The sequence below is a fragment of the Dreissena polymorpha genome, chromosome 3 (genome assembly GCF_020536995.1).
Source record: "Dreissena polymorpha isolate Duluth1 chromosome 3, UMN_Dpol_1.0, whole genome shotgun sequence".
In the NCBI taxonomy this organism is placed as follows: Eukaryota; Metazoa; Mollusca; class Bivalvia; order Myida; family Dreissenidae; genus Dreissena; species Dreissena polymorpha.
The window spans coordinates 59,043,506-59,187,684 of NC_068357.1; the positions used below are offsets into that span (position 1 = coordinate 59,043,506).

General features: G+C 36.4%; 4 protein-coding genes and 1 long non-coding RNA gene across 12 annotated transcripts; 4 read left to right on the top strand and 1 right to left on the bottom strand.

The window, feature by feature from the left end:
- The first annotated feature begins 13,037 nt into the window (after positions 1 to 13,037).
- On the top strand, positions 13,038 to 18,286 carry LOC127871934 (uncharacterized). Of its 2 annotated transcripts, none has more exons than XR_008045626.1 (3): positions 13,038 to 13,173; positions 17,852 to 17,959; positions 18,171 to 18,286. It is a non-coding gene; the product is annotated as an uncharacterized LOC127871934 (long non-coding RNA). The 2 variants fall into 2 exon arrangements; XR_008045625.1 differs by lacking the exon at positions 13,038 to 13,173 and adding an exon at positions 14,242 to 14,389.
- Positions 18,287 to 24,844: 6,558 nt separating this feature from the next.
- LOC127874532 (uncharacterized) lies at positions 24,845 to 28,143 on the top strand. The gene is made up of 4 exons (XM_052418901.1): positions 24,845 to 25,012; positions 26,522 to 26,629; positions 26,932 to 27,043; positions 27,298 to 28,143. Exons 1-4 carry the CDS (start codon positions 24,939 to 24,941, stop codon positions 27,637 to 27,639), a joined length of 636 nt encoding a protein of 211 aa, XP_052274861.1. The 5' UTR covers positions 24,845 to 24,938; the 3' UTR covers positions 27,640 to 28,143.
- Positions 28,144 to 34,865: 6,722 nt separating this feature from the next.
- On the bottom strand, positions 34,866 to 76,001 carry LOC127874351 (uncharacterized). Of its 4 annotated transcripts, XM_052418603.1 has the most exons (18): positions 75,765 to 75,892; positions 74,568 to 74,659; positions 72,230 to 72,311; positions 67,015 to 67,236; positions 64,445 to 64,704; positions 56,737 to 56,919; positions 55,684 to 55,795; positions 51,743 to 51,826; positions 50,512 to 50,630; positions 50,244 to 50,294; positions 49,746 to 49,986; positions 44,347 to 44,907; positions 43,884 to 44,041; positions 42,945 to 43,223; positions 41,679 to 41,747; positions 41,045 to 41,213; positions 40,599 to 40,813; positions 34,866 to 39,276 (listed from the first exon to the last, which is right to left on the bottom strand). In XM_052418603.1, the coding sequence occupies exons 3-18, from the start codon at positions 72,294 to 72,296 to the stop codon at positions 39,124 to 39,126; spliced, it is 2,943 nt and encodes a 980-aa protein (XP_052274563.1). In that variant the 5' UTR covers positions 72,297 to 72,311; positions 74,568 to 74,659; positions 75,765 to 75,892; the 3' UTR covers positions 34,866 to 39,123. The 4 variants fall into 4 exon arrangements, 2 of the variants coding, with proteins under 2 accessions (XP_052274563.1, XP_052274562.1); XM_052418602.1 differs by lacking the exon at positions 74,568 to 74,659 and having other exon boundaries at positions 75,765 to 76,001; XR_008046834.1 differs by lacking the exons at positions 34,866 to 39,276; positions 74,568 to 74,659 and adding an exon at positions 39,390 to 39,762 and having other exon boundaries at positions 40,087 to 40,813; positions 75,765 to 76,001.
- On the top strand, positions 75,999 to 105,966 carry LOC127874352 (G-protein coupled receptor-associated protein LMBRD2-like). Of its 4 annotated transcripts, XR_008046836.1 has the most exons (15): positions 76,006 to 76,131; positions 77,184 to 77,379; positions 77,601 to 77,857; positions 80,387 to 80,554; positions 81,352 to 81,562; positions 85,013 to 85,087; positions 85,517 to 85,802; positions 86,844 to 87,025; positions 91,016 to 91,149; positions 91,714 to 91,822; positions 94,135 to 94,336; positions 95,285 to 95,431; positions 98,092 to 98,109; positions 99,398 to 101,538; positions 101,702 to 105,966. XR_008046836.1 is itself a non-coding variant. In XM_052418605.1 (14 exons), the coding sequence occupies exons 2-14, from the start codon at positions 77,206 to 77,208 to the stop codon at positions 99,595 to 99,597; spliced, it is 2,163 nt and encodes a 720-aa protein (XP_052274565.1). In that variant the 5' UTR covers positions 75,999 to 76,131; positions 77,181 to 77,205; the 3' UTR covers positions 99,598 to 105,966. The 4 variants fall into 4 exon arrangements, 3 of the variants coding, with proteins under 3 accessions (XP_052274565.1, XP_052274564.1, XP_052274566.1); XM_052418605.1 differs by having other exon boundaries at positions 75,999 to 76,131; positions 77,181 to 77,379; positions 99,398 to 105,966; XM_052418604.1 differs by having other exon boundaries at positions 99,398 to 105,966.
- Positions 105,967 to 136,067: 30,101 nt separating this feature from the next.
- Positions 136,068 to 137,567, top strand: LOC127872257 (uncharacterized protein K02A2.6-like). The gene has a single exon (XM_052415588.1). The coding sequence runs from the start codon at positions 136,068 to 136,070 to the stop codon at positions 137,565 to 137,567; it is 1,500 nt and encodes a 499-aa protein (XP_052271548.1).
- The last annotated feature ends 6,612 nt before the right edge of the window (positions 137,568 to 144,179 follow it).

The window sequence follows — 144,179 nt, forward strand, 5'->3', positions numbered from 1 at the left end:
CTGCAATGTGGGACTTCATGCATGCGTGTAAAGTGTCGTCCCAAATTAGCTTGTGCAGTCTTCAATATGGGGCTTGATACATGCGTGTAAATTGTTGTCACAGATTAGCTTGTGCAGTATGCAATATGGGGCTTGATGCATGCTTGTAAAGTGTCGTCACAGATTAGCTTATGCAGTCTGCAAGATGGGACTTGATGCATGCGTGTAAAGTGTCGTCCCAGATAAGCTTGTGCAGTCTGCAATATGGGGCTTGATGCATGCGTGTAAAATGTCGTACCACATAAGCTTGTGCAGTCTGCAATATGGGGCTTGATGCATGCGTGTAAAGAATCGTCCCAGATTAGCATGCGTGTAAAGTGTCGTCCCAGATGAGCTTGTGCAGTCTGCAATATGGGGCTTGATGCATGCGTGTTAAGTGTCGTCCAAGATTAACTTGTGCAGTCTGCAATATGGGGCTTGATGCATGCGTGTAAAGTGTCGTACCACATAAGCTTGTGCAGTCTGCAATATGGGGCTTGATGCATGCGTGTAAAGAATCGTCCCAGATTAGCATGCGTGTAAAGTGTCGTCCCAGATGAGCTTGTGCAGTCTGCAATATGGGGCTTGATGCATGCGTGTTAAGTGTCGTCCAAGATTAACTTGTGCAGTCTGCAATATGGGGCTTGATGCATGCGTGTAAACTGTCGTCCCAGATTAGCTTGTACAGTCTGCAATATGGGGCTTGATTCATGCGTTTAAATTGCCGTCACAGATTAGCTTGTGCAGTCTGCAATATGGGGCTTGATGCATGCGTGTAAAGGGTCGTCCCAGATTAGCTTGTGCAGTCTGCAATATCGGGCTTGATGCATGCGTGTAAAGAGTCGTCCCATATTAGCTTATGCAGTCTGCAATATGGGGCTTGATGCATGCGTGTAAAGTGTCGTCCCAGATTTAGCTTGTACAGTCTGCAATATGGGGCTTGATGCATGCGTTTAAATTGCCGTCACAGATTAGCTTGTGCAGTCTGCAATATGGGGCTTGATGCATGCGTGTAAAGGGTCGTCCCAGATTAGCTTGTGCAGTCTGCAATATGGGGCTTGATGCATGCGTGTAAAGAGTCGTCCCATATTAGCTTATGCAGTCTGTAATATGGGGCTTGATGCATGCGTGTAAAGTGTCGTCCCAGATTAGCTTGTGCAGTCTGCAATATGGGGCTTGATGCATGCGTGTAAAGTGTCGTCCCAGATTAGTTTGTGCAGTCTGCAATATGGGGCTTGATGCATGCGTGTAAGGTGTCGTCCCAGATTGGCTTGTACAGTCTGCAATATGGGGCTTGATGCATGCGTTTAAAGTGTCATCCCAGATTAGCTTGTACAGTCTGCAATATGGGGCTTGATGCATGCGTGTCAATTGTCGTCCCAGATTACTATGCGTGTTAAGTGTCGTCCCAGATTAGCTTGTGCAGTCTGCAATATGGGGCTTGATGCATGCGTGTAAAGTGTCGTCCCAGATTAGCTTGTGCAGTCTGCAGTATCAAGTTTGTGGAACGCAGTATAGTCGCCGAAACAACGTTAGAATTACCGGTGTTCCAGAAGATCAGGACCGTCAATCATCGGTGGCGGTGACAAACAAAGTCGTCTCCCTCGTAAATGCGCACTTGGGTATCCCCATTCAGCCCTTCGATATAGACATAGCCCACAGGCTTGGAAAATATAAACCAAATATGAATCGGCCTATGATCGTAAGATTTGTCAGACGACAAACCAAGATAGACATTCTCCGTAATGCAAAACAATTCAAAGGGTCTGGCATCTTTGTGAACGAAGATCTCACAAAACTAAATACAGAAGTGCTGGCGTCCGTCCGCCTCAAGCAACCTAGCGTCGTCCAACGGGCGTGGTCATTCGAGGGAAAAATGTTCGCGCTGTTTAAAGGAAATGAGCATGCCACGCAAATAAACCACTCAGATTTCAAAGACTGGCTAGACAAGCCGTGGCCAAAAAAATCATATTCCGAGAGCGTCGAAACTCCCGCTCGAGCAAAACCGAGAGTCAACTCAAATAAATTGAAATGAGCTTGTTAAAGCTATGTATAGATAATATATTACTCTAATTGCAATCATTTATTACCCGTACTAATGTCTGTTAACGATCAATGTATAGTGTTGGTTCCCATGCTGTATTGGTTTAGCCCTTATTTATTGTAATTAAAATCTACTTTAACAATATCAATAAACAGTGAACAACACTATAAATTACGAGTACGCGCTATGGACGAATAAAACAATCCCCCTTAGTATCAATTCTCTTAAATTTTTCTTGGTTTAGCCCTTATTTCTTGTCATTAACATATACTTTAACAATATCAATATACATTGAACAACAATATAAATTACGAGTACGCGCTATGGACAAATAAAACAATCCCCCTTAGTATTAAGTCTCTTAAATTTTCCGGCACCGCACATGCATTTGTGATTTTCTTTGAACTCAGTTACGTCCCTTGTAAACGAAAGGGTCACTATTTAGAATGTAAACACTTCTCCATGTACAGGGTTTGTATATATAGTAATTGTAGACAGCCTCTTTGTTAGTACAAGGTTTAGTGAAACAAAAAAAGTGATACCTCATAATTTGTTATCAGATTTGTATATAGGATCAGAAAAATAATTATAATATAAGAAACATTTAGTTAAATAGATCCCAAAATAGGTTGTCATTCTTTTGGAAGAATATTGTCAAAAAACAACACATATTGGAGCCTATATATATTTTATTTATTGTTACATAAATGTTCAGTTTGTACATAACTACATGCCTAATGTTGCTTTGCTATCCAGATGCATATATGATAAAATAGTGCTTTCCTACTGTTTATGTTCATGCATGTGTTTATGTGTGTGTGTTGTCTCAGTGTGAATCTGCGCATAAACCTAATGATCTGATGGAGTGTAAGCAGTCTAAAATTCAAATTCATGGTTTACATAATACCTATAAAACAATTATGTAAATTGCCTTTGTTTGCTATGATTTTGTACATAAACATGCTCTGTAACTAATTAATCCTTTTTTAAGTTTAGCAGTAAGTATTTACACAAATACGTATACTTATTACAATGGATATACAAATTGGTATTCGGGATTTTCGTAATTTAGAAGTTGTCTCCCATTCGGGTAGGTATCACAAGTATCCCGGTTAAAAAGCGGTCCGTCTAAAATGCGTATATGACTCATTTCCGCGGATATGACCGAAAAGTGCGGATATGGACGAATATAAGCAATATCGACACTTTTTCTGCAATGTTCATTTCAATGTTCAATGAAAAATACACAATATGTATTAAATATGCAAGGTAAAATATCTTATATTTGATTGTTACTATAAATTATAGTTTATTGGTACGTAAAAATATGCACGTCATTTTATTTATTCAAATGAACAAAGGATATCGTAGTGCTACATTTAAATGTTTCAAGAATGATTATAACCATTATAGTTGAACTGTTATTGAAAAGCAATGCATGTCCCGCTAAAATTTTAGATTTTTCGTTAATATTTCAACAGTTCATATCCAATATCCCGAAAAGTTAAAATACGAAGCCTATATGTTTAAGATTAATATTACAGCTGTTACATTCACTTATAAAACATAATATTAAAGACAAATCTAAAATTTTAGCGGGACATGCATTGCTTTTCAATAACAGCGAAACTATAATGGTTATAATCATTATTGAAACATTTAAATTATTTGTACGTACTAATAAACTATAATATATAGAGGACAATTGTTGGATTCGGTGGATTATCGATTTTAAAGTGATATTATGGGCATTTTTTACTGTTAAATTGAGGTAAAAAGAATTAACAGGTCAAAAGATTTAGTTAAAATGTGGTTACTGACCAATTATCTGCAACTCATCTTGCTACCAGTTGTTTATAAAAATATAGATAATATTCGATATTTTACATGACTCACCCACTCCTCTAAGCCGAAATGATCCGTAAAACAAAATAGTGTCTAATGAACGAATCTTCAATAAAACTAAATTAAGATTCACATGGTATATCGAATCATTTCTGTCGTCAGTTGTCAAAACGAAAGTACAGTTGTTATTCAAATGCATTATTTTTCTCTTTCCGGGATATTGATTTAGTGAGTTGATGCTGCATTAACAAATATAAGTGTATATGAATTGAAAACACCAACATTTTACAACGGTGGCGATAGACACCTATCAACTGTTAGATGCCCATAATATCCCTTTAATTCAAGAGTGATCATTGAAATAATATTTTCACGAGTGGCGCATCAACGAGTGAAAAAATATTTTTTCAATGATCACGAGTGAATTAATATCTATATTCCATCGAATCCAACAAATTTTCTTTTTTATTTTATGCTATTTCACATTGTTTAAAAGTTTAACTAAAGATTTTCTGTGGGATAATGACGTCATTTCGTCAAAAAATGACGTCATTTCACAGTAAAAAGAGAAAATTATCGATAATTTTCACTGTTAATTTTCACTGTTTGAAACATTGAAATTATCAGTTTTAATTCCCTGATATTTCACAATAAACCACCGGAAAGCATAAAATAAATAGTCACAATCAAATATAATATATTTTTACCTTGCATAAAGTTATTATAGCACTACAAATATAGATCCTTTATTGGATAAAGTTTCATAAACCACATTCGTCGATTTTATCATATTCGCGCATTTGAAATCATCATTTATTTTCAAATGAAAAATGCCACTTGAAACAGTGACATTTCAGACAATATTTACTGCATTCATAACATTCAGTATATTTAAATAAACATTTTGATTTCAAATAAAAATATAACCAGGGAAAAGTAACATCATTAATTACTTGTGGTCTGGCGATAATCGGCCCAAAAATACTCTACTATTTTCTAAAGCGTATTGTATATCTTAATACTAAAGTTTTGAGACGACATCAAGAATAATAATACATTCAGTATATTAAATAAACATTATGTAAACTTATGCAACAAAACATATGTGGTGTCGGCATGGTTATATTGTTTGTGGTGTGTAGCCCTAAAACAATCTTCTGGCACTTCGTCACGTTCGCGGATATGAATTTAGAGTTGGAAAAATGATTATGTCTATTAAATTTTTATATTTTGAGACAATACTAACATTTTTAACACATATTGTGTATTTTTTATTAAACATTGCAGAAAAAGTGTCGATATTGCCTGTATTCGTCCATATCCGCACTTTTCGGTCAATCCGCGGAAATGAGTCATATACGCATTTTAGACGGACCGCTTTTTACCCGGGATACTCGTAATACCTACCCGAATGAGAGACAACTTCTGAATTACGAAAAGATCCAATTGCTCTTGCATGATTTTGCCTTTGCCACATGTCCTCTAGTCCTATTTTTTTTCAATCTTGTGAGTGCAAATGCACTTTTCGCGCGTAAATAAAATCCAAATTGTTTTATCCTTTATGCATGATAGCGGTAGAATATGATATTTTTACATGATATTATGAATTCATCAGGAGTCCAGTTCAAAACCACTAAATACATATGAGAAAGCACATTGATAGCACGATGATAATATATAGACTATGTAATTTAGGATAACTCTATTCTAAAATACCAATAATAGGTTTTTGTGCATGTTTTAAAATAGAAATAAATCTATTCACTATGATTGAAAACTCAATGCCCCTGGGCAGTCAGTGTACTGAATAACTTATAATTTATGCATTTAGATAACTGCAGTGCAAATATGATAACTTTATGCACTTATATACCTTCAATGCAAAGATGGTTCATTTATTTTGTTTATGTGAAACCAGTCATGGCTTTGAAGGTATAAAACGTGGAGAACCTTAGATCATCTATTGTTTCCATCAATACTTTTAGTTAGATTTTCCTTTCTACTTCTTTTAAACTCTTGCTTCATTTTCGCTTTCATATGAAGCTTTTTTGCAGTGTTGAGTGAAATATGGATGTAAAATACAATAACACTGTCATATTCATATCATTGTCCTTCTGATTTTTACTTTTGTTTTTCCTATATAAATTATTGACATTTGCTAAAAAAATAACATGCTTGTCAAAGCTTTATTTTTTTTCTGTAAGAGAAATAATTGTACTGATACCTGAAAATAAAAACAAATATAAGTGTGAATTCAAGAGTACTCTCGCGAAAATAATAAGGTTGTCAAATGTTTGCCTTTCTTGTAAATTTTTATAACTTTGTTTTTTCCTATATAGAGTATTGACTTTTGTTAAGAAAAAATAACATGCTTGTCAAAGCTTTATTTTTTCCGTAAGAGAAATAATTGTACTGATACCTGTAAATAGAAACAAAGATAAGTGTGAATTCAAGAGTACTTTTGCAAAAAAATAGGGTTATCATATGTTTGCATTCGCTTGTAAATTTTCATAACTACACAGATTGTACAATGTAGGACTTACTTATGTGCTCATACGTTCTAATCAAAACAAAGCATGTTTTTGCATCTTATACGCCTGATATAACTCCTACCGTAAAGGTTAAAAGTGCATGAATGGTACTCTTTTACAAATAGCATGTATGCTCTTATTACACTTAGGAAACTTAAAACAGAAAATTCAAGTTGTAATAAATGCATTATGGTTGTTGATCCTATAAAACTATGTATAATAATGTTTTATTATAGTGACGGACTTATGAAGCAATCTTATGTCTTATGTCTACCTGTAATTGTGTATATAACATAACAATACTGTTTAAAACATTCCTATAAAATAGAATGTGTACCATTATAGATACCAATCTAAAATATAATGTGGCTTTTGTTAGTTAGGGTTCTAATCAAACGAAGCTCTGTATTATATATGGTACTTCAAATGATATGTGTATCACACATGTGTATTTTTGTACGTTAATCTGATAATATAAACACATAATCGGCGTTTACGATCTAAATTAAGATTATGTAGTACTATTATTACATGTATCAATTTTAAATAGTTTATGTCATTACTATGTTAAGTGCTATGAACACATAAAAGGAAAATAATCTCCAATAGGAACTCTAAGTTTTATACATTTAGATTTTAAAAATGTAATCAAATTAATGCCTTAAAATGGTATACATCTTTATCTATGAAATACTACGAAAATAAATTGTCTTAACATACCTTTTCGCAAAATAAGTCTTAATTTAGCCTGATTCTGATTTGCATTTGTTATTAATACTTGGAATGTTTAGCCAAACCAGTTGTTTATTGTGTTTTTTCTCACTATTGTGATTTTATCTTTTTATTTCTTCATTGCTATGAAATATTCATATTTGTGTAATTTTTGTTTTGTTTTTTTGTTTGTATGTGGGAACATCTTAAGTCTTATAATAGAAATCAACTGGACATGTTTTAAAATAGAAACTTACTGGACAAGCACACACAAATTATCATTTACATCACCCTCCACCTCTTTAAATGATTAAATTATGTACTTTGAATGTAAAAGGGCTAAACAATAAAGATAAACGCGTAAAAATCTTCAAATGGTTAGACGAAAAAAAAATTATATGCCTATTACAAGAAAGTCACTTGACACATACTTTAGCACAAACCTTAAAAGATGAATGGGACGGAGACATCTAGCTCAGTGGACAGCATTCTAATAAACAAGGCATTGCCTTTCTGATTAAAAAATAATATAGGGATCACAGTCGATAACTTTAACGAAATAATAATTGGCAGACAAGCAAGTATAGATATCAAAATACACGAAACACAACTAACATTAATCAACGTTTACGGCCCTAACATTGATGATTCTTCATTTTACGAAACATTACAATCCTTTATAATTAATAACTAAGATTAAAATATTAAAGTCGGCGGTGATTTCAATACTGATCTTAACCTATTATTAGATAAAAAGAAGGGAAACCTTTATACTCATGCTAAAAATATAAACATTTTACTTAACATAATTGAAAACTACAATATGATAGACATCTGGCGTACAGTAAATCCAAACGAAAGCAAATTCACCTGGCACTCAAACGCAAAACCAACAATATTTTGTAGATTAGACTATTTTTTAATATCTGAGTCTCTTTGCAACATCATTGACACATACAGCATAAAACCAGGATTCATGACTGACCACTCTCTAGTTAAACTTAAACTGCACAAAATACATTCTGAAAGAGGCCCAGGATACTTTAAAATTAATAACAGCATCTTATTGGATACACAATATCAAACACAAATAAAACAAGAAATATTCAATACAGTTCAAAATAATAATGATGCGAACCCAAACACCTTATGGGAAGTAATTAAAGGAAATATATGTAACACAACTATTAGATATACATCATTGAAACAAAAAGAAACACACAAACTTGAAACTGAAACCATCAAAATCATTGAAACACTTGAAAAACAATAACTTGAAACAAACACAAACGACACTAACGCCATTGAAAACGAAATAACATTTAAAAAAAACAAGTATTAGAAGGAATTTATCATACACATCTCAATGGAATAATACTACGAGCACGTGCACAGATGTTGAACACAATGACAAAATACACTTTTTTTCGCAAACATCGAAAAACGTAGAAGTGAACAAAAAAAGTACACACATTAGTAGTCAATGGCGAAGATATAACAAACAGAACTCAAATACTAGAAGAACAACGTTTATTTTTCGAAACCCTCTATAAACGAAAACATGTTGAAAATAACACCTTTTTTTAAAATACGCATCATGCTTTAAATCAAGAGGAAAAACAACTGTGCGACGGATTACTTAATGAATATGAATGTGGATTAGCCCTAAAAGAAATGCAAAATAAAACAAGTCCAGGATCTGATGGCATCACAATCGAATTTTATAAAATATTCTGGAAAGATATAAAAACACAACTAATTAATTCACTTAACTATTCATTTAACAACGAAAACTTAAATACGCTACAAAAACAAGGTATTATATCACTCATTCTAAAACCTGGAAAAAACTTAGAATCCTTATCAAACTGGCGCCCGATTAGTTTACTGAACAATGATTATAAAATTGCAACTAAAAGTATATCAAACAGAAAAAAAATATTACCATCAATCATCTCAAGATCACAATCTGGTTTCATTAAAGGACGTTACATTGGTGAAAACGTACGTCTGATACAATAATGCATAAATTATTTCAACCAACCAAACAATTCTGGCTTCATTTTCTTTGCAGACTTCGAAAAGGCTTTCGACTCACTAGACCATTCGTTTATGTTCTCTTGCTTAGAAAATATGAATTTCGGTGAAAGTCTAATAAAATGGGTTAAACTATTTTACACCGATATTAACAGTATAATTATTAACAATGGCTTTTTCTCAAACAGTTTTAACATCGAACGAGGGGTAAGACAAGGATGTCCACTTTCATCCTCGCTATTTATTATATGCATCGAGTATCTATCTCACTATATCCAATCAAACAAACATATAAAGGGAATATCGCTAGAACCCGACGAAGAAATTAAACAGTCCCTATTTGCTGACGATGCAACTTATTTCTTAAATGACAGTAGTGACTCATTCGATAATCTTATAGAATCGCTAACCCTTTTTGGAACAGCATCTGGTCTTAAACTAAACAAAAGTAAATGCACTGTGCTACGAGTAGGTAAATTTAAACAAAGTAATATTTATCTTGAAGAAATGAAATTCAACTGGACATCAGATGAAGCAACAACGTTAGGAATAACCTTTACAAACAATGAAAATGAAACAATTCTAAAAAACATATTGCCTACATTACAAAAATTTAAAAATTGTTTAAAATCATGGCAACATCGTAAACTTACACTTATCGGAAAAAACACAGTGTTGAAAACGTTTGCACTCCCTAAGTTAATTTATACACTAACAGTTCTCCTAAACCCACCGAATGATATTATTGAAGATATAAAATCAGAAATATTTAATTTCATATGGGACGGTAAACCTGATAAAATTAAGCGAACTCAATTAGTTCAATCAGTAGAATATGGAGGTATCAGACTAACAGATATAGACTCATTCCTGAATGCAATCAAATGCAGTTGGGTCAAAAGATATTTAGATAACACCAATACGAGTAAATGGAAATTATTCTACCAGAAAATCCTTAAAACTTATGGTGACTCCTTACTTTTTGAATGTAACATCGACAACAATATCTTAGACGAAATTTCAACCAAAACATATTTCTATCGAATGTTCTATCGGCATGGTGTAAAATTACTCAAAATTTAGAAACCAAAATAAACAGTAAAATCATTTTATGCAACAATAAAGACATAACTACTACTAATAAAACGTTTTTCTATAAAAATGTATTCGAACGAAACTTAAAATATGTAGATCAATTGTACGACTACAGAATAAACGACTTCTATTCCTTTGATAACTTATGCTACATATTCGGAATACCTACAAGTAATTTCCTGATGTACTACACATTGATCAAAAGTATACCCATACATATTAAAGCTGTTACCAATACAAATAACACACAATGTACTCAAAAAACTTTCGTAGAAAACATTTTTGCAAAACAAAACAAAACAAACAAAATATTTTACACACTTCAAATTAAAAACCCTGCTGAAATCTCAAAGCTCAAACTAAATTACAAAACCTTCTTGGAGAAAATGAATTTAATTGGAAACAAATATTCGTCATGCCATATAAATCAACTACTGATAGCACACTAAAAAATTTCTATATAAATACATCCAGAGAATCATAGCTACAAACACATATCTTTTTAAGTGCAACCTAGCCTATACAAATCTATGTGATATGTGTATTGAACACATTGAAACAATAGAACACCTTTTCTGGGAGTGTAAAAATATTCAATCTCTATGGAATCAATTGACAAGCTTTCTAGAGAAACAACAATTAAATGTCAAACTATCTCTCTTAAACATAAGTTTAGGGGTAAATACCTTCAAAATACAAGAGGTTAATATTGCTGTGAACTACATAATTATATTAATGAAATATATTATATTCAGTATGAAATACAGAAAAACAAGCAAATTCGTTGAATTGATATCCCCCGCCTATATACTTCTGAACACAAACGTGTTATATTTGACACTAAAAAAGCATTTTTTTGAAGATACAAAGGGCCATAACTCTGTTATTATCAGATGGTGTACAATGCCATTTGGCGTGCATCATTCTGTTATCAATATATATACTCATACCAAGTTTCAATGAAATCCGCAAAAGCACTTCCAAGATATGGCTCCGGAAACAAAAGTGACGGACAGACGGACAGCCGGACGGACAGCAGGACAACGCCAAAACAATATCCCTCCACCTCTGGCGGGGGATATATACTCGTACCAAGTTTCAATGAAATCTGCCGAAGCACTTCCAAGATATGGCTCCGGACACAAAGTGCCTATAGTAAAAAGCATTTTTTCAAGATACAAAGGGCCATAACTCTGTTTTTAACAGATGGTATACAATGCCATTTGGCGTGCATCATCCTCTTATCCATATATATACTCATACCAAGTTTCAATGAAATCCGCCAAAGCACTTCCAAGATATGGCTCCGGACACAAAAGTGCCTATAGTAAAAAGCATTTTTTCAAGATACAAAGGGCCTTAACTCTGTTTTTAACAGATGGTGTACAATGCCATTTGGCGTGCATCATCCTCTTATGCATATATATACTCATACCAAGTTTCAATGAAATCCGCCAAAGCACTTCCAAGATATGGCTCCGGACACAAAAGTGCCTATAGTAAAAAGCATTTTTTCAAGATACAAAGGGCCATAACTCTGTTTTTAAAAGATGGTGCACAATGCCATTTGGCGTGCATCATCCTCTTATGCATATATATACTCATACGAAGTTTCAATGAAATCCGCCAAAGCACTTCCAAGATATGGCTCCGGACACAAAAGTGCCGGACGGACGGACAGCCGGACGGACAACGCCAAAACAATATCCCTCCGCCTCTGGCGGGGGATAATAACACCTACAATGAACTGTTTTATTAATTATTTAAAACTGAAAATTTAAATTGAATTATTAATTATTGTCCACTGTGTTGATTAGTGGACCCACGAATTTAAATGTTTGACAAAAATTGGCGTATTAATTTGCTGTCCAAATGAAAATGTTGTTAAAACTCTAAGTGTGCATGGTGCTAATTGACATGTATCAACTGGCTTCTTTCTTCTATTTGGTTACTGATATTTTTTATTGCATTAAAACATGCATAATATATTTGAAGCCTGAATGGCAAAGTAGTCGTGTGTTAGATGTCCACTTAACTGACCTGGGTTTGAGTCTTCTTTATTTTTATATTTTTATTTTGTTCTTGCTTATTATTGAAACATTGAATGTTTTGCCGTAAATAAAAAAACAACGTTTATTTGTGCAGTGTACTCGGTGCTTCACATTAGATATTAACAACAAATAGTTGCTTCTGGAATGGAGTGTAATTTTCTGTATCTGTCATGGATTATCTGAATTTAAACCAACTTATATATAAGCTTCAATTTGGGAAATGGGGCTTTATTCTTTTTCCGCTTTAATAAATTTTTTCATCAATGTCACGTCCAGTTGTTGGTTAGGTTGTGTAGGGTTAGGCTGAGTAGGGTTAGGCCTGTAGCCATAAAAGGGAGAATCCTGAAGTGTGTTACACTCGATAATTTCATTCTACTACACATGCACACATACATAAACCTTGCTATGGGAAAATGGGGCTCAATTCATGTGCGTAAAGTGTTGCCCCAAATTAGCGTGTGAAGTATGCACAGGCTAATCAAGGGCAACACTCTCCGCTTTTATAGAATTTTTATTCAAAGTAAGTCTCTTCTTAAGGAAAATCCAGTTAATGCGGGAGGTGTCGTCTCTTATTAGCCTGCGCACTAATAAGCTTGATAAAAATGTATGTTAAATATGACGACACTTTCCGCTTTTATGGACTATTTTGTTCAAAGGAAGTGATGTCTAAACAAAATTCCAGTTTTGTTTGCAATTGTTTTGCAAGCTTCACAGTGGAGACTGGAGTGAAGTGGGATCTGGGCTTTGTGTATGGAGGCAATGTGCACAACTGCGTCACCTGGGTGTATAAGATGGGCAGCTCCGAGTTGTCTGAAAACAAGGGCAAGTCTGCTACACCTAGGTAACGCACACAGTTGGATTTGAGCATCGCTATTGGAAAACAGGGTTTAATGCATGTGCCTACAGTTTCGTACAAGATTAGCCTTTAAATTAAAATATGCAATAGAAGCGGAAATTGTTGTCCCTGAGTGGCCTTTGCAAACTGCACAGGCTAATCTGGGATACACTGAACGCATATGAATATTTTTCGCGACAGTCGCGGCGACGCACGATATTTTTCGCGACAGTCGCGGCGACACACGATATATTTAACACGATAAATCGCCTTTTGGGCTACCAACACAAGGGGGATATATCGTGTTAAATATATCGCGGGTCGCCGCGACTGTCGCGCAAAATATCGTGCGTCGCCGCGACTGTCGCGCAAAATATCGTGCGTCGTCACGACTGTCGCACAAAATATCGTGTATCGCTTCGTGTGTCTAGTGTCGCCCTTGATGAAAGAAGGGCGAGATTATAGATGGAACTATCCGGATTCCGTACTTAACACTATATCAATGACATAACATAAATGCGAATGAATCGCTCATTCTTCTCAAATTTAATTGTGTTACAGTTTAACTCGGGCACTTGTGTGTGTTTATTATCATAACCTTTGCGATCTACGTGCTCAATTGCAGAAACAACGCATTAGTATAAACAAATGTTGATCTGCTATGAAAAATATAACATGCGTAGGTAATATACTTAACTATATAAAGTTGTTATCCATACCTGGATCTCACATAATCGTGACATTTACATGACATTTACATGTTCGTATAGTTCGAAAGATTTATATATATACGGAACATTATTTAATAGCATGTACGGTTTGCTTTTGTAATTCATTTATTTAATTATGCGTGGTATGAAATCAGCAAAGCGGGACGAAGATCTAAAAATACGTTTGTATTACGTTGGAGTTATGCGGAATTCCTCGTTTTAGAATTATGTCATGACTATTATCGGAAGCCAATGAAATCTCGTTCTTCACAAAACACAGACAATCCGAACATTCCCGAAGACCTGGTCGGGCGTGGATAAAAATAGGCAACCAATCAGAATCAATGTTAACATTGTGTAGGCTTCTCATATCTGAATGCTATATAAATGCCTGAAGAAATGTGGAATACGTTCTCTTCATCACTTCTTCTTCGAAAAATGGTGACGTCCGTTCACGAACGTTGTTCGGATAAATATTGTCATACTGATATGGAAAGTTCATGTTCGAAGAGGTTCGTAGTATTTCGATAATAATTACAAAGACATAAACGCTAGTGTTGGAACCTTACATTCTACAAAACTTAAAGTTATACCATATTCAATAAAAAATAATACAATACTCAGTAGTTGGTCCGGTAACGACCAACTGCATTTGGCCTGCGAAAAAAAGACACACATAAAAGGAGTTTAGTGTTCCTTCCTATTGATGTATCTGTTGTTAACTTATCCGTCTTATGATCGAAAGGTGTACTTTTAAGTGTGTACTCTTAGCAATAGTGATACCAGTTTTGTTATTTACGGTACCTATAAGGGGTCATTCACCGAGATGAACAAAGAGTTCTTAACCGAGGGTGCTGGTACGGGTAGGTGAAGCTCTCCTTCACCACATATACGGTGGCATAGAGGTGACATTCACTTCTCTTTTTTTTTTAAATTGCTCTCCTCTTTTTTCTATCTCGTGGCCAATAGTTAGCTATGTCGTGGCCACGAGATAGAAAAAAAGAGGAGTGCAAAACTAAATAAAAGCGGATTGCAATTAAAAAAAGAGCGGTGCAGTAAATAAAGGCAGAGTGCATTAAACAAAAGAGGAGAGAATTTTAGCTATCTCGAGATCCCGAGTTAGTCAGCCAATCAAATTTTGCGTAATATGTGTAAATATTCTGAACGCATATATAGCTGGTCAAAGCAGGCAAGGCTCTGATATAACATAACATACTACTATTAGTACTACTATTACTACAACTACTACTGCTGCTGTTGTTGTTGTTGCTGCTGCTGCTGCTACTACTACTACTACTACTACTACTACTACTACTACTACTACTACTACTACTACTACTACTACTACCACTACTACTACTACTACTACTACTACTACTACTACTACTACTACTACTACTACTACTACTACTACTACTTAAAGTAGTAGTAGTAGTAGTAGTCATAGTAGTAGTAGTAACAGCAGCAACAACAACAACAGCAGCAGTAGTAGTAGTAATAATAGTAGTACTAATAGTAGTATGTTGTGTTATATCAGAGCCTTGCCTGCTTTGACCAGCTATATATATGCGTACAGAATATTTACTCCACGCTTTTGAAAAGCGTGGGGATATTGTGGTTATCTCCGCCGTCTGTCCGTCCGTCCGTCCTGGCCACTATCTCCTCCTACACTATTAGCACTAGAACCTTGAAACTTACACATATGGTAGCTGTGAGCATATATGCGACCCTGCACTATTTGGAATTTTGATCTGACCCCTGGGTCAAACGGTATGGGTGCTAGGGTGGGGCCGGGTCATAGATTTTCACTCATTTTTTTCAGGTTTTTTTTACATTAACTTCTTCATTTCTACACCAATTTACTACAAATTGATACTGAACCTCTCTTATGACAATATGGTAAATCTCAACTATGCATGGCCCCATTACCAACCCTGGGGCACCCCGTCCACATAGACCACACCCACCCAAAATTGCCTTTTACTATAATTTCTTCATTTCTACAACGATTCACTTCAAATTGATACTGAACTTCTCTTATGACAATACGGTCAATCTCAACTATGCATGGCCCCATTACCAACCCTGGGGCGCCCCGCCCACATAGGCCACATCCACCCAAAATTGCCTTTTACTATAATTTCTTCATTTTTTTAGGTTAATTTACATTAACTTCTGCATTTCTACACCAATTTACTTCAAATTGATACTGAACCTCTCTTATGACATTACGGTCGATCTCAACTATGCATGGCCCCATTACCAACCCTGGGGCGCCCCGCCCACATAGACCACACCCATCCAAAATTGCCTTTTATTATAACTTCTTCATTTCTACACCGATTCACTTCTAATTGATACTGAACTTTTCTTATGACAATACGGTCAATCTCAACTATGGCCCCATTACCAACCCTGGGGCGCCCCGCCCACATAGACCACACCCACCCAAAATTTCCTTTTACTATAACTTCTTCATTTTTTTTAGTTTAAGGTTATTTTACATTAACTTCTGCATTTCTACACCAATTTACTTCAAATTGATACTGAACCTCTCTTATTACAATACGGTCGATCTCAACTATTGCATGGCCCCATTACCAACCCTGGGGCGCCCCGCCCACATAGACCACACCCACCCAAAATTGCCTTTTACTATAACTTCTTCATTTCTACACCGATTCACTTCTAATTTATACTGAACTTTTCTTATGACAATACGGTCAATCTCAACTATGGCCCAATTACCAACCCTGGGGCGCCCCGCCCACATAGGCCACACTCACCCAAAATTACAATTTACTATAATTTCTTCATTTCTACACTTTTTCACTTGTAATTGATACTGAACTTCTCTTATGACAATACGGTCAATCTCAACTATGTATGGCCCCATTACCAACCCTGGGGCGCCCCTGGGTCAAACATGCGGCTCGGGGATACGCGTTGGCCTCTGCCGCGCCATTTCTAGTTACACATGTTACGCAAAATTTGATTGGCTGACTAACTCCGGATCTCGAGATAGGGAAAATGTTCTCCTCTTTTGTTTAATGCACGCTGCCTTTATTTACTGCACCGCTCTTTTTTTAATTGCACTCCGCTTTTATTTAGTTTTGCACACCTCTTTTTTCTATCTCGTGGCCATGACATAGCTCGAGATCCCGACTTAGCTAACTCGTGGCCACGAGATAGAAAAAAGAGGAGTGCTATTTAAAAAAGAGGAGTGAATGTCACCTCTATGCATCTCGAGATCCCGACTTAGCTAACTCGTGGCCACGAGATAGAAAAAAGAGGAGTGCAATTTAAAAAAAAGAGGAGCGAATGTCACCTCTATGCCACCGTACATATCACCCACGCTTAATATTACATTTTGACTCGCATGTATACATGTACGTTTATCGAGATCAAGAAACGGTATTGTCGGTTAGCCCAGTATAGCTGGTACTCGCGCTTCCCACTTAGGCGGAATGGACTCAAACAAAACTCACGGCGCATGTGAGTTAACTGGTTGTCGCAGTTGGGTTTCCTTCCGGTTTCTCTACTATATTTTGTCCACATCAATCGTGATACATCGACTATATTAGGGAACTCCGTAAGATAGAAGAAATCGTCCGCTGAGCGGTATTCGCATATATAATACTCGAAGCTGGAAAGCTATAAATAATAAAAAAAATAGTCCAATATGTGTCAATCGAGTCAGCTAATAATATGGATTACCCATCATCAAAGGCATGGAAGGAATTTTTATACCTACCACGTACACCGAATTCGAACGTATTTGGGTTTCGACAATTTTCACCGGTCATGATCGGTTTTGTTATCCGTCTTTATTTTGTATTCTTGGACGATCTTTTGAAATTTTAACCTCTTATCGGACACATTCGAACAACCGGAGAGAAAGATAAAAGCTTTGCGAGATAAATACGATAGGTCGAGTAGCTACCACCGTACACCCAATATTGCTTCCGTTTCAGTTAGGCACCGCGACCTATTGGAGAGGCTGTACACCGGGTGGTCGGGCGAGCCAAGACTGAGAACAGACTCGTGACCGGAGTGTTTGACGTGTGCGAACATCTGCAGAGGTGAGTTCCCGAGAGTCCATTCATAGTGGAGATAATGAGAGTAGTTTACTAATGATACCAAATTGAAAAATTCCGCGACATGTTTATATCATTTAACGCCGCAATAATAATTTATTCGGTTTCTATCATTTGAATCCTTTTTTAGCTTGATTAATCAGTATATATATATAGTGCACTTGCAATGCAAATGCCGCTCGTTGTTTGTCCTCAGCTGTCGCGGTCGCTCCACGGTCCTGTGTCTGATCACTGAGATGTCCACGCACACCGGCCTCTACAAGCTCGTGGAGGCGTTCTGTCGGGAGTACCTTATTTGCCTGCTAATGGTAATAAGATATATTGATTATATAGCATAATAAAAAAATTGGGAGTCGGATACATGCCTCAAAGCCATACGTCATATCAAGATATACAGCATTGTCTGGTATAAAAAGTAATTGTTTGCACCGTTTTACAAAATTAAATTTGAAAAATTATATTACTCGATAATTGAATAAAACAATGTACATATATATAAATTGTATTGACAACACATAACAAACGTGCAAAGTGAACATAAAATACATAATTTTATACTGGTTTATGCATTACTTGTATGTTTCTATGTTTCAAGGTGAAGAACATCCACACCAAAGACGCTACAGATTCACCAGATGAATCATCTAGAAAACAACAAAATTATGATCTGTCGGATTATGTTGGTTTATGGGAAGAGTCCGATAAAAAGTGGAAAATCCGTCCCTAAACACGTGTGCTACAGAAACTGCAACGTGTTTACAAAAAACGGGTCAAACAAGCCAAACTTCTAAACCAGAAATTGATCAAACAAAAACAATATGGCCGCCACAACAACAGGAAGTCACGTGTTTGTTGATAAAAGCGGGAGATAGACTGACATCGGAAGAGGAATTTATAATTGCTTACCACGACATGTTCAGGTCGTTTGTTTCAGACAGACTCCCTTGCATAGAAGTGTCATGTATGTAATTTAACACGACAAAGAAATGCTCAGAGATGTGATATTTCACGTGCTGTTTTTCGAAGATGCTCCGAACTGTATAATTGCACATCGAATTGATAACTATTGCCTTGAACAGTGCCATACAGTGTGCCATAAAGCAGTTGAGCTCTTGTTTATATTCTTGATGGTCACTTAAGTTCCTGACAAAACCAAACCTTATCAGAAATGTGATCAACAAAGTAACCATGTCATCCGACGAAAAAGGTCAATGCCTCAGTTAGTTTTTGACCAACTGTGTCATGGGAATTTGGTGCATATGATTTATATCCCTCCAGAACGCATACGAATATCATTATTTATAATTGTATACTTCAGATCTTTTTTTACCATGCAATACGTAGTTTATAGCGTTTTTTACAACCGATCTCGATCCTTTATGTTATTATTTTGAACATATTTTGAGTTTACCTCGTACGTACTAATAATAAATTCATGTTTAATATCCACTGAGTATTATATTAAAATCATAACGTATGGACATTTTTTTTCTTGCGATTTTGTGTGTATATGTCATCCTATTTATCCGACTTGCGTTTGTAATTATTTATATTACTTCATGAGTCATTTGTTTTACCAAACTGCGAATGGAAGTATATTCTTAAATGAATAATAAATATGATAATAAAAGATAACTCACAGCATTCCGAACGTATTAAATGTTACGAAATTGGGAAGTCATTATCCACAATCAAATAAAATATGTCAATTATTTATGTCAACAATATACTGATGAACTTATGTTTAGTAAAGTTTAAACTAAAACCTAGAGCTGTGTCACTAACTAATGAGGACAGTCTCAAACAAATAAGGACAGTAACATAAAAATAAGGACCGTCACAGACTTATGAGGACAGTCGGACACTAATGAGGACAGTAAAAAGCGAATAAGGACAGTACCAAACGAATAAGGACAGTAACAAACGAATAAGGACCGTCACAGTCTCACAGACTAATGAGGGCAGTCAGACACTAATGAGGACAGCAATAAACGAATAAGTACAGTAACAAACGAATGAGGATATTAACAAACAAACGAGGACTTTCAGACACTAATAAGGGCAGTCACCAACGTATGACGATAGTCAAAACGACGTAATTTTTTCGCGCGACACACCGTCCAATGATGGTGAACAAATGTGCCAAATGATTTTAAAATATAACAATGAATGACATAGTTATGGCTCGGACAAACTCATTTATGGCCATTTTTTACCTTTGAACTTAAAGTGTGACCTTGACCTTGGAGATATCGACGTAATTCTTTCGCATGCCACACCGTCCAATGATGGTGAACAAATTTTCGAAATGATTTTATAATCTCACAATCAATGATAAAGTTATGGCCCGGACATGCATTTTCCTTTGAACTCTAAGTGTGACATTGACCTTGTCGATATCGACGTACTTTTTTGACACGACACAACGTCCCATGATGGTGAACAAATGTACCAAGTTATTTTAAAACGATAAATTACATAGTTATGGGCCGGATAAACTTTCGGTTTAAAACACACTAAGTGACCCCGTGACCTAGTTTTTGACCCGGCATGACCCATATTCAAACTTGACCTAGACATCATCTTGATACAATTTGTGACCAAGTTTGGTGAAGATCGGATGAAATTTCGGGACAGACCGACAGACCGGCAAAGTGACTCCTATATAGCCCCCATTACCAATGGTTATGGGGGTATAACTAATGAGGACAGTCTCAATCGAATGAGGACACTCACAAACTACTGAGTGCAGTCGCAAACTTATGAGGACAGTTACACATAAATGTGGGCATTCACAAACTAATGAGGAAAGTCACAAACTTATGAGGAAATTCATTACATATTAATTTAGACCGTCACAGCCCAATGAGGACAGTGACATACTAATGAGGACAGTCTCAATCGAATGAAGACAGTCACAAACTTATTAGGGCAGTCACAATAAAATGACAGTAACAAACGAATTAGGACACTCAAAAACAAACGAAAAGTCTTAAACTAATGAGGATACTCACAAACTAGTGAGGACACTTGCTACTAATGAGGACACTTACAAACTTATGAAGGCAGTAACTAACTAATGAAAAAAGTCACAAACTAACGAAGACAGTCTCAACTTAATCAGGACAGTTTCAATCTAATGAAGACATTCACAAACTAGTGAGGACACTTACCAACTAATGAGGACACTTACAAACTAATAAAGGCAGTAACTAACTAATTAAGAAAGTCAGAAACTAACGAAGACAGTCTCAACTTTATGAGGACAGTTTTAATCTAATGAGGACAGTCACAAAGTAATGAGGACAAACTGATGTTATAGATACACTTTATCCATTTATTGTAATAATTTAGCTCATGGACTTCCTTAGCGCAGTGATTGGTACACACTTTAAATACCTAGGTAACCGTGGTTCAATCTCCGCTTCCGGTGCATATTAGTTGGTATGGTAATCACGATAGCGAATAGGTGAGCGGATATTCTGGTTTTCCTACACAGCACAACACCACATAAATTTTCTTTGAGGATTCTGGAGTATACTTCAAGTGATGGTTCTATTTTGTTGGACACAATGATACCTATGGTTTACATTTTGATATGAATCACAATTAAACATTTGTTTTAAAATCAAATATTTTTATTTCGTTATCATTAACAAATAGAACAGAGTCAAAGGAATAATAAAATACAACAAAAGTACATTGTAGCATTTAAAACCCAACCCTATTTCACTATCTGAAACAGTTGTATTGGTGGTATGAGGAATTTATTTATATATCAAACTCAGCTCATTGTTCGATACGGATAAGTGGATAAGGATTCAAGCCTTGCTTAAAGGTAAAATACATATGGATATTAGCATGATGCGCGCCAAATGGCATCGTACACCATCTGTTAATAACGGAGTTATGGCCCTTTGTATCTTGAAAAAATGCTATTTTGAGTGTCAAATATAACACTTTTGGGTCCAGAAGCATATCGGAGGAGGATATCTTTTCAACGAATCTGCTTGTGTTTTTATTTAAATCTATTTATTTAAGCTCTATTGCATAAGGCTTATATGAAAAGCTCTCGAGTTCGTTTCCTTGGCGTCTATTGGGGAGATCTAAAGAACGCTCCCACAGTGGGAATCAAACCTAGACCTCCCAATTGCAAGGCAGACACCATATCCACTACGCCACAGCGACCTCAATTATTGAGTTATTAAACTTGAAGTATATACATTCAGTATGTGCCGAAATACTTTTCATTTAGCAAAACAAAAATAAATTTTTTAACACAATGAGTGTGAGCCGCGTTCTGCGTTCTGGGAAAACTGTTCTTACTGCATGTTCAAAAAGTGTCAATCCATATTAGCCTGTGCAGTTCACACAGGCTAATCAGAGACCACACTTTCTGCCTAGAGTTGATTTACACTAGATAATACTTCATTTTAACGAAAAAAAATCATGAAAGTGGAAAATGTCGTCCCTGATTAGCCTTTTAATTTTGAATTCATGTACTGTATATTTTATAATTATATGACAAATTTGATGTGGAAAATAGACCTTGTGCTCAACTCTTTCAGACATGCATGGGTAAAGACGTGACGTTCCACTGCTCGGCTACTAACAACGCCATGCTGCTGTACCAACGATTTGGTTTCAAGCCCGAGGAGTTCATTCTTGACTTCTATGACAAATACTTCCCAGCGGACACTAAAGACTGCAAGTCTTTAGGAAATCGTTAGGAAAAAAACAAGAAATTTCTAGTACGCAGTATTGAACACAATATATATGCAGGACTGTTGTGCTTGAAACTTTGTTTAGCAGATAACACAATGTTACGCTCAAGTCTATTTCAATGATAATTAACATCAATTGAATGAATTAATTAACAAAAATGAATTGCTGATTATTCTGAAGTAAAACATTTTGTTTTATTAAAATATATATGATGGTTACGCTGTCACAGATTTATCACACATTATTACATTATTATCGACATTAATCAGTGTCTCATTGTAATCAAGGATCTTGCAAGCAATTACCGAAGCCGAATTTCAGACCATATAGTAATTTTTTTCATTCAAGTTTAAAGAGTTGTATTCGAGTTAGTCATACGTAGATGACATACATTGACGAAAATACATTATGAAAACACGGTATGTTCAGTCAATTTTCGAATAAATAATATAAATAAAACACAAAGAATGCGGGAAACATCATATCGTATTTGTATTTAAAATAAATATTTCTATAATCAAAGTTTAAACTAATAAGAGAACGAAATACATATATTATACTAATCCTTTTGAACTGTTTGGAAAAACTTTGTTTTAACCATGGTACATGTAGAGAGAAAGAAATCACATGTATTGAAGATTATTTAGTAACGTGAAGAAAACATTGATGGCAGTCTGCATACATAACAACTTTGATGGTATTAACTTCACAATTAGTCGAGTCTCGTTGTGGGAAAACTTGGCTTAATGCATGTGCTTAAAGTATCGGCCCAGATAAGCTATGTTGATAGCGTGCTACTGCCGGGTTAGTCCGTGTGCGTACGGTTTGCAGTTGTGTGGATGCTGGTACTTTATTATCCCTCGCCATAGGCGGAGGGATATTGTTTTGGCGTTGTCCGTCCATCCGTCCGTCCGTCTTTCCGTCCGTCCGGCACTATTGTGTCCGGAGCCATATCTTGGAAGTGCTTTGGGGGATTTCCTTGAAACTTGGTATGAGTATATTTATGGATAAGAGGATGATACGCGCCAAATGGCAGTGTACACCATCGGATAATAACGGAGTTATGGCCCTTTGTATCTTGAGACAATGCTTTTTTGTGTGTCCGGAGACATATCTTGGAAGAGCTTTGACGGAGTTCATTGAAACTTGGTATGAGTATATATATGGATAAGAGGATGATGCACGTTGGCGTTGTCAATCCGTCCAGAAAACTTTCGTCTCCATAAGTATAATGGCGGGGATATCAATTCAACGAATTTTCTTGTTAAATTAATTTAGTATTTTTAGCACAGTATTTAAACAGCATGGGTGATCACCGTGAGATGTATGTGCAAATCGTTTAGAACAATTTTCTCCAGCGACCGACGATTACAAAATTAGGGGTTCTGAATAGTGAGTAGTTCCGGATAACACAAAAATAATCTTTTAATAAAATACTTTGTGACTCCGTACCTTAAAATATATCTTGTCATTTGAAATTGAATCATTGTATATTGAATGGGCCTTCTATAAATGAAAAACTTCTGACATAAAAGATGAAAACCAGTAACAAACAAGCCTATATGTATATACGTTTGTTCTTGTTTTTAAAGAAAAGTGTTCTGTATGGTCCTCACGCTGTCTCAGGATTAATTCAGAGCTTTATTACGATGCGGAGAAATTACAGTTGAAATCGGGCACGTATGTGTGTTTATTTATCAGAACCTTTGCGATCTACGTGCACAATGTCAGAAACAGCGCTTTAAAAGAAAACTGTGTTGAACTTTAAAAAAAAATACATGCTTTGTCAATGTATTTAACTGTATAAAGGGGCTTATCAAGGCATGGATTTCGCATAATCATGTAATGAAACTTCATATACATGTACATGTAAGTCGAAAGATTTATATTCGGAACATTTTTTAATAGCATGTACGGTTTGTTGTGTAATTCATTTATTTAATTATGCGTGGTATGAAATCAGCAAACCGAAACGAAGATCTAAAAATAAGTTTGTATTTACGTTGGAGTTATTTGGAATTTCTCGTTTTAGAATTATGTCATAACTATTATCGGCAACCAATGAAATCTCGTTCCGCACAAACACGGACAGTCCGAACATTCCCGAAGGCCTGATCGGACGGGGTTAAAAATAGGTAACCAATCATAATCAATGTTTACATTGTGTAGGCTTCTCATATCTGAATGATAAATAAAAGCCGTGTGGTATACGTTCTCTTTATCACTTCTTTTGCGCAAAATGGTGACTTCTGTTCATGAACGTTGTTCGGATAAATCCTGTCATACTGATATGGAACGTTCTTGTTCGAAGAGGTACGTACTGTTTCGTGATAATTACCAAACAAATACTAATATTAATATGAGTAAACTCCAGCTACTTAAAATTGTACCATTCTTCAATAATACAATAGTGGGTCCGGTACCTACAAACCTTTACTAGGGCTTTAGCCTGCTTAAAAGACACAAATAAAAGGAGTGTTCTGGTTTTTTTTTTTTTTGACATGTTCTTGTAATGAAAGATTTACTTGAAAGCAAGTACTTTTACGAGTGGCAACAACAGCTAGTTTTGTTATTTACTGCACCATTCCTGGAACGGTCGTTGACCGGGATGAACAAAGAGACTAAAGAACAAATGATAAATACATCTGCTGGGCTGTCGGTTGCGATTAAAAAGGTCTATCGAGGTCACAGGGTCATTGACTCAGTCAAGTTTAATTTTGTTTCTTGTGATATATATTTTACATTGTGTAGGTTTTGAAGCATCTTTTTCGTTCAAACCTTTACATGTACATATCACTTAGTTTTTACCAGTTCAAAACCACATTTTTTAAGATTGAAAATGTTTAAAGTTAGTTAGTAGAGTTACGAATAATAAAATATAGTTGTAGGGAAACAGTTATCAACAATTTCTACAATATCATTTAATGTTAAATATTTTGACGTTATTAAACTAATATAAAACTTATACTGATATATAAACTGATACATAACTACAGAAGGTAATTATTGTGTTTCATAAGCTTTGGAAAGTTGAATAAAGGTGTTGATATTTTATTTGTTAATTTTGCTTGCGAGCCAATTGTAAAAACATATTTGTTTAAAAGTAAATATCGGAATTATCCCGAAATAAAACATAGTCTCGATATAATAAACGTCGCCACGTTACAAAGGAGTTTATTTACCGAGAGTTGTGGTATCACATATATCACCCACGCTTAATATCACATTTTCACTTACACGTATACATGTACATTTATCGAGATCAAGAAACGCCACTGCCCAGCAGCAAGTAATCGCGCTTCTCATTTAGGCGGCAATTTAAGGATTCAATCCCAACTCACGGCGCGTGTGAGTTAATTGGTTGTCGCCGTTGGGTTTCCTTCTGGTTACTCTTCTGTATTTTGTCCACATCAATCGTGATACATCGACTATATTAGGAAACTCCGTAAGATAGAAAAACGTCCGCTGAGCGGTATTTACATATATAATACTCGAAGCTGGAAATTGAAGCTATAAAAAAATAGTTCAACATGTGTGAATCTAGTAAGTTAATAATAAGGATTGCTCATCATCAAAGGCCCGGAAGGAACTTTTATACCTACCACGTACAACCAATTCAAACGTATCTGGGTTTCGACAATTTTCACCGGTCATGACCGGTTTTGTTATCCGTCTTTATTTTGTATTCTTGGACTACCTTTTGAAATTTTTACCTCTTATCGGCCACATTCGATCAACTGGAGAGTAAGATAAAAGCTTTGCGAGATAAATATGTCAGGCCGAGTAGCTACCACCGTACACCCACTATTGCTTCCGTTTCAGTAAGGCACCGCGACCTATTGGAGAGGCTGTACACCGGGTGGTCGGGCGAGCCAAGGCGGAGAACAGACTCGTGACCGGAGTGTTGGACGTGTGCGAACATCTACAGAGGTGAGTTCCCGAAAGTACATTCATAGCACAGGGGGAAGTTGCGCAAAAAACTTTCTGTTTTTGTTTTTTATAATATATATATCCATATTATAAAAAAAATTGCGCAACTTCTCCCTGTGATTTATAGTGGAGATAATGAGAGTAGTTTACTAATGATACCAAATTAAAAAATTCCGCGACATGTTCATATCATCTAACGCCGCAATAGTAATATGTTTGGTTTCTATCATTTAAACCATGGTTGTGCCAGATTAATCATTAGTGAACGTGCTATGCAAATGTCGCTCATTGTTTGTCCTCAGCTGTCGCGGTCGCTCCACGGTCCTGTGTCTGATCACCGAAATGTCCGCGCACACCGGCCTCTACAAGCTCGTGGAGGCGTTCTGTCGGGAGTACCTTATTCGCCTGCTAATGGTAATACGATATAGTGATTATGTAGCAATATAAGGAAATAGGCAGTCAGATACGTGACTCAAAGCCATACATCATTGTCTGGTATAATAAGTAACCATTTCACAAAATTAAATATTATATTGCACGATAATTGAATAAAACAATGTACATGTATATAAAATGTATTGACAACACGTAGCATAAGTTCAAAGCAAAAATGCAATACATATTGGCATACCGGTTTATGCATTACTTGTATGTTGCTCTGTTTGAAGGTGAAGAACATCCACACCAAAGACGTTACAGTTTCACCAGATGAATCATCTGGAATACAACAAGACGATGATCTGTCGGATTATGTTGGTTTATGGGAAGAGTCCGATAAAATGGTGGAAAATCCGTCCCCAAAACCGTGTGCTACACAAACTGCTAAGTGTTTACAAAACCGTAAAACGGGTCAAACAATATGGCCGCCACATCAACAGGAAGTCACGTGTATGTTGATAAAAACCGGAGATAGAATGACCCCGGAAGAGGAATTTTTAATTGCTTACCACGACATGTTCAGGTCATTTGTTTCAGACAGATTTCCTTGCGTAGAAGTGTCATGTATGTGATTTAACATGACGAAGAAATGCTCAGAGATGTGATTTTTCATGTGTAATTTTTTGAAGATGCTCCGAACTGTAGATTGTCACATCGAACTGAAAACTATTGCCTTGAAAATTGCCATAAATTGTGCCATAAAGCAGTTGAGCTTTTGTTTATATTTTTGATGGTTACTTACGTTCCTGGCAAAACCAAACCTTATCAGAAATGTGATCAACAAAGTAACCATGTCATCCGACGAAGAAGGTCAACGTCTCAGTTAGTTTTTGACCAACTGCGTCATGGGAATGTGGTGCAGATGATTTCTATCGCTCCAAAAACGTATACGAATATCGTAATTTATATAGTAAACATTGTACTTCAGATCTTTTTTGACGATGCAATGCGCAGTTCATAGTGTTTTAATTCAATAGTTCTATTTTTTACAACTGATCTCGATCATTCATGATATTATTTTGAAAATATTTTGAGTTTACCTCGTATGTACTAATAATAAATTCATGTTTAATATCCACCAACTATTGTTTTAAAATCATAACGTATGGACATTTTTTTTCTTGCGCGCGTGTGTGTATATGTCATCCTTTTTATCCGACTTGCGTTTGTAACCATTTATATTTTACTTCATGGTTAATTTTTCTTAACAAACTGAGAATGGAAGTACATGTATATACTTAAATGAATAATAAATATGATAATAAAAGATAACTTACAGCATTCCGAACGTATTAAATGTTACAAAATTGGGAAGCCATTATTCACACTCAAATAAACTATTTCCATTAATTATGTCAACAATATAATGATGAACTTTTGTTAAGTAAAGTTAAAACTAAAACCTAGAGCTGTGTCACTAACTAATGAGGACAGTCTCAAACAAATAAGGACAGTAACATACAAATAAGGACCTTCACAAACTAATGAGGGCAGTCAGACACTAATGAGGACAGTAATAAACGAATAAGTACAGTACCAAACGAATGAGGATATTAACAAACAAACAAGGACTTTCAGACACTAATAAGGACAGTCACCAACGTATAACGATAGTCAAAAGCTAATGAGGAACAATTACAAACTAATGAGGACAGTCACAAACTAATGAGGACAGTCACAAACTAATTAGACCAGTCACACGCTAATAAAGGCAGTTATATACTAATGAGGAAAGTACCACACCAAAGAGAACAGTCACAAACTAATCAAGACAGTCGCAAACCAATAAGCGCAGTAACAAACTAAAGAGGAAAGTCAAACACTGATGAGGGCAGTCACAAACTAATCAGGAAAGCAAAAAACTAATATGGCCATGCACAAAGTAATGAGGTCTGTCACAAACCTATAAAGACTGACTCAAACAAAAAAGGATAGTCACAAATTAATGAGGATAGTCACAAACTTATGAAGAGAAGACCGTACCAACCTTATGAGTACAATCACAAACTAATAAGGACAGTCAAAAACTAATTAGCTTAGTCATTAACTAATGAGGACAGTCACAAACGTATGAGGTTAGTCACAAACTAATGATGGCATTTACAAACAAACGAGGGCGGTCACAAACTCACGAAGACAGTAAAAACTAATGAGTACATGCACACATTGATGAAGACAGTCTCATACAAATGAGGAGAGTCACAAACTAATGAAGTATGTCAGAAACAAATGAGGGCAGTTAAAGACTAATGACAACAAGGACATGCTAATTTAGACAGTCACAAACTGATGAGAACAGTCACAAACTAATTAGACCAGTCCAAAACTAATTAGTATAGTCAAAAACTAATAAGGACAGTCACATACTAATTAGGGCAGTAACAAACTAATGAGGAAAGTAAAAAAACTAATAAGGACATGCATCAGCTAATGGGGGCTGTTACATACACAAGAGGACAGTCACAAACTAATCAGGACAGTCACAAACTAATCATGACAGTCATTCACTAATGAGGGCAGTCACAAACTAATTAGGACAGTCACAAACTAATGAGGGCAGCCACAAACTTATCAGGACATCATACACTGATGAAGACAGTCACAAACTAATGAGGACAGTCATACACTGATGAGGGCAGTCACAAACTAATGAGGGCAGTCACAAACTAATCAGGACAGTCATACACTGATGAGAACAGTCGCAAACTAATGAGGACAGTCACAAACTAATGAGGACAGTCAACCTTATCAGGACAGTCATACAGTGATGAGGGCAGTCACAAACTAATGAGGACAGTCACAAACTAATCAGGACAGTAACAAACTAATCAGGTCAGTTACAAACTAATCAGGACAGTCAAACACTGATGATGGCAGTCACAAACTAATGAGGGCAGTCACAAACTAATGAAGACAGTCACACACTGATGAGAACAGTCACACACTAATGAAGACAGTCATACACTGATGAGAACAGTAACACACTAATGAAGACAGTCATACACTGATGAGAACAGTCACAAACTAATGAGGACAGTAACAAACTAATCAGGACAGTCAAACACCGATGAGGGCAGTAACAAACTAAGGAGGGCAGTCACAAACTAATGAAGACAGTCACAAACTAATGAGGACAGTCACAAACTAATCAGAACAGTCATACACTGATAAGGACAGTTACACACTAATGAGGACAGTCACAAGCTAATGAGGACAGTCACAAACTAATCAGGACAGTCACTCACTAATCAGGACAGTCATACACTGATGAGGGCAGGCACAAACTAATGAGGACAGTCACAAACTAATGAGGACAGTCACAAACTAATCAGGACAGTCATACACTGATGAGGGCAGTCGCAAACTAATGAGGACATGTACAAACTAATGAGGGCTGTCACAAACTAATGAGGACAGTCACAAACTAATGAGGACAGTCACAAACTAATAAGGACAGTCATACACTGATGAGGGCAGTCGCAAGCTAATGAAGACATGTACACACTAATGAGGGCTGTCCGAAAATATTGAGGATCGTCACAAACTAATGAAGACCGTACCAAACTAATGAGGACAGTCGCAAACTAATGACGACAGTCACAAACTAATGACGACAGTCAAAAACTAATGAGCATCGTCACAAACTAATGAGGACAGTTACAACCTTATGAGGTTAGTCACAAACGAATGTAGACATTCACATACTAATGAGGGCAGTCTCAAACAAATGAGGAGAGTCAGATAATAATGAGGTATGCCACAAATCAAACGAGGGCAGTTACAGCCTAACGACGATGGTGACAGACTAATGAAGACAGACACAAAATAATGAGGACAGTCACAAACTAATGATGGCAGTTGCAAACTAATGAGGACAGTTACAAATAAATGAGGAAAGTCATAAACGAATAAGGGCAGTTTAAAACTAATTAGGACAGTCACAAATTAAGAAGAGGGCAGTCAGAAACTGATGAGGACTGTCACAAACTGATGAGGACAGTAAACAACTTATGAGATCATTCACAAACTACCGAGACCAGTCGAAAACTAATGAGATCAGTCACAAACTAATGAGGACCGTAACAAACTCTTGATGACAGTCACACAATAATGAGGAGAGTTACACATAAATGAGGGCAGTCACCAACTAATTAGGAAAGTAACAAACTAATAAGGAAGGGGGCAGAATAATGAGGATAGCGGCAGACTTATGATTATATTGACATATTAATTTAAAAAGTCATAGCCGTATGAGGACAGTGACAGACTAACGAAAACGGTAACATACTAGTGTGGACAGTCACAACTTAATGAGGACATGCACAAACTAATGAGGACAGTCACGCATTAATGAGAACTCGCACAAACTAATGAGGACAGTCTAAATCTAATAGGGACAGTCACACACTAATGAGGGCAGTCAAAAACGAATGAAGGCCGTGACAGACTAATTACAACAGTGACAGTCTAATGAAGAAAGTGACAAACTATTGAGGATAGTCACAGACTAATGAGAACCGTCACAAACTAATGAAGACCGTAACATAATGAGGGCAATCACAGACTAATTAGGGCAGTCAGAAAATAATGAGGGCTGTCACATACTAATGAAGACCGTACCAACATAATGAGGGCAGTCACAAAATAATGAGGTTAGTGTCAGACTAATTATGAGATTTACATATTATGAGGGAAATTAGGCACTAATGACGGTAGTCCCAAACTAATGACAGACGGAAAAGATACATTTCATCCAATTATTGCAATAAGCGCAGTGGTTGGTACACACTTTTAATACCTAGGTAACCGTGGTTCAATCTCCGCTCCCGGCTCATAACTTATGACTATAGTCACATACCAATGACGACACTCTCAAACAAATGAGGACAGTCACAAACTAAAGAGGTATGTCACAACAAATGAGGATAGTTACAGACTAATGACGACAGACGTCGGTGACAGTGAAATGAAGACGGTCACACACTGATGAGGACGGTCACAAATTCATGACGACCGTAACAACTTCATGAGGACAGACACAAACTAAAGAGGACAGTCGCAAACCAATGAGGACAGTCACAAACTAATTAGATAAGTCACAAACTAAAAAGGACAGTCAGAAACTGATAAGGATTCTCAGAAACTAATGATGACGGGCACAAACTGATAATGGCAGTCACAAACTTATGCGGACAGCTATACATAAATGAGGGCAGTCACAAAGAAATGAGGAAAGTAACAAACTAATGAGGTAATTCACACATTAACGAGGATAGTTGCAGACTAATGATGAGATTGACATTGATTTAGACCGTCACAGCCCAATGAGGACAGTGACATACTAATGAGGAAAGTCATAAATTAATGTGGGCAGTCCCAAACTTATAAATACGATCACACTATAATGAGGGCAGACTCAATATAATGTAGACAGTCACAAACTAATGAGGGCAGTCACAAATTTATGAGGACAGTAAAAAACAAAAAAGGACATTCACAAACAAAGAACGAGTCTTAAACTAATAAGGACATTCTCAAACTAGAGCTTTGTCACTGACGTGACGTATACCCCCACGTGCCGCATTGACACATACTATTTTGTATGCTGTCTTCACAAAACAAGATAATATAATTTATAGCGATATTTAAGAATTATTTGAACTCTTGAATTATTTCGTATGAAACGCCGTCCAATGACTGTGAACAAAATTAATGTACATAGTAATTTTAAAATCTCACAATGAATGACATAGTTATGGCCCGGACAAGCTCATTTATGGCCATTTTTGACTATTGAACTCCAAGAGTTACCTTGACCTTGGAGATATTGACGTAATTCTTTTCCATGTCACATCGTCCAATGATTGTGAACAAATGTACCGAGTAATTTTAAAATGTCACAATGAATGAAATGGTTATGGCCCGGACAAGATCATTTATTGCCATTTTTTACCTTTGAACTCACAGTGTGACCTTGACGTTGCAGATATCGACGTAATTCTTTCGCGCGACACACCGTCCAATTATGGTGAACAAATGTGCCAAATGATTTTAAAATCTCACAATGAACGACGTAGTTATTGCCCGGATAAGTTCAGTTATGGCCATTTTTTGATCTTTGAACTCAAAGTGTGACCTTGACATTGGAGATATCGACGTAATTCTTTCGCGCGACACACCGTCCGATGATGGTGAACACATTTGCGAAATGATTTTATAATCTCACAATAAATGATAAAGTTATGGCCCGGAACAAGCATTTGACCTTTGAACTCTAAGTGTAACATTGACCTTGTCGATATCGACGTACTATTTTCACACGACACAACGTCCCATGATGGTGAACAAATGTACCAAGTTATTTTAAAATCTAACGATAAATGACATAGTTATGGTCCGGACAAACATTCGGTTTAAAACACACTAAGTGACCCCGTGACCTAGTTTTTGACCCGGCATGACCCATATTCAAACTTGACCTAGACATCATCTAGATACAACTTTTGACCAAGTTTGGTGAAGATCGGATGAAATTTCGGGACAGACCGAAAAAGAGACTCCTATATAGCCCCCATTTAAATGGGGTTATAACGAATGAGGACACTCACAAACTACTGAGGGAAGTCGTAAACTTATGAGGACATTCACACACGTATCAAGAAAGTCACAAACTAATGAGGATAGTTGCAGAGTAATGACGTGATTGACACATTGATTTAGACCGTCACAGCCCAATGAGGATAGTGACATACTAATGAGGACAGTGATATACATGGATCGTAGGGCCATAATTTTAGCGTTTAAGCTATCTTGGCCCGTCTTATGAAGGTCTTCTTGTAGGTTTCTCACAATTTATATATATGACTAATTAATTTCATTGTGCACATAACATGATGGTACACATTTTTTAACGTTCCAATTTTCCTTGTTCAGTCGGGTTGTGAAAAGGTTCACATTATTTGAAGAAATAGTTTCTTCACTCAAACTGTTCCAAATTGAAATAGCTCTAATTGAGAATGAATTTAATTTGATGTTCTTCTTGCACTTTGGTGTTTGGAGTTTCAAGGAATGACCACGCAAATCATTTTGTGAAAGAGAGAACAGTTCGTCCCATTTCAGACTGTCAATATTGTGCATGGATTTGAACAATCGGATCATATCAGCTCTATCACGTCTATACTAATGAGGACAGTGGCATACTCATGAGGACAGTCACATTCTTATCAAAAGTCTTAAACTAATGAGGACACTCACAAACTAGTGAGGATATTTACCAACTAATAAAGGCAGTAACTAACTAATTAACAAAGTCACAAACTAACGAAGACGGTTTCAACTTAATGACAGTTTCAATCTAATGAGCACAGTCACAAACTAATGAGGACATACATAAACTACCGTAATGAGAACAGTCACAAACTAATGAGGACAGACAAATACTAATGCGGACAGTCACAAACTAATGAGGAAAGACCAAACTAATGAGGACAAACTGATGTTATAGATACACTTTATCCATTTATTGTAATAATTTAGCTCATGGACTTCCTTAGCGCAGTGGTTGGTACACACTTTAAATACCTAGGTAACCGTGGCTCAATCTCCGCTTCCGGTGCATATTAGTTGGTATGGTAATCACAATAGTGAATAGGTGAGCGGATATGCTGGTTTTCCTACACAGCACAACACCACATAAATTTTCTTTGAGGATTCTGGAGTATACTTCAAGTGATAGTTCTATTTTGTTGGACACAATAATACCAATGGTTCACATTTTGATATGAATCACAATAAAACATTTGTTTTAAAATCAAATATTTTTATTTCGTTATCATTAACAAATAGAACAGATTCAAAGAAATAATAAAATACAATAAAAGTACACTGTAGCATTTAAAACCCAACCCTATTTCACTATCCGAGACAGTTGTATTGGTGGTATGAGGAATTTTTTATATATATCAAACTCCGCTCATTGTTCGATTAGGATAACAAGGATAAGGATTCAAGCCTTGCTTAAAAGTAAAATATTGATTTCAAAATAGCACTAAGAGAACGATTTTTATCAGAAAATATCTAACTGCAAAACAGATGTAATTTACCAATCTGAATAAGTTACTAGGCTATTATCTAGCAGTTATTTGCAAATTACTTATTTATTTACATGCAAAACAGTATATAATCAAAATAATCCCTATGAACTTGCAGTTACCAAGATATGAGGTGGTCCCTGTGAAAATCGGGCTTAATTCATGTGGGTAATGTATTGTTCTCATGAAGTGCCCACAGGCTTTTCTGGAACGATGCATTTCGAATAGACTGATTGTTCCTTTAAACAAAAAGCTCAATAAAATAAGAAAGTGTCATCTCTGGTAAGCCTGTCGACAGTGAATAGGCTAATCTGGGTTTGTGACATACCGGTATCTAATTAGTTTACGCACATGCCTTAAGCCCGTTTTTTTCCAGAAATCAAATCAACTATGGCCATTCATTCATCAATTAATTGATTCACACCTGTTTAACATGGATTAAGAAAACTACATAGTTATGGAAACAACTATTCAGAAAATAAAATAATACAACTGAGAATTATATGACCTACAATCATCAAAGAATTTATAATAAAAACACCATTTATAAAACTGAAATGCATATGGTACACACATAACATGATGGAGCAACAATAATACTGTGGAACAAAATACACATTTGAAAATAGTTAAGAGATTAAGCAAGATCTAAGTTTGTAAAGCAGAGACAATACTTCAAGTTAGGATAACTGAACACATCATTATTGTTCTCACAATTCAGCTCACAACCATTAGATAAAACAGGAATATAATATCGAACAAGAACAATACATGATAAACACAGAAAAAGAGGCAAGATGGGTGTGCTAGACGCATATTTTAAAATACAATACAGATATATACACAATGGGTTTGTATGGCATACAATAGTAATAAAAACAAACATATTGTGCTATTTACAATATTTACGTAATTAACACATATAATCTTGAAACATGGGGTTTAAAAGAAGTGAATAGGTATTAATAAAATGTTCAGTCATTCCCCTGTCTATTGTATTTTACATAATAGATCAAGAGGTGAAGTTGGCATAGACCTATACGAGTTAATGAATACAAATTAATACAAATGAATTTGAGCTCATGTTCTCAAAGCTCCTTATGTAAGTCTTAATATTACATGAAAATTTCATATCAAATGAGAAGATAGAAGATTAGGACAGGTTTACAAAAGCAATTTAACATCCATGAACATATGCAAGACACCATCAGAGAGAGGAAAGTTGACAAGTAAAGAAAATGCAGAAAGAATACCACGTAAAGAGCACAGGAGAACGTTGAGTATTAGATTTCAACACGGGAAGAGAGCTATAGAAGGGTGGAAAGCTTTATGAATTATTTATATGTAAAACAGTACAAATGTGTTCTGTGTTAAGATATAACGACAATTAAATAATGTTAAATAAACTACAAGACATTTACCCTATCTTGAAATCAAATGAGAATCACTGCTTTTAGAAAAAGTCCATAATTCTAAAGCATGCTTATACAAACATTTTTGTTGCAGTAGAAAGCTTAAATAGTCCTACATAGCCTGTGATTTGTAGACCTGTATATGTGAGCAATTACTTTCAGTGTTTGTTTACATTATCCTGAGACTTTATAATGTTCTGTCAGGCCTCAACACTAACGGTGGTCCGGGAACCTGAGGCCCCCAGATTTTGGCGAGGGTCACCAGTTCTTTCAAGTTGGGTGATCCTCCGGGAACCCTAAATTTATAGAACCACTTCGTATTGATTGACCATATTGAATCCGGGTAATTACCTTTTATTTCTTATAAGTTTATAAAAAGAACTTCAGAAACGGTAAGTAGTGTATTCTTAATATCTCTGACCAGTTATTATGTGGTACATGCGCGAAATATTCCGATTACGCGAAGGCTAACAACTGCGTACCGGTAAAGTGCAATCCAGCCTGAGAAGGAAAGTAACTCCTGGTCGATAACTAATCGGTTTTCGCGACCCCGCAACAAAAACAAAACTCACTTTTAAATGTGATAATTTAAACAAACAAGAGCACCGCATCACGGGTGCCACGCAACTACATATAGAGTTTCAATGTTGTAGGTGGAAGCACTTTGATTTAAGAGTCTATGTTAAAGTTTGATATTAGAGGTCACAGTGACCTTGACCTTTGACCTAGCGACCCAAAAATGGGTGTGCCGTGTAGAACTCATCAAGGTGCATCTACAAATGAAGTTTCTAAGTTGTAGGTGGAAGCACTTTGATTTTAGAGCCAATGTTAAGGTTTTAGCACAACGCCTACGGCGGACGTCGGACGAGCTGGCTATGACAATAGCTCGGGTTTTCTCTAAAAACAGCTGCGCTAAATATGTGGAGATACCTGGAGGGTCCCTAGAGGGTGTTAAAGAGCCCGCACCCAAAAAAACAAAAACAAATGCAGAGCTGTTGGAAACTCTTAGGTGTTACGAGAAAGTGAAACGAAATGGGCATTTTCAGGATGATTGGGCAAAAATCTGGTCTTGGTTATCCTATGATCAAGAAAAAAACTACTATGGTATGCACTATTTGACAGAAATATGACAATGAGGGGCCATTTGCCACTGGGGGAGAGTGAAAACTAAAAAAAAAAAAAGCCATCAGAAAACAGCCGAGTCTGAAGGCCACAATAAAATGCTCTGCGGTACAAGGCAGAAACTGCCCCTACCAATAGTACAACAGGTAGCAAAACCATTGGTATGTTAAATAAGGCAGCAATCAATAAGGTATGTATACTCTTTAGACATTCCCATTATGTAGCCAAATTAGGCAGACCATACACTGACTATGTTACAAGACAAGGCTTATGAGCTATTAATGGGTCTGCTTTAAATGGCAACTGAATTGAATATAGGAAATAAAAATGTGTACACTACTAGTATGTTTCTTGTACTTATTTGCGCTTACGCTGAGGGTCGCTGTGCGTCGAAACAAGAGGGAACCCTAGTTTGGGTGAGGGTCACCAAAAATTGAAAGTAGGGTTCCCTCCGGGTACCCTGTCAAAAAAGTTAGTGTCAAGGCCTGTCTGTAGTTTGTATGCAACAACAGTGGTAAAGGACAGGCTAACAGCATTGAGAGACATTTTGTTATAAGACCCTGTACTGTTCACTTACACCCTCTTATTGTCCAACAAATTTTTCCCAAAATAAAACTTTCTTCAATCATCAACCTTCAAGTGAATGCTATAACGACTCAAGAGTTGCTGCCATCAGTTTATATGCCAGAAAAAATGTTAAGTTCAAAATAGAATATTATAGATTTTCAAGCGCTAGCTAAAATTGTCTCACGAGACACTACCTTGTGAAGCTGTTATGTGAGGGAAACTTCAATGGCAAGATAAAATTAATTTGCACATATCTCATAATCTGCCTTTGATAGCAGTCTGTGCTTTAAAACTAATTCATACCAAGCCAAGTTCTTTGGGCATTATTGATGTTTGCCTTCCACAACTTTTATCACAAGCTAAAATTATGATGTACATTTCTATGTGTAGCCGTCTTTAATTAACAGCTATTCTCCTATAACTGTCTTTGTATTACAACAACATTTCAGCACAAGCTAAAATAGTTTCTACTTTGTATAGTTCAATGAGAAAAAAACAACAAATTAAAAAAAATCGTCCATATAGTTCTTGGCACACATAGCCTAATAAAAGACACACAACTTTTTCAAACCATGCTAAAATCGTTCTTAGAGTTTATGCAATTCAAAGCTGTATTTAAGACCCCCAACTATGTAAATAAAGCTACGGTTGTACAGACAGTTTCAGGTACTTGCAGTTGTCTTTAATAGACAATTATTCAATCATGGGAAGCTAAGAAATCTGTCACAGCTGTACAGGAAGCACATCCTTTCAAGTGAATCTCAAATAGTGCAGAGTTTCTGTTATTTGTAGCTGTCTGGAATGACCTGCCTTCACATATAAGAAGAGATCTATCACTGCTGTAGAGGAAGCAAATCTTTTCAAGCTAAAATCGTCCAGAGAGTTTCTGTCGTTTGTAGCTGTCTGCATAGTGGCCGCCGATGCCCTGCGAGTGCTGACCGATGTAGTCTCCCTCTGGGCTGGGCTCCGGGGACGGCAGTATGTGACTGAAGGCTCGCTTCTGGCCGTGGGGAGTTGTCTGGGGGAAGAGAGAAATATTGTAACTGTCATGACAATTAGCAAAAAATTCTGATACATCTGGGGCACCCTGCTCCTTTTGATCATTCTCCCCCCCCCCCCCCCCGCCCCTTACCCCTTATGCCATCGAAACTTCCTGCTACCCCTGCCAACAATGTGTAAATAAAATGAAACACTAACCATATCAGACTTTACTAATTATATTGGGTTAAGGAAAACTTTACTAAGCTTATTAAAGACAACTTTACTAACCACATTGGGCAAAAGGAAAACTTTACTAAGCATTGTACATTAAAGACAAGGGACAAAATTGTCACAAAACCAGGTTTTCAACTCAAAGTGTGACCTTGACCTTGGAGATATCAACGTAATTCTTTCGGGCGACACACCGTTCAATGATGTTGAACAAATGTGCCAAATGATTTTAAATCTCACCATGAATGACATAGTTATGGCCCGGACAAGCTCATTTATGGCCATTTTTTACCTTTGAACTCAAAGTGTGACCTTGACCTTGGAGATATCGAAGTATTTCTTTCGCGCCACACACCGTCCAATGATGGTGAACAAATGTGCCAAATGATTTTAAAATCTCACCATGAATGACATAGTTATGGCCCGGACAAGCTCATTTATGGCCATTTTTTACCTTTGAACTCAAAGTGTGACCTTGACCTTGGAGATATCGAAGTATTTCTTTCGCGCCACACACCGTCCAATGATGGTGAACAAATGTGCCAAATGATTTTAAAATCTCACAATGAATGACATAGTTATGGCCCGGACAAGCTCATTTATGGCCATTTTTGACCTTTGAACTCAAAGTGTGACCTTGACCTTGGAGATATCGACATAATTCTTTCGCGTGACACACCGCCAAATGATGGTGAACAAATGTGCCAATTGATTTTAAAATGTCACAATGAACGACATAGTTATGGCCCGGACAAGCTTGTTTCGCCCACCCGCCAACATTCGCCAATCTAATAACCAGTTTTTTCCTTCGGAAAACCTGGTTAAAAACTTTACTAACCATATTGTGCTAAGGAAAACTTTACGAAGCATGTAAGATTAAAGAAAACTTTACTAACCATATTGGGCTAAGGAAAACTTTACTAAGCATATTAGATTAAGGAAAACTTAACTTACTATAATGGGTTGAAGAAAGCCATAAGTAACCATATTGGGTTAGATACAACCAAACTTAACATATTTGGTAAAGGAAAACCATACTAAGCAAATTGGTTTAAGGAAAACTTTACTAAGCATATTGATATATGAGAAAGTTTACTTACCATATTGGGCAAAGGAAATCTTACCTACCATATTGGGTTTTGTGCCTATGGGTGCAGGACCAAGCAAACCGTCCCCTTGACCTCCACTGTTCTGCCCATATGACTGGTTTGTGCCATAAGAACCATAGTTGTTATTGTTGCTGCTGTTGTTGCCATAGGAACTCTGGTAACCCCAGTTATTGCTCTTGCTTTGACTGTCAGCGCTCATACTTCGTTTATTGCTCTGCAAGCCCTCTGAGTTGTCTGTAACATGAGCAATATGAGCCATATGCTGGGACAATGGGGCTTAATGCATAGGTGACATCACAGATAAGGTTGTGCAGTGCGCACAGGTTCAAATTCTTTCAGCCTAGATTGGATTTTTATTTAGTTGAGATTTCCATTGTACAAAAATTACCATTAAAGCGGAAAATGTTGCCCATATTAGCCTGTTCCCACAGGAGGCATGTTTGTTGGTATGTTGCTTGTACCTACCCATGTTACTGTACGACTGGTACTGAGACTGGCTGTAGTATCCCCCTCCCCCTGCCCCACCCTGCTGGGACATGTACTCCTCATACTGATGTTTATAAGCGGCTGCTGCCCCTGCGGCATACAGGGCTGCCTTCTCTGCCATGCTTGATAGTTCATTGCTGGACCCGTCCTGCAGAGGTATCAACAACAGTGGTCATAGGAAAAAAACAGTTCAGACATGCAATAAGGAATCTTCGTGAAATGTGAAATCTTCGTGATAAAGGATATGGTGTCCCCTACGTGATCCGTGGGCCCAAGGTTCAATCCTGAATAGTGGAGTGTTCTCAGGATCTTTTTGAAGGCACAATGCACTAACTCAACATGTGATTTTTTTCTTCAAAATCATTTATTTTCCCTTATTAACTGCCTAAAATTCCCAATTGAAGGTTGCAAAAAATATTTACTTTTTTTTAAATGCAACATTAAGTGTTGAACGTAAATATAATATTGTTATTCTCAATTTTTAGCTTGCAAAAAATAAAATTCAGCAATTCCCCAATTTTAGTCAAAACAATGTGATATCTCCCAACCCACAAGTCAACAGCCCCATATACAGAATGGTGAAAAAATGTGAATGTTAACATCGCCTTCTCACCTGACCCTGCTGCCAACTGTCGCCTCTCTTCCCATTGTTAATACCAGAGAAGTTCGGCCCATCATACCCCTGTAATAAGAAACATACCAAAAGATTTGTGACAACTTGTATACAACCCCAGCGCCGTTTTGGTAAAGGACAAATAACTCCGGAATGTGTGGATTTTTGTGGCATGAAAATCTTTAAAATCTACACTAAATGGTGATGACAAATTTAATCTTATCACTTGAGAAATTCGAAAGAAGCTCACTCTACAAACTGTTATCCTGTTACATGCCTTTAAATCAGCCTGATAACCAGGTAACCTTATAAACCAAAAGATATTAGGCAAGATGACCACGTGACCTAGAATATCCTTCAGTCGCTCTCCGCGCATGCGCATACCTTTACTTTTTTCTATTAATAATAATAAAGTATACTTATTTATATTAATAAAATACCAAATACATGTAAAGTAGGTCTCCCATATTAAATGTTTAAACACAAAATACTCGAAAACTAGATATTTTATAAACATTTCAACGAATGTTGTAAATGTGACATGATAAATAGAATAATAGGTTGGTGACGTGGATGGAGAATGATTATCTGGCTCGTTGGAGGATCTTATCGGGTTCGCCTTTGGCTCACCCGATAATTCCTCCGACTTGCCAGATAACCATTCTCCATCCACGTCAACAACCTATTATTCTCTATAAAATAACTTAAGCAGACTAACACAATGACAGACTTCAATATACCCCCTTGGTTACTTTGTTTTTAGGGTATTAAAACATCCATTACAGTACTCCGAGTGCAGCTGAAGTAGATAAGGGTGGCAGAGTAGTCAACATGAAGGTTTAAAATGAAGGAAACACAGATTAATGTGGATTTGTTCAAGTCCATGATACAGATTTGCTGAAAAAGACCAGAATAACCACACCAATTGTTTGTTTTATCATCATGAATGATAATTTAAGACCCAAGAGAGAACTGTGAGGGTTAAAAGAGTAACTGAACGAACCATATGGCTTTTAACCCTTTACAACTTAGATACACATGTTCACGTATTTGTAGTCCCTCAGAAAGTTATATTTAATTGAAGACCTTTCTTACTAGATTCAAGTTTTTAAGGCTTAATCTCCAAACCTTAGGTACTGATGAGCAGCAAACAGCATCAAACCTTAACAACCAGCGAGTTACTTGCAGGCTGTTCTGGTTTTATGCTGTGTGCACATAGCCATTTTCAATTGGTTTCTGAGTGAGAAAGTGTTAACATGAACAAACCTCTGATTGGTATTGGTTCATAATCCCTGGATACAGTTGACTGTTGCTAGACGTCTGCTGGTTACCCTGGCTACCCCGTCTGCTCAATCCTGGCATTCTGCCAACACTGTATCCACTGCTTGACATACGTCCAACATTATTTCCGTTTCCATAGCTACCAAAGGGCTTTCCATTCCCGTAGTTACCAAGGCTGTTACCGTTTCCATAGTTACCAATACCAAAGTTGTTATTTGAGCCGTTATTAAAGACATCGCCTGTGTCATATTCATCAAAGCCTCCCTAGGAATAAAAACATAACTTGCATTCACAAAAATTATTTAAATAGAAAAGAGCGTCTAAAGGCCTTAGGTCCCTACCTAAGACATGTAGAGACGTAACAGTTATTTGAAGATTTTCTGATGTTTGTGTAACATCTTGAGTTTAAATAGTTTTAACGATAAAGCTAGAAAGCAGATAATTAAACCTTGGATGGTAAATTTTTAGTTCATTTGGGTTCATTTTTATAAATACACTGTATGACATTATAAATACACTGTATGACCTATTTAACTTAGAAAGACATGCTTCTAAGGCTTTAAAACAACTTTATGAAAAGGCCAATAATATAACTAAAAGCCATAATCACTGAGCTCAATATAAAATACAGAAACAATGATCATAGCTGTCTAGCTTTTCTATGACCATTTAATTTTTTTCCATGTTTCAGAAGTATTAATGAATGTACATTGCACATGTGATGTTATAGAGTGAATCCTAGTATATTTTTCTATTTGAAGTCCGATGGAGATTATCTCTGAATATGCACAAATAAATATGGTAACTCAAGTCTAATTAGAATCCTATATTGTAATACTGTATTACTATATTATATAAATCATGCAATAACAATGTAATTAAGAAGCAAATCATTTATTTGTTTGCCCTTTATACATTTTTTACCTGATAACCAGAGTCATTGTTGCTCATTCCACTGTTCCCATAGAGACCCGAGTCCTCCATTTTGGGTATGGGAATCAGTCCCTCCCCCTTGTTGTTAAGGTTGAGGCTGAGAAGGGGCTTAGGGGGCTGGCCAAGTAACGACTGTGGAGGCTTAGAGTCTGAAAACAGAAAGCATTTGAGTCTCACTAGGGATATACAGGGCTAAACAAATCCACTTTAGGCAGATGGCGTCGTCCCTAATTAGCCAGAGCGGACTGCACAGTTATCAAAAACTTTCAATTTTTTAAGGATTGCCTAATTACTTTAATAATTATATAGACCATTCTTTTTTAATAGAACAGTCCAAGGATTCAATTAACAGCATTTTTTGTTATAACCAACGCCAAACTATTTATTGTAATATCTTAAATACAAGTCTGCGAATGGGCCAACTGGGCGCCAGTAAAAGTGATTTGCTTCTTACCTTGTCCAGGATAGTTGCCTAGCAACCCGTCACCCCCAGCTCCCATACCGGTTCCTTTCATGTTCCCTAGCAACCCAGCCATCTTGTTGGGGCCAGTCTTGTCCAGCATCTGTTGTTGTTGTTGCATAGATAATGCCCTTACAGTGTTCATGAAATTTGATGAACCTGACATGTTTTGCTTTCCCATTTTCTGAAGATTTCCCATATTTTGTAGATTTTCTGTATTTTGGGGATTTCCCATTATCGGTGGATTTCCAAGAAGACTTTGTGGCTGGTTTCCATTTATGCTTGACTGATTCCTTTGAGCAAACTGGTTTCCTGTAGGATCAAATTTTCCAGCTAAATTCATGGCATTAAAATTTCCAGACTGGTTCATACTGTTAAAATTCCTTGAATTATTTATGTTAGCACTGAAATGTCCAGTCTGGTTCCTGTTTGCACTTCCTGTTGTGGCTTGTTGTTGGATGGAGTTGAGTATTTTCTGTGCCACTTTTCCCGCCTGCATAAGGCCCTCAATCAGGGGCTTGTTGGGTCCCTGTGACGTTGGATGAGGGATGTTTCCTTAAATGAAATTTTCAGTCATGTCAAAAAGCATGATTTTACATCCGTATCTCTACAAAAGTAGATTGATACTTAAATGTGTAACAGAGCTCCAGATAAGGGTCATATTTTCGTAATTACGAATTATTTTCAAGTCCGTTACGTATTTATTTTAAAATCTTGTCGTACCATTAAGAATTACAAAATCAAGTTACGAATATTATTTTTACATCGGTTCGTATCGATTTTTTATTGAGTTTTTTTCGCGTATTAAAGATCTTTGCGGTGCTTATATAGAATGGTTATCGGGTTTGTTAAACAAAGCGCATTTTTTCCAATAAAAGCGTGTATACAGTCTATCTGTCAAAAAACAATGGCGGCGCCCAGAGAGCGTCCTAAAAAACTGCAAAGCGCCCAAAAACACGCTTTTAACATATTGTACGCAAAGTGAGCCGAAGTTAAATGTTTAGAAAGACATTATAGAAAAGATATACGATGTTGTATGTTCAGTTTCCGACACAGTCGGAAAAGCTAAACAAAAACGCGACACGACAGGTCACAAAAAAAAACATTGAACGAGTGGAAGGGACAAGTCCCGTGGCTAATCGTTGAAAAGATTGAAGGGGAGACCCGTTTAAATTGTGAAATATGTAAAAATTCATCTAAGGCATGCAATCTAAGCACAGTTTGGGCATATGAAGTTATTTGAAAAATAAAATTGTATAAAACTGAAAAGACACTGTTGAACTCGTATAAATAAAGTTGCTAGTATGTTTATTTTTTATTTTTTTGCATGAAAATAACCATTATTATTTTTTTTTAGGTCATTTATAAAAAATAAGAATTATTTTCCAAAGCTTAGTAGTAACGTTAAGAATAAAATTTCAGAGTTAAGAATTATTTTTGAAAATCTGGTAGTAATTTAAGAATTTCACAAAACCTTATCTGGAGCTCTGGTGTAATACACTGCATATTTCTTGGAAGAGTGAAATTACAACCCGAAGGTTGTAATTTACAAGGTTAGCATATTACATGTAAACAACAGAGCAATGATTGCCCTTTAATGCTCACCTGAGTTAACAGACACTAATTGATGAAAACTTGAATAGGTGATCTAGTTTTTCACCACACTTGACCCAGATTTAAACATAGCCATTATATTGTCAATATCAAAATTCTAGCCCAGTTTCATTAAAAATGTGTCAAAATTGTGGCCCCAGAGTGGTAACTTTTTTTTTCAAGATATGATCTGGTTTTCTAGTTTTTAGACACATCTGACCCAGATTGAAACTTTGGCCTAGATTTTGGCAAGATAACAATGTGACCAAGTTTCATCAAACTTCAGCAATAAATGCTTCCCCTAAAGTTTTAACAAGGTTTATATAAGATTTGACCTTGTGACCTAGTTTTCATATACTTGACTCATATTGGAAGAGAGCCTAGGTATTGAAAAATTAAAACATTTTGACCAAGTTTGATAAAAAAATGATTAATAAATGTTGCCTCTAGACTGGGTACAAGTGTTTTTTTTTAATTTGACCAGGTGACTTAGTTTTTGGACCCACGTGACCCGGATTCAAACCCATGCCTGGAAGATGTCAATATAAACATTCTGAAAAAGTTTAATAAATACCGAGTCATGAATGTTTTTTCTATAATGGTCATAGTTTTAGGATGTACATAACCCAGATTCGAACTCAACCTAGATGTTAACAAGATAAACATTGTGACCAAGTTTCGTCAAGATTGAGTCATACATGTGGCTACAGTGTTAACTAGGTTTTTCTTAGAATGGACCTGGTGACGTGGTTTTTGGACCCACTTGACCCAGTTTTAAACTCAGCTTGGAAAATATCAAGATAAACATTTTTACCAAGTTTTATCAAGATTGGATGACACATGTGGCCTCTAGAATGGTAACGAGCTACAAGTTGACACTGCACAACTCCGACATAGGGTGATCAACAATAGCTGACATTTGCCCTTTGTGATAAAGTTGATTGAAAAGGCTAATAGTACTTTCTGGATATAAATAAATGATTATTGTGAAACCAATTTTATTTGTTTATGCCCAAAGTCTTTTATCCAAAGTACATCCTAGAAAATGTGACATCAGACTTAAATGGAGGCAACCAGTTTTGACAGGTTGGTAAATATGTTAGCTCCCTTGAATCACGTTTAAACACATTCGAATAAACGCCTTTTGAAAAGCTAACATACACTGATTTACTGATAATAAAACACCCTAAAAAATATCAGCTCTTGTGACTTTGTGTTATAACATACTGTGAAACCATTATTAATCGTCAGGCATTCATTTTCGTGCATTACGTCAGTAGACCGATTGAGGAATTCAAGATCCTAGCGAACAATCATGTCCCATATTTGAACAATATTAAGACTCAATTACCGAAGGCATGAGGCATTAAAATCCAACGTAATCCAGGCATACACACTCCAACTGTTTCATAATCAAAATAATCCGGTTTTGACACAAAGGGGTGAAGATTACACAGTGTACTTAACTGACACGTGACATTGCTGAAAAATGCGAGTGCAGTACAGCTGTATCGACTGCGTTGACTTCGTTTACGTAGAATAGTAATGATTAGCGCTAATTGTTAACAAATTTATTACTTGTTGTGTGCATTGTGTTTTTCAGTAGTGTTGCAGATTATACAGCCTCAACACAGCGAATCCAGATCAAAGACAATAAACGATATTAAAAGATGATGATGTGTGATCAACACCTGACTGATATACATTCTCCGCATTGATTTCAAATTAATACAGAACATATTGATTTGTGTTTGCTTGTTTGCGTTGAGATAAAATACAGGTGTAAAAATAGCTTATGCTTCGTTTATGGGCTATTGATCTTTTATTCATTGACAGCTTTTATAAGTTTTACGATACATGTTTCATATAATTGTTACGTGTAGCAATTGAAAACATAACAGGTAAGGAGAAATTAGCAATAATGACGATTAGTTCCATCCAAACTAAGGGTGGATCTAATTGTTTACAGAAATTCACTTTTATTTTTGTGCGATTTTGAGGAAATCCCCGGAAAGCACGTTTTTCGAATGACTATGACGCAATAAAACATTCCTTTGTATCCTATTGCATTCAATCTTATTTAAACTCAATCGTCCATTGGTTGTTACAATTAAATCTGAACTGTTCCCTATGAAACCGCTGTCCCATAATGCACTGTTAATTTTACACTTCAGAAAATTATTGTACTTAAAGTGATCAAATATTTACGATGCAAAACTCTTGAAACTTTATTGAAAACTGACCAAATAGTTTGCTTACTCTAATTTTAACCAATAATCTTCGTACCTTCTCTAATTTGCGCCGATAAAGGAAAGATTGTTATTAGTTTGGCCATGATAATAAATGAATAGGAGTGATTGACAATAGGCTTCACTGTTTCAAACACTCGTTGACGTTTTTTCGGTCACACTTATCCGCTAATCATAATAATGATACACTAATGGGGGCCAATTACTGATCACCTGATAACAAAAGACTAGTATATTGACAACAAACAAATCGAATATTGACTGAAGCATTTTTTTTTCAAAGTCAGGAATTGGCGAAATTTAAGTTCTGACGAAAACGTCATTTTTATAAAAATGACGAAATTTCGTACTGGCGAAAATAAATGATTTCACAGTAGCTATTAAGTACAAGATCATAAATCTCCTGTCACCAAATAACTTATGAATCCACTGTCTCACAATTTCCTGACTCCCTGGTCTGGTCATCTTACCCATAGGTAGTTCCCACTTTTCAAAATTCCTTCAATTTGCCTACCCTCCTAAACCAGAGTTTCCCTAACACTACCTACTAAATCTTAACCCAGAATTCCGGGACTACAGCTACAAAACTTTACACTAGAGCTTTCTAAATCTGTCTACATTCCTAGCCACAATGTTTCTGACTTTGCTTCACAACTTTCCAAAAACTCCCTGAGTCTGCCTACTCTCAATACTCAAAATTTCTTTACCCATTCTTCCCTGACTCAGTCTACTCAACTTTAATCAGAATTCCCTGAATGTGTCAAATGAACCTTATCCTGAAATCACTGACCGTGTTTAATGAACCCTACCCACAATACCCTGACTCTACCTGATCAACCTTAACCAGAATTCTGTGACTCTTGTCCACTCAACCTTACCCAGCATTTCCAGACTCAGTCTACACAACCTTAACCAGAATTCATTAACTTTGTATACTCTGCCTTACCAAGAATACCCTGATTGGCTACTCAACCTAACCCATAATTCCCTAACTCTGGCTACTAAAACTAACACAGAATTCACTGACTCTGTCTACTCAACCTTACTCAGCATTCCATTACTCTTGCTATTCAACATTATTCAGAACTCCCTTAATGTTTACTAAACCTTATAAAAATTCCATGTCTACCCAACCTTAATCAGAATTACCCAACTGTCTTCTGTTCCTTTCCCAGAATTCCCTGACTGTCTTCTCAACCTTACCCATAATTCCCTGACTGTCTTCTAACCTTACCCAGAATTCCCTGACTGTCTACTCAACCTTACTCAGAATTCCCTGACTGTCTTCTAAACCTTATCCAGAATTCCCTGACTGTCTACTCAACCTTACCCAGAATTCCCTGTCTACTCAACCTTAGCCAGAATTAACTGATTCTGTCTACTCACCCTTGCCAATAATTCCTTGAATGTCAATTCTACCTTGGCCAGAATTTCCAAAATTTCTACACAGCCTTACCCAGAATTCCCTGACTGTCTTCTCAACCTTTCCCAGAATTCCCTGAATGTTTACTCAACCTTGCCTCAAATTCTCTGACTCCTGGTCAACCTTACCCAGAATTCCCTGACTCTGGCTATTCTCCACCATCATGGCCATCATTCTGCCAAGACTGGCCAGGTACGGCAGACTCATCTCCCCAATCTGTTTCCCCAGCAACTTTGGGGCAGTAGGGTCCCTCGAGGCCCCACGGGGCTGGAAGTTTGGGCTCTCACACGGCATCAGGATGTTCTTCAGGACCATGTTTGCCTGGGCTGTGTGGGGGTCACCAAGCAACGAAACAGGCTCAGCTTTTTGCTGACAAGAGAACGGCATGCTTGTTATAGACTGAATACTTAAGTTAACCCAGTGTCTTGTTCATGTCACAGAGCATTAAAAGACTAATGCAATTTACCCAGACTTTATAATCTGGCTATTTAATTTTCAAAAACATTTTCACTCAATACAAACATTCCTAAAGAATTATTCCCATGACAAAGATCTAGTGTTTTAAATAGATTTTTTTTTACCAAAAATCTTTGAAACTTAGAATGAAAATACATATGCAATATTACTTGGAATTCCTCGTCTGATGGCACTTTTAACTTTCCAAGGGGATCAGGCACCTGCAATATAAAACCACATTGTTTAATTTATAGACTTTACAGATTTCTTTCAGGAAATATCAAATTCTCTGACAGTTCTTTTGTGTTGGTTTTATTTGTTTGAAAATCTTGAAATTCCCTGTTTTTTTTTCTGTGCACAACTACAATATTGTTTTCTTTCATCATGCACCCTGTATTTTTTTTTCTTTTTACTTCACAAAGTCAATGGAAGCCATACCTGTCCATTGTAAAGCCCCTTCTCTCTCATGTCCAGTACTATGACAGACAGTAGACCCAGTTGGACATTCACATCCATTAACGGGGACATCGGAATTGTCGGTGCTGGACCCAGCAAACCTGAGAATATGGAACATAGTAACACTTATTTGAGCCTAGCTATGGGAAAACAGGGTTTAGTGCGTGTGTGTAAAAGTTGTTCCAGATAAGCCTGTGCAGTTTGCGTACATAGCCTGTAAAGTTTGCACAAAGACGACTCTTTGCGCTTTCATTTTATTTTTCGTTTACAGGATGTAAATTCCTAACAAAAATCCATTTTAGGCAGAGGCTAATCAAGGAGGACACTATACACGCATGCGTTAAACCCTGATTTACCAGACAGAGGATCATTGAAAGTCTTATAAGCTTTCAAGGTGCAGATACTTTTATGTACCATAAAAGGTAGTGATAATGCACACTTGTATAACCCAAACACATTGTATAAGATACTGGGTACTTTACATAGATTGTGCAGCTTCCCTGCTTGTAAAGACTATTAACAGCATTCCTTTTTTCATTAGAAAGTTGTATTGCAACTTATAATATATATTTCTTAATGAATTATATGTGGGTCTTCTTTCTTGTTCATTCTTGCATGACAAACCTTCCATGACAGCAATTTTGAAAGATTTACACGCAGGAAATTTTGGGAATTTAAATAACTTTCATGGAAACAATTTTGAAAGAAGAAAAATGTAAATAAATTGCATAGTATCATATGCCATAAATAATATGATGTTCAACACCATGTAGTATTAAACTGGTTTTGTGTTTGTTCCATCCTCCAGTTATCTCACATTTACTTGGTTTTGTGTTGGTTCTACCCCATAGATGTCTCACATTTACCTGGTTTTGTGTTGGTTTTATCCTCCAGTTGTCTCATATTTACCTGGTTTTGTGTTTGTTCTATCCTCCAGTTGTCTCACATTTACCATGACGTTTTGTGTTGGTTCTATCCTCCAGTTGTCTCACATTTACCATGTTTTGTGTTTGTTCTATCCTCCTGTTGTCTCACATTTACCATGTTTTGTGTTGGTTCTATCCTCCAGTTGTCTCATATTTACCTGGTTTTGTGTTTGTTCTATCCTCCAGTTGTCTCACATTTACCATGTTTTGTGTTGGTTCTATCCTCCAGATGTCTAATATTTACCTGGTTTTGAGTTGGTTTTATCCTCCAGTTGTCTAATATTTACCTGGTTTTGTGTTGGTTCTATCCTCCAGTTGTCTCACGTAGCCCTCCTGGAGGTTCAGCAAGTTGTCTGTGAACTGTACCAGCACTGAAACAGCATGCGACTTATGAGAGATAGTTTACTCAAGCGAACGAGGGGGTTAAAGACATAAATCAGCGTCATAAATGGACCATGTTTAAAGTTCAGTGAACATATATTGTTTTGTTGTCGTCATATAATTTGCTACTACAGTAGACTCTCTGTAAACCGGACGGTCTGGGGACCGGCCTTATCGTCCGGTTTTTAGAGAGTTCCGGTTTACCAAGAGTAGGCATATTGCCGAAATATATATTGTATCCATTGTGTACAAAATCATATAAGAATACAACAAATCATATACGTGTACATGAACCATGTGATAACTGTACTCATGTAATGTTTATGTTTAAGGAATTCTTAAAAAAAAAGTGTTTTAATTCGATTAAAAGCAAAAAACATTCCATACCGACCTGATTTTATTAATCTCAAAGAGAGCTTGGTGTTTAATACATGTACGTACATGTACAGCGTACGTGACATTTTTCATATAGGCGAGTGAGTTGTGATCGAGTTTGCTATAAATAGCTCTGAATTAATTTATTTTTATTTGTTACAAATAGGGAGCGCCAAATGTCATAGACAATTTTGACGAATTACAACACAAATACGATTGTTGTGGACATACGATTTATTATTCAAGACATAAATAATACATTTCACAAAACATACACAGAAAAAACAGTGTCATATTTTCAAGACATTCATATAAATACTGAAGATGCGTTTGAAATTACGAAAAGGCAATTAATGAATATGCAGACAGATGGATGGATATTTAACGGTCATATTTCTCACAGTTTTATCTGAAAAAAAAACAACCATTTAAGCAATTAAAACATGGCTATAAGATCTTTTAAACAACCCAAGAAGATCACAAGAACGTTATCATTGCAACGACATGCATTAATTTTGTTATTAAATTGTTTATCATAACCTTAATAAAACGCTCGCGTCAATCACTTTTTGGTGTTACCGCACGTCTATAATAGCCATTCACAGTTTGTATTTCATTATTTAATCGGACTTCAATAGCGCGGTAACGACTTGACACCTTTATGGTATGTTTAATCCGATTATCGATAATTGCGTGAGCGGAATGTGTGACACCGCACGCCCCGTACTGACTTTGTATTGTAATTTACACGCCTCGGGCATCTTGAGAATTTGGACCGTCCGGTGTACTCAATGTATTTTACGTTGAAAATGACGAAATTCAAGAAGATATCCGTTCGGTTTGCGGTTTTGAGAGTTCGGTTTATTCAACATTTTTTAACAAAGAAATATTAGGGGAAAAGACTGATCAAGTTTTTCTTGTATTAAGTATCAGTCACAAGGGATTTACTACCCTACAGTGACGAATTACAAGCAGTATCAGTCACAAGGGATTTACTACCCTACAGTGACGAATTACAAGCAGTATCAGTCACAAGGGATTTACTACCCTACAGTGACGAATTACAAGCAGTATCAGTCACAAGGGATTTACTACCCTACAGTGACGAATTACAAGCAGTATCAGTCACAAGGGATTTACTACCCTACAGTGACGAATTACAAGCAGTATCAGTCACAAGGGATTTACTACCCTACAGTGACGAATTACAAGCAGTATCAGTCACAAGGGATTTACTACCCTACAGTGACGAATTACAAGCAGTATCAGTCACAAGGGATTTACTACCCTACAGTGACGAATTACAAGCAGTATCAGTCACAAGGGATTTACTACCCTACAGTGACGAATTACAAGCAGTATCAGTCACAAGGGATTTACTACCCTACAGTGACGAATTACAAGCAGTATCAGTCACAAGGGATTTACTACCCTACAGTGACGAATTACAAGCAGTATCAGTCACAAGGGATTTACTACCCTACAGTGACGAATTACAAGCAGTATCAGTCACAAGGGATTTACTACCCTACAGTGAAGAATTACAAGCAGTATCAGTCACAAGGGATTTACTACCCTACAGTGACGAATTACAAGCAGTATCAGTCACAAGGGATTTACTACCCTACAGTGACGAATTACAAGCAGTATCAGTCACAAGGGATTTACTACCCTACAGTGACGAATTACAAGCAGTATCAGTCACAAGGGATTTACTACCCTACAGTGACGAATTACAAGCAGTATCAGTCACAAGGGATTTACTACCCTACAGTGACGAATTACAAGCAGTATCAGTCACAAGGGATTTACTACCCTACAGTGACGAATTACAAGCAGTATCAGTCACAAGGGATTTACTACCCTACAGTGACGAATTACAAGCAGTATCAGTCACAAGGGATTTACTACCCTACAGTGACGAATTACAAGCAGTATCAGTCACAAGGGATTTACTACCCTACAGTGACGAATTACAAGCAGTATCAGTCACAAGGGATTTACTACCCTACAGTGACGAATTAAATTACAAGCAGTATCAGTCACAAGGGATTTACTACCCTACAGTGACGAATTACAAGCAGTATCAGTCACAAGGGATTTACTACCCTACAGTGACGAATTACAAGCAGTATCAGTCACAAGGGATTTACTACCCTACAGTGACGAATTACAAGCAGTATCAGTCACAAGGGATTTACTACCCTACAGTGACGAATTACAAGCAGTATCAGTCACAAGGGATTTACTACCCTACAGTGACGAATTACAAGCAGTATCAGTCACAAGGGATTTACTACCCTACAGTGACGAATTACAAGCAGTATCAGTCACAAGGGATTTACTACCCTACAGTGACGAATTACAAGCAGTATCAGTCACAAGGGATTTACTACCCTACAGTGACGAATTACAAGCAGTATCAGTCACAAGACAAGGGATTTACTACCCTACAGTGACGAATTACAGCAGTATCAGTCACAAGGGATTTACTACCCTACAGTGACGAATTACAAGCAGTATCAGTCACAAGGGATTTACTACCCTACAGTGACGAATTACAAGCAGTATCAGTCACAAGGGATTTACTACCCTACAGTGACGAATTACAAGCAGTATCAGTCACAAGGGATTTACTACCCTACAGTGACGAATTACAAGCAGTATCAGTCACAAGGGATTTACTACCCTACAGTGACGAATTACAAGCAGTATCAGTCACAAGGGATTTACTACCCTACAGTGACGAATTACAAGCAGTATCAGTCACAAGGGATTTACTACCCTACAGTGACGAATTACAAGCAGTATCAGTCACAAGGGATTTACTACCCTACAGTGACGAATTACAAGCAGTATCAGTCACAAGGGATTTACTACCCTACAGTGACGAATTACAAGCATTATCAGTCACAAGGGATTTACTACCCTACAGTGACGAATTACAAGCAGTATCAGTCACAAGGGATTTACTACCCTACAGTGACGAATTACAAGCAGTATCAGTCACAAGGGATTTACTACCCTACAGTGACGAATTACAAGCAGTATCAGTCACAAGGGATTTACTACCCTACAGTGACGAATTACAAGCAGTATCAGTCACAAGGGATTTACTACCCTACAGTGACGAATTACAAGCAGTATCAGTCACAAGGGATTTACTACCCTACAGTGACGAATTACAAGCAGTATCAGTCACAAGGGATTTACTACCCTACAGTGACGAATTACAAGCAGTATCAGTCACAAGGGATTTACTACCCTACAGTGACGAATTACAAGCAGTATCAGTCACAAGGGATTTACTACCCTACAGTGACGAATTACAAGCAGTATCAGTCACAAGGGATTTACTACCCTACAGTGACGAATTACAAGCAGTATCAGTCACAAGGGATTTACTATCCTACAGTGACGAATTACAAGCAGTATCCTAGTGGCCTTAATAGTTCAAAGGGAAGTTACTCACATCTAGGATGCTTGGCCACATGTGTCTTGAAGAAGACGTGTTTCAGGAAGGCTGGGTTGGGGTACACAGGGTCTGGCAGCAGCACTGACTTGTTCACATGGACACGGTCACCCTGTAACCATGACAACAGAAATGAATTTTAAATACCAAAAAAAATTAAAGGTAAATTGACACACTTGTTACGCTAAATTTTTATTAAGGAAGCACATTTGTTAGGCTCTTGAAGCAAACTTTAAAATATTAAGATAACATACTTGTTTCCAGCTAGGCCATCCTTTTTAATTGTTTATGCAACATTCAAGCAGACTCATTAATAGCTGTTAGTGCTACTGGACGTGTCTGAGATATGGAGGCACTGTCAAAAAGTACTCATAAAGACAGTCTATATTACTGACCTTTTGCCCTTAAGCGACACATAACTAATTGAGCTTGTCTCCAAATATTGATTATTTGCCAGAAATGATTAAGAATTAAAAATATTGAAGATATAAAAAGAATAAAAATAAAAAGATTGAAGAGATGAACACATTTTGGGGAAATATGTACAGATAAGTACGATGATGCTTCGCACTTTAAGCAGACATAAACAAAATATGGCATATATAATTTGAAATGTATGCATATAGAAATTCACATCATTTTTGTGACAAAAGGACAGGAAGTAAAAGAATAATGATACAAATTCTAAAATGACAGTCCACTATCGTGTACGGATCTCAATTTTAGAAAATTAAAAGAAAATAAACAAATCCTTCACACATGTTAACCCTTTCCCACTAAGAAGCAAAGTGAAAATGGCTATTTGCAAACAGCATAAAACCAGAACAGCCTGCGAGTAACTCGCAGTATGTTCAGGTTTTATGCTGTCTGCTGCTCATCAGTATCTAAGATTTGGAGATGAAACCTTTAAAAAAAAAAAAAAGGATGAAACCTTTAAAATTTGAATCTAGTAAGAAAGGTCTTAAATCAAATTTAACTTTCTGAGGGACTACAAATGCCTGAAAATACATATCTAACTGGCAAAGGGTTCAAACAAAGTGAAGTTGTACGTACATATTTAAACATAATTCTGTTGAACATGTGTACGGCAGACTTTCCAGGGATGCAGTATAAGATTCTGATGGAATTGCTGTTGATTTTATGCCTGTTGAACTTGTTAAAAGCCTTCTCAGCATCCAAGGCCTCGTCATATTCCACGATACCATAGCCCAGTGATGTGCCTTCCTTGAGAACAATCTGCAAACATGGAAATGAAACTATCGGACTGTTTAAACAATCTTCCAAAGACATTTGTGCACAATATAAAGCACGAGCCACACTCTGGGAAAATGGGTTTAAATGCAAGTGAGTAAAGTGACATCCAGATTAGCTTGTGAAGTCTGCAAGTGAGTAAAGTGACATCCAGATTAGCTTGTAAAGTCTGCAAGTGAGTAAAGTGACATCCAGATTAGCTTGTGAAGTCTGCAAGTGAGTAAAGTGACATCCAGATTAGCTTGTGAAGTCTGCAAGTGAGTAAAGTGACCTCCAGATTAGCTTGTAAAGTCTGCAAGTGAGTAAAGTGACATCCAGATTAGCTTGTGAAGTCTGCAAGTGAGTAAAGTGACATCCAGATTAGCTTGTGAAGTCTGCAAGTGAGTAAAGTGACATCCAGATTAGCTTGTGAAGTCTGCAAGTGAGTAAAGTGACATCCAGATTAGCTTGTGAAGTCTGCAAGTGAGTAAAGTGACATCCAGATTAGCTTGTGAAGTCTGCAAGTGAGTAAAGTGACCTCCAGATTAGCTTGTAAAGTCTGCAAGTGAGTAAAGTGACATCCAGATTAGCTTGTGAAGTCTGCAAGTGAGTAAAGTGACATCCAGATTAGCTTGTGAAGTCTGCAAGTGAGTAAAGTGACATCCAGATTAGCTTGTGAAGTCTGCAAGTGAGTAAAGTGACATCCAGATTAGCTTGTGAAGTCTGCAAGTGAGTAAAGTGACATCCAGATTAGCTTGTGAAGTCTGCAAGTGAGTAAAGTGACATCCAGATTAGCTTGTGAAGTCTGCAAGTGAGTAAAGTGACATCCAGATTAGCTTGTGAAGTCTGCAAGTAAGTAAAGTGACATCCAGATTAGCTTGTGAAGTCTGCAAGTGAGTAAAGTGACATCCAGATTAGCTTGTGAAGTCTGCAAGTGAGTAAAGTGACATCCAGATTAGCTTGTGAAGTCTGCACGAGTTATCAGGATGACACTTTCCACTTTTTTGATTTAAAAAATTGGAATCTCAAAAAGAAATGTTTTTGTCAGGAACACAATGCCCCCTACTTCGCCGCTTTGAAGCCATATATTTGACCTTTGACCTTGAAAGATGACCTTTACTTTCACCACTCAAAATGCGCAGCTCCATGAGATACACATGCTTGCCAAATATGAAGTTGCTATCTTCAATATTGCAAAAGTTATGGCCAATGTTAAAAGTTTTCGCACAGACTGACAGACAGACGAACAGTTCAACTGCTATATGCCACCCTACCGGGGGCATAAAAAAACATTTCACATATTAAAATATGTTTATAAAGCATGCTCATTGATTCTTCAGATAATCTTATAAAACTAGGAATATTCAAAAACATAATTATTAAAGTCTCCCTACCTTCCTGACACCAAGGGTCCAACTTACATTTCAACTATAATTTTAAACATACATCACATTTGTTCATGTACAAACTAAAATCATGCATACAGTTCCCTGTCAGGATAACGTTGGCAAGCTTTATTATAACATAACTTTTTTTAAAACCTTTTTATTAAAGCTCAACATGATTGAAAGCTTGAGCCTTTTTGATCTACTCCCGAGTCCCTTTCCTGGCTTGGACCAGTGCTTAGTGTATTTTGGAGTAATCAAAAGAACTCTCCCACAGTGGGGAAAGAACCAAATTTCTCCCAGTCATTAGGCCAAGACTACCTTAGTAACGAATCTATTGCAAAGTGATGCAAATATTGCAGCAATTGTTAAATTCAATGCTGTCAGACTGATTTTGTCTTAAACAAGAGATGTGTTTGTCAGAAACACAATGCCCCCACAATTGTGCCGCTTTGAAGCCATATATTTGACCATGAAGGATGACCTTGACCTTTCACCACTGAAAATGTTCAGCTCCATGAGATACACATGCATGCCAAATATCAAGTTGCTATCTTCAATTATGCAAAAGTTATTGCAAAACTTTAAAGAAGGTTAAAGTTTTGGGACACACACATACAATGAATGAATGACAGACAGGCCAAAAACAATATGCCCTCGATCTTTCGATCCGGGGGCATAAAAAATCTTAGTACAAATAAGACAACAAGAGCTGTCACCATAGGATGACATATGCCCCCTATAAACAGTTTGATAGAAGTTATGAGCTTTTTTCAAAACCTAAACGCAGATTTCGAAACCTAAACCGGGACCCTTAATTCAAGGTCAAGGTCACAGGGGTCAAAATTTGTGTGCGTATGGAAAGGCCTTGTCCATATACACATGCATACCAAATATGAAGGTTATATCTCAAGGGAAATAGAAGTAATGAGCATTTTTCGAAACCTAAACACAGATTTCGAAACCTAAACGTGGACCCTAAGTTAAAGGTCAAGGTCACAGGGGTCAAAATTTTTGTGCATATGGAAAGGCCTTGTCCATAAACATATGCATACCAAATATGAAGGTTATACACTGCAACTCCAATATATCACGGTCTGTTATATCGCATTGTCCAATATATCGCGAATCGGCTATGGCTCCCAAAAATCTGACGAGCATAATCCCCAAATAAAATGTTTTAATCTGAGAATTTAGTGAATTAAAATCCGTTTCAAGCTAGTATTTTTCCCTTTTTTCACCAACTTTAATCCAACATTCATAATCCAGTTTTGACCGGATTGTTTGCTTACATTGTACAACACTTTAACACATGTGTACTGCGATAAACAATAGCCCCTCTTGTCAAATACTACAGGTCATTTTGGGTGTTACCATTCTGTATTGAATTTGCTTTGAACTGCCGAAATGCACCAGTGCACACATGAAGATGTACACAATTATAACTGTAAATGTCACAAGTCAATACTGACCTATCTCAACAATATGTGTGCGTTAGATACAGTGTAAACTACTTGCTTTTAATTGAGAGGTAAAGATCCCTCAGTTTGTCAAAATGCACCACTATTAAAACCCATGCTTTCCATGCTTTTCATTAGAATGAATGACGTCATTTTGTACATGGGTCTAATTTGTGCATGCTTTCTTGAACAATACAACTCGGCAATGTTTTTCAGATTACAAATTTAATTATATGCATTTGAAAATACTCACAAGGAATAATGTTTTGTGTTATACCAATGAATAACATATGGATATAACACATAATTGAGTAAGGTAGGTTAATAGCGTGTTTTGAGATTGCATAACGATGCTAATGCATACATATACATGCATACATAACCTTACAATTTATATCGCGCGCCAGATATATCACGGTCGCGATCTTTTGACCCCTTCAACTGCGATATATTGGAGTTGCAGTGTATCTCAAGGGACATAGAAGTTATGAGCATTTTTCCAAACCTAAACGCAGATTTCGAAACCTAAACGCGGACCCTAAGTTAAAGGTCAAGGTCACAGGGGTCAAAATTTTTGTGCATATGGAAAGGCCTTGTCCATATACACATGCATACCAAATATGAAGGTTATATCTCAAAGGACATAGTAGTTATGAGCATTTTTCCAAACCTAAACGCAGATTTCAAAATCTAAACGCGCCCCTAAGTTCAACGTCAAGGTCACAGAGGTCAAAAGTTTTGTGCGTATGGAAAGGCCTTGTCCATATACACATGCATACCAAATATGAAGGTTACATCTCAAGGGACATAAAAGTTATGAGCATTTTCGAAACCTAAACGCAAAGTGTGATGGAAAGACGGACAGACAGACGGACAGCATAAAAAGTAAACAGAGCAAACTCCTGACCAGCTGGCAATAGATAGTCCTCACAAGCTGACTGAACAGCCCTCTCACACCTGGCAATAAATAGGCCTCACAAGCTGAATAACAGCCCTCTCTCACCTGGCAATCAATAGGCCTCACACAAGTTGACTGAACAGCTCTCTCACCTGGCAATAAACAGGTCTCACAAGCTGACTGAACAGCTCTCCCCTGGTAATAGATAGGCCTTACAAGCTGACTGAACAGCTCTCTCCCCTGGTAATAGATAGGCCTCACAAGCTGACTAAACAGCTCTCTCCCCTGGTAATAGATAGGCCTCACAAGCTGACGGAACAGCTCTCTCCCCTAGTAATAGATAGGCCTCACAAGCTGACTGAACAGCTCTCTCTCTCTCTTATGTGGCAATAGATAGGCCTCACAAGCTGACTGAACAGTTCTCTCACCCAGCAATAGATAGGCATTCAGGGCCCTCATTTTGCACTTTTTAAAAAGTATACTTTTTTCCCTTTTTTCAGCTAAAAATTCCCCCTCCAAAAAAAAATTTTTTTTTTTCTTTTTTAAATACTTTTATACCTATGTTGGCAGCTAGTATAATGCTACTAACCTTTGATTAAATGTAAAATTATATAAACCACAATAAAATATAGCAATTTTAGGTGTTGAATGGTTGGTGAAAAGATCTTCTAAAATTCCCCTTTTCGCCCAAAACGATGCGAAATTCCCCTTCATGAGGAATGTTGGTGGCTTCCCCTGGCGGCAAGAGAGGGCCCTGGCCTTACAAGCTGACTGAACAGCAATCTCACCTGGCAAAAGATAGGCTTCACGATCTGATTGAAGAGCTCTCTTACCTGGCAATAAAAAGGTCTCATGAGCTGACTGAAAAGCTCTCTCTCACACATGACAATAGATAGGCCTTACAAGATGACTAAACAGCTATCTCACCTGGCAATAGATAGGCCTCACAAGCTGACTGAACAGCACTCTCTCACCTGGTAATAGATAAGTCTCACATGCTGACTGAACAGCTCTCTCTCACCTGGCAATAGATAGGCCTCACAATCTGACTGAACAGCTCTCTTGCCTGACAATATATAGGCCTTACAAGTTGACTGAACAGCATTCTTACCTGACAATAGATAGGCCTCACAAGCTGACTGAACATCTGTCTCCTGGCAATAGATAGGCCTCAAAAGCTGACTGAACAGCATTCTCTCACCTGGCAATAGATAGGCTTGACAAGCTCACTGAACAGCCCTCTCTCACCTGGCAACATATAGGCCTGACAAGCTCACTGAACAGCCCTCTCTCACCTGGCAACAGATAGGCCTGACAAGCTCACTGAACAGCCCTCTCACCTGGCAAAAGATAGGCCTCACAAGCTCACTGAACAGCCCTCTCTCACCTGGCAATAGATAGGTCTCACAAGCTGACTGAACAGCTCTCTCTCTCAGTCTCCGCCAAACTAGTCAAATTTTTACAGGACAGTAGGTCCTGTAAGCTGGGAAAAAATACAGGACCTCCTCTTTTTTTACAGGACCTACCAACTACATAAATATATTAATAAAATAACACGAAAAGACGAGACGTATACCCCCACATGGTGCATTGAAACAGAATATTTTCATGTTGTCTTCACAAAACAAGAGAAGCGAATCTATGGCGATTTTTAAGAATTAATAATCCATTGTTGTTTGTTGATTCTTGTTGCTAAGTCTCAGTGAGCATGTCAGAGAGGAATCTGGTCAATACGGCCTAAACCGACGACGGCCTAGATAATTGATCACCAGCCTTTTTCACGCAGGGACATTAACAGTCAAGATCATGACATTGCGAATGAAGATGATCACAATTAGTAATAACTATCTCGATTACGTCCATACAAATTGATATTTGTATCATTTAATAATCAGATTTATAATTATCTTAATCAGTGACTAGACCGTCATGGATTTAGACCGTCCTGATGAGCATTCGTCATATGGTAACGACGCAAACAAATGGACCAATCAGGTGCATCGCAAAATTCCGTAGAGTAGAGCGTTGGAACGGAAAGACGTGATCACTATTTTTATACCACGGAAAACTTTCAGAGCCGTAAAAACATAAATAATCAACAATTTCGTTCTTTTTTTTTTACCGGACAATCGGTCCTGTAAATTAGACTGACAGGCCGGACCTTACAAAATTTTACAGGACATGTCCGTCGGTCTGACCATGTTTGGCGGAGACTGCTCTCTCTCTCACCTGGCAATAGATAGGCCTCACAAGCTGAGTGAACATCTCTCTCTCTCACCTTGCAATAGATAGGCCTAACAAGCTGACTGAACACCTCTCTCATCTGATAATATATAGGCCTCACAAGCTCAATAAACAGCCCTCTCACCTGGCAATAGATAGGCCTCACAAGCTCACTGAACAGCCCTCTCTCACCTGGCAATAGATAGGCCTCACAAGCTGAGTGAACATCTCTCTCTCTCACCTGGCAATAGATAGGCCTTACAAGCTGACTGAACAGCTCTCTCACCTGATACTGTGAAACCATTATTAATCGTCAGGCATTAATTTTCATAAATTTCGTCAGTTGACCGATCGGCGAATTTAAGATCCTAACGAACAATCATGCTCTATGTTTGAACAAAAACAAATACCAAATTGAACAATATTTTAAAACCGTAGACATGAGGCATTAAATTCCAACATAATCCATGCACACATTCACTGCTGTTTCGTAATCAAGATTAATCCGGTTTTGACACAAAGGGATGTAGATTACACAAGGTACTTAACTGACACGTGACACTTCTTTAAAACGCGTGTGCATTACAGCTGTATCGAATGCGTTGACTTCGTTTATGTAGAATGGTAATGAATTAGCGCTAATTGTTTATAACTTTATTACCCATTAGGTGCATTGTGTTTTTCAGGGGTGTTGCATATTAGCCATCACGCAGCGAATGCTGATGAAAGACAATAAACCAAATAAAAAGATGACGATGTGTGATCAACATGCGTATTTATCACAAATTAATAATGAATATTTTAATTGCTGTTTGTTGTTTGATTGTTTGCGTTTAACCACACTTATTACTATTTTATATGTATCAATTTATTTATTTTTAAATTATTGACATTATTGATTTATATACCGGTAGTTTACTTTTTAAGAACAAACACACACATAGAGTTTCTAATTTTAATGTTGATATCAGAAAAAAAGCATTTTATTTGAAAAAAAACAACACTTAACAAACTGGAACCTCTTTCGTATAACACAAACAGTTTTAAAACGGTATTGACAGCATTTTAATAAAAATCATACCAACTAGAACACATACCCAATTGGCAATTGGCTTCGTTGTTACAAACACTCGTTAACGGTTATTCGATCCCACTTGTCCGCTAATCATAACAATGAATGTGTTAATGGCATACATTAAGAGGGTCCATTACTGTCCCTTGATAACAAAAGACTAGTTAATTGGCATGTGACAAACAGGCCCCATATCCTGCAGTGATTCTCAAGTGTGTTCCCGCATTCGTACCACGATTTTTCGCAACTGCGATTGATCGCGAATATGTATTACACACAAATCGGATATTGACTGACGCATTTTTTTAAATTCAAAATCAGAAATCGGCGAATTTAAGTGCTGACGAAATCGTCATTTTTATAAAAATGGCGAAATTTTGTGCTGTCGAAAATAAATGGTTTCACAGTAATATATAGGCCTGACAAGCTCACTGAATAGCTCTCTCACCTGGTAATGGATAGGCCTCACATGCTCAATAAGCAGCCATCTCACCTGGCAATAGATAGGCCTCACAAGCTGACTGAACAGCTCTCTCAAGGCAAGCGAGTCTGTGTAGTCGGACGGCAGGTTGTCGATAATTAGGCACCTGGAGTGGAGGTCACCGAATGTGATACCAGACTGGGTGCTGTCTACGATAGCGTCACAGTGCAGCGTGTTTCCTTCAACTTGCGACCAGTCTATGGCACACTTTATCTGACCCACTTTCTCAATGCCTTCATTGTATTCCACAAAACCATAGCCCTTACTGTCACCTGGGATAGAATATCAAGGACAATTTTAAATACAATAAAACTAGAAATTATTGTCCCTGATTAGTCTGTGTTGACTGCAAAGGCTAATCGTGGAAACACTTTATGCAAATGCATTTAGCCCAATTTTACCAGAATGCTGTGGTTTGGGGGGCTTTCTTGTTCAATCTGCTTATTTCAAAGACTACTTCAGGCCTGTTAACACCTAAGAATCAAATTGTTTATATTCAAAAGCTTAAAATTTGTTCATTCAATATGATATATATTGGATCTGACTTGATATGTCATTTCATGCCATATAAATAAATGATTTCATGAGTTTTGTTAGTGAGCATGCCTCAGAAATTACTACCAATATTCCTGGACAACTTTAATTAATCATGGAATGAAATGACAAACAACTTAAGATATCTTTTATTAGATGATTTAAAATTAACAAAAAACCCTAATATTAACATAAATGTCATGATAAAACCACAAAGTTGTTTAAATTGCCTGATTTCACTTAATTTTGCAAAGTCATTTTTGCAAAAAATGCTATGTGATTAGTTGGTCAAACAAAAAGTGGCCAATTAAAACAATCACAAAACTATATTACACATTTCAAAGATAAAATAATGATTATATTTAATAGAATACAAGGCGAAGCATGTGATAGAAAAATATGGGCCATGCTCTGTGAAATGGGGGTTAAATGCATGTGTGTTAAGTGCCGTCCAAGATTAGCCTGTGCAGTCTGTACAGGCTAATCAGGGACAACACTTTCTGCAGAAACTAGATTTTTGCTAAAAGAGACTTTCTTTAAACAGAAAATATCCTAAAAGCGGAAAGTGGCGTCCCTGATAAGCCAGTGCCAACTGAAGACGCAAATCTGGGACGAAACTTAACGCACATTCATTAAACCCCTTTCCACACAGCATGGCTCATGTAAGGAAAATTCAAAATTTAAAAGCATTCAATGAGGACATGGAAACTACCAGTGCTTGTTTCTATGGTAACACATACATGTACCGTAAAAATGCAGTCATAAGTCGAGATTTTTTTCCTAAAAAAATTGGTTAAATTTACAGTCTCGACTTATGAGGTCATCCATGAAAAATAATGATGACATTCAACTAAGATCGATCCCCGCGGAAATGGTTAAAGTTGTTGTTGTTGTTGTTGTATAGAAAACTTGTTGAAATACGACACACAAAAATTTCCTCTTTTAACTGACACTTACCAATTAATATAACCACAGTTTGCCGGAACATTTCCCTTGTTTTTATTTTCATTATTTAATCCAAAGTTTTCATGTAAGCATTTGTTTTTTTTACAACTGAATGTGTAAACAAAAGATCGAGTCATTTTTAAAGTAGAGCGAGAATTGGCAACGTGTGTGAATTTACAGTTTGACGTCATCAAAGGAAAGCCGCTTCCTGTCAAGAAGCCATAAAGCATCACCTTTCTCGTCGATAAAACAAAATTTCTTTAATTTGTGAAGCGAAATGTTTAACCAATCACGAGTTTGTTATTCACTGGTAATCGTCCAATTATGTTTGAGCACGTGCATAGCTCCGCCTTTGAAACTGTTATGTAGAACAAAGGAGGAGTTAGCGGTCTATTGGTTATGTCAATCATTGTCATAAAAACGTGTTTATCGAGGAACTAATCAATTGTTTTGATAGTCAGATTAAAAGTACAAAGATTTGATTACAGTGATCACAGTGTGTCATCGGATTATAAGTTTGTGGATTATTACTAGCGTGAACAATTTAGTGCAAACTTTATAATAATAATTTATTAATTTGACTTTGATTTGTGAAAATGCCTCGAAAACGTCAACGCCATGCGTATGACAATACGTTTAAAATACGCGTGATAGAATTTGCAGAGCAATCAATTAATAATAGTGCTGCTGATCGCGAGTTTGGTGTTTCGTATGTCGTTGATGTGTAAATTACGATGTACATGTATATAAGTTCTGGTTTCCTACATGTATGTTGTCTTTGTTTTTATGTGGTTCATATATTATTTTCGATTTCCTAAATATATATCGTATTGATTATATAAAACAAAGTACATAATACACGTGTCCGCTATGTCTACGTCGCACAGTGCTATATTGGCGTCATGGTCTATGTATAGAATAAAAACTTCCCGTACATTTAAAATTGCGTCTGTTTATTTAATTCTTGCACTGACTCGACTTATGACTTGGACATATTCAAAATCTCCGATTTTCGTATCATTTTTTACCCCCCGACTTATGTGCGGGTAGACTTATGACTGCATTTTTACGGTAACTGCAAAGTGCCAACAGCAAGGACTCACCCGTTTCCTCAGACCTCATCAGAAAGCACATGTCCACATTGCCATGTTGCAACATGAGCTCTCTGAACCTGTACTCAGTGATGTCCAGGGGCAAGTGAGCCACACATAGGATCTTCTCGCTACGGAACACCGACACCGTGACCGTCTGATTCTCGAGCTTCGTGTTGTTCAGCTTTGAAATGGCGTCTTCCACAAGGCCGGGGTCCTTTAGGGTCACAACGGCTGTGATACAAGGATTACGTTTAATAAACTTTATACATTGCAATAACATGATGTAAATCGTAAATCAACAAACAAATTGATATACCAACAGGGCTCAGATTAGGTTCAAATCTGAGGGAGAAGTGGCTTCTCCCTCAGCTGAAATTAGGGAAAAGTGAGTCCAAATTAGGGTGAAGTGAGGCCACTGAAAGGAGAAGTGGTTTCTGTTCTGCGTTTAATAAAATCTTCACTTGTAACTATGTTTTATTATGGCAAGCGAAGTGCACATTAATGTCTTAAACCACGTTTTAACACTTAACTATATAGTTAAGAGACTTTGAACCCGGGTTCAAAGTGCCGTTTGCACATTAATACCTTAAACCCGGGTTCAAGACTTTGAACCGAGGTTCAAAGTGTGTCTAAAAATAGATACAAATCTGTTATCTGAGACAACCAATCAGCAGAGCTTAAACCACAATTTGAAGGTAAATGCAGCGACTTCATTGGTCATCTCTTAACTATATGGTTAATAGACTTTGAACTGCAGTTCAAAGTCTTAAACTGCGGTTAAGAGGCGCGGAATGCACATTAATTATTTAACAGTTAATTATATAGTTAAGAAACTTTGAACTGAGTTCAAAGGGCCGTTTGCACATTAATTGCTTATACCCGAGTTCAAGAGTTTAAACTGCGGTTCAAAGTCGGAAAAAATCTCTTATCTACATAGTTAAGAGACAACCAATCAGCGGAGCTTAAACTACAATTAGAATGTAAATGCCGTGATCTCATTGGTCGTTTCTTAACTATAGGGTTAAGAGACTTTGATGAACTTGAATTTCTTAACTATAGGGTTAAGTCTTAAACTGCGGTTCAAAGTCTTAAAATGGGGTTAAGACGCGCGGAATGCAATTAATTATTTAACAGTTAACTATAGAGTTAAGAGACTTTGAACCAGAGTTCAAAGTGCCGTTTGCACATTTATTCTTTAAACCGAGTTCAAGAGTTTGAACCGCGGTTCAAAGTGTGTCTAAAAATAGATGCAAATCTCTTATCTACATAATTCAGAGACAACCAATCAGCGGAGCTTAAACCACAATTAGAAGGCAAATGTAACGATTTCATTGGTTGTTTCTTAACTATAGAGTTATGAGACTTTGAACCGCAGTTCAAAGTCTTGAACCCAGGTTTAAGGAATTAATGCGCAAACGGCACTTTGAACCCGGGTTCAAAGTCTCTTAAAACTTTATAGTTAACTGTTAAACCGTGGTTTAAGACAATAATGTGCACTTCGCTTGCCATTTTTTATACCTTTCTTTACACCAAGCCTACCATCATCAATGACAAACAAATAATTTTTCAAATTCAATAAATCTTTACATATAAAGTCACATATATCAATTCATACAAATAAAACATGTGATTTCCATATGCGTCATAAAAAATCAACACTTACTTAAATATTGTCTTGACAATCCAAAACCCTATTTACATTATAATGTACATGATAATTACATATGAGCTTAAACCCAAATTAGAAATCTCATTTTACTACTGTTATTTTAATTAGCAGGCAAAATGCCCCGCCGTACTCATGCCTTCTGTCACATACAGGCATTAATACATCTACCACAATAATCGGTCCCTACGGGTATATTCATCCATTAAAAAATCATGGCCAATTACTTAAGACTGATGATGAAAAGCAGGTGTAATCTTCATGGATATTGAGCATTTCATGCATAAATAAATTTTCTATCAAAAACACTTCCGAATTTTAATGTTAATGGGACGTAAAAAATAATTCTTGCTGCAAATAAACCGTGTTCATGTACCAGTATATTGTGTTGACCCACGGTCCTGATTAGAAGCGCACAAAAATTATGCGGTACATGTACAAACGCCACGTTATCTGCATGGAAAGCGAGGGTGTATTCAATTGTGTGCACAACGTCTATACCGACACCTCTATTTGCATTTGTTACAGACCCACGTGTCTTGAGTAATAAGATCCAATGTGCAAATATTAGCTAGAATGTAAAAATTCTGTTTTCTGAGTTCAAGTGTTTTGATTCAATTGATCACTATATTTTGAAAAATATTTTTTATTTGTATCTATTTACTTACATAATACACTAAGAGGGATATAAAATAAAGTCGTTTACATATGGATATATCAAATTATGGAAATAGGCACTATGCACAGGTGAGTTAGTTTTTGTTTGTATGGTTATGAATTCAAAATAAATTGCGCATCAACTGGAGAATTATTGTTTAAGAGTTTTTAAACACGAAACAAAGTAACAGCATAACACACTAGAGTAAATCGTATTCATATTTACTGTTGGGAATGTGTTGCGCGTATTAACTTTTTTGTGCGTAAATACATGTCCATAACCACGTTATTTCATCGCTTAGGTAAATGCGCGCATTCTCATTGGTTACTATCGATGTTAATGAACCACTTGACTCCACCTGCAAGGCAATGTACTAATTGCGCTTCAAGAACAGAGAACTATCAAAACTGTCGACACAATGTCACTCGCTTTCATCTTTTGATCTACATGTAAGCCTTAATTGTTTGGAGTGTATGCCGATGTATGCTAGTTGACTGGATAAGCTTTTACAGCAGTCGATCATGATAATAAACCGATATTTTAACAAGTGTCATCTGTGACTTTACAACATGTGTAAACAGAAAATTTTGCGATGGGAAAGTTGAGAGAAATAAACAAATGGCGATGTTGTAAAAAAAGAAGTCGAAGTCGACTTCTCCGTACTGTAATTTAAGGGCGATGTTATTATGTCACGGGCGAAGTTATCGCCCACGTTGCCCTCACGGCCGAGCCCTGACCAAACAAAATAAGGTTTGTTTATTTATTGGTGCATATCCCTTGATGTATGGTAGAATCCTAACAAATAACAATAAGTCAATAACTCTTATTTTACGAGGTGTATGGTTATGGTTTTTGTGCATGGCACTTTTCCTCATTGATATCCATACACCCATGAAGTTTCATGTTGAAATCTTGTATGGTATCTGAGATACAGCCCTGAAAAGTTACACGATACAAAAACAACAAAGGCCAATAACTCTTTAGTAAAAAAGGTATATCGTAATGGTTCTAGAGCATGGCACTTCTTCTTATCAGTGCTCCAGCTAGGCCTTAATCGAAGGGCGCCGCGCCCTGCCCTCCCGAATCTCCGCCCTGCTCCCCCCGCCCAATTTCTTTTTCTTTTTTTTTTTTTTTACACATATGATTATTCATAAATCTCTTATTAGATTGTAATTACTTTAATCCTCATTGTAGACATTATATTTGAATGGTTTAATAATAATGGGAATAATACACTTATTTATAACATATAAATTAACATGCAATAGGAAGCATTCCAGAAACACCCGCGCGCTCGTACGTGCCCTTTTGACAAAATACTGCGCGTCGAAAGTGCCCTTTTGACAAAATACTGCGCGTCGAAAGTGCCCTTTTGACAAAAAAGCCCCCCTGCCCTTTTCAAATCCTAGCTGGAGCACTGTTCTTATTGATAATGATATCTATACACCCATCAAGATTCAAGTTGCAATCTTGTATTATACATGTATCTGAGATATAGCCCTAAAAAGTTATATTATAAAACAACAACAAAGTGCAATAACTCTTATTTAAGAAAGTGCAGGGTTATGGTTTTTGGGCATGGCAATTCTCCCTTGATTTCTACACACCCATGAAGTTTCATGTTGAAAGCTTGTATCATATCTGAGATAGGGCCTTGAAAAGATACATCATACAAAAACAACAAAGGGCAACAATTCTTATTTAACAAAGTGTAGGGTTATGGTTCTTGTGCCTGGCACTTTTCCTCACTGATTTTTGTCTTCATTGATATCTATACACGCATGAAGTTTCATGTTGAAATCATGTATTGTATCTGAGACATAGCCTTGAACATTCGAGACGGACAACTTTATCCTCCGCCTTTGGCGGGGGACAATAAATGAGCAAGCATGGCTCCTCATGCGGGTCTATCAGATTTTTCTCACCATGGATAAGATACATGAATAATTTAATTACTTGTGAATTTATTAAGTTAATTATGAATGTGCCCGGACTCACACCTATGCCCTCTTTTAATGCAAACTTAGGCAAAGTAGGACCTTATAAACAAATAAATTGCGTTTTGATAGCATGACTGTGTTTAAAGCAAGTGTGAATGAGTTCAATGTCTACATTTTATTCTTAAAAACCCCAATGAATATGACGAGAAATTTTGTTCACGTCAGTTTAATTTATAACAAGGACGTTATTTCCGAAACCAAAACATTTGCTTGTATTTTTGTAGAACCAAAAGTTTGACTAAGCGTCATAATAAACTCATATGAACAAATCTTCTCAAAACTAATTGAAGCGTCATATGAACTAATATTTCAAAACTAATTGGGATTTTTTCAACAGAGTATATACCTTGTGTAAATGGAATAGTTTTCTGCTGTTCAGCAGAAAATTATTTGTATTTTAATAACACTTTTTTTGTTAGTTTTCTGGTACTACTTTTTTGAATTTTTATTCTAGTTCATGATTCATCAACCTTTAATCTGTTTTAATACAAAGCAAGAAGATTGTATATACTCTTTTTAAACCACAAATCACAAGGTACATACTCTGCCCCATTTGCTGGTTGCTCTGAGGCCATATTTTGTTGAGCTTCATTTCGGGAAAACTTGGCACAATGCATGTGCATAAAGTGCTGTCCAAGATTACCCTGTGCAGTCCACAAAGGCTACTCTGTACTCAAGGACCATACTTTCTACCCAAACTGGATTTTTAATAAGAAGGGACATCATTTAAACACAAATTTCCATACAAGCAGAAAGTTTCCTCTTTGATTAGCCTTTGTGAACTGCAGAGGCTAATCAGGGACAACACTTTATATGCATGCATTGAGCCCAGTTTGGGTTGTAACTTTACGCACATGTATTAAGCCCCGTTTTCCCAGAAGTGATTCTTCAAACACATACCTGTGCTCTGTCCGGCAGTCTTTCCAATGAGTATTTCTTCCACTGGAAACTCCCCATTGAAACCCATGAAGGCTCGAATATCCTAAAACCAAACAGACACTTGACTGTAATACAACATCAGAGCTTCTTTTTCTAAACACAGTTTTAATTTTAAGTTTATTTTTAAATGCTACTTGATATATGGTCCAGTCAGGTCTTTTCAGACTAATGTAAATTCATTTAGTGAAATTTTCACTCCAGTATCATTTGGTTACCATAACTTTTGACACAGTTTATACAAATGAGCACCATAACAAACAAGGCAATTAAAAGGAAGCATAAACATTTTTGGCAAACATAAAGATGTACTACCAGTCTCCCCAAAAATGATTGTTACAAAAAATCCATTACTTATGAAGGAAAGAACCTATGCAGAGGGTCCTGGAATCAGAAGTAGGAATTTTTCATAAACAAACAGAAACCATTAATGAATTTAGTTCAGTAAAGACCATTAAAATGACTATATGCATTTGCAATTTTAAGATCAGGCTTTTGAGTTGAATAGTGAATGGACTCCCCACAAAAGAAATAGGGATAAGAGTCTCATTAAAAGGAATATGGAATGTAGGCCCTACAAAAGAACTAGGGAATAGCTTCTCATTAAAAGGAATAAGAAATGCAGTCCCTATGAAAGAAATAGGGAATAGCCTTTCATTAAAATAAATGAAGTCCCCACAAAAGAAATATGTAATAGACTCTCATTAAAAGGAATATGGAATGGTGTCCAAAAAAGTAATCGGGAATAGAGTCTCATTAAAAGGAATGGGCAATGGAGTCCCTACAAAAGAAACAAGAAATATAGAGTCTCAAAGATATAGACAAAATAGGAAATGGAGTAAGGCAATCTGGTTCTGGAGATGCATTGTACAACCTGTAAATGGCAAGCATGGACATTATGGGAGCTTTGTTCTGGAAAAACTGGGCTTCATGCATGTGCATTAATATAAAGTTTCACCCCACAGGGGCGTAAAATTTTGCTAAAAGCAGGTCACCCTGCAGGGCCACCAGAGTACAAAATTAGGTCATCCATACTTATTTTGTGGTTGCCCCGAATTTTTTACAGTTAAATGATAATGATTCTAAATTTTAAGCAATCAGTTGTTTACTTAACTACACTGCAGATCCATGGATCATGATCGCGATATAGCATGCGATGTACATGTATAGCACATCATTTGTTTAATATAATTTATTAAAACAAATCTACTGGCTCACCCATTTAAATGAATTACATCTTCGTTAAATTATCAAAATAATTTAGTTTAATAAATTTCGAATGGCAATTATGGTTTATACAAACAGGTAAAAATGTTATGTCCCAAAAGCGTATGATCAATTTTGTCTACACATAAGACACATGATGATGTGAAATTAGCTGATGTGAAAGTTCAAGCAACACATGTATTTCGTGTGTAAGGAAAAAAGTACATAACTTGATTCCTAATGCCACAGTGAAAAGACGTTTCCATGGGAAGCACGTGCTATAAGCTAATGACGCGAGACTGTTACAATTCCAGGGTGTTGAGCAATCGGGCATTATGCTTGTTGCTCTATGAGTGAAGACACTGAGAAGGTGCCAAAAATGAGATTAAAAAGGATTTATTCATAGAAAGGGATTTTATGTTGATGAAAATGCGGTCACCCGATCGGGCTAGTGTTTCAGAATTGAATTCGTCTGAGGCTAATAGTAAGTCCCCATGCGAGCGGGCGACCATAATTTTACACCCCTGCCTCAGATGAGCCTTTGCAGTTGGCATAGGCTTTTCAGGGACGACACTTTTGTTTTGTATGGAATTTTTCGTTCACTTCTTAACAAAAATCCAGTCTTGACAGAGAGTTCTGTTCCTGCTAAGCCTGTGCTGACTGCACTTTAGGCACATAAATTAAGCCTGCTTTTCACACAACGCAGCTCATTGAGTTAACAGCTACATACTAATTTTTTTTATATAAATCTTAAGGCTATGGTGGCAAACTATACATAATTGGGATGTATCATTTGTAATGGGATTTTCAACAAAGAACATTTGGACACAGATCAATTGGAAAAATTTCCATTTACTACTATTAATTTGAAACAAACCTTAAACAACAACAACACAGAAAACATATTCAACAAATAGATACAAACATACAAAAAAGACAAGAGGGCGGAAACATTTGCATAGAACTTGTGTAGAAGGTAAGTAGGTCGGGACTGGGCCATGTGGTCTCAAAGATCTGTAAAAAAGATTTACATGTAAAATGAAAATGAGTGAAAGCAAGTAGAACAGTTCATGGGATGGTTTTTGTAAGTCCCTACTGCTCTTATGGCTTTTCATCGTTGCAGCTGACGAGTTGATATCCATAAATTCCATTTAGAAGTGCGCCATCAGGATATTAACCATTTCTTGCCTGCAAACAAATTTAATCATTTAACCGTAGGCGCGATAACCTCTAAACCAGCTGAAAATGTTATGCATGACAATATAAAACAAGATGATGTGTTTGAAGATGTCATCAAATGTATTAAAGAAATAAGTTGAAAATTAAGTAATAAAATAACTTTAACATGAAAAATTCTCATGAGTCTTAGAATGTACAACACTTTACATTATTTTAAGCCCAAATGCCCATGATGATGAACAAAATAGAAAGGTCTCTGACCAGGGTCCGGTTTTATGACAGCGACCATGGTCGGGTGACTATGATTGTACCAGCGAATAATTGTCGTGCCACAATAACCCGGTTTAATGGACAGCGATGATCAGTTGACCGCGTGTTGTTCGACATTCTGTCGAGCAACCCATGTCCACCCCTCACACCACGACTGCTCGTCGCTTGCCGCTTTGTAGGCACCCAAAACCTGTGCGCAATGCATGCGGATAGGTGCGAGTTTCATCATGGCGGCCTCCATGCGACTTGTTCATCTAATAAGAAGACATTTTCGAAGAGAGCGAGTTTTTAGAGATAGATTGAATCCGCCAGACACGTACACTGTCGTGCGACCACCGTCGCTTCAACTTGCTCCTTGAACGAGTGGTCAGTTAGCGGCCGACGAGCGTCATTTTTGGACCATGAATGGCACTGACTCAAATTGTTGCAGTCTTTGTCTTCCATTTTTGGCGTGTATTTTTGCTGGCGGATGTCGATGGCGGAAGTGGTAATTTTCCTAAATAGCGACTACCACGACCGCAGTCGACTGAGAACACTGTCATGTGACCACAGTCGAGGCAACTTGCTTCTTGAACGCGACGAGAGGTCAGTTAGCGACCAACGACTCGAGCGTTGGTCGACCACACAGTCACGCGACTACACTTAGATTTTGTAGTTATTCATTAAACCGGACCCTGGGTGAAACCATTATTGGAAATATAATAAAATGGAAAAGTATTAATTAATACAATAATATAGAAGCTTAAAAGCTTTACAATAAAAACAAACTAGATCCTCTCTTATAAATCTAAAACATGTTTCTCTTCAAGAGACTCTTGCATACAATTTAAAATGGACTTGTTACCTTGTCTGACACATTGTCAGGTAAGTTTTTTATCATCAATCTTTTTTCTCTGTTGAACTCAATTTTGGATTTTTCGAGTAATGCCATTTTGCTGACAGTATCAGAGAACCCGTCTGCATCTTTATCGTCCTTTTCCATTAGATATAACGACGAAAATACTATTTAAGTTCAAAATTTTAAAATTGCATGTAAAATGAAACAGTTTTGTTTCGTAAAAATCGCCAAACGGCTGGAGGTCAAATTTACGTCTGCACCACTTCCGGATTTACGTAGACGATATTGATTTCTCATTTTCAGTTTTTTTTTGCATTTATAATGCCTACGATATAATTAGGCATCAGGAAATGTTTATTTAACCGTTTCCTTGGTAAGATATAGAATTTGGAGTTATTTTCTGTATAGTTATGCTTGTTTATAATGTCCACTAAATAGGTTAAAACATTTGACAGTTAAAATTAATTGATATGTAACCTCTGGCACTGGTTATTTAAGTCATACGATAATGTCGTTTATTTTATGCATAGTGGAGAAACATTGAAAATTATCAGAGAAATAATACATTATATGACAAGGGATTAAGAAAATTTGAGTTTGAATTAGAATGTCTTCATTTTTTGTAAACAGAGACGTAGATAATATCTATGTTATCAAAAAAGAAAAGAAGACTTACAATAAATGCTGATGATACAAATACAAAATTAAAAATACAAATTTTATTTAAAGTCGGTTTGTACAGAACAAGTATAACATTAGCGTTGTATCGCTATTGACCAACATATGGATATTGATCGATAACATTCAGTTGGATCATATTTGATTTCAAAAGCCTTTTTCTTTAATCAACTAGCCTTTGTCCCCCTTTGGCCTTCTCAGTCGTAATGTGCCACTTACCGGTACTGACTTAGGACGGTCATTATAAGACAATGTCTTTTAAAACTGCTAAAATATTGCAAACAATAAAACTCTTCAAACTATCAGGAGAGAAAGTCTTGTTCTTATCCACTTATTTTATAACAACAGAAAACTAAAATGATAAAAACTGGGATCAGCACTTTGAAATGGTCAATTCAAAGCATTGCGAGTTTAAACCAGTCTGAGGGCTAGACAAACCTCATCTAGCTCAACAATTCAACATAAACAATATGTGTGTCTAAAACGCTTTTATTCAAATGTAGATAGAAAATGAAAACCTGAATGCCAAAACATGTCAAACGAATCATTATACTAGACAATATGGATAGAAAATATGCAATATTTTTTCATCACTTATCAGGTAATTATTACAATCTTTCTATTGCCGGAGATGAGATTTCCATGTATTTTTTGCGATGAGATGGTTGGATAATTGTGCAGAATTTTTTTCGAATTGACAGTAACATTACAAAACATAATTTGTTTTCATTTTACATATTTCAGCAGACGTTATACATGACCTATAGCAATGAGTGCAGGACCTCTTGTTGTGGAGATCATTTGTACATGTTTCCTAGCAGCCTTTCTGTTGCATCGCTATGGTGACCTAAGGAAACAGCACGTCCTTGTGACGTTGTTCACGTTCATTGCGTGGTATTTCTCCTTCATGATCATTTTCATTCTGCCTTTGGACGTCTCCAGTGTAAGTGAATGTTGGAATTCTTAACTATTAAACTTTAGAACCTTATTGTATATACTTGGCACAGTCTTACAGTATATTTAAAGTTGTTGAATATTCAAGTTTAAGATAATGACTTTATTTCTAAAATTCAAGTAAATTCAATATTTTGTAAAAATAATTTGATGAAGCTTTTTAATTTTAGGAAAATAAATCTTTGATGAAAATAATTTGCTGTATTACAGACTTTTTATAAGCAATGTGTGGAAGAGAAGCGTCGCAGCTTGCCCATCTCTACGGACTCACCTAGCAACCTCACGACTACAACCGCTTCAAATGGCACAACTACAACTCCTGTAACCCTGTCAAGCTCTGCCCATACCCACATTGGCCTACGCTCACTGCCTGAGGACCACTGCATTGCACCAGTCAGTCATGTGCCTGACTATGTCTTGCCGACATTATGGAAAATTGTCTACTGGACATCTCAGTTTTTGACTTGGTAAATTTAAATCATCAGGGCTCCCCACTGCCCAAAAGTTTCTTTGACCAACTTAGCCACCACCTTAGTATCATCAAGACTATCAACTCCTTTAAGCTTTTTATGTCCCCCACCACTATAGTGGTGGACACATTGTTTTTGCCCTGTCTGTTGGTTGGTTGGTTTATGTGTTTGTTTGCTCCAACTTTAACATTTTGCCATAACTTTTGCAATATTGAAGATAGCAACTTCATATTTGGCATGCATGTGTATATCATAGAGCTGCACATTTTGAGTGGTGAAAGGTCAAGGTCATCCTTCAAGGTCAAAGGTCAAGTATATAGCTTCAAAGCGGCCCAAGGTCAAAGGTCAAGTATATAGCTTCAAAGCGGCGCAGAAAGGGACATAGTGTTTCTGACAAACACTTATCTTGTTTCCTTCAAAATTTTAGCCAAATATATTTTCTTTAACTAGAAAAGAAGGTTTTTAATGTCTTCCAATTGACATGACGCCTTATCTATGATTGCTCCGCCCACTTAATCACGTGGCTCAGCTGGTAGCAAACCTAGACAAGCTAACACCAAAATGGCTTCATTGCCTATATACTGCATGTAGATTAACGCGATATTCCGGATTATTTTTATGGACTTTTTGATACCATATGACACTTGTATAAGGGGTTTGTGTCATTTAGTTATTCTGTGAATGCAAAAAATATACATTTATAGAGAACATCAGCTAATTATAACGGGTTTTTTGGTACATGAATAACGCTCTCAAACGCTTGCGCGCTGACCAAAATCGAACCTGTTATTACATGTGATGTTGGTCTTAGCAATAAATTAACACTTCTTCAACGGCATTGACCCATGTTATTTACGAAACATTTCCACTCGTGTATTTGACACGAAATAGCGCTTTAAACTGGGATTTCGGTGAACGCTTTCTGACACCGAGTGTACCAAAATCCCACATGTTATTACGTATAAAAGTGATATTAATAATATTAAAAATTGCTTATGGGACATTTATCAATCACTATAATTGAAAGTGCAAGACAGCACAATAAGTTTGGTCATTGTCATATATAAAGTAGCGCTGTATGTAGGGGAATTCAGTAAAGCTACCTGTAACAGACGCTGGCGCAGGTACCGACTTCTCCCAAGTTCGGCATTTATTGGTTATATCAGTAATAATAAATCTTATTATGTGGCATTTATCGATTCGATTCTATTAAAATAGAAACATATAATTGTTTTCACTGTTTCTGACACACACAAAACTCGATTTATAACGGGGATTTCGTTAAGTTACGCAAAGTTGGTACCAATCTTCTCTATTATTCTACAAGCACACATGATATAATTCATACTTAATAATGCTTAGTTATTTCTAACATAACATTTCCAGTTTTTGAAATAAATAAATGCTCCATAAGGGTGATCTCGGTAATTCTACACATTGAAGCTTCCACTTGCTCTTGTCAAGACCGCATTTCCGCGTTTGAAATGGTATATATTTAATTAATCTATCTTATGGATACCGAATGTCAGAGTTACATAAAACCTATTCACACCGTTTTTGCCTTATTTCATTTCCGCTTTTTTTTCGTACAAATCAAACAAAACTCGTTGAAAAAAATGAGAACTAGGCATTCGATCTCAAAGGTGGATTAAAAGCGTTCATTGGTGACATCACATGTCTGCACATGTGTAGATACCGTTATTAATAAAATATATCACGTGTCACCTTCTAATAACATGTATAATGGCAATAAAGTGCATTACTATCAGAGTAATAAAACACAGCACAAATTAGGCTTCATGCTGGGTTTTATTTCTCTTTAAGTAATGCAGATGAACCTCGCTTCTGTATATTAATGACCTAGTAACTGATAAAACTATTTAAAAAAAACGTGAAATATTATGTGATAATCAGATCGATAACATAAACTATTTAAATCTGCTAATATATCCGATAAAAATATATTATAATTGTCTTTGACAGTGTTGACGTTCAGTTGTCCGTGGTGACGACCGCATGCATTTATACATCTCTTACACTTCTCAAGATCTCTTTTCGGCTTTGAAAACGATATAAATTAAATGTCACCAACTAATCTTTCAGGATATCGATTGTCCGAGTTACATAGTCCCCATCGACACCGTTTAACCATTTTTAATCTGCTTTTTAAAGAGGAAAACAAAAGAAACTCGCTAAAGTAAAAGTGAACCTATACATAGCTTGTCTAGAAAATGGCGGACAGTTCGTTGCTAACTAACGCGCCCGATTATCAGTTCTTAGATAAGAACTTGATTGACAGGCTATTATTAACCATATTAATTGCATTTTAGTTTTTGAATTGCCTTCTTTAAAAAAATAAGCCATTTAAGTATTAACTCACTGGTTACTTTAAAAAGGCAGTCAAAAACTGTTTTGTGTTTTTGCAGACATTCTTTCTATTTGAAATGATTGTCGGAGGAGCAATCTTATATTATCAAAATAATTTATTTTAATTTGTCAGTTACTGAAAAATCTTTGTGCTTGCAGGCTGCTGTTACCCATGATGCAGTCGTACTCGAGAGCTGGTGACTTCACGGTGATGGGCAAGTTACGCACAGCTGTCGTACAGAACCTCATCTACTACGGCACCTATCTGCTCATCTTTGGTATCTGCCTCATATATGTGGCAGCCAGGCCGGACCTACACATTGATGCGTGAGTGTAAATACCAAGATCTGATAGTTGGGGCCCGACCCATTATTAGTATTTGTTAACGTGACATACTTACATGCATGTTTTAAGTAACATATGTAAATCTTTTTTTACCATTTTGGGAATATGGCATATGTTGTATACTGGCTTAGATACCCGGGCTACTAGTTTATGATAACTATTACTTGACATTTTGAGATTTAAGGATTATAGATTTTAATGAGCAGATGGTGACCATTAACTTTTATAATGATTTTCTAAACAGAAATATATGTCGACTTCTTAACCCTTTCCCTCTTAGAAGCAAAGTGAAAATGGCTACGTGCAAACAGCATAAAACCAGAACAGCCTGCGAGTAACTCGCAGTCTGTTCAGGTTTTATGCTGTTTGCTGCTCATCAGTATCTAAGGGTTGGAAGTGAAACCTTTAAAACTTGGATCTAGTAAGAAAGGCCTTTAATTAAATTGAACTTTCTTAGGGACTACAAATGCGTCAAAATACGTATATCAGTGGTAAAGTTTTAAATAATAATAAAAATATCATGCTGAGTGGAGTCCCAAGTCAACCAGGGTATTTAACTTTACAATACCATCTGTTCTATGCCACAGATTTCAATTGAAGCAGAATTCTGCTTTTTGATGCAAGCATTTTATAAGTTTTCCTATTTTGACCCATGGAAATAATCTGCCTTGCATCAAAGTGTGAATGTTGCTATTAAACTAACTCCAAACTATATCTTTTTATCACTCAATTGGTCTAGTGTGCATAGTATTTCACCAAAGTTTATGAATGTATTGCAGTGAAAAGCTGAAGGTGATAGGAGTGACAGCCAGTAACACATGGGGGCTGTTCCTTCTCGTGCTGTTGCTAGGTTACGGACTGGTTGAGGTACCTAGGTACGTCTGGAACCAGTCCAAACATTCGTACACGCTGTCACGGACCTACTTCAAGTTGGCAAAGCAGAGCGTAGAGAAGACAGAGGCTGAGGAACAGCTGGAAGACGTGCTGGAGGTAAGCATGCTCTCATGTGCAGAGTAATATACACATTTTTCTTTGCCTGATATCTGTTTGTAGATTGACAGTTGGCATACATCATGCTGCAACTGCAATTGATTCAAAATCCTTGTTGATGCTATAAAGATGCTTTCTTTGGACTCTTGGCAGGCAAAAACTCTGCCATGCATTATTTTACTTCTACAGGTTTTTTACAAAAACTTAAAGTAACATAAATACTCAATTTCAACAAATATTTCACAAAATATTCCGTACAATTAATATGACCCATAATAAGTCAGTGTTCCTTAAAGAAATAGCAAAAATTTCAACGCTAGATGTGGTAGGGTAACATAGATTTAAAGAGATATAAAATGCCTTTTTTAAAATTTATTTGTGGCACAATATATTCCATTTTAATTTTTTGCAACGAAATGTACTCATACAACACGCGAACAATAATATGGCACATGAACATGTGTTGAATATATTGTCCCACAAAAAACAAAAAAGAGCATTTTGTATCTTGTTAAATCTCTGTTACCAGACCACATCTAGCGTAGAAATTTTGCTAATTGCTATAAAGAACATTGATTTTTTATTTGTTAACTTTATTTTTTGAAATATTGTATGAATTCAGGGATTTCAATAGATTTTAGAAACCAGGAGTCAATGACCCCTGGATTGAAATTTTGAGGAATCAAATTGAAAAATGCTGGGGTCAATTTTAAAGCGCGTTTATTGTGTTTTTGTCTGTATTGTTCATTTTTTTTTTAGATAAAAAGATGCTCTAAGAGTAACACAATATCTTAAAAAGTTATACTGCTTTAATTATTAAATAACAATACCAGGATACATAACACAACATATTTTAATGAATTGGTACGCAAAGATAATGACAAAATATAAATAATTTGTGTGAACAATATCGACTAAGTTTTTCAAAAACAAAACATGTTTCTTTCACAAGTTTTTCACAAGTTTTATTATTGCTATCACTATTCTATGTTTATTTGTAAAAACAATAAATGCTCATTAAAATCTACTTCATCATAACACATTTAAGTCTTTTAACACATTTAAGTAATTTAAGATATATACCGGTAGCACCTTTTCATCACATATTTATCACTGATTCAGTGTCATTATGATTATGCTTGTTCTGTTTGGTATTATAGTATAACTCAGTCTTTAAGAAATAAGTTACAAACCTGTCAAAATAAGTTAATTAGGTTTGTTCTTGACCTTGATTCTAGAGTTCATATTGACCAATCTCACTTTAAGTCCCTCAACTGGTTACCAGTTCACATGAGAGTAAATCAAATAATGTTATGTCATGTCTTCAAAATAAGAAATGGCCTTTTTCCAGATTACTTGAGTGAACACTTTGTTTCCCAAGATTCTATGCATAATTACAGCACTAGGCTTAGTAAAAAGGGTGGGTATTGTTTACCCAAGGTCAAATGTCATGGTTCCAAATCCTTTTCTTTTAACAGCATTAAACTCTGGAACTCTTTACCTGAGTCACTCACAGAGGTCAACAGGTTAGAAGGCTTTAAGGTTGCCATTAAAAGTCATTTAATGAATAATATTTAATTTTTTATATATGTGTATCTTTTCACTTTTAATAAGCAGATATTAACTTCGTCTTAGGTTTTTATTTTTAATAATTATTAGTTCATACTTCATAACATACATTTTAGCAATATATTTAATTTAGATAATTCATGATACCTCATATCATCAAATCACAACTGTCAAAATATCTATGTGTTGCAATAATTGATAACATTTTCAATTGATCTTAGTTTCCAGCTCCTGTCATATTTTCTGAGCACTACTGTGATAATTAGTTTGATCTCTTTTGAACGGTGATATATATTTTTTATTTCATTAAATAATTATTTTACTATGAACATAGTTATGTTTAAGGTCAACATAGTTATGTTTAAGGTCTGCCTCTTTTTGTCATGCCACCAATAATAAGGACCACAATGGAAATAAGGGCTTGCTCTTTTTTGTGTTATCCTTGGTTTGGTGAGCATGTCATAGTTTATTGTACATGATATAGTTTTTAATAATTGCTTATTATTTTATTCTATGTTATGTTGTGAACTGTGTATATGCTTCCTATGCCGAAATAAATCTATCTATCTATCATCATTACATGTATATTTTCATCATCCCTATGATAGCTTTTGTAACAAAACACAATCTAAATGCATGGAACATCTAGTATATCAATTACTGTTTATCCGAATACTATACATGTCCGAAATATGTACACTTAAGAATGCCTTACCTGTAGTTGTTTAACTTTAATAATCCAAATTTTCCTTGTTGTTATCTGGTTTAACAAACCTAATCAAATGTTTGTTAAATCCAGTTAATGCTTTCTCCATTTTTGAATAACCATTACTTGTAATTTGAATCTGTTGTTGTTGAATCGCCAGCTTTGAATTGAATGCGGGTTGAATGTTAATTTACAATACGTCCGGCATTTACAATGTCGAAGGTCATGACGTAGCAATTTAATTCTAATCGGATAATTTATATCTAATCGAGGAAATGTGTTTTTTCAATGTCTATTGTGTAGTATTATGACTTGTTAGTATAATAAATGACCCGTGATTCCAGTTTATTTAAGATGGGTGTTACTCATAATTATCGGTGGATTAACAAACTGACAAAACTCGCTGGACTTAATAATGGATCTACGTAATTAATGGACCTTTGATCAATTTTGTTTTTTCTTAAATTATTTTGCCGACTTTCTTTAACCGTGCCGTCTGCAAAGTCTGCAAAAACCCTGCAATTATCGGATTGTCAATCGATTATCACGTAATCACTGCTGCTAATTACCCAGTTAGTGCGCACACACTATTTAAATGGTGACATGTGTATTGGAAGAGATGAGATAAGATAAACAACGCCCAGGGTTCCTTCGATTGTAGACCGAGTTTCACATACTGAAACATTAATGTCAATTAGGAGCACAACAGGATTTATTACCATGGACCTCGAGATGTTAACTGACTGACGCACGGGTCAAATTTTCTATGCGTCAAAATGACGCACGGCAGAAGAAAGGGTTGCGTCAAAAGCGAGTCGTTTTTAATTTGCTCGCGTCAAAACGCAGGATTCTGAGTCTATTGAAATCCCTGTATGATATATTACTCGATTTTGAGTGTTTATGGGCTTTTACAAGCACTAGAAATGATTATTTCTGTTGAAACTGAAGTTTTAATTTGCAAAGTTTTCCACTTTTATTAACATAAATTAACATTTAACAACCAGGCAGGAAGAAGCTTTATGGTACTTTGTTATTTTACCACTAATACCACTAAATATCATGCCTTTGTTATTCAAGTATATGTACATCATTCTAGGGTAAAAATTATTTGCTTATATATCTTGTATTGTTGAATGTAGCATAAGTTAAAGAAGTTAAGCTTTTTTGTTATTCAGGAAGTCAAGCAAGCATCAGAAAAAATACGCTACAACCATTCCTTGCGGCGGCATGTGGAAACCATACTGGAAAAGGTAGGTTTGTGTGTAGCACGTTGTTTGCAAAAATTAAAGCATATTATAACTGCTGATTAAAATATTCTCTGCTCTCTCACATATTACCATTTACTACCAATGGTCGTGGTGTCAATATAATGTAGGAGCTAATGTGCGGGATGTCAAAATACTGAGGAATGAACATCTGGGCTGTCAAAATTATGTAGGAACCATTGTCTGGGTTATCAAAATGATCTAGGAACAAATGTTAAAGTGTCTATGAAAAAATTAGCATAAGAATGATTGTCTGCAGGAACCATTGTCTGAATAACATGAGCACTATTTATCTATTAAAGAACATACATTTACCCCTATAAATGCTAGAGATAGTTATATAGTCCCAATTTAAACATGATGTGCCTTTATCTAACAATTTAACTAACAAACAATATTAACTTTAAATACTAGTGTCCTGAGACAGTTCGCAATTCCGTCAGTCGCACGGAGGACTACGAGGACTACAACAAGAGCATCGACACGCCATCAGAGAAGTCCCTCGCTAAGCTTCATGGCAGCGTGATCTACTCCATGCAGACAAACAAGCGCCACCAGACACAGTGGAGCATGATGATGCAGAAAGCCTTTGACCTTGAAGACCTGATCCTCAATGAGGTCAGCATGGACAGGCGATACAAGCACAGCTTTGCGGTGCAGAGGAATGCTGTCTTGCAGAAATTTTTCACTCCCACTGTGGGTAAGCAATTTTGTGCTTGATTTTTTCACATGTCAGATATAAACGGGATTTTCCAAGACTTGAAAAGTCTAGAGTCAAAACTAAGCCTTATCAGGGATAGAAATTAGTGGTTGCCTGTTCTCCCAGGGCAATTAGATTTAGGTCTGGGTCAAGTAATTTTTTATTTTTTTTTAAATTAGGTAGTCTGTCCGGGCAACCAGACATTGAAACTATTTCCTGGTTGTTTATCAGTTTATTTTCTAATGGTTTTCATATAATAGGGCTGTTGTAAGACCAGAAAAGTCAAGTGTCTAAACTGACCCTTATGTTAAAATGTGCCTTGCTCTGGAAAAATACAGCTTAATTCATTTGCATAATTTTTGTCGCAAGATTAGCTTGTGTAGTCTGCACAGGCTAATCTGGGACAACACTTTTCGTCAAAACTTGATTTTTGTTAAGAAGAGACTTCCTTTTGAATGAAAAATACCTTAAAAGTGAAAAGTTTCGTCCCATGTGCTGACTGGACAGGCTTATTTGGGATGACACTTTTCGCAAAAACATTCAGCCCAGTTTTCCCAGAGCGAGGCTTAAAGGCCACATTTTATAGGATTATTTTCTTGTTTGCTTGTTATTCTTTGACTCTTACCTTGTTAAAACAAAGAGTCAGAAATCCATTTATATTAAAAAAATTTAAGATGAAAACTGTAATAAAGTTTGGTTCATTTATTATTTAACGAAAACAATGATCAATAAGGCCTGCAATAACAACTTTGTTTGTTTTATCAAGTGCCTGTTGCATGAGAGAAAGTAGTTTAATATGAACTTGTTCACTGACGAGTATACAATTTTTTTATGTACGAGTCGTGCTCTGCGAAATCTGGGCTGAATGCATGTGCGTTAACTGTTGTCCATGGCCACACAGGAAAATCCAGTTTAGGCCAAAAGTGTTGTCCCTGATTAGCTTGTGCATACTGAAAAGGTCAATCTTGGAGGACTTGCTATTCACAAGTATTAACCCCACCTTCCCAGAGCAAGGCTCATCTCCACTATGTTTGTTGCCAGAGTGGTACTGGCGGTGCCTGTGTGCCCCCTGGGTGTGCCGTGTGATGGCCGTGGTGCTGACTATCTTCTCGTTCATGGTAGTCTGGTCAGAGTGCCTGTTCTTCATCAAGGAGCCCGTCCTCTCCCTGTTTGCCCTCTTCATCAACCTTGCCAAGGAGAACTATGACTATGTCTACATTGAGGTAAGTTGAACTATGACTGTCTATATTGAAGTAAGGAGAACTATGACTTCCTATATTTAGGTAAAGAGCACTATGCCTATGTCTACAGTGAGGTAAGGAGAACTGTGAATGTGCCTATATTGAAGTAAGGAGAACTATGACTGTCTATATTGAAGTAAGGAGAACTATGACTTCATATATTTAAGTAAGGAGAACTATGACTATGTCTACAGTGATGTAAGGAGAACTGTGACTGTGTCTATATTGAGGAATGGAGATTTTTGATTGTCTATATTGAAGTAATGAGAACTATGACTGTCTATATTGAGGTAAGGAAAACTGTGACTATGTCTATATTGAGGTAAGGAAAACTGACTATGTCTACAATGAGGTAAGGGCATTTTTTACTGGATGGTGTAAAACCATCTTACCTTGATTAATTAAAAAACCTAAGGTTTTTTTTGAGAGACTCTTGAGTCTTTTGTTTCTTTTCTAGATCCAGTACGTATGCTATGACTTCTCTGTTTGCTATTTAATCACTTTAATTATTTTGTTACAATGTAAATGTGGTACGAATCTTTATAATATACATCGATGTTTATTTGTATTGTTATTGGAGATCTTAACAATTGACATGACGCCTAGAGGACGATCGCTCCGCCCACTTAATCACGTGGCTTAGCGGTTAGCAAACCTAGACAAACTAACACCAAAATGGCTTCTTTGCCTATAGATTGCATATAGATTTACGCGATATTCCGGAGGATTTTTATGGACTTTTTAACACCATATAACACTTGTAAAAGGGGTTTGTGTCATTTAGTTATTATGCAATGCAAAAATATACGTTTATAGAGAACATCAGCTATTTATAACGTTTTTTTCGGTACATTAAACACGCTCTCAAACGCTTGCGCGCTTACCGAAATCGAACCTGTTACTACGTGTAATGGTGGTATTAGCAATAAATTAACACTTCTACACCGGTATTTACCCATGTTATTTACGAAAATATTAACGAAACATTTTCCCTCGTTTATTTGACATGAAATATCGCTTTATAACTAGGATTTCGGTGAAGTTTAACGCGCTTTCTGACGCCGAGTGGGTACCTGAATCCCACATGTTATTACGTATAAAAGTGATATTAATAATATTAAACATTGCTTATTGGACATTAATCAATCACTATAATTGAAAGTGCAAAACAACACAATCAGTTTGGTCATTGTCTGATATAAATTAGCGTTGTATGAAGGAAAATTCAGTCAGGCTACTTAATAAAGCTACTAGTATCAGACGCACGCGCAGGTACCGACTTCCCCCAAGTTACCACGTTTATTGGTTTTATCAGTAATAATAACTCTTATACAATGGCATTTATCGATATGTTTCTATTAAAATAGTAACATAACATGGTTTTCAATTGTTTCTGACACTCAAAAAAACTCGATTTATAACGGGGATTTTGTTAAGTTAGGCAAAGTGGATACCAATATTCTCTATTATTTTACATGCACATGTGATATAATTCATACTTAATAATGCTTAGTTATTGCTTATATGACATTTCCAGTTTTTGAAATAAATTAATGTTCTATAAGGGGGATCTCGGTAATTCTACACATTGAAGCTTCCACTCGCTCTTGTCAAGACCGCATTTCCGCATTGGAAATCTTTCTGGATACCGAATGTCAGAGTTACATAATCCCTATTTACACCGTTTTGCCATATTTCATTTCCGTTTTTTTTTTCGAACAAAATATACAAAACTCGTTGAAAAAAATGAAATTTAGGCATTCGATCTCCAAGTGTGGATTAAAAGCGTTAATTGGTGACACCACATGTACGTCTGCACATGTGTAGATACCGTTACTAAGATAAGATAAGGTATCAAGTGTCACCTTCTAATAACATGTATAATGACAGTAAAGTGCATTACTGTCAGAGTAATAAAACACAGCATGAATTAGGCTTCATGCTGGGTTTTACTGCTCTTAAAGTAATGCAGATGAACCTTGCTTCTATTAATCACCTAGTGACTGACAAAACTATTAAAAACATTAACTATTATGTGATGATCAGATCGATAACATAAACTATTTAAATCTGCTCGTATATTCAATAATAAGATATTGTAATTGTCTTTGACAGTGTTGACGTTCAGTTGTTCGTGGGGACGACCGCTTGCATTTATCCATCTCTTACACTTCTCAATATCTCTTGTCAGCTTTGGAAACGATATTAATTTAATGCCACCAACTAATCTGTCAGGATATCGATTGTCCGAGTTACATAATCCCCATTGACACCGTTTTACCATTTTAAATCTATGTTTTTTAAAGAGGAAAACAAAAGAAACCCGTTGAAATAAAAGTGAACCTAGACATAGCTTGTCTAGGAAAATGGCGGACAGTTCGTTGCTAACTCGCGCGCCCGATTAATCAATCGCTTATTGGTAGATCAATTCTTAGATAAGGATTTGATTGACAGGCGGCGTCATGTCAATTCTTCAAGCGTTAGGATAAAACCTGGACATTCCCAGTGGCAAGCTGGACAATACATCCTCCATGTAGCTACATGTACATTGTTTAAAATTTCTATTGTCATAAGCCTGTAAGCCTAGACCTAGTGAAATATCTATCAATCTTGGTCGCTTGGTTTCATATATTATTACTGGTAAACCTTGCTTTCTCAGTTTTGGGCATCATATATGTTAGAAAACTAATGTCACTAAAGTCAGTTGATTTTAACTCATAATTTCATGAGTATACAGTCAATCTTGTGGATGCGACCACTTGTATTAAGCGACCTTTGTCTTATACGACCATTTTGAAATCCCACGGACCTTTTTCGCTATATAATGATATTGTATTCAGCGACTTTTGTTTTACGCGACCAGCGACCGCTGATTTCTATGTATTTTGATGTCCAAATCTTGAATTAAGCGACCACTAGGAGGTAAAAGTGGTTAATGTATTGATCTTTCAGGGACAAATCCGTGTTAATTGTTTATCTAAGCCGATAAGATGTACTGTTACACCGCTGCTTTGTTTTCGCACCAACCATTATGATTATGCTTTGTCTCGTTGACCGGTTTTGACCGGTATTGTTGTAGACTGCATATCAATTTATTGAGTTCAATAATAGAGGAACGTTTTACGCACAGTCTACAGCTTAAAAAGTTTACTATGTGGAACGTTAAGAGACAACGCCGATTTTTCTCGAGTATAGATAACACTGTACGCAACAAACATTTCCTGAGAAGTGCGGAAAATAAACTATTAATCGGCAACATCTGTCGAAATCCGTACATTACCAATTTGTAATTATGCTAATTAGTATTTATTTGTTAGCCAATCACATTGTTATTTACTTAATAATTTTCCAATCAGGTCTGTTTGTTTGTTTTCAATTGACGTGTTTTAATTTTTTCAGCTCATTATGTATCATAATCAAGTCAGATTTCCTTAAGCGTACATGCAGAAATTAAAATGTCAAAACGAAAAGTGTTAACGTTGAACGAGAAAATTCGTGTTTTGGAATTGTCAAAGAGTAAAAGTGCACATAAAATTGCAGATGAGTTTGGAGTCGGTAAAACTCAAATTCAGAACATTCTAAGGCGTAAAGCCGAGGTGCTTGAAGACGTGGAAAATTATGTGTCAGGTGAAAAAAAAACGCGAATAATATTTCCTTGTCTATGTTGTTTTTGCAAATAAATATGTACACACAATTCATTTATAATATATGATAATTTATAATAAGTGCAAAAATAAAACACATTATAAGTAAAATATTGTTTATTTATTGTGTTTATATTCATTTTATTATAAAAGTTAAAATCATTGTGACAAAAGAGATTATTCTTCATATAGATTAAAATTGAGGGTAAGCATTCTTCCAGAATGGCCTTTTTTATTTAAAGACCATTTTATTAAAAGACCACTTTTGATTACTCCCTTGAGTGGTCTCTTAATACAAGATTGACTGTATTTGGTGTTATATTTGCAGCTGGCCAGTATCATCACCATTGCCTACATCTGTACGTGTGCGTACTACAGCGTGTTCCAGATCAAGATACTAAACTACTACTACATAGCACCACATCACCAGACCAATGAATACAGTCTCATCTTCACAGGAATGTAAGACAAGTCTATAATCTTAGATTTAAGGCAACTTATTCCCTTTTTGTAAAAGGGTATATTGCATGTTGATGTAATATAAATAGATGTTTGTTATTATTAGTCATACTGTTCCAGGTTGCTTTGTTACTCCTGGTTGCTACTGGTATTCTATTCCACGTTGCTATGTTACTCCTGGTTGCTATACTATTTCAGGTTGCTATGTTACTCCTGTTTGCAATACTATCGCAGGTTGCTATGTTACTTCTGGTTGCTATACTGTTGGAGGTTGCTATATTACTACTGGTGGCTATACTATTCCAGGTTGCTATGGTACTCCTGGTTGCTATACTATTCCAGGTTGCTATGTTACTCCTGGTTGCAATACTATTTCAGGTTGCTTTATTACTACTTGTTTCTCCTGGTTTCTGTACAAATTTGGTTGCTCTGTTACTCCTGGTTGCTATATTATTGCAGGTTTCTATGTTACTCCTGGTTGCTATGTTACTCCTGGTTGCTATGTTACTCCTGGTTGCTATACTATTGCTTGTTGCTATGTTACTCCTGGTTCCTATACTATTACAGGTTGCTATGCCGACTGACACCCCCGATGTGCCTCAACTTCCTGGGCCTCATCCACCTGGACAGTCATGTGACCCACTCAGAGAACATCCAGGAGACTGCATACACACTGGTAAGTGTGGTAAGAATAAATCTAGGTCACAGAGAATTTTTGTAGGTTTTGAACATCCTAGACTAAAATATGACGTCATCTTAAATAGTGTCCAGCAGTACATAGTGGTTCTGTCTATTTACGCGTATGAGGACAGGTTTACTAGCTTTTACAGTTTCATCAAGCACCCACTTGAGGATGAGGATGTTACATACAATTTTTGCTTATGGCCATTCTTGATTCACCCATACAGACCTCCAGATAACAGGATTATTATCAGTAAACACCATTTGCATTATTATTAAGAACGTGTTAATGAATAGTGCTACATGTAGTACCTATAAAAAATATAGGGGGAATTTGTCAACATTGAATCCTGCCAAAAGGTAATTTTCATTAGAAAACACCATCAAAAAGCAGTTTTCTAAATTTATTTAACTGAACAAATCTAGTATTTCATGATAATTACATTCCTTTATATATACCTCACAGTTTATATCATCAAATATATTTTTTTCAGCCAAATTTTAATATAATTTAAGAAAAAACCCTTAGCCAATCTGTTACCCTTTCGATGTAAGAGTTTGTGAACAAAATATCATTCGGTAAAAGTTCAAGGGATTAAGTTCCATCAAGTACATTACCTTATCTGGAGTTTTGCACCCATTTTACCCAAACACACATTTATCTTTCACTTATTAGACTTTGAATGTTTAATATGAATATTAACTGGGTAATGAGAAAATGCAGATATGTTGTATGATGTGGACTTGATTTTACTGTATTGGTGGATCCAACATATATTTTACAAACTTTCTTCATTTAACTCTCATTTTGGGTAACAATTCACTTTATCAGTAACTCCTGAAGACGAACTCTCTGCAAAAACAGATATTTACAATGGTTAACATTAACAAATAATATTTATCATATTAATGAACTAATTTATTTGTTAAATGAATTGATTGTAATCCATTTTCTAATGTTTTCTTATTTATTACTTTGGTTGGCTGTACTGATATTCACACATTAAAGAACAGATCAAGTTGAATTAATATTTGTATCGCTTTTGGGTATCTTTTTCAATCACAATATGTGCTTGCCATATGATAGTTTCTATCAGAATAAGCACTTCACCCTTTTTATCATGTTCAATTTGGTAATCTTTCAAATCTTGTTTACAGAACTTATTCAAGGGCTATAGACACCTTGAGTTGCCGGTTTGTCTATTTCTTATATCAGTGCATGTATCAAACAGGATTGTTCCAATATTACTAACAATTTGAGGGAATTAGGTGTTGTTCTTATTTGGCTGTCAAGCATCAAAACCTGATCAAATTTGACCAGCTACAGTCTGTTAATGTGGTTGTTTTTGGAGTTATTTGCCACTAACACAGTTTTAAGGAAGAAGAGTGGTTTAAGTTTTTTTTATATAATGGAGGGAATTTTGGCATTTGTCAACTGTCTTTTTTCAGCATTATTTACCATATTTATTTGATTTTATTGTTGACATTGTTATGTCCTTTAAACAAAATTAATACATCAATTAATCTAGGTTTTGATATAAAATTGTTATTTATATATCCAATACTTTCTTCAATAAAATCTTTGAAATATAAGGATGTTTAATATTTTAATAATAATTTTATTGACTTAAAGACCTATGTGCAATATTATGGAGAAAAAAAAAGCATGCAGAAATTATGCTAGAAAGCTTATAGGTTTCACTCTAATATGACAAAAACAAGTGCAAATTGTTTGTGTCAAAAAAACAATATTCTGCATGAAATGCTTGCACCATGGCTTGGAGTTGCAGATCATGTGTCACTTGACTCTGTATTTCCAGATCATGGGTCACATGTCACATGACTCTGTATTTTTAGATCATGGGTCACATGACTCTGTATTTCAAGATCAGGGGTCACATGACTCTGTATTTCTAGATCACGGGTCACATGACTCTTTATTTCAAGATCACAGGTCACATGACTTTGTATTTCTTCATTATTGGTCACATGACTCTGTTTGTCTAGATCACGGGTCACATGACTCTGTATGTCTACATCAAGGGTCACATGACTCTGTATTTCTAGATCACTGGTCACATGACTCTGTATTTCTTCATTATTGGTCACATGACTCTGTTTGTCTAGATCATGGGTCACATGACTCTGTATTTCAAGATCAGGGGTCACATGACTCTGTATTTCTAGACCACGGGTCACATGACTCTGTATTTCTTCATTATGGGTAACATGACTCTTTATTATTAGAATCCAGGTCACATGACTCTGTATTTCTAGATTATGGGTCACATGATTCTGTATTTCTAGATCATGGGTCACATGGACGTGATACCAATAATCTCGGACGGGTTCAACATCTACTTCCCGATCCTGGTCGTGCTGCTGTGTATCTGCACGTACTTCTCTCTGGGCAGCCGTGTCCTTCACTTCCTTGGTATCAACCAGTTCATTGGTGATGACGATCTGACTCAGGAACTGGTGGATGAAGGGAAGGAGCTTGTAAAACGAGGTAGCGTTATTGGTGATAAAAATAAGGGTCTTAGTAGCATTATTGGTGACAGGAAAATTATAGTCTTAGTAGCATTATTGGTGATGTGTTAATTATGGGCTTTGTAGCATTATTGGTGATGGGAAAGTTATGGTCTTTATAGCGTTATTGGTGATGGGAAAATTATGGTCGTAGTAGCGTTATTGGTGATGAGGAAATAATGGTCTTTGATGCGTTATTGGTTATAAGAAATAAAGGGCCTTAGCATTTAATAAGCGTAAATAAAGGAGTCGGTAATATCATTAAATCATGGTTTATGAAGTAAAGTCAAGTGCCAATTACTCCTGGCTTTTTGTTTTGGTGCATGGTTTTGGGTTACTCTCTGATATAAATAATGATTATTTTAAGATCTAGAGCCAAAATTGCAGGGTTCTGGGCTCGTGTTGCTGACTTACATAGAAATGGTTCACCTTTTTAGAAAGTCCATATTTGATAGCAATTAACTCAATAAAACCCTGGCTTAAGCAAATTATAGCAAAGTAATTTGCCTAAGCTGCTGATAGGAATTAATAAACACCTTAGAATAGCTACACATTAATACAAGTTTGGTTACAGAAACCTTTTACAAGTTTAGGAAACAACCTAGAATAAAATGTAAATCTGATTAGTTTCTTTAGAGGAGGATAGGGGGCTAGGGACAAAGTCATTCAAGTGCGCAATCATTTGAGAACGAATATTGTTATAGCTTCCATGGCATTCCTGGAAATTTGCACTCGGTACCGATTTTGACCAGTCATTCATTTATGGATTTCTGATTGGTTAGCTGCTAGTATGGACTTGAACGCTAACTAATAATAAAATGTGTTGGGTTGTCACAGTTACATAAACAGATGCATACTGTGACCATTTTTGAGTGAAGTCACTTGGATCACATAGACAGCATCGAAACTTTTTCATTTTTCCTTTCAGAGCGTCGTCGCCTGGATCGTAAGATGGACAGTGACGCTCGCCGTAGAGAGTGGGTGTCACGGTTTGGTGACTCCACTTCGTCCACCCGCAGTACGAGGTTCGACGCTTCAGAGGACGTGAAGATACAGCCCTCTGTGGCCAGTCAAGGTGAGTGGAGGCATCATGATGGTGATAGCTTGTATTTCAAATGTGTTCATGTTATTATTTGCAATGAATATTTATTGACACTTGTTAACTGGTGTCCAAAAATCACTGATTAATGTAAGTATCCTGGGAACTGCGGGGGAAAGTATATTGGTGCGGAGGGGAAATAAGATCTTTTGCTCAGTTTGAAAAAAAGTAGTGAATAAGTGAACACTTTTAGAGAGTTTTTAAATATTTCTTAACTTAACAAAACAAGAATTTCACTTAAACTGATGAATGCCTCTCAATGATACTGGTCTGTTTATGATTTAATTGTGTGAAAACAAATAATTGATCAAGGGGAAACAACTCCCTGAAAACTCACTGGAGCGGAATGTAATCTATGCACACAATCCTCTGTAAGGATACTGCATGAGCAGATTCATCTATTTGGATCATTTGTTCCCGCGATCCGATTCAGATTTGTTAGATTCATTTAAAAATGTCATATTTTAATCAAAGGGCAATAACTGCCTGAAAAATTATTAGAGTAGAACCTGAAATGTTGCATATGATTTGTCCGAGATCAAAGACAGATGGGAATTGTCATTAAAAGGGCATTATCTCACTTAAAAATCAGCAAAGGTTAAACAATCTGAAAATATGCGCATGTCTACCTTAACAGAAAAGTGCATACAAAGTTATATGAAATTTGAATTTAGAGGTTAATGCACTAAACAAATTAGTAGTTTCAATAATTACTTCCTGAGATCTGCTGTGAACACACAATTCCAAAGTTATGCCTAGTGGACTTTCCCATCCTTCTAAATTGGATCAATTTATTTCCAAAATAAGGGATGTCTAGTATATTTATTTCTATATTTAGAATATTTCTTACAGAAATTCCTATAAGCTAACAGCGCAGACCCTGATGAGACGCCGCATCATGCGGCGTCTCATCTGGGTCTACGCTGTTTGCCAAGGCCTTTTTTCTAGACGCTAGGCATAAATGGGTTAAGTCAAGCTATAAAGCATTTTATTATTGGTATCACAATAAACAAAAAACATGTGGGAGTAACTCGTATGCTTATAACATGTAATGACTTTAACATTATTGAAATGACTGGTACAGCTTTTTTATATTTAAGTAAAGTTTGGTATTTTGTGAAAAGTATATATTTACTTTAAAATGCAGTATGCATTTAACTTCTAAGTATAATTTAGAATCTGCTGTGTTCATAAATACCAATTCCTTTTGAAATTGAACTATTTTGGTTTTAAACAGGTAAACAAAGCTAGAAAGGTACTGATGGTGGCAACAAATATGAAATATATTACTGGAAAACATTTATTAAACCTGCATATTGTGCACCATTTGTTTATTGCATGGAATGTAGTAAATTTGTATGCCCCTGGTAGGGTGGCATATAGCAGTTGAACTGTCTGTCAGTGTGTCAGTATGTCAGTATGTGTGTATGTGTGTGTCAGTCTGTCCGTCCATCCGAAAAAAAACTTTAACGTTGGCCATAACTTTTGCATTATTGAAGATAGAAACTTGATATTTGGCATGCATGTGCATCTCACCGAGCTGCACATTTTGAGTGGTGAAAGGTGAAGGTCAAGGTCATCCTTTAAGGTCAAATGTCTAATATATGGCGTCTGTCCGTCCGTCCAAAAACTTTAACATTGGCCATAACTTTTTCACTATTGAAGATACAAATGTAGCAACTTGATATTTGGCATGCATGTATATCTCATGGAGCTGAACATTTTGAGTGGTGAAAGGTGAAGGTCAAGATCATCCTTCAAGGTCAAATGTCAAATATATGGTGTCTGTCTGTCTGAAAACTTCAACATTGGCCATAACTTTTTCAATATTGAAGATAGCAACTTGATATTTGGCATGCATGTGTATCTCATGAAGCTGCACATTTTGAGTGGTGGAAGTTCAGATCAAGGTCATCGTTCAAGGTCAAAGGTAAAAATAAAATTAAAAAAAATTCAAAGCGGTGTTCTCATGAAGCTGCACATTTTGAGTGGTGGAAGTTCAAGGTCAAGGTTATCCTTCAAGGTCAAAGGTAAAAAAAATATATTTTTTTTTTTTAATTTCAAAGCGGCGCAATAGGGGGCATTGTGTTTCTGACGAACACATCTCTTGTTCCACATAGCTTTCACAGGGTTCAGGATCAACATGGTTCAGAGGGGTTTACACACTGGCTGGACAGAATGTAAACACACCGTTAAGAATGTTATTTTTGCAAATATCTCAAGTTATTGAAATACATTTGCAAAAATATTTAGCACATAAAAGACAGCTTTTCTTGCAGTTTGTGTCTAAATCTTAAGATTTAAGAAAAAATCCTTAAATACGTCTGAAATCGGTGCTTACATTTCTCGTTGTGTGAAGCATAAATGTGTACATAATTGCGTTACACATCGAAGTTTTGGCCAAGAACACTGGCTTATTAAATAAAGTAATTCTGATGTATTTGATTTTTCACAGTGCCATAATTGAAATTCTTAAGAAAGATGGTGTTTAAAAGTTATTTGAAGAAAAGCACCACATACTGGTTGTTTACATCCATTAACATTCAATTGTGAAACCCACAAAGTCACGTGATCCTGCCCCCTGTTCAAGTTTGTCTCCATAAAAGCATGGTATTTTATTTTTATTATTTTCATAGATATTGCACTTCGAGAGAGTAAGTAGCAGCTTTCCATTTAAAGTTCAGTTCCCCATCATACATGTATTCCAGCTTCTTTTTGACTAACACTGACAGTTATTCCAGAAGTATTTATGTGCATATTGTAGAATCATTCATATTTCAGTAGCAGATATTACTGACATGTAACCTCATTCACAATCCTCTATCCACCAACATATAGGAAGCTTCCCTACCTCCATGTAGGCTAGGTCAAGTTAAAAGTGCTTTGGTTGTGGTTGGAAATCCAAATTTGTAAAATGTAATTGATGAATACATTACCTTTGAATATAAAACATTAACTGGTACAAACCTTTCTAGTTTATTGTGATCCCTCATTTAAAGCCCCCTGCATTTTTTGCTTGAGGCACAACTTCATTGGCCTGGCCTTTCGTTTGTTTGTCAATCAATACTCATTGCTACAAAGTTTTGACACTTGTATGAATGTTATCAATAAACTAGTTCAAATAATCAATTAGACGTATTCTACGGATGTATAACTACCTCATATTTATAGGAGTATCAATGAACATTATCAACACATCAACATTATCTGACCTCATTTTGACCTTCACAGTGACCTAATTTCTTACTAACAGTAAGTGGTTCCATTAATCAACACTGTCAAGGTTTCCACTGGGGCTTCAGAGCTTATTGAACTAGCATCTTGTTTTATTCATTGCTATTTAGCAGGATTTTATTTATTTATTTAAAGCTCTAGTTAAATGTCTACAATGATCTGACATTGAAATAGTACCAAACAATATAACTAACCTTATAATATTTTTTTGTGTTCAGTTATTGGTCCCCGAATTCCATTTTTACCATAAGGTACTTGTTACAATTACCAGCATTGAAAAACTATATATTGGTGTATCATATGTAAGTCTTCTAATTTCACTATATACTTTAAATAATTACAGGGGAGCACATATTATAATCCATATTTGTTTAAGCAATAATAATCGTCAATAAATGTTTTCTAATTGCCATTAAAGGGACAGTTCATCAGTTTAAATGTAGATGTTTTTCTGCATTTTATTGTGCAGAATCAGTCTGTCTTGCATACTTCAAAATAAAAAAATATATGGAACAGAAACATTTCAGTTCTAGAAAATTACAACCCTCGGGACTAAAATTTCAGAAACTGGCCTTAATGCAGTGTCAATATTTGTCTTATTTGTCTTACTCCCTCTACCAGCCACAAAAATATTTTAGGAAGCCTACTTCCAGAATGCCAACATGTGTATTTTTATTTCATACCATTCATATTTAATGTGATTTCCAGGCAGCTACACTACACCAAGGAATATCAGCACCCATGACAAGAGTGGACTGATCAACGAAGAGGAGCCCATGGACTTCACAGACCTTCCCTCCTCGGCTAGTCATGTGGGCGGGTACCAGTCTGCTGCCCAGCACCCAAGGACCCATGCCCCACGGCCCTCCTCACGGGTCCCACCCAGGGGGATTTTTGATGACGTATGATGACCTTATTTGTAAGGTCAGGATTTAGGACATTTGTTGACTATTTTGCTTTGGTAGATGGCTTGTTTCATGGGAAATATTCAAAGACAAATGAGGAAGATATGGAGTTCGTGGGGATGAAAGGCGTTTTGTTGGCTCTTTTCTTTGAAAGCAGGTTTTATAAGAAATTGGTGATTTTAGCTTCTGTGATGGTTTTGCGCAGAAGGCTAAACTAAATGACCTGAGATGTGCTTTTCGTTCTTGAAGCTGACAGGCTTTCTATTATCAAACAGAAATAGACAAAGAGAAACTCATGTAAATTTCTTAACGATGTTATTAATGAGTCAAAGTGAAGCAATATATTTGGAAGATGTTTGCCTGTTAAGGTTAAGAGTGTTTCACTGGTATAATGATGGCCCCTTATTACTTAAAAAAATCTACATCCTTGATGATTTTTCATATATATAATTTTAAGGATAGTTGTGTATTATGTTCCTTTGTAAAATTTGTGTGTTTATGTCACAACTTTAGAAATTACCTGGCAAAAAGACAAGCTAGGCTAGCTCAGGAGGTGGAGTGATGAACTCTCAATCCGGGATCACACATACAAATCCTGACATGGTCACAAATCTTTTGCAGGGATCGGTTGTGAATTTATCTGATATAAGTAGGTCAGTTGACACTCCCTGACTCAAGAATGTGAACTGGTGAACCACCAGGAACCATACGAGAAGGTTAACCTTTCCCAGTCAGAGGCAAAGGGAAAATTACCATGTGTAAACAACATAAAATCAGAACAGCCTGCAAGTAACTCTCAGTCTGTTCAGGTTTTAGGCGGTTTGCTGCTCAGCAGTATCTAAGGGTTGGAAATGAAGTCTTTAAAACATTGAATCTAGTAAGAAAGGTCTTCAAGTAAAAATAACTTTCTAAGGGACTACAAATGGGTCAAAGTACGTATCCAAGTGGTAAAGGGTTCAATGACTTCTGTGATATGCATGGCGTACTGTTAAAAACGGCCAAAAATCCAACAAACCAAAACTAAATCTAGGAAAGACAACTTATGTATGTACACTTACCGGTATATGACTAATGATTTAGATAAACATTAAGTTTTTAAAACAATGTTTATACCTAATATTGGGGACAGTGTTCATTCACATTGTAAATATGTCTAAAGCAGGATATGCAATTTTTCTTTTTCAATAAGCATTGTGTTATTCACTACTTATTTATACGTGTATGTTATCATTTTGAAATATTTAAGTATTCAAGCTAAATATGTGTAGAGAAATTTTGATGAATATGCGATGTACATATGTGTTGTTAAATTTCAGTGTCTGTCACAATTTTGATATTATTGGACAGGCACTTTCTGTTATTTGTTGTCTTTGTCAATATGTAAATAGTTCATTATTTATTTATCTTATTAAAAGATTCTGCTTTAACAATGGACCAATTTGATTAAAGTTGTGGAGTGTTGCAATTATGTAAATCTCCAGTTTGTATCTGTCATGTGTAAATTTTATTTTGCCACAAATAGTGTTCTTTTTTGTTTAGAAATAAGGGAGTTACCTGTGAATGTTTACCTATAGCAGAGCTCCAGATAAGGGTCGTATTTTCGTAATTACGAATTATTTTCAAGTCAATTACGTATTTATTTTAAAATCTTGACGTACCATTAAGAATTACAAAATCAAGTTACGAATATTATTTTTGCAGCGGTTCGTATCAATTTTTAACCAGGTTTTCCGAAGGAAAAAACTGGTTATTAGATTGGCGAATGCGGGCGGGCTGGCTGGCTGGCTGGCTGGCGGGCTGGCTGGCTGGCTGGCGGGCTGGCGGAACAAGCTTGTCCGGGCCATAACTATGTCGTTCATTGTCAGATTTTAAAATCATTTGGCACATTTGTTCACCATCATTGGACGGTGTGTCGCGCGAAATAATTACGTCGATATCTCCAAGGTCAAGGTCACACTTTGAGTTCAAAGGTCAAAAATGGCCATAAATGAGCTTGTCCGAGCCATAACTATGTCGTTCATTGTCAGATTTTAAAATCATTTGGCACATTTGTTCACCATCATTGGACGCTGTGTCGCGCGAAATAATTACAGTCGATATCTCCAAGGTCAAGGTCACACTTTGAGTTCAAAGGTCAAAAATGGCCATAAATGAGCTTGTCCTGGCCATAACTATGTCATTCATTGTGAGATTTTAAAATCATTTGGCACATTTGTTCACCATCATGGGACGGTGTGTCGCACGAAAGAATCACGTCAATATCTCCAATGTCAAGGTCGCCACGACTAAAAATAGATTTTTTTAAAAAACAAACTTACAAATTGGGTTAATTTTGTTTGTTTATTTCAAAAGTTCAGTTTGAGTTTTCTCCCTTTATCAGATTTTTTTTTCACAATGAAAACCTGGTTTTGTGACAATTTTGTCCCTTGTTATTGAGTTCTTTTCGCGCATTAAAGGGATCTTTTCACTCTTTGGTAAATTGACAAAATTTAAAAAAGTTGTTTCAGATTCGCAAATTTTCGTTTTAGTTATGATATCTGTGAGGAAACAGTAATACTGAACATTTACCATGGTCTAATATAGCCATTATATGCATCTTTTGACGATTTTAAAACCTAAAAATTATAAAGCGTTGCAACGCGAAACGATTGAATAATTTGGAGAGTTCTGTTTTTGTCTTTAAATTTTGTGAAACTACGAAGATTGCTTATATTAGGTATAAAATACGTCAAATATGTGTACTCGGCGGAATAGCTCAGTAGGCTAAAGCGTTTTTACTTCAGGACTCTGGCAGGACTCCAGGGGTCACTGGTTCGAAACCTGGTCCGGGCAATGTTCTTTTCCTTTTTTTAATTTTATTCTTGATTTTTTACTGGAGCTTTTACGCTCCAATGTTTACATTTATCGATATAAAGCATTTAATGAATAAGTTAAAAAATGCCAAAATCTGTGAAAAGGCCCCTTTAAAGATCTTTTCGGTGCTTATATAGAATGGTTATCGGGTTTGTTTAACAAAGCGCATTTTTTCCAATAAAAGCGGCGTGTACAGTCTATCTGTCAAAAAACAATGGCGGCGCCCAGAGAGCGTCCTAAAAAACTGCAAAGCGTGCAAAGACACGCTTTTAACATATTGTACACAAAGTGAGTCGAAGTTGAATGTTAAGCAAGACATTATAAAAAAGATCTTTTACGATGTTGTATGTTCAGTTGCCGACACAGTTGGAAAAGCTAAAAAAAAACGCGACACGACGGGTCCAAACTTAAAAAAAACCCAAAAAAATTGAACGAGTGGAAGGGACAATTCCCGTGGCTAATTGTTGAACAGATTGAAGGGGAGACCCGTTTTAATTGTGAAATATGTAAAAATTCATCGAAGGCATGCGAGCTTAGCACAGTTCGGGCATATGAAGGTATTTGAAAAATAAAATTGTATAATACTGAATAGACACTGTTGAACTCGTATAAATAAAGTTGCTAGTATGTTTGTTTTGATTTGTTGCATAAAATAACCATTATTATTTATTTTTTGGTCATTAAGAAAAGTTAAGAATTATTTTCGAAAACTTAGTAGTAACGTTAAGAATAAAATTTTAGAGTTAAGAATTCTTTTTGAAAATCTGGTAGTACGTTAAGAATTTCACAAAACCTTATCTGGAGCTCTGCCTATAGTGAAGTCATTTGAATCTAAGTAACATAAAATTAAAATGTTCATTGTGAGTTTGTATGAATGTGCTAAAGTGTCTACAATAAAAAATATTTAATTTTGATGTATCCATGTACACATATATTATGTATTACATTGCAAATGTGAAATATTAAACTCTACAGCGTAGTCCATATATATATAAACAGAAAATATATTTCTAAAATAATGTAGATACATATATACTGTGTATTGCTTTTTATGAACAAAACAATACGACACAAATATGTTGCTTCAGTTGAACTACAATTATCTGACTTTACAGTCAACAGAAATCCCCTGATCTAGACCAGTGTACAGGAAGCTATTTGTGATAAATATTATGTATTATTATATTCATTAAGTCAAGTTTACATAAGATGTTTTAGCAAATGTAGTTATTAATCAATGCTTATAGGATAATAAACAAGAGGAATCATTTTGGCCTACACAATTGTACACGAAAGTCCATCTTAAGTTAAATCAAATGAAGTTTTAATTCTTGAACTAGACTTCTGAATAATGATCCTGTACAACATGCATAATTATTCACTTCACTTTTGTTTTTTATTTTAAAATTGCCCTTGTTAACAATGTCCTCTGTTGTTACTTCTAAAACTGTTGTTGCTAAACTATCCTGGGTTTTAGTTAATATTAATTTTCCCATTATTGCTTTCAATGCATGATTTGAAAATACAGTGTTATTGCCACTGGGCTATTAACCAGAAAATCAATATTCAGTTGTTCAACTGTGAAAGGTTTTAAATTAAATTTCATATGTGATACTCATTATTATTTAAATAACATCGGCAGTTTTAAGGAATTGTTTGATTTAAAAAAAATTGTTCAAATTTTCCCTATACAGATGTAAATACAGGCCCAGATTGCTGAAGTGTGAGATGTCATACCAATTAATAGCGTAATTAATTTATATTGTTCATAGCAAAATTATTTATGTTGTTACTATATCTTTGATATTTATTTATAAGAGTTTTATGCGAAATGGGTGCGTTTTTTAGTTCATGATTTTAATAAATTTACCAAGTATTTGGGATGTATTGTCATGTATATCTCATTTTTACAACTTAAAAAAAAGGTTGTTAAGTATAAGTGTACCAAAAATAATGGAGCTAAAGTGATTGTATGTGAGGGTCTTCGTACTGGCATATTTCTAAAATGTTTGTCTTTCATGGTTATTCCATTCCACTAAATGAAAGTATCAACATGTTGTTATATTTATGTCATGTTGTATTTTTGTTGTCTTTGTGAAGCACAATTTTTGAATTTTAATATGATAGTGCAGCAAATGTTTGTATCTCATGTGTTAAAATGCAATAATTAAACAAGAACAAAAATGTATGCCCATGATAAACACATTGAACTATTTCATTCTGCACACAAGTTTACATTAATTGCTTACAGTTTAAACTATGCCTTTTTACTTTAGATCATACCAGAACAGAACCAGTAGGTTAGATTGAATAACAGGTGTGCTAATGTAATAATTGCTTTTGAAGATTGCAATTAATGTTTTTAATTTGTTCTTCATACATAAAATTCTTATATTTAAAGACATGAAAAGTTCATAGAAAGATATTTCAGCATATGGAATAATGATGCATATCAGACATTCTGAAAGAAAATATTTTGGATATTCACTATTACATTGGCCAATGAATATTCAATTAACTTAAATGTTTTATTTTGTTTAATTTTACTTTGGAAGTCTAGCTGTGCACCTCTTCAAATGGATAATTTAGTGTTGATGGAAAACATGGCTCTTTCTAAATGAACACGTATTTCTTTTTCCAAGTTTGAAAAGCATATTTGTAACAAATTTTCAACTTTGTGTGTGGCATTCATGTTTTAAATGTTTTATAAACCTAGTCATTAATCCATTGAATTTCTTCTGTATATCTCCTGTTTACCAGTACATTGTTTTAGGCACTGTTTGTTGTCTTGTCAGTCAGTCCATTTTTGTTTTCAATATGAATCTCATATGACACAGTGTTGTGAAGCGTGAATGACATATCTCTTGGATTACAGTTAGGAGGCGTTTTGAATAATTTTGGTGAAATTTAAACTCTTTAGGGATAAAATCCTGTCGTTCGCAAAGCTTGAAATGCAATTTGACACCCAAAAATGGGAAGAAATATAACCTGTTGAGTACAAATAGTTTTTAGTTTGTCTTTCATCCCAAGTCAGCGATTACTCAAACTGCGCAACAGGGAATGAATGATATTTGTACTTAAATATGTCAAAACGTCTTTCCAGTAAACCATTTGATATTTGTATATTTTGTATTCAAATTGTGACCGTCATTGTGTACACTACAAATGTCCTGGTGCATTTCTAAGTGGAAAGAAGCTGAAATCGTACAGGTTTGCAAGCAACTTTATTAATGAAGATATTTAAATCTTAAACATTTGTATGGAACTATAAAACAGGGTTAGCCCCATTAACAATGTGTATTTCTAGCATTTGTAACTCATTTCCATCATCAATATATAAATGTATTTCATATTACCATGCTTGTGTCACTCTTCTATTACTCTTGATAAACTGCTTGATCACTTTTATGTTTCTCCATATATCCTGTATTGCAATGTAGCTGTTATATTCATGTAAATCAAATACCTTTATGTGGGTGCACATCTGATGGTAAATGAAAATAAATAAATAAAACAGTATTGTGCATTTTTATGTATCAGTTCACTGAATAAATATCCTATAATAACTGAATACGCTAAATGTCAATAGCCATTAACTATTTTACCTTTGAGATACGCTCAGTCATACTGTAGAATATCCACGAGGCACGATCAGAGATTTCTGTTTATTAAATACGTTAAAAATACTTAAATGACCTTCTTACTAGCAGTACCCACTTATATAAACGCAATAACATGCGAGTAACCTCAAATTAGCGTTTTCAAGACGGTTACTGTTAGGTAAGCATTTGTGGACAATTTGGTTAATAATATCAGTAAAAAACAAGGTAATAACATAGCCAGCTACCATAGCTGGGTAAGGTGAGATTATAAAGAGTTAAATTATACAAAACTGTCGACATTATAGACCCAAGCCACATACACCCTAGGCAATGCAGACGAATTAAAGACATATGTCGTACTTCGAGGACAATTTATGGCGTATATCCTTACTTGGAAATATAATAGACAGACACTTAACGTTTTTACGCTATTAAATAAAAAAAAAGGTTGAAGTATTGTTGTGGTCTTTTTTTTACTTAATAGTCGCATATTCGCCAAATGCACTTATATTAAACTACATATTAGTGTTCATAGGTACACATTTTACTACGAGATGACATCATTTGTGTCCTCGCCAGACTTGTTATGAATTTATTTCTAAGTGATCGAAACATATGGTATGCTGATATTTGATGAGTACTTCGCAGTTTTCTTTCCACACATAAGAATAACACTGTTGCATCCGCGTCATGCGAAAATTGGTCATATGGCATATACGGCCAGCGTTGCTAAAGCCCATCCTGTGCCCTTGCACAGTCTGGTGATGGGTAACGCTTTCCTTTATAAAAACGCAAGGTTTTGTGGTATCATCCGAGAATCCTCCGCAGTATGCATATCCTGACAAGACTGCGCGGATGCGCACGCTGGACGTGAGCTACGCAGGCATCATATTGCATAAGATCCATTTTCGCATGACGCGGGTCTTTAAGATCTCATTGCGTATTGTAAATGGAACATCCAACCACAATACTTTCCGATTGAAACTGAAGTCACACTGTGTCATTAATAACAAACTGGCAAATGTTTGTAGTCTATTATGGCTTGCAGGAATGATTTTCAGACTGACTGCCCGCGTACGTCACTCATGTGTGGCTAAACGATTAAACGATGTCCCTTCTATCATTGGCACTATACTATTTCGGTGGTTTTGTCTCACAATACGAGACAAATGGTATTCACCGATAGGTATTCGTTAATTTCTTTCCCTAAATTTCGTGTTATTTGATATCTTGAAAGCAATACTGTGTTATCAACATACGGCGTTTATTGATAGTACATTCAGTCTTCCCCCCTGACGATTTAATGAGCCAGCACTGACCCTGAAAGTCTTGGGGAATGGGGGATGAAACTTACCGGAAATGTGCAAGTGTAACTGGGAAAAAATGTGTATCTATGTTTCGTATGAACAATAGAGAGTAGTCCGCATTTCCCTACACTGATCAGTGTTATATCCTATACTACAAAGACGCGCTGATGTTGCTAATGTTCCGGGGGATTATGCTCAAATCAAACAATAGGACGAATGGAGTGTGTTCATTCGGGGATGCTGGCGTTATGTTTATGTCATCTAAGGTGAAAATCTGGGTTAAACAGCTACGCCGAGCAATGAACGCACCGTGCCCTGATACACGTACGTCAACCGGAAGATGCAGCATTCAATAAGCGTTCAAGAAACGTGCGATCACAAGTGTTAATTCCAAATAGTAACTGTACATAAATCATTAATTTGTTTTACTCTTAACGATGTGTCTTTAACGCGTATTTCTCTCAATTCATTTTTAAATTAATAGCTTACCCTATACGAATTTTTTACTAGGGGATGCCCTCTTTCACAAGTCGATATTTCATATTTTGTTTTCTTCATGTTAATTCTTTGTCCTAATTAAAAACGTGCCAAATTATACTTTTTTTACAACGTTGCATTGGAAAGCAGGGGGTTTAAGAGTTGATTGCTGAATAAATACTTTGCATCGCATGGAACGTTGAGAAATATTGCTCTATTGTAGGTTACAGGCATACCAAATTGAATTGCGTATAATTCACTGGCTGAGATTTAAAATGCAAACTATTTATCGAATTGACATTTCCTTCCTTAAACTGGACCAAGAACAATAATATTTTGCATTTGATATTGTTTATTATTCAACTGCATTTAAATAAGCACATGATTTTCACATACTTCTTGAATTGTAACCATGACAACCGTGTGAACATAAGTTACAAAAACCATATTCTACATTAAAAATAGCAAAAATACTTCAGTCGTTAATTATCAAATGACATCAACAATTTCTAACTGTACTATTTATACATACTGTATGATAAATAGAGACAAAGCAATACTTAACCCAAATACTTAAAATAATTAATGTTTTCAACATACATTGTATATAGATTAGTACAGTGAAACTAAGAATTTCAAGAAATTCCTCAACGATTCTGGATTTTATTTAAATGACTGTTTTACTTAGGGACTTCACAAAATGCCTATTTTTGCCTGAAATTCCGTGAAATTACCGAAAATGGTGACACAAAAAAGTTAAAATAGAGGCCTTGAAGAGGATTCAGGAAATGTTTGAAATGTCCTTGTTGCATTCTAATGAAAACGTAATTATATTGCTTTCTGTTCAATAGTGAAGTGAGTAGTTAAAATGATATCATGTAATCACATATTGTTTTTGTTTTTTTACAAGTTTTTACATGATCTTATAAATATTGACAGCGTAGTTCCAGAGCAGCCTTTGGAATCGCGCTGTCTGGTAAGGAGCTATGCTGTCCGCTGTAAAGTCATGCACGATTTCGAGACTCGTTGTTGGACAAGGTAGCTCTTGACCAGACGGTGCGGATACGCAGGCTTGTCTGGAGCTAATCTTGCCGCATATTACACAACACATATTGCCGCATATGACATACTACATATTGTCGCATGACGCGGGTAATTTTGTTTAATCTGTATATGTGACTTAATAACAATAAAATTGATTTCCTGGACTATTTAAATTTGTGTAGTGTGAATAAGGAGGGCATTTTGTTGAACAAATTTATTCAGTTATTATAATTTGTAGATTTACTTTCAATACCATAACTGCTTGCAATACGATTTCATAACTAGTATATGAAGGTAATCTTTCAGACTCGTTATGTTGTAGTATAAGTTCTTATGTTCTTATGTTGATGAACATGGCTTTAAATTAGCAACCAATAAACATTGACATTCCATTGCTTGACAAAATCAAAGTTACATCACCTTTATTAACAGCAAACTGTTTGAATTTATGACGACCGTAAATTTTGAGCGAACTTACCATCAATTATGTGTTATCTTCGGATTTAAAATATTCTACTTTAGTAGCAAAACAACAAAACAACGTTATTTGTAGTTTAGTTTCAATTGCGTAAATATAAAACAACACATAGGAAATGAGTGTCCAAATACGAAAACATTGCTGACGATTAAAAACATAACGTTCTCCGCATGGGAAACATTGGTGTTTTTAGTTCAAGTAAAAAACTTTTCAGTTTAGGGGAAAACTCTAAATGTTTGTATAATTTTTTGGTAACGTTAATTTAATAATTCACAAGTTGACACATAGAGTGTTTTCCATTGATGGTTTGGCAGATGAGATAGTGAATGTGCAAAATGTTCAAACATCTGTAATATAAAACCTTAGGTATATGCAATAAGTTCATTCGTCCATACGATTTGAAACCAACAACATGAGCCAAATAAACGTTGAGATAGAATTCAGAGAAGCTCTATTGAAGATGTATTCAACACTCGAGAAACATCTTATTCCGAAAGACCTTTACTACAAGACAAAAGATGACCTGAAACCGTATCTGAAACTTCTTCCACAAAATCATATCAGTACTACATTTTGAAGAAGTAAAAAGTAATGCAATGAGGTGACGTCGAGAAGCTTATCAGGTTGAGACATTCTCCTACTGATCAACCTGTCTACTATGTAACCATAGAAGATACTTTCAATGTCATCAAAAAGGTACACATAGCTACTGGTCATGGGATTAGAGATAAAATGCTGAAATATCTAAACGTGGAATATGCGAACAAAGATTAAGTTGAACTATTCTAGTCCTACTATCAAGTCTGCCAAGAGAACAAAACACGCACAAGAGAAAGGTATTGTGGTCAAACCAATCCTTACCAGAGATTTCAACACCCGTGATCAGGTAGATCTGATAGACATGCAGTCTTCCCAACAAGGACAGTTCAAATGGATATTTTTTACCAATGCCACATCACGAAATGTGTGGTCCTTAGGCCACTTACTTCGTAAAGAGCGGCCGAAGTCTCCTACAAACTACTAGACATTTACCTACTGCATGGGGCTCCATCAATTATTCACAGCGATTATTGATCCAAATGCATTGCCAAAGTTATAACAGAGCTGAAAGATTTGTGGCATTAACTCGTTATGGTACATGGAAAACCAAGAGATCCACAAGCCAGTGGTCTGGTCTGTAAAAAGAGCCAACATTGGCATAATAGACATCATTGTAAAGTGGATAAGTGACAACAATACTCGAGATTGGACTGTCGGGCTCAATGTTACCCAGCAGTAGAAGAACTGTTATCATCATGCTGGAATTAACCAAAACCCATACATGGCGCTGTGTCATCCTTCAACTAATACCAACCATCCACTTCAAACTGCAACTACTACCAACCTGACCTGTCTCCGCCAACTGCAACTTCTACCAACCAGCCACCGAGAAGTACTTCCTAAAACCAGCCGCTGCCAACTTTTACTAGTATCAACCAGCAACAACCAACTACAACCACCAACCAGACACCACCGACTGCTACTACTCTCAATCAGCCAACTACTTTCTACAACCACGCTGTGCTTACTGCTACTACCACCAACCAGCCACAACCAACTACTACCACCAACCAGCCAAAGCCGACTGCTACTACTACAAAGCAGCCACCGCCAACTACTTCCTACAACCAGCCACTGCCAACTGCTGCTACCACTAAACAGCACCGATCAACTACTCACACCAATCAGACACCGCCAACTGCTATTACTACCAGCCAGCTACCGCCAACTTCTCCAAAAAACAAATCACTGCCAACTGCTCCTATCACAAACCAACATCCACCAACTACTTATATCAACCAGCAACCGCTTTGGTGGGCTGCTAAGAGTAGCTCATTCATTTGGAGGAACGTCCACCCTTTCACATTTTTATCCAGCGTTTCTTCCGACGGCCTCTGGAGAACAGTCTTGCACAGTGAGTCGTGCCTGGTGACGTGTCCACAACAACCCAGTTGACGTCGTTTCACGGTCGACATGAGTTCTGTTTTGCCAACAATGGTGCTGTCATGTTCCGGCCGTACTCGTTGGCCTTGTGTTCAAAGAAGGAGATGCGGAGCAGTCTTCAGAGAATCTTGTTTTTAAAGGGCTGTATCTTGCGTACAATATGATGGAGACTATTAGGAAATTGTAGAGACTGCACTTGGTGGGGAAGCTGGTGGAGATGATTGACCGTAATCTGCTCAGTCTAGACATCACTGCAGTTTCCATGAGGATTCTTATTAGGATCTCAGCGTTGCTGGTACCATTCTTGGATAGGGTTGCTCCTAAGTACTGACGTTGGTCACTTCTTCCATTTTCTCGCAGTTTATGGTGATGGCTGCGCTGGTATTGTTCGTGCTATTCACAATGATCTTCGACTTCTCCGTGCTGTTCCTGTTCTTTCATAAAGCTTGTTGTTTAGGTATTGGGGTTCACTGCTGGTAGCCATCACGAGGCCAATTTCATCAGCGAATCTCTAGTTGGAGATGGGTCTGCCACCGATGGGAATGGAGGTGTAGTGATCTTGGAGAGTCTCTTGCATTATCTTGTCAAGGAAAAGGTGAAACAATACGGAGGGGAGCAGGCAACACAGACGAAGGCCCAATGATGTCCTGAAGAAGTCAACCATAAGTCCATTTAGAAGTACTGCCCTGCTGGCGTTTCCGTTGAGTTCTGGGATGACTTACACCAGCTCTTTTTCATTGTCGTTCCTTCTCAAAACCTGCGATAGGCCATCATGTCACATGCGGTAAAAAGCGTTTTTGAAGTCGTTGCAGTTGTGGAAGAGCTTACGTTGGAGTTGCATGTGTTTTTCAATGGTGACTTTGCAGTTGAAGATATGTTCCACTGTGCTTCGCCAAGCTTTAAATGCAGCCTGCTTTTCCACCAGCAGTACCTTTGCTTGCTTTTAAATCGGTTTTTGATGGGATGGCTGATGAGGCTGATGGTGCGGTAATTCTCGCACTGCTGAGATTGCCCTTTTTAGGTAGGGGGACGACCGGAGACTGAGTCCTCTCATTGGGCCTCATTTTCTCCCTCCAAATCTTCAGGTATAATGCCGGCATTGCTGTAGTCGTTGCCTCTCCTCATTGTGTAATCAGTGCAGAAGGGAGATTTTCCAGTTTCAGACTGCGCACTGTCTCCTCCATCCTTGCCTGTATTATGGACGGACTTTCGTCGTCGCTTCTGGTTGGGTATCATTCTGAAGGAGACTGGGGTCTGATCGAGGGAGGTAGTTGTAAAAGTCGCTGCAGTAAAAAACTCCACCTGTTCATGACTGCGGCACTCTCGGTGAGAAGGTTTCCGTCAGCGTCTGCTATTACACTGGGCTTTGGATAACTGGTCTTTGTGAGGGTCTTAAGGGTGCATATCTTTGTAAATATTGATTGATTGCTTCTCAATCCACCCCTCCTTGCTTTCTGGTATTATTTCATAGACTCCTGGCTGCTTTCTTCTCATGCATCAGATCTCTTCTCTTGTCGCAGATGTCCATGAACTCGGCAGTCACACATGGCTTGTTCCTCCTTCTATCTCATGAGAGCAGGACTTCCCTGATGTTGTTGGTGATGGTGTCGATGTAATTGCCTACAACTTTCAGGGCTACAAACATCTGTGCTAAAATGCTATCTCTGGATCGTTCAGTTTCTCCAAGACATGCACGGCCAGAGGCATTCACCTTTTTGGTTATTTCAGCCACGCCTCATCTTAAAATTAGTTCGTGACAGTGGTTTAGCCACTCGAAAACTTTTTGACAAAATGTTATCAAACTTTAAAATCCTCTTCACGAATGATGAACATTTCCTGAGACTCGACACTGTTTCGGACATTTTATCAGATACAGAAGTCTGAAATGCCACTTTCCGCGAAAACGGTTTGACCGGAACCAGATAAAACAAATGTCTGTATAGTCGCTTTCTTGACTTCTTAAAGCTAAAAGCGCCCTCAATAATTTAACAAAAACAAAAACCAACAACGAAACACTAGAGCCTTAAAAGAGTCATGGATGAAGAACTTTCCGTTCAGGAGACCCCACAGGATGCCTTCCGAAATCCTGAAGATGATGAGGACACCTCTTTAGAGCTTTTACAGACTCAAAGCAGCCCTGAAGCAAGGCAGGCGACTGATCCGGATAGCAAGACACTGCCAGTAGAACCAGGAAACCAAGGATTAAGTGGCCCAAGGCTTCAGACAAAACTTTATGGACCCAACTGGACGAGAACCTAGAGAACATTTTCGAAGCATCCATGCAAGGACCAATAGACCGGTAGCTGACCACCCTCACAACCTTGCTATATTTAGTAGACACGGAGAGGTTTGGACAAGAAGAGGAGAGGGTACGAAAGGAACCTCCAAGACCAAACAGGCGGCAAGTCCGCATCCAGACGTGAACTCAAGCAGTTGAGACGAAAGTACTGTGCTAGATCACCCACAGAAAGGATTGGACTTACACAGCTTAGAGATACAGTTCGGACACAGCTGACATCATTACGGAAAGCCGAAAGCAGCAAAAGAAAGACACGGGAACGGGCAAAGAAAATGGCAGCTTTCACAGCCAACCCATACAAGTTCGGAAGATCGCTTCTCGACAAAGGTCAGGAAAGTTGGAAACTCCACTAGAGGAAGTAGATAACTACCTTCATGTGACCCATTCTGACCCCACTCGAGAGGACGTGCTAGGGGACTGTGACCGAATAGATCCAGCGAAGGAACCCGAAAAACAGCTGAATGCGACGGAACCAACGCTAGGTGAGGTGAAAGAAGTTGTGAAAAAGGCCAGAGCTGCTTCAGCGCCAGGACTAAATGCCATCCCGTACAAAGTGTACAAGATGTGCCCACTACTTCTCAAGCGTTTATGGAGGTTCCTCAATGTAGTCTGGAGGAAGGGGGATTTATCAGAGGCTTGGAAGGATGCCTAGGGGATATTTACACCAAAGGAACTCAATTCGAAGACGGTCAACCAGTTCCTAACGATCTCGTTGCTCAACGTCGAGGGGAAAATATTCTTCGCCATCATTGCAAGAAGACTTACATCTTTCCTGACAGGCAACGTATAAATCAAAACTTCGGTCCAGAAGGAAGGAGTTCCTCCGGCCGCATAGAGCGCACCAGTGCTATCACACAGCTAATTGGTCAGGCAAAGAAAGGGAGGAAGGATCTCACTGTAATTTTGCTCGACTTGACCAACGCATACGAGCCCATTCCACACCGGCTAATCTATACAGCCCTCCGACACTACCATGTGGACGGCCACATACATAAAATCATCACCAGTTACCTGGATGGAATCAGGCTCCGGTTTACTGTTGGTGACCAGCTAACCAATTGGCCGAAGTTAGAGAAAGGAATCGTTATTGGCTGCACAGTTTCCGTGGTGCTCTTCAGCATGGGGATAAACCTGTTGATAAATACTTCCCAACGAGACACACGTGGGCCAAATAAAGATTCAGGAATCTATCTCCCATCTAGCAGAGGCTTCATGGATGACCTCATATTGACGACAACGACACACGTCCAAGCTAAATGAATGTTGAAAGCCCTGACGGATATCGCTTCATGGAGAAGAATGAAGTTCAAAGCACAAAATCCAGATATCTTGCGATAAAGAAAGGACAGATAACAGAGAGGTTCAAACTCTACGTAAAGAACGAAGAGATTCCTTCCAAAGTGACGAGTTCAATAAAATGCCTGGGCAAGTGGTTTGATGCAAGCGTACAAGATCGCGACAATGTCAAGAATTTAGAGCAAAAGGTAAAGGTGGGTCTCAAGAAGATAGACCGCTGCGAACTACCCGGTAAGTTCAAAGCTTGGCTTTACTAGCACGCACTACTCCCAAGACTAATCTGGCTGTTGATGCTTTATGAGGTACCCAGCACAACAGTGACAGGCCTGGAGAAAATCACTAGTCGAAACCTCAGGAAGTGGCTAGCAATTCTACCCAGTTTTACCAGTATTGGACTCTACGGGAAGAGCAACACGTAACAGCTCCCACCACTTTCTGCACTAGTAGAAGAGTTCAAGACAGCAAAAGCAAGACTGGTGTTGACATTGAGGGACTCTCCGGACGAGTCCATTCGTGAGGCAGGGATCCAAATCTGAACGAGCAGGAAATGGTCCGCGACAGAGTCTGTGAGCCAGACAGAGAACCCGCTCAAGCAAAAAGATATTGTCGGAGTGACAGCAGTTGGACGTGAAGGAATTGGTGCGAGAAAGTGGAACTGTGGAGCCGATCAGACCTGAAAGAAAGGCGAGTGATGATTAAGTCTGAGGTCAGGAGAGCAGAAGAAATTGCCAGACAAGCAAGGTCTGTGGAGATGGGAGCGCACGGAGCATGGACCACGTGGAATAGTGCAGACAGGAAGTTGACCTGGGAAGACATCTGGAACTATGAGTCTTTTCGGTTTTCCTTTCTTCTCAGATCTGTCTATGATCTACTACCATCCCCAACGAGCTTGTGCCGATGGGGACTCACAGCAGATCAAAAATGCAGCCTGTGTATCAGAGTAGGCACCCTATAGCATGTTCTGTCATCTTGTACTACAGCACTGACACAGGGAAGATATAGATGGAGGCACGACTTGGTCCTTAGAGAGTTGGCTGACTGGCTAGAGAAGGAACGGAGAAAGGAACATGGAAATTACCCCCGCCATGAGCACATCGCTTTCGTAAAATCGGGTGAGACCAAGAAGACACAGAAACCAACAAAAGCATCAATGGAAGTTAACTTTGGTAGAAGGCTTGTTTTCCAAAAAGTGGTTCAGACGACCCTACGACCAGATATTGTTCTGTTGTCAGAGACAGGAAAGAAGCTCTTCACCATAGAGCTGACAGTACCATGGGAGGCAAGATGTGAAGAGGCCTACGAGCGGAAGAAGGCAAAGTACACAGAACTCATGGATCTGTGCAAGCAACAAGGCTGGCGTACTTGGCTTTTTCCCGTGGAAGTTGGCGTTAGAGGGTTCTGTTCCCAGTCCGTGCACAGGCTGATGACAGCAGTAGGAACTACTGGCAGGGAGAGTGGCTATCCAGAGACTGAGCCAAACAGCTGAACGGGCATCAAGCTGGCTGTGGCTGAGGCGAGAGGAGAAGAGCTGGAGGCAATCAACCAACACACAGTGACTGACCACCACTGTGGGCTCACCTTTCAGAATTTTTATGGAATTAAAAGGGCCGAAACATTTTAAGACGGCGGCATCCATGCTGATGATGTTGGTCCAGGAGCAGTCTACAACAAAGCACAGATAGGTTAGACTGTATTCAAACTAACTGATGGGAAATATCAGTTGGCGTTGACAGTGAAACAAAATTAATACATTTGTATATTGTATTTAAAAAGCAACGCAAACAGAAAAAACACGTATTTCACAAACAATCGAGAATAGATCTGTCTGCATGTGCTCATGACATGTCATACTTTTCGTTACTTCATAAAGATATGTTTTTGCGCTTAAAATGCAGAAGAGTGTCTATTATCGTGTCTATTTTTTAAAATATGTTTTAATAAGTGAGAGTTTAGACAAACTAGCCTTTATTTTTGTAACATATCTTCGGTTGAGACTGACATTATTTTATTCTAAGCATCACCTGGTATATTGCAAAACGATAGGGGGAGGGTTACCTTATTGAAGGGTAGTCTAATGAATTTACATTGTTAATTAGGACGGCCAATTAATAAAAGGTGTTTTGTGAGCGAGCTTTAGTAAAGACTTAATGGTTGTTTAAAGCCGAAAAACAAATATTAAAATGTGAGGAATGCTTTCGTGTTTTGAATATTCCAATATATAATATGCATTTCAATAAAGGGTGCCATCAACTTTATTATAATAGATATTTGTTTTACATTGCATTCTTTTGTATGTCGAAGTGTATAAAGAATATCAATTCAAAATAATCTTTACGATAGGCGTAACTGACCATCGTTCGAAATAGCATCTTGTCGTTTGCCCTCAAATTTTTGTCCATTTTCCATAGCGATTAATATCCTTGCGACCTTGCTAACTAATAACTTTTAGAATATAAAATCCGAGTAACCATTCAGGTTGTGACCCATATGATTTGCAACTATTTTATGATTAGGTAATCTCAAAAGTATTATTTAAAAAGTTAAAAAACTGTTAAAAAGTCTAAAATGTATCCGTTCATTTTGTTTAAAACAAATATAATTGATCGTGATTTCAATAAATATCTGCAGCACAAATATCATGTCATCTGTTGGACGAGTGACTGGGTGCTAATACTTTATTTGCTTCCTCTGTAGACGCAGAACGATCCTAGAACCTACAGTCTGATTATGCGTGTCTGATACTTATACATTGAGGTGGTCGGGCAGATAAACGGCAGATAGTCGTATATTTATTTTATTAACACGATTTCATCTGTACATAAACACTGCGGAAAAAATGTTATGCAATTTATTAACATATAATATAAACACCTATTTTTAAATGTGGAAGTAGTATGCGGAATGGGCATTGGAATTGTTGTTTTCACCAAAGCACGCAAAGGTTCAAAGCGCCTGTCACTTCCGTTTGTCTGTATAACAATAAAGCGTTTGTTTCAAAAATACCATTTGGGCATGTATTTACCTGTTAAAGATCGTGTGTATCCGGTATAAAATCAACTTATGCTTGCGCAAACTCTAACTACTTGACTGGTTATTGATTGCTTTTCATATATTAATACACAAACACAATACATGTTTCAAAGCGGCATGTATTCAAAATTACCTTTATACATGTTACAGGTAATTAAAGTACAAGAAAAACAAAATCACACGTATTCGTTGAAGAAAATTTCCCCTTAGCCGTCGTCAAAGAACATAATAACTTTAAAGCCGAGGGACCTCCAGTGTTTAATCAAAACACGGAGAACCTTTGTGAATATGTGGCCCGCCGAACAAACGCCGAACGCTAAAGAATTAAAGACGTAACATGTAACATCACCGTCAAAGATCCAACATAACCCTATATAAGTTGTGTGTTCTACACAAATATCTATATGGTGATAAGTTTCTTTCAAAACAAACGTGAACACAAAAGTACCTTTATCGAAAAGGTTTTGTGCAAAATTTATGTCATCGAATTTTATTTTGAACAGATGTAAACATGTATTGATGTTCCCGACAATCCAGAACAAGTCTAGGTTTTCCGCTGCGATTATAGGCAACCTTTAAAAGATTCACAACATGAGGTTGCTGACAAACCTCAGAAATTACACCTTTTTGAATAAACTGGATATCTCTTTACTCACGAAATCGGGATTTTCACGTGCAGATTTATTATTTTTAAGAAGTACCTGTTCCGGAGTAACATTGAAAGGCAATGTTTAGCCAAGACGTCTAAATTATAAACGTGTTCTGTTATTTCTTCCCACCTTTGAATAAATTTACTTAAACGCTCTACTGGTGATACTCTCGCGTCAGAAGAACTAGGAACTATAATGTGCTGACTATCATGCACTAATGCTGACCCACCTTGCAAACTTCCGGTTGCTTGATGAACGTCCCTTGATATGCTTATACATTCTAATTCGGCACAATATGATAAGCTACTTATTTTATTCAACGGGCTGTTGACATTCGTTCTTCCAGTGGCCCGGTTTACCACACGTGAAGCACAAGCCTGGTCGAGGTCTTACGAAACCCGTCTGCGCAGACGCCCCATGAGCAGTCGACTCTTCCGGACGGCGATATGGCCAGTTTCGACGCGGCATCTTCCATTTGTCGCATTTTGCTTTACGAATAGCGCGCGCCTCTGCCTTGTGAATGCGTTTTTCAAGCTCGCTGTCACTGGCAATGGATTTGTGGTATACTCATTTACCACACGCCAGCCTAGCTCTGACGTGTCTGCCATCAAGATGAGTTTTTGTCTCTGACGTAGAGCCTTTGCACTTAATAAGCAGAGAAAAACAAAATATGATAAAGTAATGTACATCAAATTTGAAACGCAAGACAAACACCTGTAACATTTCTATATGTTTATATAACAAATTTGTTCGGATCATTTACTTTGAATTAGAGCTTCTTTGCGGACTGAATGTTGTTTGATTCGATTGCTGTGTTTGTCAAATCAATTTGTTCCAATATGTTGGATTGCTTTTGTACTGCTCTTCATTACTTTCATGTTTAAACTTTGCAACGTCTAAAAACGAACATTGTTATTTCCCACTTATCTTATTTATCATTCCGCTTATGCTGCTCAATAACGTTTCGTTGTTGGATTTCACTGCATCCTTTATTCTCTCTTCATACGACTCGCTTGTCTCCATTGCTGAACACGATGTAGGATTTGTACACGAACACAAGTTTACTGATCGAAGTCTAGCGTAGAACTGACCAAACAATGGAAACACCTTGCACATTCTCGCCTATGTCCGCCTGAGTGACCATCACTCACGTGACAATCATACGCATGAACGGACCGCACATATACCTGTTTTGTGCGGTGCGTTATGTTTAGACATACGTTCTGTGCTATACTCCGTAACGCACAGAACTGAAAATTCATAGTGTAGAATATCCACGAAGCGCGATTTCTGTTTGTAAATAAAAGAACATTTTATGAGTTAAACATACATAAACGTACTTCTTACTATCAGCACCCACTTGTATAAACAAAATAACCTGCGGGCAACCTCAAATCGGCGTTTGAAGACAATTTATATTAGGTGAGCGCTTTTTTAAATTTGGTTAATTATACAAATACGTAAAAAGGGTTATAAACCTACCTAGCTACCATAGCTGGGAAAAGTCAGATTAAAAAGAGGTTACATAGACAAAATGGTCGACATTATAGACCCAAACCACATACGCTTTAGACAATTAGACGAATTTATGACGGACTTCGAGGCGAGGAAAATTTACTACGGAAACGGTATAGAATTTTATCTCAAAGCATTGACAAACTGTGTTGGACTGATTGGACATAAAGTGCGAAAACATTACAGACTCTACAAATGATTTATACCACGGCAACATAAGTGACCAAAGCTGGGAAAATCCGTCTTGTGTTAAAAAAATCACATTTTGACTTTTTGGAAATTCATGATTCTCTGAACATTGTAGTTCACAAAAATGATATAGATTTTTTATTTATCACATTCAAATCTAATTTTATGAACTTCCAAAGTGACCAACCCTACATTTAACCGTCACGAAAAGTTATCATTTAATACAAAAAATACAACGAAAACATTATTCAAACAACAAGCAAACTGTTTGATAAAAACAATAATCTTTCTTAAGTCGCATACATAATTATAATGCAATAAACTAACAACAGCATTATGGACATTTAAAATGTACCATTTGTGTTGCTATGGTAACCGATCTACATGTTAATAATCATCATAGCACACAATCACGCCTTTTAAAAATATATTTGTATTATCAAGCAAGTATTTTTTTTAAAGGCAAACACACTATTAATTGCACTGTTTTTGAAACTAGTTAAACAATAACAATCAAAAGGTTTAGTGTTCCATGAACATTTCTTTTTTAATTCAGTTCCATGTGTATTTAAGTGTAATTTAACCTCAAACACAACAGAATGTAAAAAAAAAAACAGCAATGAAAAGAGGTGGTTGAAAGTGCACTTGAATACTAAATGTTTCAGTAAATGTAATAATCATTATTAATCGTTATTTCTGATATTGCAAAATAGACATAATAAACTATAACTTAAACATAACAATTGTTTGTTTTTGTTACTATGGAAACATTGAAGCAAACAAACAAAATTATATATTTTCATGGTAAAACATAAATAAATAAGATATTCACATTGATTTTTTTCAAGTTTTTCGGAAAGGCAGTCTGTGTCCATAAGGTTGAAAACAATTGCATGGTAACATTGAAAACATGATTTTTGTTTTGTAAATATGAGATATAAAAAGCTTGAAAACAAGCTTGTGCAATTAGAACAACAAACTATTGTATTGAACACTTCAAAACCTTTATCGACTAGATTTAGCACTCATATACATGTATTAGCTTTTCTCAGAATAGAGGATGTTTTGCACTGTTTGGGGGAAAATATATCACCCAATACCTTGGCCAAAATAAACACTAATACATGTTGTATGTAATTGTTGTGGCATGAGCAGAGAAGATCAGATGTGCTACTTAATTCATCTTCTGTTTTTTTGGGGGCACAGTCTGTTTTTGTCGCTTACCAGTAGCAGGTTTCGGACATGTAAAGTTATTTGCTTCATCTGTGCGACAGAATAGTTGTTATTCGGAACTCTCCATACTGGGTTTTCCGATAGTTGAGCACGCGCGGTAGGTACACACAAAAGCTGACTAGCATATTTTAAAAGAGAGGGAATCAATAATTTCTCTTATCGCTGAAAGGTAAACACCACTTTTTCTGCTCAAACGTTCGTTATAGTTGATTAAAATACCACGATTTAATCATTTTTCTTTAGATGAACTAATCTCGATCGTGTTTATTTGTAAGAATACTATGTAACACGATATAATGTTGCATGTACATGTAAACAGCTTCGGTCACGTACCTATGTCATTGCATATACTGTGCGTATGCCTTGGCATACAGTTTTAATGGAAGTTTGTCAACCAAACTACCATGACATTGACTCCATCGTATATATACCGGTATTATACTTTTCAAATATATTTAAAATCATATAGACAAGTACCAAACAACAACCTTACTATCCTCAGTCCATTCGTAGAACTAGAACTAATATATAGTTCCATATCAATTGGATATTTATATGTCTATTGAGATAGCACTATTGTGACGCTTTCTTTAATCTAATCTGAAAAGTAAAGAAAATTATTCGCTAAAGACTAAGACCTTAACATTAGAAGGCACATCACTAACGAGCTTTACCATACTTTACTTTTATTTGCTATATCTATAAAGCATGCCGAAAAAACGAGAATATGCATAATGTTTTTCAGAAGAAATATTGCATATGTCAAGCCGTTTGTATAGGTTCCTTCATTACCATACAGCTGACAAAGTCTGTTTTTTCATGTCTTTTTAGGATGTTAGCTACTGGACGCATTCGTATAGTCGGCTGTACCACTGAACGGTGTATTTAGACTTTAATCCTGTATTAAACGTCTGACATACATGTTTATCAGTGATAGATTTGTTATGTGTAATTATTAACAATATTAGTAATATTAATAACAACAAAAAACTTGAAAATTGACATTTCCTAAAAGAAACACTACTGTCGTTTAAATACTTATTATCAACTACTGAATGGCAAGCAAATCGAATATCGACGTTACTGGTCAGTGGTCATTGCTGTATTAATGACAATGTTTATACCTCCCGCGCGCGCTCAGAAATTGGAAAAACCCACAACGCGCGAGTTGCGAATTAAATCTCTCTCTCTCTCTCTCTCATGCGGGATCTATTAGAGATATAAGAGGAGATAGAGAGAAGAAGCGGAGAGAGAGAGGAAGGAGAGCTGCGCGGATGATCAGAGAGAATCTAGCAGATGCGACGCAGAGGCTCGAGCAGAGAGCTAGAGAGGGAGCAGCGCTCTCGCTCCCAATTCGAGCTCCTCTATCGCCTATCTCTTATCTCTCTCTCCTCTCTCTCTCTATCTCTCTCTCTCTCTCTATCTCTCTCTCTCTTCTCTCTCTCTCTCTCATCTCTCTCTCTCCTTCTTCTCTCTTCTCTCTCTCTCTCTCTCTCTCTCTCTCTCTCTCTCTCTCTGTGATATGCCATCGCTGTTTAATTGTAAGAAAATATTAAGAAATCCGAACATTCAGGGAAATACGTGGAATGTATTGTTTTTAGACCATCGGGGTTCTAAATGATCATACGTCAAGAAGTTTGCATGTTGGCATTGTCTTGGTGGAAAATCCGAGCACGATAGTTTGCAAGGATCTGAATAACTGAAACCCACTCTACAGATCTGCATATACAAAAAACATTCGGTAAATGGTACAAAGTGACTTATTCCGCTGTTTATTATGCCTACAAAAATATGCTTAAAAATCTGCTTTTATTAGCTACTTTTATGTGTGTTTGTAAAACGTTTTAATGTTACTTTTATGAATCGTTTATAAAACAAGAGTCACGGCACCTTACATATGTAATCGCATTATAATTTATATAAAGCTTATACGTAAAATATGTATTAGTAGAAAAGCTTGCTTAAACATGCACATCTGGTTATAACATTATTTCGTTTTCCGAAATTCGTTAAGTAATGCGTCGTGCTATAAATTGTTCCATTCGTAAAGAAAGGAGATGGTTGTATGATCAAATCTATGCGCATTTACCAATTTGCGAGGATTTTATATAAATATAGAATTCAAAACATATACTACAAATTGTATGGTTTTTTTTGAAGCGGAAAAAGCAACATAAATTAATTTTAACAAGTGTCGATGGTGTATTTTGGTATTGACCTTTACAACTAATACACATTCACTATAAGGGACTCGAACAAACCATAAATATACGAATTATAAATATATGCGTATCATTAACATATTTACAATCAATAAATTTAAAAATGAAATAAAGCTAAATACATACATATCTTAAATAAATACATAAATTTATAAATACATGAGTGAAGAAATCAGAAGTAAAAAATCAAATACATAAATTAATATTAGTTCGTACGAATTCTGTGCCATATTTAAGTAGTTAAACAATTTTTGAAAAACTCGGGCGTTGTTTTGGTTCCGGATAAGAACAGAACAAAGCTTTGGCCCGTGAGTGGGAAGCTATTGCGCTACAAATTCCTGACTATAGTAAAAATAAAATAAATATATAAATAATGCCTGCATGTCATGTATACATTGATATTAGCTGTCATGTAACAATTGTAATTTAAGATTACAAAATAAATTATGTTAAAACTAGTGTACATACGCGAATGCGTAAAATGTGTACTAGGACGTGCGAAAACATGTAGGGCTGATTCGTGTGTGAGCATTATTTCTTCAAGTATTTGTTTGCATACTAGTAAAACAAATGTCGATTTATGTGTATGTGTTCACTACGTCAAAGATTTGCGAGTGTAATACCAAATTGTACCGCTCATATTCATTCGTCTATGATACAATTTGGCATGAACGCTTAAAGTATATGTCATATATGTACATAACATGAATCATAACTACCGTTGTGCAATGGTATAATCCAGTAGAAGAGGTACATTATTTTGGACAGGTCGCAGCACTCAACGACTGTTTTAATCTAAAAAGCACCACTCTGCAGTCCACGTGATCGTTGATTTAGACGAATGTAATTATCCCGATAAACAATGGCAGAACGTCGTCTGATGCAGTCGCACATTTTTAAGATATATCGTTCGTACAGTAACCAAAAGTGATACATACGAAATGTGCTACGAGTATGCATGGGAGACTTAAAGGCGTCATTAAGGGACTGAACATGGAATTTTCAATTTATACTCGCTTCTTACTTGGGTTTGATTGTTTTGATGCACATTTAAACCCATTTGAGTGTTTTCACTCATTTGAGAGGCGATGCATGTAAGTGTTGCCAGCTTGCACAAATACAATAACACATGATATACCTTCACGGCTAGCATAACTTAAGTGTTTCAATCATGACCTTGAGTGTCACATCAATCCTAACTTTAAAATATTGTTCAATATAGCTGCAGTGTCCAGCTATTTAATATAATAAAATTTAAACATTGAGTGTACTGTATATTTCGATTTTATTCAATACATATTACACAGTATTCATTCACATATAACACATTAAAATTCATATAGTACGTTACAAATTTAAATTAATATATATTAGTTGCAGGTAGAACATAATTTGACGGTCTTTCCATACATTAAATATTGTCCAATGAACAACCTGATTAATGTTTAAAATGCACAAATGTCAATACAAAATAAATGTCTTGTTCAGCAAGTAATAGCGACGAGATACAGTTCTAAAATCCCTTACCTTATACCATTAATTTTAAATATTGTTTAATTTGAGTTTTATAGATTTAACTCGATATTATTTCGTAATGTGTTACCAGGCAAACGCTGTGCAACACGTAATCGACTACAGGAAGAATACCAGGTACACAATAAACCACTGCACGTTTAACTTGGTTTAAAGGTTTGATTCTAAACTTCACATTCGCCTTGAAGACACGCATGAGTGTGGACGATCAGTATTGCGCACTGTAAAGTTAAGGTAGTGGATCGCGCGTCCTTTTCATGGCAATCTGTAAATAGAATTAACATTTATTTTTCATAATATATGTTTGCACTGGTATGTGTTGTGTAAACGTTCTTATTCGGGATGTTCACTCGTATTTTACGTTGTTTTAAATTTTATCTAATTGCAAACAATCTTGCTATAATAGTTGTTAAATTATGTTTAAAATGGCGTATATTGTTTGTTATTACGCAGCATGTAACTGCGTTGCATGGAATAAATTCCAATGTAAATAAATCAAATTAAAAAATATTTTAACCACTCTAGAGTTAACATGTATTTTGGGATCTTCTTTAAAAATTGTCGGACATCTTGTCCAAATGCTATCTTGATCGAGATACGTGTATTGCCAAATCTTCGTCAAACTTTGTCATATCTATTTCCTTTATACCATTGCGAACGATTTTTAATTCCGGTCACCTGTGGTCTAATGACCTTTCGCGAGATTGATAGAATATATTTTGAACTCTACACATTAACCGCATAATTTCCATGAAAATTGTTGAGAAAACATTTATCCAAATCATATCTTTGCCAGTTTCGAAACGTGGCCACTTGCTGTTAAACACTATGTCACTTGTTCGTATAACATAGCAATTGTTATGAGCATGATCATACAGCGTGTCACATTAAAAATCAAGCCCACAAGGTCCACAGTCAAGGTAATTATTAAAGATCTGATACATAATAATCTGAATGAGAAGTGTGTTTACAAAAATGTTTAAAGAACTGATGATAATGACAGAAATCTGCTTTCTTGGTCACTGCTCCTGATTTCGCTAATTATTTAAAATAATGTGCATGATAAGACAAAGTTTTTTTTAAAATCCACCTTTATTGATTGTCAAGAACACAATATTGTCTTGAATTAACTGTCTTTTTTCATATTAATTTGAAGAATTGATACACACGATAGATACGAACAATGTCCATAGGTCCACGTTCAAGTTCAAAATTAAAGATAAAATAAATAGAAAATAAAAGTTCACACATTGCCTAAGTTTTACTTAGTTCCGTATGAATGGGTTTTTAAATATAATATTATTAATTAGTTGAATTCATATTGGCTTTGTTATTGAGCTGAAGACAGCTGTATTGGCCTGAGGCCGCAGGCCGAAGGACTATACGGCTGTCTGAAGCTCAATAATAAAGCCAATATGAATTCAACTAATTAATGACAATTTTATTAATTAACTTTATAATATTATTCACCAAGAAAAGCTTGAATTTCACTTTCGAACTACAGGTTTTTGATATTAAATGAAGTATGAAGTTTTGAAAAATAGCAAAATTTCTGTTCTAATACAACTTATTGGTGCACAGAAACAATAGCATTTAAACTAAGTATATGACGAAAGATGCTTCCTAGACATTACATGATGCAGGAACACAATTTGACAGGTCGCGAAATTATGCAAAACTTACCTGAATAACATTTCAGCCACACTGGATCCACTACCGTTGTTTTTAATACAACTCAGAAAGACAATAAGATTGAAAACTTACTTAATGCCATTAGGAATTGCATTTGTAATGTTTAAATCCTCCATGATTTCGAACTAAGTTTTGCTTTGGGCGCTCATTGTAGGTTACATTACACTAAATCATTGTGTATCCCTCGGTGGTCCATGCGAAAGTAGTGCCTATTTCTAAAGAGTTCCTTTTCTCTTCTTGAATATAAGCCATTTAACAATGTGAGGCATTTCTTTTGTGGTTATTTATAATATTCTGTATGTGTCTGGAGTACTTTGATGCCTTGGATTGGAAGCTAACTTAAAAGATGAACTTTTGAGGGTGTGTTTTTCTATTGTGTGGGGCTTTTGTCGAAATTAGGATTCCGAAACACGTTTTTCTACAGTGGGTTCATTCGACAGCGATTTACTTTCTTAGAAGTTGCGAGACGGTTGTTTTTGATTGCATTTATTGGAAGAGGACATATTCATCTTTTAAATGATACCAGGTTCGGAAAATTGATACGTCGAAAAGGCAAGGAAATTGCTGTGAAAGTTGTCAGTTTTATAATGGGACCCTATGGGAATCGGAATTAGTGTAATATAACCTTAAAAAGCACATTTATTGCAATGTCAAGGTCACATGGATTCGTCTGCAACGAGACATGTAGAACATGAATTTTAATGAATGTTTTGATGACTTGGGTTCTAAAATAGATGTCAATATTTTGGTTCAAATGGATGTTTTAGGTGGTTTTGGACTGTTCCGGATGGGAGGGGGACCTGGTATGGACAAGTAAGGGTTACATTTCCAACCAATCTTTAATGTAAATATTATTATGTCCAAACAATGAAGTTTCAGGTGGAGAGCAAGATGAAAAATATGCAAAATCACATGAATGCAACACATTTATGCCATTTTTCTCTTTGTTTGTAGGCCTGCCCATTTGTCCCTTGAGCCGCAGACGGTCAACAATCCGCTAGCTGTCTTGCTCTGACTGGTGCACTGGACATGATTTCAATGAAAGTCATCATACTGATTGTTTAATTCAAACGTGAATTTCAGTTTGTTCGTTAAAGTACTAACTTAGCTGTGTATTAACAGTGGACGTAGTGGTGCGGTGCATGAGGTAGACTAGGTATTTCCATATATACACTATGTTTACAGAATTGCGGCCAGTGGAGCAACATAGCTGATGAGTTAATAGCACTAGTTCTTCGGACAAATAACTTTATTTTCAACCTATAAAGCATATTTAGCTATAGGTGGGGCCATTTAGCTGTAAGATCTGGCTTTGGTTCTGTTAATCCCTTAGAGTTATGAATTTCAGAGTGAAGACCATAGCGCCTTTTCCTAGTCAAGTATCGGGCATCTGTATGTCTTTTCAGAAATGCACATGTCTTCTTTAGCATGTCATTGTGTTTGCTTTTAATAAGATAGGCAATAAACTCATAACCTTTAGAAAAAGGAGCATCTGTAAATTCAGATTTCACTATTTCAGAGTCAGCCAGACCATGATTGAGCTTAAGGATTGTGCTGCTGATGCGGCCTGTGAAGTTCCGGGAGAAAGTCACTGTCTTTGGCATTGCGGTCTGGTATCAGGTAAGCACTATTGAAAGCCTCGCACTTTTGGGGGGTCTGAAGCGTTGTGCTGTCAATGCTATCTGGTTCAAGTACAATTATAATGCATTCTTAAAGCAGTACTGCATCAGATATGGTTATCTCAAGCTTACAGTTCTCGGGCAGATATGACTTCGTTTGTTCTTGCCAGCAGAACCCCGACAGGCCAAACTATGCGTTAAGCACTATTTTCCACAGCAACCCTTGCAGACAAAAAACAATACTTGAAATTACTTCTGGCATTTAATTTCTAATTTCCTTTACATCTCTTTTGTATGTTTGTTTGCTCTTTTTAACTCTGACATGCCATCTTGCTCGGATTGATAGAACATACCTGTTTTGTTTAGAGCCAAGTCCCCAGCTGCTCGAGTTTGCCGTGTCGATAATGAGAATGCCATGGCATGATGTCTCCTCTATGTGTTTCCTTATCTCAGTGTTGAACATAATTGCCAGTTTCAGGGGCCTTAACATTTTATTTTATTAAAGGTCTGGAAGATTCTTGCGTGACTCCGGGTTTGTGTACACCTCAATCCGACTCCCTGTCCGGAACCGAGGCCGCAGTGGTGCAGCAATTGTGGACGAACCATCAACATCCTGAAATGGCAACACTTCACCAAGCTAGGAAAATTGATCCTGATTGTCATCCTTAGGTAGTGGAATGAATGTACACTGAACTACAGAGGAATCACACCCAAATGACTTTCCCGACATTAGTGTGGCCCCTCGCGTAGGAATTCCTTAGCAAACATGCTTTTTTGCATGGGGACTGTGGGCATTTTTGCAAAACTTAAGCTTTCAACACTGGATTTTAAAGAGAACACTTAATAAAATGTAGCTTACAGGACTTATTTTTATGAGAGAGACTATCTGGATGAGCAACAAATGTCACTTTGTGTCGTAAGCTGTTGAAGGAGCGATTTACGCCTTTTTAAGTGTTAATTTTGGGTAGAAGGCTTGTATCAGCTTGAAAGCTACAAATTATACCTCTTATCATAATAGCATTAATTATTTTAGTTGCAATGTGTATGTTTAGATTGTAAGTGAAGCTTTTAATAATAATTTTCTTGGAAAACATGATTGTATACGCTGTCAGTGAGTTTTTCTTTGAAAAAAGTGCTTAAAATTAAAAAAAGGCTCCTTTTTTCATCAAGAAAAGTACATTGATTCACAATCAATACATTTAATTGGGCCTTTTGCTGATATACTTGTGAATGTCGCATGCAATGATACCAGTTTTTGCCATAAAAGTTACGCGTAACAATAATTGGAGACTCAAAATCAGCTGTCGTCATTTAGACTAAAAATCATGCATTCCAACTTGACTGCGGCCAATTTAGTCACCGCTTTAAATGGCCATTTTAAGGCCTTTACCCCTATCCGAATGCACTGAAATTGCATATTCATTGTGGAAATATTTCAAATCTCATGTGGAGAAAGTTTGAAAAAGATAGGACAAAGTTGAGTTCCCTTAAAGGTTACATTACACTAAATCATTGTGTATCCCTCGGTGGTCCATTCGAAAGTAGTGCCTATTTCTAAAGAGTTCCCTTTCTCTTCTTGAGTATAAGCCGTTTAACAATGTGAGACATGTCTTTTGTGGTTATTTGTAATATCCTGTATGTGTCTGGAGTACTTTGATGCCTTGGATTGGAAGCTAACTTAAACGATGAACTTTTGAGGTTGTGTTTTCTATAGTGTGGGGCTTTTGTCGAAATTAGGATTCCGAAACACGTTTTTCTACGGTGGGTTCATTTGACAGCGATTTTCTTTCTTAGAAGTTGCGAGACGGTAGGTTTTTGATTGCAATTATTAGAAGAGGACAGATCCATCTTTAAAATGATACCAGGTTCGGAAAAATTGATACGTCGAAAAGGCAAGAAAAATGCTGTGAAAGTTGTCAGATTTATAATGGGACCCTATGGGAATCGGAATTAGTGTAATATAACCTGTAGTTCATTGAAAATATTGAAAGTTGTTATTTTTGTACGCTCAAATATTGAACCTTACTGTTGTGGTAACACAGCATTATTGTTATTGTCAAAAAAGGGAGCTGAATATATAAGGGGCTGAGTGCTTAAAGTATATTTTTAAAGATTAAAACTTTTGCACCAATACTAAGCATACAACATCAAAATAGCGTCCAAATTGTCGAAAGTTTAGATTCTCATATAAGGCCGAGTTTTTCATGGTTTCTGATTGGCTGAATCTCGTTTTGGCCGACCTTTTCCCGTATTGACCGTGTTTTTTCCATATTGGCCGCCTTTTTCTCGTATATGGCGAGTTTCGAACTTTATTGGCGAGGCTCAACTTGTATTGGGCGAACAAATTGAACACATTCTCGTCTAATATTATAGAGTTAATTAATAATATCTTGAATTAACTGTTTTTTTCCATATTAATTTGAAGAATTGATACACACGATAGATACGAACAATGTCCATAGGTCCACGTTCAAGTTCAAAATTAAAGATAAAATAAATAGAAAGTAAAAGTTCACACATTGCCTACGTTTTACTTTGTTCCGTATGAATGGGATTTTAACTATGAAGAAGAGACAAGCATTTTTCGGTGATATTACACACACTTGATCCTTGAAAGTCATGGTCACGGTTTAAGATAATGGTCAACACACTGTTTTAAAAATACATTTATTTCTTGAGGTTTTAATTACTTTCAAATAAAAAATAATGAAGCAGAGTGTCACTTACAAGAACATGGTACCTAGGTACTACTTCAAGATAACGTGTTAAAAGCTACATATCACAACATGTTTTAAAATAACTAGGCCCTGAATGAATTGAGTTAGTGTGAGACTTTGTTTAATGGAATGCTGGTAATATTACACAAGCAACTTTGTCAAAATCAAACTTAACACTAGATGGTAAAACCATGTATTGCCCAGAACTAAGACTTTGCATAAGTCACATGCCAAAATGATAGTGTATATCAAGAAACTGTCAAGTCTTGAATTAATTTCACTATAGGTTTTTACTTATTATTTACACTGTCATCATTAAAAACAGATGATAAGATGTTTATTTATCATTAAAATAATACACATTATTACCAAATTAAGAGTAGATGTTTCGGGGTATGTACGAATTATATACGAATCACTTTGTCCCGTAATTTGACGCATAGGGTTGTCTGCCTGTCTTTCTATCCTTAAACGTGTCTGGAATGTAACTTGGCTTATTGCACACATATGTATGTCACACGCAAGATCTATATTGATATTACAGAGATAAGTGCATAACTTACAGTCAAACGTCAAAATACATAACTAATATATCAAAGTAATGAAAATCCACCTTATAACCTGAACATACAAAGAAAGATTTTAAATAATAATAAGGATATCCCATTTGCGATAATACTAGTAATTTGGAAGAGATGTACAACCATAGAAGTCGGCATATTTAGTATGCTTTTGAAGCAAAAATGAGATCAAAATGTCTCCTCATTAAATGTTGAAACATTCGAATAAGTAAGTTGTATGTCCTCAGTTTACAAGACGTTTTAATTGCCTTTGAAATGTACAAGCATAATGCAAACAATGCGTAATGCCAATTTCTTAAGTCTGATCTAATACACGCATGTAAATGATGTACTAGTTGTCTTTGTTTAAAAAAAGTTTACTTTATTTCTTTACTTCGATTTCAAAATACGCGGTGCAAAGATGTATGTGATGATAGTATAGTTGAAGATATATCATATGAAATAGATAATGCTCAACCGGACACTTGGCTTAAATCTTCTTGCTTTACAAACGAACGTTTTATTCAAATAACCAATATAATTTTTTAAATGTACATTGTCTACACTAATTACTTGCATGCATCAGCAATGAACGCACACTGTCTAATTTGTGGCTGTTACACAAAACCATAATCAACGCGAAAAAGTGCTGCATAGCGACTCAACCTGTTAAACATTCACAAAATGGTTTTGCGTAAATGATAACTTCTTTTTTGCATGTGTATGTTTGTTTCAGATATTGCCACAAATGAAGCTTATTATTGCAATTGAATTTTAACTATGCATATTTGTGACTAAATTGGTTTTGTTTTTTTCGATGCAAACAAATAACTTGTTTGAGTGTTCTTACTCCATTTTCTGGCGTTGCAAGAAAGTCGTTTTTAGAATGCACACATTCAATAACAACTGATAAATATCCAAGGGCTAGCATCGAAAGCTCGATTATTACTATGTATGCAACATATCCTTTAATAGTATTTTAAAGTATGTAGAAATCAACAAATCAACACATGGAAACTTATTCCTAGTACAAAAAATGTTAACTTGTATGTTCAAGTCTGAAATCATAACATTTGCATAATAATAAAGAAATTGAGATCGCTTCAATATGAATAATTATACATACCGTATTAATCGAATTAAGGTAATTCGTATTTATACCAGTTGTAAATCAGCAAACATAATCGTTTTGCTCTGAGTACCAGATGACAACTTTGAACTCAAATTTGATAAACAAATTAAAAAATGTCGAGCTTTATGGGTTAATCACCATAGAGCACGTCAAGTCAAACATCGGTCCGGTTGCCTTCACGCCCGTCCGTTAACACACGATGTACGATTTCGAATAAATGGTCTGAGCGATATATTGTCTTCCGTTCACATGTTCCATTAATGAAAAAAATAAATTGGTTGATGTACATTTAATAAACTGTTTGGTTTAAAGATGCTGCTTTCAAAATTATCACTTTGGGACCGGTATCCCGAACATCCAGTTCAGCTTTAACTGGTTTGTCACGGAATAAAAGTCACTCGAGGTTTGTTATTAATTTCGTAATTGGTTGAATGGAAATAAAAGCATTAATTTTAGTGAATGAATATAAAAGCATTTTGTTGATAGATATATGTTATATTGGCATGTAACCGAATGTAACCGGTAGCCAGTCTATTATATGTTGTACAAGATTTATGTCCCTTTTGTACTCTTGGTAATAAAGTAATCAACATGGTAGCAGCGTAGTGGGAATTTTCTCGCCAGAAAACAGAAAAATAGACACTGTTTCCGACCTTCGATCGAATATTGATCAACGCAAGAAGAAAGATGGCAGAATCGTCATTCAGACTGCCTAGTTTGCTGAACGTCACCGACGGCAATGTGACGGAGAACTTCAAGAAGTGGAAGCGGGAATTCGAAGTCTACATGACGGCAACCGGATCTGACAAAAAGGACGCTAAGGTGCGTGTCGCAATACTTCTGCACTGTGCAGGACCAAATATCCTTGACATATATGATCAGGCAACGTGGGAAGACCCGGATCACAAAAACGATCCCGTCAAGGTCCTACAAATGATAGAAATCTATTGTAACCCCCGTAAAAATGAAGTTCTTGAATCGCACAGATTCTGGTCAACGCCTGTTCAAGAGCCATTTGACAATTTCTTAACAGAGTTAAGAAAACGAGCCTCAACCTGCAACTTCAAGGACACTGACAGAATGATCCGTGATAAGATAGTTTTTACCACATCAGGTAAATTACAAGAACTAGTATTAAGAGAAGACGAGCTTGATTTAAACAAAGCGGTCAAATTATGTCGAGCATATGAACAATCATTGAAACATGTCCAGGAAATAAGAGACAAAGATGTAAACAAAGTACAGCAAAGTACAGCCAGACAAAAAAAGAACACTGTGCGAAGCAAAACAAGCTACCAACCAAAGCCGCAATCACGGCCGTGTGATTACTGCGGTAAACTCCATGCACCGAAAAAGGAAGAATGCCCTGCATGGGGTAAGAAATGTTCCAAATGTGGACACATGAATCATTTCCAAGCTAAATGCAGAACTAACGTTCACATGGTCCAAGATGAAAATGATGAACTTGAAAGTGATGAATTCTGGTTAGCACAATTTGACTCTAGAACCCGAGTAATAGCTACAATGGTAGTAAATGACTGTAATGTGAAATTTCAAGTCGACACAGGTGCTGAGATCAACACGATTAACCAGAAATTTGTGAGAAAATCACAGGTCAAAGGTAACGCTTCTACACTAAGAATGTGGAACAAAACGACGATGAAACCACTTGGTGAAGTGACACTTCCTGTAAAAAATCCAAAAACTGACAATATTTATGATGTCAGATTCATCGTTGTACCGAACGACTTCCAGAACCTGTTAGGGTTGAAAACGGTGCAAGAAATGAACCTTATAAACATTAACACAGATGCCTTTGTAAGGAAAGTTGAAAAAGATCTTGGTGATCTAGGTGAAGCTAAGCTCTACGTAGAAGAAGATGCCAAACCAGTTGTTTTGCCAGCACGAAAGATACCAATCGCCATCCATGGCCAAGTGAAACACGAACTTGACAAGCTTGTAGAAAGAGGTATTCTTGTTCGAGTCGAAGAGCCTACTGAATGGGTGAACCAGATGGCCGTGGTACGAAAATCTTCAGGGAGCCTGCGTATCTGCTTAGACCCCCAACCTCTAAACAAAGTGCTGAAAAGAGAGCGGTACAGACTTACCACATTTGATGATGTCTTGCCAAATCTCAACCAGGCAAAGTTGTTCACCCAAATGGATGTCAAAGAAGCATTCTGGCATGTGCGATTAGATGAAGAATCGAGCAAGTTCACAACGATGATAACCCCTTTTGGACGATTCCGATGGTCAAGATTACCATTTGGGCTATGTGTATCAAGTGAGATCTTTGCGAGAAAGCTAAACGAAGCTTTGAACGGTCTCGAAGGCATTTTTGTGATCGCAGATGATATCATCGTCGTTGGCTGCGGTGAAACAGAACAATCAGCAAAGTCGGACAATGACCGCAAACTGAAATCACTTGCAAAACGATGCTCAGAACAGAACATTATTCTGAATGAAGAAAAGACAAAGGTCGGAAAAGAAGTGATATTTCATGGACACAGAATAACAGACAAAGGTGTTTTGCCCGATGAGAACAAAGTGAAAGCCATCCAAAACATGCCGAAGCCGAAAAATGTTACAGAGGTTCGACAACTCTGCGGACTAGTGCAATACATGAGCAAACCATGGAGCCAATTCGTCAACTAACGCGTAAAGATGCCAAGTGGGAATGGACAAATGAGTGCGACGAAAGTTTAGAAAAAGTGAAAGCACAAATCACAAGCGCCCCAGTTTTGGCGTACTTTGATCCTGAAAAAGTAGTCGTGCTGCAAGTGGACTCATCGCAACACTGGACTGGGTGCATGTCTTCTGCAGGATGGACATCCTGTGGAATTCGCCTCGCGTGCTCTAACCTCCGCTGAGCGAAAATGGGCGCAAATCGAAAAAGAAGCACTAGCAATTCTATATGGACTGACGCGATTTGACCAATACACCTTTGGAATCAAAGTAGTAGTGCAGAACGATCATAAACCATTAGAGACTATTTTGAAAAATCCTTTGGGACAAGCGCCAAAACGACTACAAGATATAATTATGAAACTCCTGAGATATGATATCGAGTTCCAGTTTGTGAAGGGCTCAGATCTCGTGATTGCGGATGATCTGAGTCGTGCATACCCAGAATCAAAGGAAAATGAAACTGCAGATCGGTTGGACATTCGAAATGTCAAAAATGGTGCATTCGACCAGTTTCCAGATGCAAGAATTCTGGAAATCAGACGTGCAACAGAAGAAGATTCGCCAATGCAAGAGCTTCAGCACTTAATAATCACTGGATGGCCGAAAAAAAGTGACATTAGTGCTGAACTCGGACAATATCACCCTCTCAGAGATACTCTCAGTGTGCAAGATGGAGTGATCTTCAAAGGTGAAGCAATAGTTATTCCAAAAAGCCTGAGAAAAGAAATGCTGCAAAGACTGCACAAAGCACATCTAGGTTATGATAGTATGGTCAGAAGAGCCCGCTTAACGATCTTCTGGCCGGGTATGAGAGCAGAACTGAAAGAGTTCACGAAAAAATGTGTACAGTGTGAGGACAGAAAACCTCCCCCTCAACAGGAAAAGTTGAAACAACATAGTGATGGACTACGACCTTGGGACAAGGTCGGATCGGACTTGTTCCAAATACAGAACAGGTTATATCTCGTCGTCGTAGACTACCACTCAAGCTTCATCGAAGTGGATTTACTGACAGCGGCAACCAGTCAGCAAGTGATTGACAAAATGAAGAAACACTTTGCTAGATTCGGAATTCCCAGAGAACTGATAACTGACGGTGGACCCCAGTATATGTCCACAGAATTCCATAACTTTACACAGAAGTGGGGTATAAAGCATCACATCATGTCGCCCCAACACTCAGCATCAAATGGTAAAGCTGAGAGTGCTGTGAAAGCCATGAAGACACTGATCATCAAGTGCCACGAGTCGCGTACGGACCCGATGGAGGCGATCCTGGAACAACGAAACACCCCTCGTGCCGACACCAAGAGGAGTCCAGCTCAGATGATGATGAATCGAAAGCTTCGCACCATGGTACCTTCGCGCGTGAAAGCAGAGCCAAGTTGTGAATCGCGAGTGAATCGTAAGAAATCGGTGAAAAAATGGTTCGATCAAAAAGCGCACTATCAACCAAAAGTAAAAATCGGTCAATCAGTGTATTTCCATAAGCAGAGCAAAAAGCCCTGGCAGAAAGGCATAGTTGAAAATATCAATGGTGATCGATATATTGTGCGTATTGAAGAAAGTGGGCTGTATGCCAGGAATCGTGTTCATATCCGTCCGACAAAAGTCGAAGTGCAGATTCGCGAGCAATCTCCGCCTCGTTATGGAAATATGAATTCTGAAACTCGTAATCAAAGCGCGCCAAAGACGCATGAAACTACTCGTATGACTGCAACATCTTCAGCAGGCAACACGACAGCAGCCTCTGAATCAGAACCAACAGCAGCTTCGGAATCCGGACCGAGCAGATACAACCTAAGGCCCCGCGGAAACATTCAAAGACCCCAGTGTCTTGAGGGTTTTGTGTGAATCAATGAATAGTTTTCATATGTCTAAGACTAAAGATTAGATTTAAGGAAAGAGATTTTAGCTACCAGCTTGATAATTTGCTCAGAGTTTTAAAATGTCAAGAAATGACAAACTGTAAGAACATGTTTAATTCTAGTCAAGTTAGTAAAATACAAACTGTTTGAACATTATTAATTCTAGTCAAGTTTGTAAAAGTTTATATGTTAAGACTGTTCTAAGAGTGATTACTATTGTTAAGTGATCTTAGTTTTATAAGTTAAGACTATTTTTAGAGTTAAAACCATTGTCTTGATCATTTTAATTGATATTGTTAACGGATCTTAATAATATTGTTTTTAAAGAAAGAGGGATGTTGATAGATATATGTTATATTGGCATGTAACCGAATGTAACCGGTAGCCAGTCTATTATATGTTGTACAAGATTTATGTCCCTTTTGTACTCTTGGTAATAAAGTAATCAACACATTTCACGCATTTTAAACGATAGCATACTGCTGAACTGTGCTTGACGTCTATGTTAAACCCTAGCCGTAAAAGGGAGTGCCTTTCGAATTCAGAAAAGCCCAACAAACCGTGTGTGTACTAGAACTGAATGGAGTCTTTCCTCGCCTAAAGCTTAATTATGCGATGACCTTGTATGTCACAGCACACCAAACTATTATGTTCAAATATAGTAGCAGTGTCCAAATATTAAATATGTATTAAATATAAATCGAACTTTGAGTGCATTAAAGCACGTGTACATAACATTTATAAAACAGCCGGTTTTGAAGAACCTACGGAGGTTCGTGCTTATTTAGGCTTGTCCGAGAGCCTAACTGACAGAGATTGATGACTGTGATTTGGATGAACGTCACCCGGCGATTCACCTGTCATTGTTAAATAAATAAAGTGATCAACAAATCGCAGTGTGCAACATACACACTGTTTAAACCAATAACAGTTAAAACTTAAAACCCTTTTAATATTAAATTACGGACAGGATGTTTAAAACGTACGGGGGATAAGGTTGTGTGTCTGTTTTTATCTTTGCACCATACATATCGGCTATAGTCATTTGATTACCCTGTCCAACAAATTTTCGGTATACGTCATTTGAGACAATATAAACTTCGTGTTAATCAATCAGTAAAATATGGTATGCATACATGTATTTTGAACATTCGATTCATTACATTTCAACTTTGATGTATTCGTATGACTTCCCATATCATATAAAGACATTACTTGCAAACCACCATATAGTTTAATATGCTTCCTCAAGAGCAGCCATTATGTTTTAAAAACAAATATGTGAATAAAAGGAACACTTATTTTTCTACAAATAATGCGAAGAGAAGCATTACTTTACTCTCGTAACACTAACAATTACTATTAAAATAAGTGTGTATATTTAAACCTAATCTCGTTTCGTAATAAGATAAAAGGCAAACGCTGTACGACACGTATCACGCGATAGAAAGAAATTCAGAACAAAATATTAAACGACTTTTCTTTTCATATGTCTCACAGTGTAAATGATGTTACAACTTGCATTCGTCTTGAAGACACACATGAGTGTGGTCGATCATTTTTGTCAAATTTAAAAATAAAAGAGGTTATGCTCATCGTACTTCGTGAGTACAGAACACTTTTACTTTTCATAAAATATGTATGAACTGACAAGTTTTTTATCATTGATCTTTTTTCGGGATGTAAACTAGTATTAAAATTGAAATGTGTGCTACGGCCATACATCTATTATGGTTACTATACTTTACTGAATTGATATTACATTTTTTAAAAATGTGCTGGTTTTTATAGGAGATTTAAATTGGTCCCCGATAGTTTTTTTGTAGTGGATTTTATAACGGTCTTCACTCGTAACATGACGATTTACTGATATCAGATTTAACCTAAAATGGTAAATATTGCAACATTTATGTGCGGTATGATCTTTATTTTATTAGCAACTGCTGAACTCAACCGATACGTTAAGGCTAAACATACAGTGTTTTAATGAGAGTTTATATCAACGAGAAATGTATGTTTCCCTTCCATATCGATTGGTTGTTACTTGTAGCATTTCATATACATTTTACTGTAATACTGCGGTGTATGAAGAAGTATTCAGCAACACTCAAATGAAATTTAGTGATCGTTCTGTCAAGTTTCTCATGGAATGGTCACATGTTCAAGTACCCGATGACCATCTTCACTCCAGCGCAATATCATACGCTCATTATCGTCAACACTTGTATATATTTTTTCAGATTGTATTAGTTGATTACATTTAACATGTTCATTCATGTAAGACTTGTTACAAGTTATCATATATACAAGTATGTAAAATAACAGCAAGTCTAGTGAGGCGAAAAAAAAGTCGAATGCTATATTTTCTATAAGTCATATACACGCAATGTATAAACATACCGCATGTCATCATAAGCACACTACTTGAACTTAAAAAAAACCCAGAGTCACAGTTAACTGTATAAGCACTCAACATACGATTATAAACTATCAACATGCCATAATAAACACTCATCGTTCTTTAATACAAACATACCGTTGCAAACACACGGCAATCTATTTCTTGCATTCAGCGAACCAAGATGGGCTCATATCATATTAGTTAGCAACATCTAATCAATGATACACCCACGTTCGTCATCGATGAGCAGACTACATTATTCGATTCGTTGTCAAATAAAAGTTCCTCTTTTCCATAACGTTGTCAAAATTATAGCATTTCGAAATATATTGGTAAACAAGATCATCATTATAAGATGGCATGTTGCATGGGAATCGCTTACTAGACAAGGTCACCGTGGCCACTGAACACTTTATCCATTGACATTTAAGGTCAGGAAGAATCACTTCTTCGATCAAGTACTAAATAATGTAATATTTTTTTAAATCTCTTATATGACATGTCGACTTAAGTATTTAAATTGACTATGTTAACTGCTAAAGGGACCATCACAAATACCCTCTTTAAAAAACGTTTGTGTAAATATTGCCAAATATCGTTTGTTTATCTGTTAATCTGTTCTTTTCAATTTCGTGTAAGCTGTAAGGTCTGATTTATAAACTCTCCAAGTGTCTTATGTTAATATAATACAGGTTTGTTGAGTGTTTACTAAGTGCTTAAAACACATAAGCGATAACTGAAACCATTGATTTATTGCATGTATTTGAAATTGAAGAGACTTGTTGCAATTCATTACGTTATGCATAAATTAAATCTTTGAAAGCTATAAGCATAATTGCACTGAGTTATAATTTCCATGAACACGAACAGACAATTAGACGGGTACTACTCACATTTATATGATAAACAATGTAGACAATACTTATGCAATATTTCTTGAATATGCATTATTTATGTACAGGATGCGTTATGAATAAATTCTAGATCATACGGAACCCAATGTAAATAGATTACTGACTACAGAAATTGCCGTTACTCTCTGCGTCAGAATAACTATACGTGTAAAGCTCAGTTTAAAGGTCGAAGTTGAAATATTCTGCATTTCAGCAAAGAACATTCAAGTCAGTATTAATCGGAAATAAATAAATAAATAAGCCAAAACTGAATTTGCATTTAGTGCAACCCTTGTGTCGTTAAATTAAATGTTAAAAAAGATATTAAAAATGTTAGGTTTTTTCTTGGCCCTTCGTTTCTTAACAATAAACAAAACATGTATGATGATCCTCAACGTTCAATGACACACTAGATGTATGTCCTGACATATGTCATAGTTGCATCAGTATCTATGACACATATACGTTAAATGATATTTTAACATCATGCAAATATTTTATCTAATTATGGATAAATATTTAAACAAATATAAGCATGTACATTATAATGTATTGGAACTGATATTTTTTAACTTTTCTCATTCGGGAACACAATGCAATGTAAATGGTGCAAAGCATTGCGTGACATCATGCAATAAAAGCCTGTGGTATGCAACTGCCTTACAGCTGCTGGCGTCTTAAGTTTCTGTTTTTAACCCTTTGTTTAGGTACATCCTACTCAGATAACATGCTTGAATAGCAGCCACGTCTAGAGTACGTTGCTGATATGTAAATGTGGATTATATAAGGATTAACTATTTTCCTTATGTCACACATTTTGAGACATTTGATGCTACATGTGCTGTAATTAATTCAAATACATTTAGCTATGGTGGAAATCTAAATATATATGATAAACACAATAGCCCATATGGCGCCTAGCATGTCATGAAAGCATGATTACACATTAAAAGGCACTTATCAGATGTTATATCTAATTACTATACCACATGATAAGGAATGTTAAGTCCTAAACAGTTGATGTTAAAAATATTTCTTGTGTCATACGACCCAACGCCACGCCACCGTTTTGAGACGCAGAAGATCCCCTTAACATATTTAATTGAAAATCTAAACAAACACTTAAATTATCTCAATAATGGGCTGTAGCCAGCAGACACAGTTACCAAACGCGTATTTAGTAGTTACCATTTACAAGATTTGAGTATCGCGTGACCATCAAGCTAGAGAAGTGCTTTGAACATTCGTCTCTCACATAGGCGGACTTGATCAAACCCTATTGGGGCATGTGGGTGTAGTTGTTGTTCACATACTGGACCGGTGGATTTTTATGATCAATGATACATCCGACATTATGACGATGTAAAAAAATGTGTTCTTTTCGTCATTGGCGACATTGTTTGATAATTTATTTTTTAATTTTCAGGACTGATTATTTTATTATAATTTTGTATACTTACGACTAGATATTGGTCTATTTTGCTTTTCTGTGGGGATATACATGTATGCATACATTTTCTTTATTAAACTTATATTTTTCTTAAATGAATGCATACATTAAGTTTAAAGTTTAAACCATATTAGTTTAGCTCGATTGTATCGAAAGCCTTTGGCTTTTTGAGACGCTATTGAATCAATTTCCAGGGTAAAACCAGTACTTAATATCTTTTGGGAGGATCGAAAGAACGCTCCAATAGTGGCAATCTAACTCATGACCTCCTGGTCGCTGCCATATCTACTTCACCAAAGGAACCGCATGAATATGGCATTTATATATAAATATATATTAAACAAGACTATTGCCAAGCAATATATGTCCCCTACCGTCTCCACCATTGTCAGAAATATATAATGTTTTTTAAATATTTGTTGCCAAAGCAACCAGAATTGTTGACGTAGGAACAAAATGAAATAACGTGCATAATGTCCATATTGCCATCTATCCATGTTTCAAGTTTCATGAAAAAATATGAAGAAATTTTAAAGTTATCGCAGAATCAAACTCATGGCCTCCAAGTCGCTACCATATCCACTTCACCAGAGGAACCGCATGTATATAGCATTTATATATAAATATATATTAAATAATTATCGCTTTATCAAAATTAAGGTTCAAAAGAGTGAATTTCAAAATAAAATATTTATGAAAAATGATGGGAAAATATTAAGATTTTAAACATGGAGTGTCTGATAATAATATATTATAAGGTAACTGGTTAAAACAAAAATTCAAATCCTTATTACCATGACAATAGGAAATATGTTAATATAGCAAATAATCAAAATGACTTATACGAGTGCTAAAACCATGAAATCTCACGACACAAGTAATTCAACGCGTCAATGCGTTGATCTTATCACCGTTTATTTATTTTCAACATAAATATTAGCCAGTGGTTGAATAATCCACACATATTTCTTTATCTGATTTTTTGTTAACAAAATCAGAAATAAAGAAACTTGGAAAGCTCAGTTCTGTTGCAAACGGCATATATTTCGTGATAAACATTATAATGTGTTTATCTGCCTTGCAGCATTTCTTATGGATATGCATCCTCATTTGGATATTGCATCCTAATTTTAAAATGGCGTCCTCATTTCAATGTCTGATGTACAGGCAATATACTTAGAAGTAAACATTGTTAAGTCAGGTCAAAATATACTTAATAGTTTCCCTATATAATTCAATGTAAAGGCGACAACTTTAAGCGAAAATAAATGCAACATTTTGCACATAGAGACCCCCATAACCATACCTTTTCTTAAAGTCTATTCTAAGCGGAATCGATTTATGCAATATGTCATGTACAAACCAAGAAAGAACTTGACACAAATCAAAATCGGCTGTTTTTGCAACTTTTTTTCTGGTCTTTTTCTAGTAGAATGTAACCTTTTTCAGTCCAATGTTTTACTAGTCTCCAATTTTATCATATTTCAGTAGTGAACTCCTATTCATACCCTACCACTATCTCCAAAAGATAATACCACAACAATAGATTAAATTGTATAACATGCCTTCAAGTCAACCATGATATTTTTTGAGAGAGTAGAGCCCTACATGACACGAATATTTAATATACTTTAGCCATCAGTGTTAATTTTACGTCTTGGAGGTAACTGGTAGTAATCAAATGCATTCTATACATAGATGGTGACCTTACTACTTTATTAAGACCGATGTGTACACAATGAATCAAATGTGATTAAAAAGGTCAGTTGTTCCCCTTTTTGTCATAATAGTTGTTGCCACATTTTTATGGTAATCGTATCATATTAAGGTTCCTGTAGAGGCTTCAGTTTGAAA

Bases quoted from the DNA above. Each gene is read 5' to 3' on its own strand.
- LOC127874351 (XM_052418602.1), bottom strand. From the start codon at position 75,902: ATGGAAAAGGACGATAAAGATGCAGACGGGTTCTCTGATACTGTCAGC. The intron at 49,987-50,243 runs GTAATATTGCAT...TTCTCTTGTCAG, and splicing joins CATCAGACGAGGAATTCCAA to CAAAAAGCTGAGCCTGTTTC. The intron at 43,224-43,883 runs GTAAAAAATGTA...TTTTATTCCTAG, and splicing joins ACAATGACTCTGGTTATCAG to GGAGGCTTTGATGAATATGA.
- LOC127872257 (XM_052415588.1), top strand. From the start codon at position 136,068: ATGAAACTCCTGAGATATGATATCGAGTTCCAGTTTGTGAAGGGCTCA.
- LOC127874352 (XM_052418605.1), top strand. From the start codon at position 77,206: ATGAGTGCAGGACCTCTTGTTGTGGAGATCATTTGTACATGTTTCCTA. The intron at 77,858-80,386 runs GTAAATTTAAAT...TTGTGCTTGCAG, and splicing joins ACATCTCAGTTTTTGACTTG to GCTGCTGTTACCCATGATGC. The intron at 94,337-95,284 runs GTAGCGTTATTG...TTTTCCTTTCAG, and splicing joins GAAGGAGCTTGTAAAACGAG to AGCGTCGTCGCCTGGATCGT.
- LOC127874532 (XM_052418901.1), top strand. From the start codon at position 24,939: ATGGTGACTTCTGTTCATGAACGTTGTTCGGATAAATCCTGTCATACT. The intron at 25,013-26,521 runs GTACGTACTGTT...CTTCCGTTTCAG, and splicing joins GAACGTTCTTGTTCGAAGAG to TAAGGCACCGCGACCTATTG. The intron at 27,044-27,297 runs GTAATACGATAT...CTCTGTTTGAAG, and splicing joins ACCTTATTCGCCTGCTAATG to GTGAAGAACATCCACACCAA.